General features: G+C 43.2%; 2 protein-coding genes across 8 annotated transcripts; both read right to left on the bottom strand.

Moving 5' to 3' along the window:
- Nucleotides 1–659: 659 nt before the first annotated feature.
- LOC119703504 (alpha-2-macroglobulin-like protein 1) lies at nucleotides 660–23,264 on the bottom strand. Its single transcript, XM_038143476.1, has 36 exons — nucleotides 23,206–23,264; nucleotides 22,458–22,641; nucleotides 21,257–21,419; nucleotides 20,847–20,899; nucleotides 19,965–19,982; nucleotides 19,282–19,441; nucleotides 18,596–18,680; nucleotides 17,652–17,766; nucleotides 17,204–17,318; nucleotides 16,698–16,807; nucleotides 15,955–16,122; nucleotides 15,407–15,637; nucleotides 14,949–15,012; nucleotides 14,122–14,267; nucleotides 13,003–13,152; nucleotides 12,523–12,639; nucleotides 11,835–11,982; nucleotides 11,284–11,395; nucleotides 9,816–10,041; nucleotides 9,188–9,314; nucleotides 8,780–8,901; nucleotides 8,238–8,292; nucleotides 7,461–7,544; nucleotides 6,893–7,069; nucleotides 6,650–6,731; nucleotides 6,143–6,299; nucleotides 5,876–5,950; nucleotides 4,556–4,718; nucleotides 3,692–3,909; nucleotides 3,294–3,509; nucleotides 2,713–2,837; nucleotides 2,272–2,362; nucleotides 1,753–1,821; nucleotides 1,430–1,532; nucleotides 1,305–1,346; nucleotides 660–938 (listed from the first exon to the last, which is right to left on the bottom strand). The coding sequence occupies exons 1-35, from the start codon at nucleotides 23,262–23,264 to the stop codon at nucleotides 1,306–1,308; spliced, it is 4,329 nt and encodes a 1,442-aa protein (XP_037999404.1). The 3' UTR covers nucleotides 660–938; nucleotide 1,305.
- Nucleotides 23,265–42,660: 19,396 nt separating this feature from the next.
- Nucleotides 42,661–93,975, bottom strand: RIMKLB (ribosomal modification protein rimK like family member B). 7 transcript variants are annotated; one of them, XM_038137731.1, is made up of 10 exons: nucleotides 93,785–93,975; nucleotides 92,066–92,563; nucleotides 91,138–91,216; nucleotides 85,764–85,984; nucleotides 60,901–61,131; nucleotides 58,876–58,962; nucleotides 55,745–55,948; nucleotides 47,327–54,298; nucleotides 43,112–43,177; nucleotides 42,661–42,861 (listed from the first exon to the last, which is right to left on the bottom strand). In XM_038137731.1, exons 4-8 carry the CDS (start codon nucleotides 85,936–85,938, stop codon nucleotides 53,835–53,837), a joined length of 1,161 nt encoding a protein of 386 aa, XP_037993659.1. In that variant the 5' UTR covers nucleotides 85,939–85,984; nucleotides 91,138–91,216; nucleotides 92,066–92,563; nucleotides 93,785–93,975; the 3' UTR covers nucleotides 42,661–42,861; nucleotides 43,112–43,177; nucleotides 47,327–53,834. The 7 variants fall into 7 exon arrangements, with proteins under 7 accessions (XP_037993659.1, XP_037993642.1, XP_037993669.1 ...); XM_038137714.1 differs by lacking the exon at nucleotides 91,138–91,216 and having other exon boundaries at nucleotides 47,327–49,364; nucleotides 49,756–54,298; nucleotides 93,785–93,974; XM_038137741.1 differs by lacking the exon at nucleotides 91,138–91,216 and having other exon boundaries at nucleotides 85,764–85,981.
- Between the last annotated feature and the right edge of the window lie 7,333 nt (nucleotides 93,976–101,308).

The following is a 101,308-nucleotide window of genomic DNA, read 5'->3' as shown; positions in this document are numbered from 1 at the left end:
CTAGAGAGGGTCTGTGGAGATCTACCTGTTTATACAGAGAATTGTCTCTGTCAACATAAAAGATCTGTGATCACCAGCACTTAAATTGTGAGGTTTGATTTTAAAAAGCTGTGATAGATGTTGAATTTTCATTTACTCTTTGCCTGTTGAATTGCCTGTCCAGCTCCTTGTAATGTGGCAAAGACCCTGCTCACATTCCTCGCTCAGTAGCAGGGGGCTCAGCCCCAGGGCACCACCCCTTCCTGACAACTCATGTTTGACTTGTCCTGCACAAGATCCAGCTCCATGGGAGGTGCAGAAACTAAAATCACTCCCTTTCTGCTTTCTATGCCATAAGGACAGAGTCAGTCTGTGAGATACACGGCAGGGTAGATTTGCATCCACATAAAGTGCACCAGCAGCCAAGACCTTATGGCTCAGCTACATCTGTGTGCAGGAGATGATGCCCAGTGGGATCAGCCTCCATGCAGGACTAGGAGTCCTCATCCCATACTGCTGGCTGCATAACACTGCTGGAGGAAATGAATGCCAATGACATGGCTGAGATAAAGAGTTTGCTTTTGCTCACTCTTCCCAGGTAAACGCTGTCACAGAGTCCAAACACACACTACAGAAGCCAGAATTGTGATTTGTATTTTATTTTCATTCTTTTTGCAAGCAAGAAAATCCCTGGATTAAAACAGAATTAATTAGACGCCCCAAAAAAATTCACCAGGTAATGGCTGTCAGGATGAGCAGCATAGCTTAGGCAGGAGTTAGTCCTGAAATCCAACACGAGATGTGTCCCAGCACCAAAATCCCAAGCATGAGATGTGACTTTCCAGGTGTCTCATTATACCAGGAGCAATAGTGCAGCAGCCCCACTGTCCTAAGGCATCTTGCACTAGTGGGATCTCTATGAATTGTAGCAGTGGACAGTAAGGAAGCAGTCCAAGTCCCTGGAGAAATGAGAGCAGAAGAGAGAGTAACCCAGAGAACAAATAGTATGACCCAAATTATTAATTTGGGATGCTAACAACTACAGAGCATGGGCTCTCACTAAGGACTCTAAAGGAAAGGGGCTTTTTGTTTGATCCACTATCTTTGTGTTACTTCAACCCCTCCCCAGAAAGAAAAACTCTCCATACCCAAATATGATAAGCTGAAACTAGTACCATGAATTCTGCTTAGGGAGTTTCAGGTACAATCCTAGATGAAGGGAACATGCTGAATCAGAGATACACAGTGCTCCAGTGGGACACAGAGAAGTGGATGGGTGCAGAGGAAGGTCTGTACAGGGGGCTGAGGAGGGGATTTGCACCTACCTCAGATGCAGAAGACATTATAGTCAGCCAGGGCCTGCTCCTCTACAACAGAGCAAGAGAGATCCAAGTTATCCTTGCACAGAGGCAAGTGCAGACACCCAGGCACCCCATGGTTCCACACTGACCTGGGCTGTAGTAGTCATAGACCCTGACATGGCCTGGCTTCAGGTTGGTCACCTCAATCTCCTGCTCCAGATGCAGGACATATGTGTCAGAGATATGGCTCAGCTGGGGAAGAAAATAAATGACAGTTCACTTACAAGCAGTTCTTTTTATTCCTCACCTGAATTTGATCCTACTAACTGACAATATAAATTCTGTAGACTCGAACACTGGACTTCAGGATGAAGCTTGAGTATCCTGATCTGCTAGCCCCAGCCCTAGATTCTCCCAAAAACTCTGGCAGAGCCCTCCACTCCTTCAGCTTCTCTAGCAGCACAGATATTACCTTGTCCAAGTAGATGGCAACACCTCCTTGTGTTTTCTCAGTTCTTCTCACAGAGTGTCCATGCTGCAGCTAGGGCAGGAGAGAGGAGAAAGCAATTTACTTTCATCTTTTGAAAGGAAAGTGTGAGACATCCCAACAGGGTTTATTTCAGTTTGAGTGGGCAGATTCTCATTCACTCACTTCCAAATGTATTTTGGACTCTTATCTCTTCAGGCTGATCTCCCTACAGGGCCACTCAGCTCCTGCAAGCCCCAAGGACAAGAGCCCAGGGTACTTAGCCGACAGGGGTATGCTAAGCTGATTGGGTCAGAAGTATCAACATCCTCAAGACTCAAAGAAACAGCCAACAGGATGTGTTCAAGTTTGTTGTGTGGCAGAGGAAAAGGGATGGTGAGATTGCTCAAGGAAGAGACAGGCAACACCTTCCTACACAACCTTCCCATACAGCCTTTCCCTCTCTTTGGGCACAGATGGGCTCCCACTGACACCACATCCCCACTCTGATTCCACACTTCTTACAGACATCCCGGATCCTGGAGCCAGGGCAAATCCAGTCAGTAAGGACACCTCCAGAATCACCATGTTGGAAGTAGATTTCTTCCCATTGTAGCTGGGGGAGAAGATGAAGAAGAGAGTCTCTGGGGGAGAACATTAAAAAGAGAATCTCTCCCAGCTTTCCCTTCCCTTTACCACCAGTCCTGTGCGCAGTACCCTGAGCCAGGCAGCCAAGCCAGGGCTGGGGCTGAGGCAGTCACTGCTCCCTCTCACAGGGTGCAGAGAATGGCTGCATCCCCAGGCTGAGCTGACTACTGCACACCTCTCTCCAGCAAGAGCCAAGGCTCCCCATCTGGCCCTCCTGCTGAAACTGCCTGGTGCCTCCACTGCAGCCAAGAAGCACCCCTCAGCTCTCCAGCCATGCCCTGCTTTCCTTCCGAAGTGAGATGAGATCTTTAGAGTCACCTGACATTGACATGGACAGTAACAGAGCGTGTGTTGTCCTTGGTGCAATTGACCGGCTCGGTTTTCACTTGCAAGGCAAAGGATGTTGAGTCTTGTGGTGAGGGCGTGTTGTACCTCAGCACCATCTGCAGAGAGAGGCAAAAAGATGGACTAAGACATTGATAATTAGGTTGATATCATCTATGACACTTTTTTTTCCCACTGGCTACTCAACTCCTTGAGACTGGACCCCAGACAGTGAATGGATTAATGATATGCAATAAGCACACTTGTCCCAGTACCCAAAATAAAGGTCACTCAGATTGGAAACCTTCCATGGGCTCCTTCTCAGACTTTCAGTTGAGACTGTGCAAGTCAGGCACACAGCAGTGGGATCACTATAAAGCATTTTCATCTTCCAGTACTCTTGAGAGCCATGGAAGCATCATGGTCCTCATATTTGGGCAGGTTCTGTTTCCTCCCACACACAGGTTTATTGCATTGGCACCAGGCTGGGATTAAAGCACAGTCAATGCACATTTCCTTCCACAGAGGTGCAGCAGAGTTTTGGTTTTGAAAAGATGAGGAGATGAGGGACCTACCCGAGTGAAGACACAACAGCTGCCATGGGCCTGCACCAAGAACTTGCCCGGGACCTCTGCCAGTGCCGCCTCCTGCACCAGCAGCCGGTTCTGGTAGGAGACTTGGAACTTCTTCCCAAAGCCTCCATGGGACCTCACCCTCACCTCTGCATCCCCCTGTGTGCTGTGTGTCAGTGCTGCATACTTAGCCAGTGCCTGCAAGGCCACCACTGTGTCCTGAAAAGGAAAACACAATTACATTTGCATCTCTGACATCCAGAGACACTTGAAACCAGCATCCTGAGGGCCTCCACATCCAAGGAATCCTTTACCCAAAGCATTTACTCTTGCATACAATGTGTGCATATCTTGCAGAGGTTCTTTCTCAAGAAACATCCCCTTCCCTGGCCATGAGTTACCTGTGTTGAGGCAAAGCCTCCATAGGCATTCTGCTGCCTGGTGAGCCAGGCCACAATGCCAGAGGCCGTGGTGAGGTCAGACTCTGTGACATTCGGCTTGGAGAGCAGGGCCAGGAGGACATAGGCTGTCAGCTCCACATCCACAGGCACTGGCTGTGACCAAGGGCTGGTACTGGTTCTGGGCTTGGATGACGTCTGACTCCAGTGGATCTGCCCATCTGGGAAAGGAAGGTAGTAGAAGGAATCTTGAGGGATATCAGGGAAGAACTCCTGTGGCCTAGCCTCCTAGACACAGTAGCTTGTATCTGCAGAGACCATTGGGTAAACACCTTTTGGTTGGCTCATCACATCACCAGGGCTGCTAAAAACCAATGTATTTTGCAATACCTACAACTCCATATTCCACACCAAGGTGACATGCAAAAACTAAGATGCCAATAATCTGCATATGCATTACCTCCCAGTTGTCCAAATTCTGTACTGCCTTGTTTTCCAGGTCCACTAACAACCTGATACTAGCCAGCTGTCCACTGGCCAGCCCTGACAATCAGGGACTAACAAGACATGGAACAGCTTGCTTTCCTCTCTGGCATTTTGCAGTCCTGCACAAGAATGCCCAAGTCTCCCAAATCCCAACCTCCACTTCATGTACCAGAACAGGACAACAGATCTGAAGGAAATCAGCACCCACACCACAGTGTCGGCAGCACACGCCATGAGCTCATTCAGTGGATGTCTAAAAGCTCTCCTTGATGAAGGGCCTCGAGGGTGAGGCTGTGCTCCTCCCAGGCTGCACCTTGCCAAGGGCTCAAAAAGGTCACCTGTCCCTTCTCTGGTGTTCCCCTGGCACCGAGGCCCCCGTACCTGCTCTGATTGCCTTTTGGTCAAGGACATCGAGGAGCTCTTGGGTGCGCTGGGAGTCCTTAGCCAGGGCGAAGGTGTAGGCCAGCAGGGCCTGGGTGTACGGGCTGGCAGCCTTGGGGAGGGCAGGAGCGATGCAGCCCAGAGCCCTGCGCACCACCGCGCTCTGCAGGAGAGAGGGACACGCTGCTGGTCACACACAAACCCCTGGGAGCCAGACAGACCCTGGGACACAAGCAGGAGCATGCACTGGCATGTGCCAGCACAGAAAGCACCCCGTTCATTCACTCAGGTGACTCTGTGCTCAGACCTGCACTCTCTGTATCAGTGCAGCACCAGTAGCAGTGTCTTCAGCCCTGGGTGGAAGGTGCTTGACAGACCTCCCCCCTGAGCTGGTTTTGGGCTTCAGCAGTGCTCTCTCAATGAAATGAGCACCTTTCCTGAGGGAATAATCCCACCATGTCTTACTTTTCCAGTCCAAACACAACATCAGCAAAACCACACAACTGCCAATGCGTACACACAGCCTGCTGAGCAGGGCGACTGTGTTTAATTCAACTTCACAGTGAATAACTGTACTTATGGTGAAAAAGGGGTGACCTGAAGGACATCTATTGCCAGAAAGAAGGTTAATTTCCATCTGTCTTCCTTTTTTTTTTTTTTTTTTGCCTAAGCCCATTGCTTTCCATTCCACTGAAAAGCACTGCTTTTTTACTTACTTTTCTGATTTCCAGAGAGCTTCACTTCACAATGTCTACAATTGTGCTTCTGCATCAAGTTAATTGGTTTTTTATTTGCCCGTACCACAGCCTAGTAACTAGCTACAATCCTTAGCACTTGTAAGAGCTCCCTGTTATTATCATTGCTTAAGCATGCGGCTCCAGCTGCCCTACAGCACTCCTTTCCCAGGATTCTGTTTTATTTGTGAAGCTAAACCCTAATAGGTATTACGTTTTGTCTATTTACTTGGCTGTGCGAGCAGCTCCACCCACCTCACAATCAGCCTTCAGCTGGGTAGGACCAGCCAGGGGATGGGAGGTGGGGGAGAGAGAATTAACAGCTCATTCCTGGGAAATGGCCAACACCTTATCTAATCACTAAGTCCAATGGCTCCCAGTAGTTTAACCTCACCATCTCCCAGCCAGGAATATCCTCCTCAAAGGGAGAGTTTTTCCTAAGAAGCTGTTAAATCTTCCTCACCCACTCAATTACTTTGCCCACAAGTCCCTCCAAGGTGCCCTGATACCCGTCCCAGTGTTACCACTAAGCTCGTTAAGATTCAGATTTTAAGGCAAGAGCATGGCAAAGAATCCCAGTATTTACCTCTGGTGTTGCTCCTGCCTCCAAATATGCAGCAGTGATGTAGGCAGCCAAGGGGACTTCCCCATCTACACCTCCCTAAAAAAAGCATAGACATCCAAAAAGCTGGGAAAATTAATAGGCAAATACTGAAGCTTTTCAGGAGAGGTCTCACCCTGGCTTGCTCCCTCTCAAGAAAGCACTACAACACAGGAAAGTGAATTTAAACAATTACCAGCAGACTCGGCAAGAACTGCTTGGTGCTGTCCTTCAAGGTGCACTGGCTCCTACCTTCATGAATGTGTGGAAAAGTTGTCCCACATTTTTGAAGCAACCACTGGGAAGCTGGTGGAATTCCAGCCAGGTGAGAGCAGCTTGGATAATCCGGTTGTCCAGGTAAATGTATGGTTTGGCTTGGACAAAGCATTTAACCACAAATGCAGTCAGCCTGATTAAAGAGAACAGGAAAAAAGGCATGAAAGAAGGAAGAGAGAATCAGAGAGAGGTGGAGTGCATGAAAGAGCAGGAAGAAAGAGAGGAAAGAAAGAATCTAAGGAAAAATTGAGGGGAAAAAAGTGGGAGCTTGAAACTGGTGATGTCTCTTTACCTATTTTGCTATTTCTAATGTGCTGGCCCAAGATCAGCTCATCCCCAGGACTGGGGAGCACTAGTCCACAAAGCTTCTAGAACACTTAGGATCAAATAGGACAGCAAGGGTTTCATGCTGGAAGCAGGAAGCTGCCCACCTCCTGGCTGTCAGAGAGCAGGTAGACAGCAGGGAGAGAGCCCAGGGCTTACCAAGTATTACCATACTCGTCCTTGGTACCAAATTCACTGTAGGAACCATCAGGGTGCTGATACTGCAGCTGTATCTGGTACCCTGGGAAGCAGGATAGGACATGAGTGCTCACAGTGGTAATTGCAATGAAGTCACTGTGGAGGAATGGGGTGGTTGAGTGCTCCAGGTGGGAGGGGAGTAGGAACCTGGGACTGTTGGACACAGGGGAAGGCAGAGGGGCCAGGTGGCTCTGTTGCACTCACCACTGCGCAGGAATCCTGTTGCCCTGTCCTTGATCTCAGGGCTCAGCTGCCTCGTCTTCTCCAGGTACTGCAGCACATAGACAACGGGGGCAAACAGCACCATGTTCTGCTCCCCACAGCCGTGGGGCAGCTGCACCAGGTGGTCCAAGTTCTGCAGTGCCATCCCCATGAGGTCCCCTGAGACAAAAAATAAACACCCTGACCTCCTAGGCAGTAAGATTCACCTCCTCCTGCCTGTGATCATTCCCAGCAGTGCACCAAGCAAGGTAGGCCCAGCACAGCAGTGTGAGGACACCTCTGTCCAGCCACCTTATCAGTTCCACTGTGCCCCTCATATAAGCTGTACACATTCCCACCCTGGCAGGGAAGCTCATTAACACAACATTCTCTCCCTTGCTGCATGTTTTAGGTTGTCAGTAATCAGGAAACACAGCCACACACATGAGAAAAACATGATAGTGGAGCCTTGGAAGTCTCAGAAGTGGTATGTGGGGGAATTTGGGCTTTCCTAGGGCTAAACTCAGACATATGGGATTTGCAAGGCTACTACCATAGCTTAACTGCTTACCAGTGACTGAGACGGTAGCTCTGACTGAACCTTCAACCACATTTAGAGGCAACACCAGGGACACAGACTCCTCTGCTGGATTCCCTGACACCAGTCAGGTAAGGTGTGGGGAGAAGAAAAATAAATAGATTTTGATGAAAAAAGCCTTCAAAACCCCAGAAACTGTTCAAGGCTGTTCTGTGATAACTTCCCATTTTCCTGTCACAGAGGCTGTAAATCACTTCCAAAATCCATGTCCCATTCCACCCTTAACTTCCTCCATCCACCCCATGGTAACTGTGCTGTCCTAACACACCTCTTTATAGAAAGGTTGAGAGGATTTTCTCCTGGAAACCCTCAGGGGTCAAAGTCACCTATTTTTCTCTACAGAAGTTACTCCATCTCATTTAAGATTTCAGTCACAGGCTTGTCTTCTCAATGCTCCTCATACTCTCAAAATCAGCTGATGGCCTCATCATAGGCCATAAAATTCAAGACAGGAACAGCAATCCCAAGCCATATCCTCCAGCCTCACCATGTTCAGTAGTGTGGTTTTATTTCCACAGGTGAAAAAGGCCTCAAGCTGTCACATTAGTGCCAGGGATGTTGATGGTAAAAGAGCAGACCTTCCCATGTCCCTGCCTAGGAGAAAGCCCTAGCTGGCACCACAATTAGAGTACACTTCTGTAGCTTCATCATGTAGACAGAGAAAATTGTTCAATAGGTGGAAATACCCAGAAGGTGGTTAGGCAGGAAGAGGGGGGTGAACAGGGTGAAAGAAGAAAACAATCCATCTACCTTTTTTGGGACACAGGATGGAGCTGTGAGCCTTTTCTACCAACACTCCCTCTGGCTGTTGGAGCACATAAAAGTAGCATTTTAATGAGCACCCAGGAGAGAAACGGGATTACAAATGGATTAGAAGAAGGTATGTTCAGAATCCTGGTTCAGGGTGGACAGTCAGCTGGAGTATCATCATTATCACACAAAAATACAAACTACTTTCAACCATTTTCACTCCAGATCAGAAACCAGCATGCATTTTCAGAATATCCTACATTCTGAATATCTGTGAAAATGGCACTGTAAGATTCAGCAGAGAACTCAGGAGACAAGGACATAAAAGAGTGTTTAAAGTTTCCCATGGTATGAAGTGGAGGACATCCCTTTACCTTCTACATCCATCAGCCCTCACGCCTGAGCCCAGCTTAGGCCCCAAGATGATAATTGCACATTCTGAATAGCGTTTTGAATAGTAACTCCCAAAATTAACACACAAAAAATCTGGGAATTGCACAAAGCCTACTCTGAGGCTTAGGTAAGAGAACAGCTTGACTGACCCGGACTTGAATGAGTTTGGTGATCGTATCTTTCTGTCCTTGTTTTGGGACAAATGGTATCTCCTCACCACAGAGCTCTTTGGAGGCCACAGCCTCTGTGCTGAGGGTGATGTTCATGAGCCCTGAAAATAACATACATTTATGTGCGTAAGACACCTTCTGAGGAAACACTTCCTGTTAATACAATAGATATCACCTGCTGACAACAAAAAATTTTATCAGAACCCTATATGTTTCTGTACCTCCTAGCACAGGCTTGTGAGTAACCATGACCATAGGATAAGTGCAAATAAGTACTCTGGGTAACAGAGCAAGCAGCTCCTCACTCTATGTCAGCTCTTACCAGACACCCCCACCTTGGTCCCATCCCTTCCCAATTCCACCACCCCACCTCCCTGTGCTTCTCACCCAGCTGCTCAGCTGTGACACTCCACTGAAAAGTCTTGGCTTCCCCGGCACACAAGCAGCTGCTGTAGACACAGCCTTTGCATGGCTTCAGCTGGAAGTGTGCAAGCTCCTCCAGGGTCACTTGGATCTGAAGGGCAGAAGGGATGGCAAGTGGCAATAAATAAACATCAACAACATAAGAAGGAAGCCTAGAGAGGGTGGAAGCAGGAGCACAGCCTGAGAGGAATACACACAGATTGTTTGATTAGCCAGGGATCAGGTTGGGAAAGCTATAGTCCTGGCCACCTGGCCAGGGTTATCAAGGGCAACAGGTGTGTCTGTGTTTGTGCTTGGGATTGCTCCAACTCACATGCAGGACCTTGCACTTGGCCTTGCTGGACTTCACGGGGTTTGCACAGGCCCAACTCTCAAGCATGTCAAGGGTGCTTCCTTATTTCTCTTTTTAAAAGTGGGGGTAATGTTTTGCCTTTTCCACTCAGAGTGAACGTCACTGAATTGCCATGACCTCTCAAAGGGGATTTGGAACGGCATGATCTTTAAGGTCCCTTCCCCTGTGATTCTATGATCACAGGCCACAGGTGTCAGCCATGTCCCACTTTCCTTGCAGAGGCTATCAAGGCTCACCTACCCTCATGCATTGCTGCAGGTTGTTGGAGACTGTGGCCTTCAAGTTGAAGGTCTCACCCTGGACCACAGAAGATGGCACTGGCAGCTCCACCAGAAAGGGCTTGGAAACAATCAGCCAGGAGGCTGGAGCAAACCCAAAGCCGTTCCGTCCTGTGCAGAACATTCCTGCTTTCCATCCTGTGATGGTGTCAGGCACAGTGACAGTGGTACTCTTGTTCCCACTAGGGCTGGGGAGAAGTGGACAGCAACAGAAGCATTTAATTGAATGATGCTGTACCAGGTGACCTGCTCTGTGTTCCTCTCTGCAGAGCACCCCAATCCCTCACCTCAGCCCAACCCCTACTGAGCTTGCAGCCCTTGCAGGGTTTCAAGTAAGTCCTTGTAGAAGTGGGGACCCCACCTCAGGGGCTTATACTGACAGAACACTTGGGTCAATAGGGTACATGGCTGCAAGATGCCATCATTCACAGGCAGCACTTGCCCCTTGCACATCTAAAAATGACTTACAGACGTCAGCAGTCTTATTTTCCTTGGCCTAGCAATGGAGAACCAGAAACCAACAGAGCAACAGGACTAGCAGAAGTAGGGCTTAGATGAGGTTGATCCAGCCATTCTCCGTCCTGTGAGACACTTACAGCTTAAAGCCCAGCATGAGGGCAGGGCAGAGGCTTGTCCTGTGCACACATCACAACTTTTGAAAGGAACAGACTGTTCTGCAGCTGCCACCACAGATGACACAAAAAGCAGGTATAGCCAAAGGTACTGGTATTATTCAGCTTATTTCACCGTGCATGTATAGGAAGGCAACACACACAAGACAGAAACTTTGGGTGGCTCAGATCAGGTTGGTGAACAAGTCACAGAGGAAATATCTGCTGCTAGGGGTGAAGAGGTAGATGTATCTGTAAGGACAGTGGAGGTGGGAGAGGGCAGATGTTGATGGGAAATATGCTCGGGATCTGGCCTGAGCATATTTCAGTCTTCAGAGAGCACACAAGAAAATCTTTAAGTCTCAGATGAAAAATCTCCTAAAGCTCTCTCAGCTGACCCTGTGTACACACTGAGGCTTTCTCACAGGACACAATGTTCAGTCCTGTGAAGGACTTCTGTAGACATCAGCTCCCCCTGGATACCAGGATACATCTGTGAGCACATTTTGGGAAATGCAAGCCCACAGGACTACCAAAAGCAGAGTATAGGCAGTAAACTAAGCTGGTTTGCTGCTCCTCATGCTTTTCTATCTTCCTATGCCAGTCACCTCTCATGGATGACCAGCACTCCTAGTAGGGGAAAATGCATTTCATGAATACACCAACTCCAGCAATGAACAGCCTACAGGTATGAGCCTCATGATGTATGTCCTCAAGTGTCTTGCACAGCTGCCTATGATCTAAACTCACCTGCATCTGCTGGCACTCCCAGCCACACAAAATGACCCAGACTAAACCCTCACTGCCCAGTTAACTCACCCCACGGAATACAAATCCCACAGCCAGGTTTGGTGAAAATGCTTGTGTGCTTTCTCTTCAGTTGCAGAAAAAGGTGGAAACATAGTGGGCTGATAGGTTGATGTCAGATGCTCTGTTGGAAACAACAAAGATCTATAGTCACCACAGGGTCCTCAGGTCCTGGTTAAGAGCAGAGTAGCTCCAGCACAGCTCAGGCTGCAGCAATTGCAGTCAGCTCTTGGGAAGCATGGCAACAGAAGAAAATGTGCTGTGCCAAATTTTAAAATCCCTTGCCTCATTTTAAATGAAAGAGATGCTTTGGGCTTTACTTGCATGTGGAGGCACCATGGGACAGGCAATATTTCCCTCACTCCAGAGATAAAACTTGGGATCCAGACATCCCCCTAACAGCCCTCACACTAGCACAACAACAACTAGGTTTAGGGACAGGAAACCTCTTTCTCCTCCATTTGCACTTACAGCAAGTGCTGCCTCTTGGCTCAAACCCAGAACTGCTTTCACATGAAAGACTGAGCCTCCCATGTAAGAAGAAACAGCTGGCAAATGCTTACTGTTATACACTTTATGGGGCTGGGCAAACGTCAACATGGGCCTGGAAATAGACATTCCTCTTTCCCGCAGCTTAGTTGTCAATGGAGTGGTTGGGCATACTCTGGGTTTCTTGATATTGGTGTTGGACATAATTTTCAACCCCATTTCCTGTAGGAAAAAATTAATCACCAGAAGATTGTCCTCTCTTCTCTGCCCTCTACCCTTGTGCCTTCCTGTCCCCTCATGCAGTAGGGCTTGGCTGTCCTCTGTATTCTCCTGCTTCATTTTAAGAAGGAATAATTCAGATTCCCAGCAATGGGCAAACAAGGTCTTCTAAGGTAATTCATCTGGCCTGAGTCAGTCAAATTTATTCCTTTTCAAACATATGGTCATTTGGGTACTATGCCTTCTTTGCCTGCAGGGTGCAATTGCTCATGCTATGAAGATTAAACAAATTGTGTGAAATCCAATTAAAGTAATGAATATTCCTTGGCATCTGAGTCACACAACCCAAGTGTGGCAACCACACAATGATTTTTCCTTGTACATTTCAGTCACCTATTCAAATAACAAGTGAGTTACAAGGGCTTAAACTGCACCTGTCCACTGTCCTGTCTGCAGCAGCATCCCTTGGATATTGGTAAAGTCAGGGGCCATATTTCCCTCAGTTCATGAATTATCTCAACCCACCAAATCAACCATTTTTACCCTGAATGCTGTAAACACATCAGGCTCATCAGAATTTGGGAAGCCACATGAACGATCATCTTCAGACACTTGGCGAGGATACCTGGCATTATAAACAGATGGGAACAGCCCATAGATCTGAGAAAGCAAGGGGAAAAAAATCAGTGCAAATTAAACCTGGCATTCCCTTCCTCTCCTGCATCCAAGGCCTGTTTGAGTTGCTTCTGGCTACTGTACATGAGTGTGTGCCAGAAAGCCCAGGATCGCTGTCACTCTTCCTGGGCTCTCCTCTGATAGTGCCAGCACAGATGCTGTGTTACCACCAAGTGATGCTCAACATCTTCCTTAATCCCTAATCCCTACCCATCCACACTGGGAGCACTGCTGATCCCTCCAGGCCGTGATTTCAGTTTCCTGGATTTAAGTTCTGCACAGGAGCAGTGGCCTCCCTCCCGCCTGGTGTCAAGAGGGAAGGGAAAAAGTCAGAGCAGGCTCGCTCACCGAGTGGCTGCTTAGTTCTTTTCCTGGCTTCATCCTAAAGGCCCTTGGATCCACAGCCCAGACAGCGCACGTGGAGCCAGGAGCTGCCTGCAGGCGGAGGCCAACCTGTGAGCCAGGAAGAGTCTCTGGCGTGGAGAAGCTCAGCTCCACCTGGAAGGGAAGAATGCAGGCAATGCCTGAGTGACATTTCTAAGGGTGGCCACCCTACCACTTCCCAAGCAGGGAAGGGACCTACATGAAGAGAGTTTCCAACGACTTGCCTTGGACAGACAGCCAAGGAACCTCCCAAGGACCCCCAGGAGGTATTTAAAAAAGACCACATTGAGGTTCTAACAGGAAAGATGCCAGAGGGGGAGCCATCAGTGTGCACATGGAGATATTTCCATGTCAGAGCATAGTTCTCTCTTCTTTACCAAGCAAACCAGCCAGCCCTGGTCACACACCTCACAGCTGTCTTAAGAAGCCCCTTCTTCTGGGGCCCCAGATCAAAAATAAGCCTAGTCCTTATCTCCAGGCTCTTTGCAGGATTGGCCTCAGTTTCCTGAAACTCTTCCTGGTTTTGCTTGAATCTTACTGTCTACGGCAGACAAACAGCTGTGGACCTGTGCAGCAGGGGTAATGCCCTCTCAGAAATTCACCTTTGGAGTGCAAGACACAGCCAAGAAAGCAGATTCCCAAAGATGTCACAATGACCAGATACCCTCAGCCCTTTCTGGATGGCCAGTAAAATCCACTTCTTTCATTATCCACTTTCAGATGCCATCCCAGTAGCACATACTAGCAATTCTAATTGCTGCAGCAGCAGAGCAGCCCTGAGCTCTCCTGAGAGCCACACAAATGATCTGTGCTGGGCTGGATTATCTATGATCCTACCAGGCTGCAGTTGCCCATGGAGACAGACAGCAGCTCTCTGCCTTTCCCAAACATTGCAGCAGCCCCCACAATGCTGAGCACACACTTTCTTCAAACATCACAGCACACCTCACCAATCACAAACTGCAGTTCCTGTGGCAGCATCACACACAGTGTCAGCCACACACAGCAACACAGCTCTCCTTTCATTGCAGCAGACACGTCCCTGCTCACACATTTAGTCATAGCCTCAGACACAAACCTTACCTTGTTTCTGAAACACGTGGAGACACTGAAGATAGCAGAATCAGCAATGATTTTTCCATTAGGGAAGATGACATAAACAACAAGTCTGGGAGCTGGGGCATAGGTCGAGCTGAACGTGAGAGGGATGGAGAAGGAGCTTTCCAGCACTAGATGGAGAAGAGAGGGAATAAGAGGAACTAGATTGGTAATGAAAATAGAGTCTGATCATCTTTGCCATTCTGCATGTGCCTGTTTAAATCCTTTCCTCCTTTACTGAAGTCTTTCAAGACCAAAGAGATTTCTGGACACTACTGAAACAATCAGCACATCTCTTGACCTGGTATTTAAGACCAGCAAAAGACTTTTCTGTTTATTGCCTTGGGGACATGAAACAGTACTTTGGAGTTCAAGCTTGGCTCCACAAAGAGTGAGAGTCTCAGATATCTTTCAAAGCCTCCTCTCACCCAACATCTCCCATCCCATCACCAACAAAGAGGTGACCTTACCCCACAGTACTAATAATTCAGGTTTTAAAACAAAGAGCTGGAGAAATAGTCAACAGTGGGTCAACAGACATCAAAATTATAAAATGTGGCATCCTAATGACCCAGATTATTTGGAGACACTGTTGGTATGGAGGGTAAGGCTACAGTTTCGTGCTGCTTACAGGAGCAGCAGCAAAAGTAGACTTGAAGACAATAGAGGATGAGCCTGTGGGCTGGGAAATGCTGAGTATTCTTCTCTTGGTACAATACAGGAGGGCAAAGGGAACATGAAATCTGGAAAGGCACAGTGCTCGGATGCAGCACACAAGTGATGCTAGATATGACACTGGGGAGCGCACTTACTTCTTGGCAGCCCAACCCAAACGGTCTGCTGACCTGCATGGACTATCCCTCTTTTCCCTGTGACCTAGAGAAGAACACAGAAAGGGATGGTCACATAATCACATAGCCTTTGAGATCACTAAGAAACCCTGAAATTAAATTGGGAGATTAAATGGAGGTTGGGGGAGGAATATTAGATTTATTTGCTCTCAGCTAGTAAGGAGAGCTCAGAGGTGAAGTGGGGGGAGGAAAGGTAAGCCCAATACCTGCCCTGCACCTCTGCAGAGCCTAAAAGAAAGGTTTTGTTGCTATTTGTTACTGCAGTACCAGAATCAAAAGCAGGATCCAGTTCCATGATGACTGGAGGAACTCCCTGTCCTGGTCTGAGCCAAGACTATCAAATATCAGGCTTGAACCTCTAAGAGATGCTGATCTCGGGCCTTCAGCTGTCACCCACTAGTGCTTTCCCAGAAACTCACAAAGTAGGAGAAAATGACACGCTTGGGCCCATGTTCCAGGTCTTCCTCATAAATTTTGAAGTCCACCTGGACAGACTGTGTTTTACCACAGGGCATTGTCTCTGGCACACGGATAATAGAGAGGAAGCTCCTGCTGGTGCTGTAGAATGGATGTATGAAATAAGAGGCTCGCTGGTAACTCAAGTCAACTGTCCCAGGCTCTCTGTCTGAATCTTGATGCAGGACACTTGCCTGGTGAGACAAAAAAAACAAACCAGTTAGTTTCTCTAGTTAAACAAGTCAGCTGCAAATCACCTTGGTAAGACAATCTGAGCAATGCCAATGACAGGTCTCTCTGTGGAGAGCTCATGAGGAAAGCAACAGGGCCTGGAGAATAAGCTCTCAGAGGGAGAGCCAAGATCTCAGCCAAGATCTAGAACATGCTGAGGTGTTTGAGATTTGAGTTACTCTCCCTTGGGAAGGAACAAGGAAGATGTTTGTGGGACAGTAAACAGCTTTGACATGCACACATACCACATGAGCCACAAGACACACCCTTTCTCACTTACCTCCAAGGAGGCCAAGGTGCTGTTCCAGGCAGAGGTGTCCAGGCTAAATGAAGCTGTTCCAGAGTCCCCAGTGATGTACTTCTGCCTGAATTGCTGCTCAGCACAGTTTACTACGAGGAGGACTTCTTTGTTCTTCAGTGCTTTGCCTTGGTAATCAATTACTTTAATCTGAGAATATAATGGGAGCAAGAGAAGTGCAAAAGAATCCAATTAGCGGATAGAATCTCTGGTTTCCTCAAGTCAGGAGCAGGTGTCTCCAAAGACAGCAAGATCACTCTTTCAGTCACTAATAACTTTATCAACACTGCCACTGCTCCTGTCATATACCACTTGCACTACCATGTTCATTCACAGAATCACAGAATCACAGAATCACAGAATCACAGAATCACAGAATCACAGAATGGGCAAGGTTGGAAGGGGTCACAGTGGGTCATCCGGTCCAAACTCCAATGCTCTCCAATCCTTCACAGCAGAAGACTTCCTGGCTGCTGAAATTCCAGATGTTTGGGTTTGCACCCCACATATTAAAGCCCATAGCTGCTCCCCCTCATGGGTTATTTGGTAAATTGCAATCTTGGGTGTTATTCTGACACTGAACAATTCCAGAGTTTTGGTTTTGGGAGTCATTTGTGCCCTCCCAAGCCCCTGGCTAGAGATAGGGTCAGAAAAGACAGTAAGTAAAGGTTACCGTGAAATAGTGCTCACGCTCTCCCCTTTAAAGAACTGAAACCTGGAATTACCTTTCCTCTGTACATCTGTCCAGGGTGGTAGTAAGAATTCACATCATCAAACAAGGCCATCCCGCCAATCCTGGAGATGAGTAATTTGTGGGAAGCATTGACCTGTATCTCTGAATGAAAGCAGCAAGACAGAAACATGAGAGAGGGAACAAGAAAGCCAAACACTCCTCAGCAATTTTCCTGCAGAGTGACCCACTGGTAATATGGATAGACATGTTCAGCTGCATACACATTTCACATCCCAATGGTGATCTGCCCAAGATTCTGGGGATCTGATCTTTCTCCCATTTAACTTCTAGCTTTTAGAGAGCCTCAGCACCTGACACCACACTCAGAGTGAGTGTGTCACACCATCAAGAGCAGCTGTCTCTGTCTCTATCTGTGAGGTTACATAGCAGCCCCCAATGGGCTCAAAAGGCTCAGATCCCTTGCTAGCCTGAAAGTCTCTGGTGCTTTTAGCACATCTTCACCTGCCTCCTCCCAGGCACCAGAAATTCCGGAGTTACCTGTGGCGTCCTCCACCAGTGAGGCCTCTGCAACCATGCTGTCCCGATAGTACCGAAAGTCTCGGCTGAAGGAGGACAGGCTCACGTTTGTGGAGAAGCAACCTGCCTCATCTGTCTGAAAGTACAGAGAGGAGAAACAAGCTCTGAGAGAGGCACTTGGATTAGAAGTTATGGAAGTGGCAGAGGAGCAGTGGCACGAAACCCCTGCTCTTGGGGTGCTTTTCCTTTTGGCATTGCAGCCCAGGATGCGGAGCAGGCAGATGATGAGGCCCAGTCAAAATCATCAGGCACAGCTGCTGAGAGGCAGCGCCTGTAGCAGTGGCCAAGTAGCCAAAACAATGGGTTAACACTGCTGTTACTTCAGCTAAAAGACACAGCAACCTTGTGTTGCCCTTAGGCTGCGCACAAATGCCTCTGAATATGGCTCAGCTCTTCCTAAGCATCTCACCTGGTTGCTGAATTTGTAACAGAGGTCGGGTTTGGAAGCACTGGGCAGGAACGGGGCTATCTTCTGACAAAGGCTCACATGAACCATCCCCTGGACACTTTTCCCACGAGTGTATCTGTTTGGGGGGAGCAGGGAGAGGAAGAGACAGTCACACACAGTGGCAGAGCACAGTTTGCTTTGCATAGCCCCAGGGACCACTCACTGCCAGATACTCACAATATAGCACAAGAGTGGCAGCCATGCAGCAGGCCCAGGAATCCTGACCCAGCCAGCAGGGTCAGGACAGGGCTGTGCAGTGATAGGAGATCAAGGGCTTTGTGATACAATTAGCAACAAACGAAATTATTTTGGGTAACTAGAGTGTTGTAGGCACTGACTGCAGCATATGTAGGCACTGACTGCAGCATCACCTGCAATAACCCCAGGATGTGCTGAAGGCATTCATCATCTTATGACCAGAAACATGGGTGATTAGGAAAGTGCCTTCTATTAAAAAAATCACCTTTACATGGGGCTAACTGTAGCATTGTCCTTGGATCATACTTCAGACAATTCATTTTTGCCTCCCTCTAGTTTCCACTTGAGCACAATCTGGAAAAGCTTCCCATCATTTCCCATGAGTTTATTCTTCAGGGAGATGAACACCACATATCTGCCATGTCCTCTCCCACAAACAGTTGCTTGTCAAAGGGCAGGCTCTTGCCCCAGGTTTTGTGTGTGGAGATCTGGGAAGTGTTTTTAGAAAAGGGGCATTAGAGTATCAGAATGATAGTTACAGGAATGTTTTGTGTTGCCTCAGGGTGCAAACAGCTGCATGGAAGATTGTGGCTTCCTGTGACTGAAGTGTAGTAAACTTGCCCTTTATCTCCTCATGGTTACCCATCCAGCTTGTGCACATCAGGCCAGAAATGAGCACAGGTCCATCCCTCCAGTCAGATCCTCACCTGCCACATACCCGGAGCGGGAAGGCTGTCTCTAGTGCATAAATCTGATTTGGAGCCTCAAAGATCACTTCAAATTTTGGCAGCACTGGAAGGGAGAAACAGAGAACTGTAGGAAACACAGGCCAGGGACAGCCTTCACAAATTAACATAAAGGCAGACTATGGTGGAATAAGGGACAGGAGAAGGAAGGTGGTGGCAAGGGGAAAGGAAAGATTTTCCGTGTATCTTTAACAGATTTGTGTGTAGGCCCTGGATGATTTGCTCCTTCGCAAACTAAAAACAAACATGCCCATGTCCCTGGTACTTTTGACAGCTGTTTTCACTGAGAGAAGTCTGGCCTCCCAATACAGTTGATTAGGGAATGAAAGTGAAGTGAGAGGCCACTGGACTTCATATTCTCTGGAAAAGCCCACCCTAAATTGCCTTGTTTTATCTGACTCTGAGATCCATAGGAATCAGCTGTGTGAAAGGTCTGGGGCCATGCACAACGCTCCTCCCACACACTAAGCCAAGGTCCCGAAGCCGTCTCCTCTCCTAAGCCTCAGCTCAGACACTTTTCTATGACAGATGCTACCACTTTTCCCATTTGCTCCTAGGATGGTTATCAAGGAATAAACACCCTGCATCCTGGACCAGGAGTGCAAGGTCCTGGTCAGCAGCTCAGACAAAGCCCCACGTGCTCATACCGCGCTCCTTAACAGAGAAGCTGCCGTAGGCTCTGGCGCTGGTGACATTGATGACGTACGTTCCCAGCAAGGGCTCATCACTCAGCTGGAAAGACAGGTCTGCAATGCCATCCTGAGGGACCACGTTCTGCCACTGCTCTATCTGGTTGTTCTTAGGGTCCTGCACCCACAAGAAAGAAGGAGTTGTTCCAGCATCTCATTGATCCACATCCCATAGAAACTGAGCTTCAGGATTTCAGTGTTGTAGACTATCAGGTTCTATAGCTAAGGAAATGAGGTTTGGTATAGAGTCATCAGGGAATTTTGAAGATATGATAATACTCAGATTCTGCTCCCAGCATCTGAGCCTCCTTCTACACTTACTTAAACTCTAATTTTAAGCAAAGATTCTTCATAGTTCTAACTTTCTTTCATAAGCATCTAAGTTTTCTATTTATTCTCTTGCAGGTCTAGAACAACAGATTTCTACTGAAGTGCCTGGGAGCTTAACCTCAAAGAAGTGAATAAAAAAGAAGCTGAAAGGAGTATGTTAGTTTAAAAATTCAACATACAACAACAACAAAAAAAGAAGCTTTACTACTCCACTCAGAGGTCTGTAAAATCTACCAGAAACTGAACATGTACAGCACAGTGAAACGACTGCCATCACCATTACTCTAACACGAGATTTCAGCATCACTCACCAGGAGAAACAGGGAAATCTGGGGAGGAAAAAATGCAAAAACATTAGAAGAGGGAAACACATGCCAGCACCACATACAAGGTTCTTCAGACACAGAGCCCTCTCTAAAGGATATGCAACTGGTGATTTGGAAACTTAAGAGCACTGACAACAATACAAAGTAAAACAAATGCCACCAGAAAGGAGAAATACCAGGTGGGTTCATTACAGTAAGGTGTGAAGAAAGGGAAAGGAAAAATAATCTGGAGGTCACACAGTACTTACTAATGACTTCCTGACAGAAAAACTCAAGTTACTACCCACACAAACCTAGTTCTGGTTCAGGTGTGGCCTTAAGAGGGTTACAGATGTATAGGATCACATAATTTGAAATGACCCTCTGGAGGCCACCTAATCCAACATCCTGCTGAAACATGTCTTCCTGAGCAGATTGCTCATAGCCTTCTCCAGCTGGGTTTTGAACATCTCCAATGATGAAAATGCCTTTTCTGGACACATTTCCACATTGCTGCAATCAAAAAGTTTGTCCTAAAAATGTCTAAGCAGCCCTTCCCACATTCCAGCTTGTAGGGCACAGATTAAAAGCACCCTTCCCCACAAGAAGGAAAACCTGATTTACAGTCTGTTCACTCGCCCTGTGACACCATCACATCAGGAATCACTATGTCCCATACTTGCAGTGACCATTCTACCAAGATGAGCAAGGGACATGCACACCTCTGCCATTGTCCTGGCAGTTACTATTGCCCTCTGCATACTCATAAAACCTGCCAGGGGTGAGTGTGGAAAAGCTGGAGTTTTGGCAGATGAGCAGGGTGGAAGGAAGGCAGGATCCATGCATGGTACAAGGCAGCCTTTTCCATAGCCCCCAGGACACGCTTACCGAATCATTGAGTGCAAGGAATTCCTCATCCAGAGTCACAATGCGAAATTTCACTGAAGACAAGGAAATCAGGGAATATATTATCAGATCTCAGTTTTTCCCTACAGACCCCTGTTCCGTGTGCTTCCCCAGTTCCTGTCTGCATTCTAGACACCCTTGTGGTAATGTCTGACACGAACATTCCCACATGTAAGGTACCATGGACATGGTTATCATCATCTACTGCCTCCTGCAACTCCACGGTCATCACAAGCCAGACATTACAAATACTGTTAACACCATTCAGCAAGACATGTGGTCACCAAGCCTTCTGCTAGAGCTGTTCATGTATTGCAGGGCATCACAGGCTTTCTACATGGTGCAACCAGCAAAAAGCCTGGGACCCTCGGCTGCTCCCATTTGCATCTCACCTGTCTGTCCTGGTTCATAGATGGGCTTGTCTGTTTGGATGATGGTGCCATTCCTGGACTTGCAGATCAGGACCTTTTTCTGCTCCTCAACATTGACCCCATCTCCTGTGATGGTCAGTTTTGCAGTGGCAACCTCCTCTGTGCCATCAGCTGGAGGGGCAACCTGCACAGACAAAGAGGAGAGCACACAGGCCCCAGGTAATCTTCTGACAGTAAAGGGGAACAACTAACTGGTTCCCTCCCATTGTGCCAGGAGGGAACAATCAGCAACAACCTCTGAAACTAGATCACATCCAGAACTCACACAGTCCTACATGAACAGCAGGAGGCCCTGCATGCCATGGAATCTGTCATTTTTCCCACTGGTGACAAGGAAGCACCTGACACTTTCAAGTCTTCAGACTTGTTCAGGAAGATAGGCAGATGACAGGAAGGTGAGAGATGGTAGCAGAGAATCAAAAGAGAGAGATTAAGCAGTTGTACAGCCTCAAATGCTAGGCTTTCAGAACTATCCAGCACTTATTAGCAAGAAATCCAAAGTAGAAAACACAACCAGAAAGACAAAGTAGAAATCCAAAAGTAGAAAACACAACCAGATGCTAAAGATCCCAGCAGCCTCATCACAGAATATACAGTATATCAGAAGGGATCAGTATGTCAGAAGGGATATTGCTTAAATGTGTCTGCCTTATCCCAGATCTTTGCTAAGTTCTCACCAACAATAAATAACCTCTAAGATACTGTTTAGAAAAACAAGCATATTCATTTCCATCCAACTAGTCTTCAGTAGCTCCCAAGAGCTGAATTGCTGCCTGACTTCAGGTACTACAGAAACTGCAGTAAGTCCTGCAAGACGCTATTTCCCCGAGCTTTAGCTGTGAACCTGCACAAGTCCTTCAGAAAGAGCTAAAGCTGCTTCATCTGGCCTGTAATGTAGGAGAAGGACACAGGTGGTATCCAGAAGCCTGGCAGATTTTAACGAATGTAAATTTAATTTCAAACTTTGATTCAGAAAGGAAATTCAGAAAGCTAACCAAAAGGCTGTGTTGGGCTGTGCATCCCTGGACACCACCCATTCCCCTTCCTGAAAGGCTCACACCAAGACAAAGTAGACCCCACCCATGTCACCCCTGGTTAGGGAGTAACACAAGCAATTTCCTGAAAGGAAAATCAGTGATGGCATTTGCCTAGGGTGGCTCACCCAGAACTTAGTGCAGAGGAAAGTCTTCTTCTTCTGGATGGTTTCTTGCATTAAGAGCTCCCGTCCTGCAGAGCGCTCCAAGGCCAGAGTCACTTGAATTTTTGCTTCATGGCAGGTGATGTGGAGGCAGGCAACCTGGGTGGATGGGTACCGCAGAGCTGCAGGGATCACCACCAGGTAATGTCTGTGGTGGGGGAAGACAGCAGAGGTGGTATCAGTTTGAGGTCTCAAAAGGCGTAAGAAAGCTGCCCTGCTGTGGCCCACTACTGCAGAATCCCTCAGCAATGTGCCATGGCTTCCATCAACATTCAAAAGCAACAGTGAGCCCAGCAAAACTGTTGCTTCACTGAAAGTTGAGAAATAGTTTCTGCTTGATTAGCTTAAGTATAGCCCTATAATCTTTTTTGAATTCCTTATTCCAGTAATCTCCTGAACTCTCCAAAAAACATCCCATGCAGTCTTCAGAAAGAGGTGGTTTCATAACCTTGCAGTCTAGACACCAATTATTTTATCTGCATTGCAACTGCAGAGCAAGCATCTCTGGGCCTAAAGACTGACCTAGAAGACCCCCAAAAATCTTGTATTGACCTGCAGGAGTCAAACTAAGGCATGGGAAGCAAGGTGTGTGACTCAGCTACTCCTTGCAGTGACCTGATAGAGCAGGAAGCATGAAAGCTGATGGCATGGGATATGGTCCATCTAGCTAGACTGATGAAAGAGACTGAAACAGGAGTTCAGCATCACTCACAGTTGGTGAGAAGCAGCTGCAGCATGGAACAGAAGGCTCAGGAGGATGGCTATCCTCATCCTGGGGGCTCTTGCTGCCCAGTCTCAAATGGCTCTCTTCCTCTGAAATCTCTAAGGCTGTTTATAGGGGGGATAATTTCTTTCTAGCACAGCCTAAATGAAGAAGTGGGATGTGGGGAGGAGCCAGCCTCTCCCCACGTCTCCCTCTCTCCTGAGATTCCACACGGCAGCCGTAAGGATAAATGTACTGTGCCAAGTGCCCCTTAGCCAATAGCAGCCACTTTGGCTGCCAGCCACCAGTTCAGAACATCCCCTCCTGCAAGGCTGCCATGGAGACACCTGACCAAATGGACTTCTCACGGCAAAAAAACAGTGAGAACTTTGCAGATCAGTGACCCAGGCCAGGTCCTGATCACTTGTCACTTGCATCCCTTTTGTTTCAGCTGGAGATGGATTGCTGCTGTGCAGCAGGCAGCAAGAGCTGTCCCCTGCACACAGCAGTGTCCTCACGGGGGACAGAGCTCAGGAGCTCTGGATCAGATTAGGGGGGTGTGGATCTCCTCAGGCTGTCTGGCTTGAGAATGGAGCGAATCCTTCCGTGTGCATAAGGAAGCAGCCCTGCCACCAGCCAGCAACTGCTAATGAGCTAATGACTTTGCCTTTTCCTTCCTTGCACACCACGAGGGAAATGGAAACAAATACTGGCCCACAGAGGTCTCCACCAGCGCCCTGCAACACCCATTAGTCATGGCATCATCTGCAAGGAGGGGACCTCCGGAACAACTTCCAGTTCTTCATTATTCTGGGTCTGAAAGGTCTGGCATCCAGGGATACAGCCTTTTGGTTCTGCTTTTGAACCTGAGGGTCAGGTTAAAACTCACAAATTAAATATGTGGGATGTTTTGTAAGCACTGATGGCAGCCTGTACGGTGGGTAGTCGATCACCCTGGTTAACCAGTTTGGCCTCCAGAAAAGCATAGTCACCACATAAAGTGCCTGCTGTGAGCAGTCCACAAACTACATCTGAGACTTATGTGAGACAGCATTAGTTAGCCTGAGCTGAGATGTACAAGGGACTGTCCTAACAGTACAGACAGCTACAGTTCTGTGCCTGGAAATATTTCCCAGTGCTGCTTAACAGTGCCAATGCAGCCTAAGCTTTCCATACCTGCATCCCAACGTGATGTTACACAAGCAATCAGTTGGGATCTCTTCACCGGGCAAAAACAGCAGGATGCACAGAAATGTTCAGCTAACTCGGGAGCCGGCTCCCAAGGTTCTCCATAGTCTGTTCCCAGATGGAGATGGGAAGGCTGACATGCATCATCAGGGCTGCACATTATGTACAGGATGTTAGTGCTAACCAGTATTGCCTTTGTCTCAAGTGAACATCTCACTGTTCAGTTGATTGAGATAACTGGCCAGAGGCTGACAGGAGTATACTCTGAGTTGGTCTAAATCACTGTTAGGCTCCTTGGCAAGGGAGACTAGACACTTTTTATTTTGATGAACACATTCTCCCCATTCTTGTCTCTTTGTGTCCTTCTCAAAGAAAGGGGTCACGTTACTGAGAGTGGCAGGCACAGAACGGGTCAGATTGGAAGGGACCACAGTGCGTCATCTGGTCCAACCTCCCTGCTGAAGCTGATTCCTCCCAGAGCACATTGCACAAGATGTCATCTAGTCAGTTTTCAAATATCTCCAGTGAGGGAGACTCCACAACTTCTCTGGGCAATCTGTTCCAGTGCTCAGTCATCTGCACAGTAAGAAGTTCTTCCTCATATTTGTGTGGAATTTCCTGTGCATCAGTTTCTGCCTGTTACCTCTTTTCCTATTGCTTAGCACTACTGAAAAGAGTCTGCCAGGGAAACTTACAAATTTTTTGTCTAAAACCAGATTTTCCTACAAAAAAACATGAGCCAGATCTATCACAAATCACAGCCAGAGAGGTCCAGATGCTGGCAGATTTCTGGCAGGAGCTGCACCCGCTGGGGCCAGCACTGGGGAGATCTCTCTGACCCTGTCCCACCATGCCCTCCTACTGTGTTTGCCCAGGTGTGCTCTCTATTCCTTGTTTAGCTTTGGCAAACCTGGCTTTTGGTCACATGAACATACATTTGAAGGATCTGCATCAAAGGCAGTGACTGACAGCTGCACAGGTGTCACAAACTCGAAGTCTCTGCAACAGAGAAAGCAAAGCAATGTTGTGCACCCTTTCTAGTTCTTCATTTTCTTTCTCTAAATGAGCTCCAAGAAGTCCTTTGTGATAGAAGTGTTGAGCCAAGATTCCCATGGGGACTAAGGGATCTATTCCTCCTGAAAACAGACTTCACCTGGAGCAAGGGACACAGTCCATACTGGCAATGCAAAACCATATAGAAACCTCTTCTCCACAGTTAAAACCTGAATCAAAAACTGAAAAGGAAGAAGAGAAGTCTCAGTAAAGGTCATACATATGATAAATTGATAACATTGTCCATGGTTCAGAATGAGGAAAAGGACCTCAGAAATCTCTCCTGTGTTCTAATATCTTTGAAGAAAATAAAAAGGCCATGGTCTCAATGAACTGCATGAGAAGAGTACCAGAGAAGTACTGATGTCTGCAGAGCACTTTGATAGGAGACCGTGCAGAGGGGAGGAAGTCCTCACTTTCTTTGAAGAAGCACATCTGTTGGAGAGGGTGTAGTGCAGAGTAATTCATCAAAGTAACTGAATCACTCTTCATCCTCCTCTAGACACTTATCACCAATATCATACAGGCCTTGGGCCTCCTCTGTTGTTGCCTTCTTTCCAATCACAAATTTCATGCTTCTCATCACTGACATTTCCGACTCGCCTCTTACACACACAGAAGCCCACTCCATAACTGCTGTGTAGCATTTTCAAAGACAATGAGATTTGTTATCCTTGTGTTCTGGTAGTGAAGAAAACTTTTGCATTTAGGATATTTCACAGTTCATATAAGGTTCATAAAAATCTGCCAGGCCTTAGTGCTTCTGCAAACTGACTAGCATCCATAACATAATGGAATCCCTTTAAAGAATCTCTCCACAATGGCAAAGTAGACTGCTGCACCCTCTTTCTTCTACCTTGACAGCAAATTTGTCCATTGCACCAAAACCAAGCAAGGAATTGAGAACACACCTGGACAAACACAGCAAAAGGAGCAGGAGCTGACTGGGTCAGAAAGCTTGAAGGCAACATAGTGTAAACTGTTCTATGCCTTTCTCAATGCTTGGCCCCTATACTAAGATCATTCAAAGAGCTGCAAATCTCTTTTCTTTTTTTTTTTTCTTTTTTTTTTTCCTGGCTTCAGACTGTAGGCTTTAATTTCTGTAGTTGGAATTCAGTTTGGGCAAATTTCAAAATGATGCATGAGGGATTTTGGAAACTGTCATAAGAAGGTGCTCAAACCCCAAGCAAGGCATGGATTTCTCTTAAAAGGACGTATGTGAACCCTGAGACCTGCAACTTTGCATACTTCTCACAAAGGGAGCAGTAACTAGAGCACCAGCTAACACCCAGAAAATCCACACATGCCATTGAAAGAGTCTATTCCCTTCTGAACTTTCTTGGCCCCACACCAAACCCCTGGCTCTTGCTTCACCTCTCTTACCCCACCAAAGGGAGGAAATCTCAGCAGAACTCCAGGCATGGTGACTCCTCCGAACCACAACATCCTGACTTGTTAATTCAAATCTGGTCATCAAATAAGATAAGCACTTACAGAAGTTGAAAACTGTTTACAAATTGATAAATTGGCTCAGCCAAGCCCACAACATTTCCAGTTCTTAACACAGTGGCTTAGAAATCATCTCTAGTCTTAACAAAGAATCAAAACCCAAACCAGACCCTAGTGGTAAAGTTTGGGGTCCTATGTAAAGCAAGTTCCACCTTGAAAAAGCATGGTGGAGATTTAACTACTTGTAATGTAGTTGTGGGAACATTTGTCAGGTCTTAGGGTAGATTCTTAATTTTTGACCAAGCCATTTATTTTCTCAGTTAACTGGCAACTTTGATTACATCCAATTAACTCCTCAGTGGAAAAACCTAACAAAACTCATCTACGGGAATACTTCTAGCAAACTGACCTGAGACATTGCAGAGAAGAAACCAGACCCTGGGATAAAGGATAAAGGCCTGCAGGACTAAAGAAAAGAAGAAGAAGAAAAAAAAAAAAGCATACCATTTTACAGGCTCAGTTTCAGACCTTAGAACCAGTTTTCCATGTTCACCTGCATTATTCACTGCCCTGTTCTAGTGACACCCCACCTGGAGTGCTCCATCCAGTTCTGGGGACACTGGTACAAGAATGACATTCACCTCCTGGTGCAAGTCCAGAGGAGGCCACCAAGTTGATCAGAGGGCTGGAGCCCCTCTCCTATGGAGACAGGCTGAGATAGTCAGGGTTATTCAGCCTGGAGAAGAGAAGGCTCCAGAGAGGCCTTAGAGCAGCCTCCCAGTACTAACTGGAGCTTATAAAAAAGGTGGAGGGAGAGTATTTAGCAAGGCCTGGAGTGACAGCACAAGGGGCAAAATTTTAAATTGAAAGAGGGTAGATTTAGTTTGGATATAAGGAATAAATTATTTACTATGAGGGGGGTGAGTTTTGTTTTAGAATACAGTCAAGTAATTACAGTTAAAAAGTTAATAAAGCCCTACAGGTTTACTACAATGTCTTAAAGGCAGACTATTGAGTAAGCAAAAGTCAGTGGTGAATGCCCAGAAAACACTTTACAAAAGTGTTCAGCCAGTTTTTAACAAGAGAGGTCTGTTCATTCCTCCACAGACTATTTCCTTTTTTTTTTTTTCCTGTTTATTCACCTGGTTCAAAGTACTGACTAGCTTATTCAAATTGAAAAAGCCTTTGGGGATTGCAAAAGCATGGAAATTTCTTTTGCCCTCTGTATCTGCAAATAGGAACTAGTTGTGAGGAGCTAAGCTCTATGATTTCTGAAACACTGAGGAACACATTGACCAGAAAAAGAGAGAGGAAAAAAAATCAATCAGTTAATTATTTTTGAGAGATAAATCTTGCCTTGTTTAAATTGAATCCATGTAAATGTCAAATATGTTTAGACAAGCTTACTTTCAATGAATCCAAAACATCTAAGGTAGCTTTATTTGATGATGATTTTTAGGTGCTATGGGATTTGTGCAGTAATTGAAGTCTAGATTCCATTAAGCTGTACAGGAATGAATTGTGGAATGAAAAAAAAAAATTATCTCATTATATTCTTGTCATGAAAAACTGTAAAAAGTGAATGCTCTAAAACATTAACCTAGCAGGGTTGATCAAACATGCACAGCCACAGCACACACTTTTGGATAGCAAAAATAGGTTTAAAAGGCAACGTTGACAATATTTGTTCAGTGTGTACTGGTTACCAGCTCAAAAGAAGATGAAATTGATTAAATAAAGGCTTCTTATTTGTTCATTGAAATCTATTTAATCAAATAATTTATAGCACTTCAATTGACCAGTTGACCTCAGAAACATTGCAGTTGTGACTCCAGCTCTTTTCCCAGTACTGTCTGTTGGTGAGGGGCTGGGAACAGAGCCACAGGAGAAAGGAGAGATGGAGAGAGGGAACTTCAGAACTAGGACAAAGAAGGAAGTCAGAGTCTAATCAGCCCGATCTAACACTGTTCCCCGCTCCTAGAGTCCTTCCCCAGCCCACCAAGACTTGCCTTCCTAGTTATGCCATTGAATTCAGAGGTGTTCCTGCATGCAAAAGGATGCAGTGCCCTTCACTTCAGAAGCAACTTTCCATACTTTCAACATCCTTCTCGAGGTCAAGGAATCTCTGAAGATCCACAACAAGCCAGTCATTCCCACAACCTCGAAAAGAAGTGCAGTGCATGTCCAGTTGAAAACTCCCCTCTCTGAAAATCTTTTCCATTCCTTCATCCTCTCTTAATGCCATGAAAAATACAACAAGATCAGACAGCAAAAAGTGCAGCAACAAAGAAATGCACCTGGGGATATCTAAGCAATGAGTGCAAAGGTCACAGATAGTTACTATGCCTGGAAGAAGAGAACCAACAGCACGAAGGGGTGGAGAGATGATGTGGGATAGGAGGACATCTGACTGTATCCAGCAACCACCTCCAGCGCTGTCTGAGCTAAGCATAGAGGACAAAAGCTGCAGTCAGGACCACTTTTGCCATTGCCCACAGCATCGTGGCTTTGGACACCACTGCCTCATGCATAAGTCCCCCTCCCACTTCTCCCAAAGAAGAAGTGATCCTCAGGGTCAGGATCACAATCCATGCAGAGCCCCTGCTCCAGCACAGGGCAGCACCCAAAGCACGCCCCTGGCTCTGAGGTGTCTCCTGGGGTGCTGCACTATGGCTGCAGGTGTAAATAGTCCCTCTGACAGTATGTCCCCAGCTCATACACATGATTCCTACGTGCAAACTCCTCTTGAAAAAAAATGGAGGAAAAGAAATAAAGACAAACACCCAGCTATGGTGAGAGAGCATGACTTACTGAGCATGAGATTCATCCTGGACATCTTTAGGCAGGTACATCTGAAGTAATTCTTTAGGCCTTCTGTGACTCTATGGCAGTGACTAGCTGTTCCTTGCAGGGAAAATCCCGTGGCAAGTGGAATGAGAGGAGGAGGTCTTCACTATCCCTATCCTCTGTTTCTACCTTACAAAGAACAGGAAAGAGAGGGTGAAACTGGAGAGGAAAATTGTATCTACTCAAGTAGTTCTATCAAAAATTTCTCAGCACAAGATTGCTAGTGGCTTTTCAAAACCCCTGCTACAGTCCGCCCAAAAAAGTAATACTAAATCACAAAAATGTCCAGCTTCTCCCTCCTTAAGGCCTTTTGGCTGCACTACTCATGGGGGAAAAAATCTCATAACTGCTCTTTGTGGTTCCCATATCACATTATATCCAACTACGTACACCTACTAGGCACCTACTATATCCTCAGCCCCCTACGTGAAGAATAATACATGAACACTCAAACCAAGCTAGCAGTCTCCTTCCCTTCCTCTTCCCATGGTATTCCCTGTGCCTTTGCTATGCTTTTCCATCAGACCTTTCATACAACATCTATCCAAAGATGTAAAGCACTTGAGGTGGGGAAAATTCCTGAATATTACCAGGTAGGTGCTCTCAGCAGACCAAGCTCTGTCTAAAACTCACCAGCACAGCAGAACGACTTCTGTGCCCTGGCTGCTATTCCTAGTGAGCCTGAAGTGGCAGAAAATCACAGGTATGGGGTTTGATGGCACATTTATGGGAGCTTTAGCAGACAGCTCAAAGGTACTGATTGCCTCACCTAGGAAACGTGGTTCCAAGACACACGGAGCACAATGTCCTGGGATCTCTCCCAGATACCTTGATTTGAGGGAAATCAGATTGTCACCAGGAATCAATTTGATCTGGTCTTACAGCCCTGATTTTCAAGCATGCCAGTTTGATGCTGGAGAAGCCAGGGCACAGTTTGAGTTGTTGTCACTGTTAGGCCCCACATGGGGTGGGTGGGACAGACTGAAACCTTTTCAGATGCTAAATCCTATAGAGACAACACGATAACAGGGAAAGAAAAGAGTAATCAGTTAGGCAGCTGGATGAACAGCTCGCTTAGCCAGAGGAAAGCAGTTGCTGGAATGAGGCTGTTCACAGGGGAGGCTGCAAAAAGTCGAGAGAGAACAATGGAAACAATTCTCCACTGCTCAGAATGAGCTTTTTCTGAAGATTTTCTACACATTTAAATTTTGGAGGGTCTACTGCTTGCTGAGATTCAGATCGTAAAAGTAAAATTATGTTTTATTGATGCATGCAGGTTATTTTCCATTCATCTGCCTTCTAGTAGGTATTACAGTAGCCTGGAAGCTCCAGGATTCCAACAAAAGTTGCTTATATCCCTCTTTTTGCATGCTGAATGTACACATATGCCTAGACCTATGATTTCCTTTGTGGCTTTTTTTAAGTCTTGCATATTTGCACAGCACTGTAACCTTGAATGACCACTACTGCAATTTTCCAGTCACATATATTTGGAAGTCAAGATGTTGTTGGAGTTAATAACAGGGAAGCTCCTCTTTCAACACACTTCAGTCACAGCTAATGAACCAAGGAACACAAGTTTCAGAAATAAGTTATAATTCTATGTATTGACAAGCCCATACCAACATACTCTGATTTTTCCTGTCCTTGCATATAGGTGGAGTGATTTCTGGGAAGTATCCCAAGAACCACGGGAGGACCTCAAGGAAGTTTTTAAGTTTTTAACCCCATTGCAAAGCTGACAGACACAGTCCCCACCAGCTGTTGGATGCTGGAATTTATTTAAAAAAAAAAAAAAACTTGCAAATAGATATATGAGACTTTCTCTTAACTTTTTAACTACTACTGCCTGATTGTCTCAGCTAAACAAAACTGGATGCTCTGAAAATGGTTCTACTCTTCTCACTGACACCCTGATTCCATACTGTGTTCCCAGCGTGTCTCCAGGCATCTTGTAAAATACCAAGAATGTCTGTCCAGCCGAAATTATCTCTTTTGTTTCAACTTGTGCACAGGGACTTGGCATTCAGGCCCTTAGGACATTAGAGTTTCCATGAAGCCACATTTCACTATTTATTTTAACAGGCAAGCAGCTCTGGAAGAACTGCCTGAGGATTTCCAGTTTAAAGTGAGGACAACAGTGAGAAACACAGATGAAAATCAGAAAGGCCAGAGAGGGGAAGATAAAGATTATATCTTTTTACAACACATTTTGTTTGCCTTGACATGATTTTAGCTTCATAAAAAGATCGTGAATTTCAAGACAGGGAAGCAGAATCACAACCTAGATGTGATTGAAAGTTGTTAAGATCATGGCAGCAGAAAAATGTTTAGAGTAAAGCTGAACAGGAGAGTAGGTAAAGCTGAAGGGTGATGGCAAGTTCAGGCTGAATGTCAATAAATCCTATTTAGCAATAGGACTTCTCAGCAATACTGGAAAGAGCAATAAAAGCCATTAAGAAAACTGCCCCTTCATTATTTGAGAAGGAGACCCTATCCTGAAGTTTTTTTAAAAACATTTGACTTGAAGTGTGGTCCACTCAAAGACCCTCGTGTGTTTTGTGACAGGTCCCCAAGACCACATGCCAGGAGCAATAGATGGATGTTTTGCTTGCAGTGTGTCTTTGCTCATCTTTTTCCCTGAGCTGCCTTTTCTCATTCTCTAATGTTTTGTCCTTTGCCTTCTCTGCCTCCACTTCAGATCTCCTTAGGAGACAAACTTAGCAGGCAATAGGTGGAATAAAGTTTCTGACAAACTGGGATTCCAAGAAACCTCCACTGAGCACTTAACCTCATATTTTAAGGCAAGAGTCCCACAATGACTGCAAATAAACTCTGGGAACTCTATATCAATTTCCAGGGCTTTTCCAGCATATGCAGGGAACTGTGGCCATCTTGTCTCACATGTTCTGTCCCCAGCATCTCCAGGTGCTCTTTGCTCTGAAACTGTTCACAGCCACCATAATGGCCATAGGAGAGAGTGGAAAGTGCCTGAACTTCTTTTTTTCTTTTTCTTTTTTTTTTTTTTTGGCTGCTTGCATTGAACACCCTGTCTCCACAAAGTAAGGCACCCAAAAAGGGGAGGAAAAAGGGACCCACAGACCCTTCTAAGACAGCATTCATATACACTTTGCTGCCATCAGTCATGGGTACAAGACATTGAGTTTCATTGCTGGCATCCCTGTCTTCCCTTGTGATGTCTAAAAGCTGCATGTTCCCATGGACAGTTAATTTCTTGAGTAGTTTTCCTTAATTCAGAGAACCCAAGTCCATTGCTTTTCATTCAGGACTTTGCCTGGAACTAACTATTGAAAATTTTACAGTTTAATTTCAGTTAGGACTTAGAAACTACAAAGGCATGCTCAGAAATTGCAGACAACAGACTTGGAAGACAGACAGCTCTGAAGGCAAAGCACTTCTCTGCCTCAAAGCAAAATGAGATCAGCTGCAGACAAATAATGAGATGTTGAATCAATTAACAAGAACAAAAGATGTTTTTGAAGTTGGACAACAACATCAGATAATAAAAATCAAGGGAGCATTTTACTATAGAAATCTTTACTGGGCTTTTAGAATCCTCTTTCTCCTCATCTATAGCCTAAGCAAAATACCTGGCACTTCGGATTTCTGCCCAGAGCTGGCTCCACTCGAATACTGAAATGTGGATAATCAGGAACTATTGGGCAGTTTGCTCCCTAGGAAACATCTGCTTTCCGGAGTAAAGGAATGTCACTAATATAGCTGTGCCTTGCAGGCAAACATGCCCTCTTTACACACAGGCTGAGCAGTTACTGTTTCAGAAGGGATTACCTAAGGAGATTCCATAATTGTGGCTGCAACTTTTATTTCTGAGCAAACTTGGGGTTCATTCCACGTGTGCAATAACCACAGGGTGTGTTTGCACACACATAGACCATGCAAAACCTGTTTCTTACACAGGCCAGAAATTACTTGAGAATCCAGGTTAACTCTAAGCAAAACTGTAGCACCTCATTAAGGTTCCTTCCCTTCACAGTGGCCAGCTGTTTCAGCTGCAGTTCCTGGTCCTGGGTCACATTCTCCAGGGCTGAATTTTCCTTGCACCAAACACTTTGAAAGCTTCTGCCACAAAGTGCAGGCTTTCCCAAGTATGAAGGTAGTGAACTGTAACATTGAATTTCAACATCAAAATTTCCCAGAGATCCTTCCTTATACCTGGCTCATGTTGGAACTGCAGCTTGGAAACAAGCACAGGCTCTCTCAGAACATGCTGGAGTTTAAGAGGTTGCTGAAGCCCCTCTGCAGTGCTGACTAACCCACCACATGTACCATCCCCACACAGCAACTTGGCAAATCCCTTTTTAGCACTCCAAAAGTGAGGACAGATGTAGCTCCAACAGCAAGAAGCAAATGCCTGTGTTGAGACAGGTATTGGCCTGGTCTGCTCAAAACCTTCACTTCTTTCTCTGCATTACCACTCAGTAAGTGAAAGGCAGATGATGCTCAGCTGCTGAAGTGTCAAAAGCAGCACCCAGAGGCACACAAAAGGGGTGGATGACTGCAGGACAGCCTGCAAACAGCGGCTGTGAATTGCCAGACTTGGCCACAGAACTCTCTAAGAACCAGAACCAGCAGGACTGAGACTACAGGAAAAGCAGGGAAATAAATTATTGGGAAGTTTATATATACAGCCAGAAGCCAAGAAAGAGAAAACCACTGAAAGGTGGGGGACAAGGAGCTCTCAGCCTAGAAACCAGTGGGAACAAGAAAACAATCGTGCTGAACCACCTCTATGCTGAGCTACAACTTCTCAAGCACCCACAGACACACAGGAGCTGCACACACAGCAGCTTAGAAATATTTCTGCATCAAGGATAATGTGTACCCAACATACTTTTGAGTCCCACTCCCAAGCAATAAGGAGTAGAATAACCCCTTCTGTCTTCACTGAATTTCTTATTTTTCTAGAATGTTAAAGTCACAGACAAAGTACAAGATGTGTCATGGGATTTTCACTTGCTGAAATCCAGTAATAGATCAGTAAGTCCTGAAATTCAAAAACAAACCTTTTTTTTTGTGGATCCCACTTATGGTAATGAGCTACAGCCTGGTCTTGGCTCAGTGTACTGAGCTGGGAGTTCATCTGAATACTACCCTCCCTACAACTGGCAGGTAATGCTTGCAGCAGCTCTGGAAAGTGCCTACAGGACCATGCAGTGGAAGATTCCGCTTGTTTATGGAATAAGCTATTCCAGCTGGATGTGTCTGCTGGCCTTTGATCCAAATGTTCTGTGCTGTCAAAAGAAGGTATAATCAAAGAACCTGCTAAGGGATCTCCTTTTGTTGGAGTCTTAGGGCTTAGAATGTCAATTCACAACTGTGTGAGAGTTTTGCTTAATTTCAGAATGATTAGGTTCATTGGGAAAAAACGCAACTACACAAAACAAACTTAAAAGCAAAGGCATTCCTAAGTCTTTATCATCATAAAAGTCTGGCACAATTTTTTTAGATAAATATGGGATTATGTTTCATGGTTCTGAATAGAATACTTTGGAAACTTTGATTTTGACATACAGTTTGTCTTTGCAAGCTGAAATAATAACCACTAAAAAGCCATCTTTGTTAATAAATAATAGACTGAAGAAGAAAATAGTGGTTCAAACAATGGTTTTGTGAAGGGTTGAAAGACCTGAAGTGCTACAGGGATTAAATCTTCCTGGCTTGGTCTGAGACACTGGATTTTTATTGCACTGGTAAGTAGCAGGCAGATATGGCTATTGAATGGAACTCTCTCCTACAGTAAAATAAGTTCTAACAATGACAAACACTCTGAAGAACTGAATGTGAAGATTGTCTAAAGCACTTTCTTTTCCAGCTTTGAAAAATATTTCCACTTAACAGTTCTGGCACAGAAGAGATTTGCTGTAGCATTGTCTAGGTATCTGTAAAACAATTTTGTTTTCATAGATGTCCCTCAGAAATACTACACAATATAAGCTGAGGAATACCAGTCTTGATGGAACAGTAATTCTAAATTCTGCAACACACAATCATTTTGAGTAGCAGTAATGACTTCTGGTGATTGTGTGGACAGAGAATATAAAGCCCAGAGCTCTCAGGCTTAAACTGAAATTGATACCACTGAGCAGTGTCTTCTCTACTCCTTCCCGAACCCCACTTACACTGAGAGGTGCTGTGTAACAGCTAAGGAAATCTCTGAATTACCTGCTATTGATATTGAGCCTTCTGTTAAGAAGAACAAAAGGAAAACAATCTGTGTTGTCTTTGGTCAGAAAGAGGCCCACCTTGGAGGAGATAAGTATCTACGGAATACCCAGAGTTCTCTAGGTGCTTTAGGATCAAAATACACCTGCAGAGATCATTCCTGTGTGGAATACAGAGGCTGTCTTGCTTAAATGGTCTGACAACAGCTTGCCTTCCCTGCAGATGCATAGCCAGCAAATTTACTGGATCTATGATATTCAGATCTCAAAACACATTAGCTCTCTAACTTAAATAGTTTCATTCCCTGTGCTTGCTTAATGCTGTCAGATAGTCCAGGCTCTTACACACAGTGGAGTTTTTTTTCAGAGAGCCAGCTGTATTCTGGGCTGCACCAAAAGCAGTGTGGGCAGCAGGTCGAGGGAGTAGATTCTCACCCTCTACTCCACTCCTATGAAACCCCACCTGGAGTGCTGCATCCATCTCTGGTACCCCCAGCATAAGATGGATGTGGACCTGTTGTTCAGAGTCCAGAAAACACCACAAAGCTGATCAGGGGGCTTGAGAGCCTCTGCTGTGAAGACAGGCCAAAAGAGTTTGGATTGTTCAGCCTGGAGAAGAGGAGGCTCCAGAGAGGCCTTAGAGCCCCTTCCAGTACCTAGTGGTGCTACAAGAGAGCTGGAGAGGAACATTTCACAAGTGAGAGCATGCAGTAATAGCACGAGGGGGAATGCCTTTAAACTGAAAGATATTTGCTTTAGATCAGACATTAGGAAAAAATTACTTATTGTGAGGGTGGTGACACACTGGAACAGGACAAGAGTCAAAGTTTTAAACTGAAAGAAGGTAGATTTAGATTGGATATAAGGAATCATCCTTATGATGAGGGACAAGTTTAAATATTTCATGGGAGTATGAGAAAATAGTAGCTTCAGAAGCTTGGTTTTGAGGAAAAAAAACCATCAGCAGTATTAACTCCACACCAGCAGAGGGAAACACAGCCTCAAGAAAATGAACTCACCCTCTTGGGAGATGTTTTTCACCCATCACATCCACTGAAATGTACTGATTTAGCCAGAGATAACTGAAACCCGTTGCAATGCAGTAGGATAAGCTGTCTTGTTTCCTGTATTTACTATGTACACCAGCAGAAATAAGTAAAAGAGATCTCTGCTTTAAGATGTATCTGTTAATATGTGATTCAGACATCTTGGGCTTGATTTTTTTCCCATGTTTGTGTTTCCTACTCTCCATTAAGTTAATGGGTCCAATGTGCACTTGGCAAAACAAGATCCAGGTCCAGCACAGTTAGAAGTGACTTACGGATGTTGGAATTCACCTCTTTCACCTCAGAAGATGCCATTCAAACACCAGTCCTTGGTAGGTGCCTGTGACAAAACCACGACTGGAATCAGACACGATTGGCAGCTCTACTGACACGCCAATGAGAAAAGCAAACTCTGCTGGCCCACACCCTCTCCATGCAAAAGACAAGTGCAGCGTTAGGATAGGATTTATCTGAAGTTCAGTGACAGGGGAGCATTGCTGCCCTGAGGGGAATGTATCCAAAACTCTGGGAGGGTTTCCAGAAGCAATGGGGAAGATCAGAATTGTAGAAAAAGCTTCCAAGGGTAGGATTGCATATGAGCATGAATTTTACCTCTCTGAAAGCACTTCACCATTCTGGGCTCACAACAGCTGCTTCCAAATCCCTCCAAACCAGCTTGCTTCTCATCCTCACTGTTCCAGCTCCTAAGGGTTACATCTGTTAAAGTACGCTTCCAAAAACATGTAATTAAAAGATGCTGAACTCCTCCAGGCAACCAAAGCAACACATTATGACCGGCTTGCCAACTCTACACAAAACAATGCACCACAGCATGTTCTGCTCCAAGGGACACTGAATGCAGTGACATTAAATACCAATCATGTGGGCTAAAGGAAAGAGATGGAAATTTAATCAAAAGTTGATGGCTATGACTAGTAATTTTGCAATACTTGGATGCCTTAAAAACATGTTCAAAAATGGATCTCCAGTGTCCTCAATGCTAAATTCCTGGGGCTGCATCCTTGCTTTTGTTCCTGGCATCTTCAGCTGCACGTAGCTCACTGGGGGCTCCCTTTGTGACAAAGAAAAGTGCACCTAAGCCTGGGCAGGTGGGTCCCTGCTGCCCTTCCTGTCACTGCACAGTTGCTCAAGAAAAAACATTTCCACCTGCAAATGTGGTGTGACTCTGGCAGTAATTCCCTATAAGAAGGTGAAAAACAGGATGCGTGCAAAGAATAGTGGCCAGCCAACAGATAAAATCTTGGTTGTTTTCATGTCTTTCCATCCAATGGACTCTACAGCCTGGATAGCTGTCACTGCACCACAGATGAGTTACAACTCATAGCTACTGACATGCTCTTTTCCTGTGTCCTGTCACATTTGTTATCTGCTTTGGCTATTTGCCTTCCAGAGTAGGCTCATCGCTGGTAATGTCTATAGTAACCCAGGCTGAATGCCAGCTTCATCTCAATGAGTGACTAAACCTCCAAGGAAACACAGCTAACTCAGATGGTGTAAAATCCAGCAGGGGCTCCACACCAGCGATGCAAGACTGCCTTTCACAATGGGACATTAACCATGGCCCACAAAACTGAGCAGAAAAATGTAATTCTGTGCCCCAACCTCATCCTTTCAGGTGAGGTAACAGATACACAGACATCTTTAAAACAATGGCCAGTCTTAAGACCTTAATTTGGTTGCAGGAGAGAAATCTGCAACAGTTTGAACTTGGAAATTAAAGCAAAAAAGCCTCTTACCAAATCACAACGCAAAAAGGTATCTTAGTAGAGCAATGGGAGGAACAGGAGTAGAGTTTCAACAGGAAAGCATCATTAGGAACCCATCTTATCCTTTTGCTTCTACATCAGTCACCTGCATCTAACCAAGGCCGGACTCCTTTAACATCTCCCACCTGAAGTGACTCCATGTGACAACTAATGGTATCAGAGCCAGCAGTGTTACAACAGAAAGTTGCACACATACCCCTAAGTAAATCTGGAAATTTAGATACTGAAAACACTTTCTTTCCTTCCCTCTACTGGGCCTCCTCTCCTATTTCAAGGGTTTCTTGTTCCAGAGTGAAGTCTCATAACTGGGCTGCAATTCTTCATTTCCATTCACTGCTCACAAATTCAGCTGTTTTCAAAATACATGAGCTGTTACTAAGACTGGGCTAAGACGAGAGATTCCCCAATCCAAGACACAAAACCATTCAGGCTGCAGAGAACATTTTAAATGATTCTGAGAGTTCTTCTTCCCTCAGAGTCTTACCTTGCATACAGGACCACAGAAAGCTGTGCAGAGGGATGTTATAGGGAAGATTAAGCAGATATTCTTCCCTGTAACACAGCACTATCCACAAGTCTGGAAAGAAGGCACTAGAAAACTGTGGAGATTGTTTTTCTTATTTTTCCAAAAGCCCAAGTTCTCCACCCTCCCTCATCCCCACAGAAATGTGACTTCTGGTCCATTAGTGACATCATAGCTGTAAGGGATACTATCCTTTCCTTCCCTGCTTCCTATATCATCCTGTTAGGGACAACTGTTGTTACTGCTAAGCTGCTGAACATGGATGGTTACCAGGAATGCTAGAGAGCAGCCTCCCAGTCTTTTCCCTTGGAAGAATATCACTGTATCCCTATCTTTTTCTCCTGAATCTTGGGGGCTGTAGGGAAGAAGCAGCAGGTTCTTCCCTAGAGACAGCTCCGGCAGCTGCTATATACGCCCTCCAGGAAGGAAAATATGAGCAGAACTAGAAGGAAGACTTTTGCCTTCATTAGAAATCTTCAGAAGTATTGTTATAAAATATAAAAATTATTTTTTTAAATTAAAATGCTGAGAAAAATATGGAGGTGTACTCCATCTCTGACAGAAACTCTTCCTAATGTGTTTAACATGATTTTGGAGCCCAGTACTACTTACTCAACTCCCTTCCACCAACCGGGATAACAGATCCAAAGCAGATGAGGGCAAACACTCAGGAGACCAAGGAGCTTGCCTGAATCTCAGCACCAGGCACGCGCAAAGCACAGAAGAGCACAGCAGCAGTGACCCGGTGATGGCCGATCTCCGCGACCAGCCCACATCTAGGCTGAAGTGCCCAAGCCAGGAAGCAGTGTAGGGGTGAGCTTATCAGCCTGTGCTTATCAGACTGGCCTGCGCACCACCAGCTAAACTAAGGGGGTCAGTGCAGGGGAAAGAAGCACACAGTGGCAGCCTCTCTCCCAAGCATTCCACACTTGAGGCTTTTGAGGTGACCTGGTCGTTGCACTGCAGGCTCTCCCTTCTCAACATTACCATCGCAGCAGGGCAGCCTCCAAAGCTGAGTCTGCAAAAATACTGAAGTGGTGACAGCATGGGATGAGAGGGTCAGAGACATGATGATGCGATGTCTGATTCCAAACCTAGATTGTGCAGACCACCTGGAGTTAAATGCACAGTGATAAACCAAGTTGTCTAGACAGGGAAAGAGTGGATTGGAGAAGCAGCCAAGGTGATAAGGCAAAATATAAGGAAAATGACCCAGAAAAATAAAAGAAGACAGTGGTCAAGACATAGCTGTCTGTTTACATCATGCACAACTGGGAATGCAGTCCAGACAAGTTACAGAGGTTTTCCAGATCTAATGCTAAACAAAATTACAACCTCTCTCCAAGTCTGGCCTCAATACAAATACACCCCACCCCAAGATCTCATCACACTAAGCAAAGCAGAGTTTTGCAAGTACTCCACTTCTGTAGCTGGCACAACAGCACAATTCCAATTAATAGGAAATGCAGACATGCAAAAGGAACTGTTTACACCCTGATCATCACAGCACAGGTCAGTACTATCCCTACTGAACTATTACTACTCTGTTTTCACTATACTCTACAAGTAATATCAAAATGTTGTGTCATGAATATCCAATTACTATTTAATTGTTGATACCCAGTACTTCAATTCAAAGGAAGATAAGAAAGACAAAGGAAAGCAAAAATTTACACGACACCAACAGATTCTTGACCACAGCTCTTGAATTTGAGCTTTTAAGTGAGGTACAGGAAGAGATGGATTGCAGGACCAATCCCTCTCAACAAAGACAGATAAATGAGTGCAAAAGGCAGGAACTTTCTCCTCAGTACTGCAGTTTGCTAACTTTCACTCACTACTAAGACATTACACAGTGATAAACTTCTTTTAATTTCTATTTTACTTCTAACACACTTAGGGCTGTGAAATACCAAAAGGAAATGTGTAGTAAGAGAGCATTTCTCACTCTGAAAAAAGGAAAATACACTCTTAGAGTAATACAAAGAATGGTTATTTGTGACAGACACTGAGTAAGAAATATTCTTTGGCTACCATATGTGCATGTGTGCTTGGGACAAGGATAAAAACATGTGGGGCCAGTTAAGAGCAGAAAAAAAGACCAGGGAGGAAACAAAAAAAAAATTTAAAAAAAGAAAAAAAAAGACTACGAAGGCAGGAGGAGCACACTTGAGGCAGCAGAACAGAGAACACTGCTGAACACCCACAAAAATATAAGAGAACTGAAATACATACAAGGCCTGGAAGCAGCTTAGCAAGATGGGATATATGAAACTAAGAAGGAATTTAGAAAGTTCACAGCTGTTCTACTTTTTAAGCATGAAATATTAAGGCAGAAAAGCACTTCATGAAGCATCAGCATATGCATCAGTACACAAACAGGCACTGAACCACAGGAGATGAAATGGCCATTACTATGTTGGGGCAGCCATTCCACCTGCTCACAGGAGTGCCAGAGGAACAGTGTGACACACAGATTTGCAAAAAATCCAACCATAAACTGCAGCTACTGCAGCAAAGGCATAGCTTCAGACAAGCTACCAGCCACACTCCTAGGTACATTCACATGTAAATTACTAGAACAAGCACACAGAAAACAGGAATTAAAATTTACATGAAATGAATATCCATGAAAGGAACAGGAACAATGTCAAGGATAAGAGGTGTTTACTGATAATGTACCAACTCAGCATCTTGCTTCCCTTTTTTGCTTCACTTTTGTAAATTTTGTACAAATTTCAAGTAGGCACATCATGAAAATGCCATCAGTATGTGTCTAATTCTTTACAGTGCTTCACTAACAAACCAAGAAAGCCATGTGCAGGATCTATAACCCATGGTAAGATTAGCTGTCTTCAGAAACAACAGACAGTAAGAATGTCCATGCCCATGTCTATAACAAGCCCTGCCACTGTGGCTTCAAAATCCAAAGGCACGTTATCTCTGGTAGGTTAACCAAGTTGCTTCTCTTTTTCTCTAGCAGTCACCAAGTGACCACGAAGTACAACATGATCAGTATGGTGACTTCACTTTTGAAACTCAGGAGACTTGTATCCTCAGTGACTTAGGTGAACTTGTAACATGACTGATAAAACCAAAGGCCTGATGCTAAAGTTTCTAAGGCATTTGGGAAGATTATTCATTCAATATAAAGCATTTCAAACTCTTAGGAATGACATTCCTGGAGGGGAAAAATGGTTAATAAAGTGATATTGGGTATTGAAGAATATTGGTTATTGAAGAATACCCAATAGGTTTTACTCTTCTGGCTTAGCTGCAGCTTTGATACAGTATCAACAGATTTCTCAAGTTAACCAGCCCTTCAAAAAAGGGGAGATGGTGCAAAAAGAATCTCACACTCTCATGAATTACAATTCAACTTTTTTATTCAATTCTCCAAGTTAGTGGGATAGGGATCATCATGACTGTTAACACCACATGTGGACATCACTCCATTGCACATCCCTGCTGATCCATCATTTCTTCCCTTCATTGTGAAGGAGGCATTATCAAAAGGCTAAGTGTTCCCAAGAGAGGCAAGAGAAGACCTGCTGCTGCTGTAGAAAAACCTAAAGAAATAAATCATTGAAGAAGTTAGTCTTTGCTCCAAAATATGAACATCAGAAATGCAAGCAGACATAATAAAAAAACTCTGTATCCAGCACCTATCTGGCTTCCCTGATAGCTGCAACACAGACATACCAAGGACTAAGCCATGGGTACCAAACTCCTCCTCTGACTTTGGAAAAGGTCTTTTCAGGTCAAGGAGTGAGATGCAGTGTGGGTTGTGTTCTGAAGATAAAATCTAGTTCCTGTTACCTTTCCAGTGGGTAGAGTTCAATCTCTGCACCTGGTGATCCAGAGTCTTCCACACGTCTTAGATTCCTGTGGAAATATTTCATGTGGAGGAAAAACTGTGTAAAAGTTTAGCAAAGTCAAACTGCAGACTTTTCCTGCCTAGTTCTTCCACTGATAAAACTTCAGTACTTGCCATTCAGTAAACAACCATTTCCATTTAGGCATGGACAAGCATCCCTACATAACACTGTAACTGCACTATACAATGTTGTAAAGGTCGGTGGGCAGGGTAACCATAACATTTGTGTTGTTTCTGTCACCTTGTGTTGGTTACATGCATAGGAAAATACATACACAGGCACACCGAGTTTCCTCCTAAAACTCACAAAATGCAATTTTCAGGCTTAATGCACAATACCACTGAACAGAAAGAATCCAGAGATTAAAGACCACCAAGCAGTGCTCTGCACAGTAGCAGTGAGGGGAAACTGCACACAACCTCTTGGACAAACCACACTTCTTGTAAATGAAATATTTACAGATGAAATATATACAGCTGCACAGTCAGTGTGACATTCCCATTCCTCATGAAGGTGTAACTGAAACATTCATCTGCACTCCTGGCCTCCCACTACATTGGTATGACAGAACCAAAAGGATAACAGTGCATTCAGCTACTGCTTAGGCTTCTTCCTCTGCTTCAGAGCACCTTCCTGTTCAGTACATGTAACACCATGGACAGTTTTCACCTCCTCAGTTTCTCTCCCCTCAAAATGTTATTGTTTTACAACACAGATAAACTAAGCACCAAGGAAGCTCAGCAGTGTCACTGTTTCCAGGAAATCTGCACAGAAGAGATGCATGACTGGCCGAAGAGGTAGAAACAACTGGGTTACTGGCTTATGTAACATGGATCTTCCCTCCCTCTCCAACAACAAATGATAAATTTGTACAAGAGGGATTGTCCTAATAAATTCTGGAAATTAGCACGTTTGCCTGGAAATTTACAAATGTGATTAATAAATTAATTTATTATTTAATTTTATACATTACAATAGTGAATGAGGTTCACATTGGGTATGAGGAGGAATGTGTTCACAGAAGGGTTGTCAAGCATTGGAATGGGCTGCCCAGGGAGGCGATGGAGTCACCATCCCTGGAGGTGTTTAAGAAAAGATTGGATGCGGCACTCAGTGCCATCTACCTGACAAGATGGTGTTCGTTCAAAGGCTGGGACTTGATGGTCTCAGAGGTCTGTTCCAACCTAACTGATACTGTGATTCTGTGAAATTAGTTTATTGCTATCAGAACACTTTATTGAAAAAAAATCCAATGACCTTTTACTAAAACATTTCTTTTTCATTCCTGTATTAAAAACCTCATTATATTGTAATTTGTCTAACACAAAAATGTTTTTTCTCAGCTGTTCTGCTTCCTACAGAAATGGATAACAGTATTATATATTTAACTGCCCAAACACAGTTCCCTCCTTCCAAATAAGCAAAAAATATCTATTACCCTAAGACAGAATATTGTACATAGCTGCATACAGCAACCTGCCTCCAAATAAAAAAGCAGACAGAGAAATTCACATAAATCTTTTATAAGCCCTTCATGCACAGACTTGGCAGAGCTTAATGCAGACATATTACTATGCAGACTGTATATTCTAGTAACACTTGTACTGTTTCTAAAGGGAACAAAGGAGGGATGCAGAAATACCTTGAAAATGACTTGCATGAGTGTAATGTGAATTTTAACTTTTTTACCAGCCTAATCCATCACCTACTATTCAGTCAGCATGAGGAACCGATCCATTTCCTCTTTTCACAAATATCACCCCTTGCCTGCCTGTGAAAGTCTATGAAGAATGGAAAATAATCTGTCTTCTTCAAATCTCTACCACATCAAAGCTGCAGAAAACAGGATGCTTTGGGGTATGTCACATCTAAAACAAAAAAAACCAAAACCAGAACTCTTTTGTACTGACAGACACATGGAGAACCGCGGAGGATCTGAAAGTGTTCTAAATGCCTTCCTGTTTATTAAAAAAAAATAAAATTCTTTCCTGACCAGTGACTAAGTCACCTTGGTCTCTGCTCATTAAAAAAAGCTCACATACATTTATGTGCCTCTCTCTCCTACTACACTGAGAAGTAGCAGCTACTGGCCTATTGGGGCCTAACAACTCCATGTCCAGGGCCAGAGGAACACCCTTCTTCCCAAATGTTACTGTCATGCAAACTCAGTGCAGTAACACCTTTCATCCACATGACCACCCATTCAAGCAGGCAGGTGCTACATTTAGTTTGTGCATCAATGGAACTTTCAGCTCTTCTCCACAAGATCCAGCTCCCAAGCGCCAGTATGCTTAGCATATATTACATATGGAAAGTCTGGTGGGATTCCTCCTTACAGCAACATCTGGGAATGCTCGAGATCAGCAAAAGCTGTTTTCCTGCCTCATTTCTATCTCTGATGACAGACTGACATAGGCTTCAGATTCCTTTGCCTCTACTATCAGAAATTATTTCTCTTCATCACATCTCCAGCCTGACTGGATTTAAAACTCTTTCTCTATGAGCTTCGTCTCACATACAGACTTTGCTCATTATTATATTTAACAAGATTCCAATAAATTCTCTATCAAAAATATTTTCGATTTTGCACATGCAATCTCATTTCACTTTGTAAAAATTCAGTTCTGGGATTTCCAGCCTGTGGTCCACAGAATACTTTGAAAGGCTGTATGATAACTAAGAAGCTAATGAGAAAAGCACATCAGTTGTCCACGGTCCTAAGTGGTACCTGATGTGCACTGGAGACTACTTAGCTGCCTGGATATCAAAATTCAGATCCAGATTAGCTCCTGTATATAAGTGTTTGTTTCTGATTTTAGAGTGACTACTCCAGGTAACAAGAGAAAACAGAATCTGGAATTTATCGACTAATGCTTAGCTGTAAATGAATTAGAAACATGTATGAAAATACAAAAGCTACTGCTGTATTCTGCATATTAGTATATATTCTGACACAATTCCTTTTTCCCAATGCACCTGGACATGCTTCTCCATAATATCAGCTGATGCAGATTCAAACTTCTCCTATGCCAGGCAGTTTGTCAGTGCTTCCAGTGCTGCTGCTCTCTCCTCTTATTTTCTTTTCAGAAGGAGCAGCCATCCTACTTGAGAGTCAGCATTTTAATCTCTAGTAGGAGAATTATGTAGCATGGAGGCTTTGTTACCGTGGAACATCCTGATGACATCTGCAACAGTAAGTATTTATGGTGTCTACCTCAGTGGTCTCCAAAGAGGAGCCCACACTTCCCAGGAAGCTTTGCAAGACAAACTGTAAGGCTGCAGGGTAAAAATGGTTTTTTCATCATTAATGAATACAGTTAAGTAAATGTTTAGAAAATAGTCTTCATTTAATCTTTACCTCATCATTTTTTAACTTCTTGGGTTTATGTAAGTTTTACAATGTATGCAGTAATACACATATGTAACTTGGGAAAACTATTGATTGGGGCGCATGCTCAAAATGTTTTTTCTGATAGGAATGTGCAATCAAAGTTTCAGAGCCATTTAGAACTGAAGAGGTGGTTGAAACTACCAACTCTTAACCACAAACTCCGAAACATTATATAATTTGCATTTCCCACTTCCAAAAATAATTTTAACTGTTGGTGATTCAAACCTTTTTTTGCTACATTGAGATTTAGGAAAACTCCAAAAATAACACTGTTATCATGGCATTTCTAAGGCATACATATATACACACACATGTTGCTCTTAAGTAGCAAAAAAAAGCATTTGGGCTCTCAGCCTGTGAGGCTGATCATTGGCTGATGGTAAGGATGTTTTTTACCTTCAGAAAATAAAATTCTGTATTTTGCAGAATCTTCCTCATTTATTCCTTGGTTTTTAAACTAGGTTACAATAAACAGTTCACCAATGGCACAAATATGAACAGTCTTCAGTGGATCAGAGAATGACTGGGCTAGATGCATTCCTTTCAGCCTTATTTTCCAGTACTTTAAATATGGTGGTGATTTTGGTGAAATTTAATTTTTTAAGAGAAGTACTGTGCCTTATAAAGTCAAGAGGGAAACTGGAATGTTCAATCAAAGATGAGAATTAGGGCATCAGGTAACCAAACACCAACTGAGACAGATCAATGTGCCTCTTGTATTACAAGCAGTCTTTTGATGGTCAGAATTCTGTAAATCAGACTCACCATTCAAAGGGACAGTTCAGGGACTCTGCCTCTCTTCTCCATTCCCCTTACTCCAGTTAGTACTTTGCAATCCATTTCTCCCAGTACTGGAGGTTTCTCAGGTCACAGTCATGAGTGTCTTCTGCTGCTGCTGCTGCCACCTACCAGTTTTATTATTCTGTTGCAGCAGAAGGGTATATAGAAGAAGTTCTGGTTCAGCATGCACATAATCATCATCCCTTGTCTAAGAAGTCATGGCCTATTCAAGTTCTACATTTCCCCATACACCAGGCAAAGCGCTGGGCACAACCAAGATAGACACAAGGCTTTGAAAGCCATTCCATAAAGAGGAAGGGGCATAATCTATAAAACCACCTTTCAAGCAACATTAAATATTACAGAATGCAGTAAATTTTGGTAAACTCTCCCCACCAAAGATGAATTGCAGACTCTGCAAAGAACTAGTACTGTATTTCTTTCAATAAAATCTTCACATAATATGTATCTAAAATCAGGTTAGAGATGCAAAACTGTGATCCAACATGAACTAATGAATAAATCTGAGGAAAAGAAATTTTTATTTTTAGACATTATTACAAACCCCAAAAAGACACCCAACCACATGCCTGAAAGTGTTACACCCGTGTCCTATAGCAGCTGATGCACAAAAATATACACAAATAAAGGAATAGGCCTGCCCAATGCTGAGACGCAAGAAGTGGGTGTGTCTGAAAGGAAAAAGCATTGGAAACATAAGTATAACAGGTTTGTAAAATTACCTTGCAAGTAAAATTAAAATACGCGAATTATACACTCAATTATACCAGTGAAATTGGATATCACTCCACTGACCTTCACAGAGTGATTCCAGGTTTATCTCAGTGTAATTGAGAGCAAAATTTGGCTCTAAAATTATTCCCTCCCACCTTAATTTGAAGCTACAATTTATTATATTGCTGGTAAATTTGCTTTCTTTCAGGAAAATACAAACTGAGACTATGAAAAATTAACTATTATATGATGGTATAGAGGAGTAATTAATGTACACAGAAAAATAATCTGAAACAAGTGCTAATTCTTTACAGATGTCATGGGAAATATAATACTGCATCAGGAAACTTGGAAGCCTGTTTGTAGGCTAATATTCATCAACTTGGAAGGGTATTCCAATTGTGTGATATTTTACCTCTGAGTAAAATACAACATTCTCCCCCTTAAATTAAGTAAAAAAATGTTAAGTACCCAGTACTTTTACATTGTTTGGGATTAAGGGAGAGAGTTACCAGAGAAGGATAAAATGTACAAGTGCTTTGATACAACAGTAGGGGAAGATAAAATGTGTCACCCCATCCTCCACAAACAGAAATCATCAGCTCAACAGTCTTTTTCTGCAGCACACATATTCATCCATCTGTCCTCTTTACAGGATCCTGCTCTATTGAATTTTAATAGAATTAACATTCTTAGTACTAGTTTTTCATTCCTATCAACTACTTACTTCTGCACTTATATTTAATATTCACTTAGAAATGGAAAGCAACATATCTTTCAAAAATCTAAGCTAAAACAGTACACTTGAAGATGATCTAAAACTGATAAAGAGGAAGTGGAATTAATGTATTACAAAACTATCCCTCATACAGTTGCATAGGGGACTCACTTTTGTCTCACCTCAGCAAAGTAAAGCACAATGACAGTTTTCTTAAAAGTCAACAAGTATAAGGAAGGGAAATAAGGAAGATGAAGCAGGGTTTTCTCTAAATCCGGTTAAAGAAATCATTCAACAAGTATCACCAAAATGAACTGATGGGAAGAAAGGAAGGCAGACAAGTTAGCAAACTTATGAAGGTTAACAGTAAGAGCAGAAAAGTGTCAATTTACCTGACAACAGGTCGGTTTTGGATGTCACCAAACTGCTGCATTTACCATTTTACCCGCTTGCATTACTGGGGGGAAAAGTTTAGGAAGGAACATTCGCAAGGATTTTTCATAAGTTCTCACTCTTGCCATCGGAAAGGGGAGAAGGGGTTTTCTCTGGATTGTTTGACTTTTTTGGCTCCTGAAAAGTTTTGCAAAGAACAGTAACAAAGTGTGAACTGTTAGAACACATTTCTGTAAAAAAAGGGAGAATAAGTCACCCAAAATAGCACAACAGCAAATCCCACCCGAAATCCGCACAGTTATTTTGTGTCATTGTTTTAAACAAATAAACAAAACAAAAGCTTTCCAACTCAAATTAGAAACATGGGAGGCTTGGAGACTTCCAACAGCAGATCCACCATCAGAATGCTCCAAAAGTCACCCTCAAAGGTTAAGAAAGATTTAAAGAAATAAAACAAAGGAAAAGGCAGCAAACACCTGGTTATATATACTGCAGTGTTCAGTTTAAAACAATTCCTAAAACAGTGAAAAAATTAAAAATTAAAAAAGACAGTAGCAACAGAAGTTACCTGTCCGAGCACCTACTATTCCATAGAGAGAACAGGAGTGGGTCGTGTGTCTCACACCAGCCATAAAGCCCATAAACCTTCTCAAAAAGAGTGAGCCATGAGAAAGATACTGTACAATTTGTTTTCAAAGTCTCTCTAAGCCCTTATGGTCCCTTAGGTATTTAACTGACAGATTTTTGCAATGAGGGAATTTAGCAAGCGTCACTGGTTTCATTTGCTGGATTTTGTAGTCCGGTATAACATCTGAAGAAGAATCTCCTTTGCGTCTGACATACCCAGATGTTCCAGAGGTTATTTCCCGAGTAAATATCACACAGCAAAGATAGGACACAAAGTGGGAGAAAAGGCTTCAAGACTGACCCTCAGCTCAGAACAAAAAATGTAACAGTCAATGTAAACATCAAGCATTGACACTGTTTTACAGATAAGGTGTTGTAACATTACAAGAAAAGATTATATAAAACACATTAAAGCATTAAATACAAGGATTAAGATACAATCCATACATTGACAGAAAGACATCAATTACAAACACAGCAAACTGAACAGAATAAAATCTCCAGTGTTACAGAGAACAAAATTTCATCAGATGTAGTTTAAGAAACTTATCCTTGCAAATGCGTTTCTAACTGGCTCTTTCAAATATTAAAATATACAAAAATAGTTGTATCACCATCAGCTGTACTGGCACCACTGTAATCCACCACTATGTTGACCGTTTTTTCAGCACATGCTTCCAAACCCATATATGGAGGTAGTGTTACTGCAACTGTATGGAAGTTTAGCATGTGATTTTCAGCACAGGGAACTGAAGAAAATAAAGCGTATAAAGCTGACATCTGTGGAGTTCATCTTCAATGGGAAACACTGTCTGGTTACCATGGACTAGCTTTGTTGGTGTTTTTCCTTTGAGTAAAAACAAGACACCTCCCCTTGCATCCCCAGGCCATTTTTTGCATTTCACTGTTTCAGGAGCAATGGGTTAAGTAGGGAGTAAACGCATGAGACAAGTGTGCCCATTTGTACAAATGAACCCTCAAGCAAGGTTTTCGAAGCATCAATACCCGATATCCAAACACATGCACATGATGTTTCAAATCCTGTCTCCCTCTGTGACCACTATGCATAGACTTATCTCCAAACTAGTAATGGAAGCACCAAGAGAGGGGTAACTTATCAGAAGGGAGTCAAACTGCAAATCTCTCAACCCACTCGGTCTTTCTTAAAAAAATCTTATGTTTAGTTCACGAGTTTTACAACTGTGAGGTGTAACCTTAACATTCTGAAAGGGTGCTAGAAATGTAAGGTTCCTGTGAGCTATGAGATACTATGGGGACTCAAAAAAACAATCCAGAATATTCAGTTAACTTTCATCTAAAAGATGTTTCCTCTGATAAAAACACGAAGGCCTTTGTATACCAACTAGCACCTGTTTACTCCCTGCTGTTATTCCACATGTGCTAAATGTATGTCACAGCTAGAAAGGGAAGGATTGATCCTATCAGCCTGTCAAGGAATGCAGGCACCTACCAGTAAAAAGGAAGAGACAAAAAAAAGAAAAAACAACAGCAACAAAAAAAGAGCCACCCTCCACCCCAAATTCCCCTTGGATAAACAAGCAAGGGAAGTAGAGCTCATGGAAGAGACAGTTACTGCCCAGTGACTAGAGAATTAGTTTACTTTCGTGTTCTGTCATTCTGTAATTCTTCACAGAAGTTGAAGACCTTTATATTCTTCAGGTATAACCTGTGCACTTGAAGGCTCAGTAAGAAGGATTTGAAAATACCTTTACTGCTGAAGATCTTTGTTTTGCAGGACCAGCTAGTCCACCCTCCTGCTTAACACCAACAGTCAACCTTTCACTTGATTTTAATAATAATATTTAATTCTACAAAAAAAAAAAGCCATTTTATTACATTCCTTTTAAAATAAAAAAACCAAACTGTACAAAGAAGCATGATCAAACCTCCATAAAGTAGGTTAATACTGTTCTGTTTATTGCCTCTTGAAGACTCTCTGCATAGTGTCCGTGAGTTGTGTTTAAGGTCCAAGTGAAGGTAAAACAGCAGAGCAGCAGAGAGGTGAGGAAGGGCCACAGAGGTGGGCAGTGCAGAACCTCAGAGGGTACATGGGACATGCTCCATTAAAGTATCCAGAAAACAGCAGCATTGCACACACACAACCCCCCTCCAAACAAACCTATTTTCACAAGATGATTTTTCAATTGTAAACGTTTTACTTTTTGTTTTTAAAAAAAGAGGCTTATCTTTATATATATATTTATATATATATATATATAGCTCCAGGGCTTTATGAACCCCAAGAATAAGAGGGGAATGAAAAGGGAGAAGGAGGAGGAAAAGGAGGAAGACAGGGACTGAAAAATGGACTCAGTATCTGTTTTGGTTATCTGTTTTCCAAACCAGCTCAAGGCTAATGACAAAATGCACAGCCAGAAGGATTAAGGAAAATCAGGAAGTCTGGAAAAAAATTAGGAGCTAAACAGCCAACACCCTCAAAATAATAAAGCAAAACAATTGTGCACACACAGACACACACAAGTGTGTGCACTCACACCACACACATGTAAGGGTCCAGGATCAATCCCTTAATTGTTTGTGGACCTAGGTTGTTTTTTTTTTTTCTTCTTTTTTGAAACTCTGGCTGAGCTCTCTTTTTTTTTTTATTTTTCCTTTTTTTTTTTTTTTGCCTTTTTCAAATGTGCCACGTTTTCCAAAGCTAAGAACTGAATATTTCTCCCCAGTTATACTCTTTGGATTTATGCCAACATCGGTTTTCTATGTTCAGTGGGGAAAAAGTAAGCCTGGTAAGTATTGTATGAACTGCAGCTTTATTCTAAAGTTCCTCTGGATGACTAATCACTTTTAACTGGCTCTTCCCTCCTCCACACCTTACCACATTCCTCCCTCCAAAAAAAAGCAAACAAAAACAAACAAACAACCCCCCACCAATGTACAGGCTATAACTCAGTGTTTTCTTAACAAACAGTCTGCGGTGTTTTCACTTTGGCCACTGTTAAAGATGCAGGCATAGAGAAGGGAGTGTTGGACTAGCATGTATTAAAGAAAAAGGAACATTAACATTGCAGATCTCTCTCAGAAAGACTAAAACACTAACAAATACAAGTCGATGCACGTTTGTTTTAAACTAGTGTAATTCTTTTTCACATTTTTAGATTAAACATCATTTTGTATACCAAACATTACAGTGCTGTTTATCTCCTCCAACCATGCAAAAAATAGTTTAAAATGTGCCACTTCTGCCCGTAAGTAGAATATGACCAATTCCCCTATATACCTTCCAAAATCAGGATTTGAAATGAGAAAAACAGAAGTATCCTCCTTTAAAAGCTTTATAAAGGAATTTAGACACAAAGCTGCCACTTAATACCACGATGGTACACTTTACAGATTTTTACAGAAAGTTCACATTAAGTCAACTGACACTCCTCTCAGCCTCATCATTTGAAAGGCCGTATCCTGCAAGGTCAGAAAGTGATGATTTTAAAAGGATCCTGACCTTACAGCTCCCATCTGCAGGAGTAGGAACAGTAGGTGTCCAGGAATTTTGAAATACTTGGTATTTAACACCTTCAACTCACAAAAAGAATTTGAGGCACTCAGCAATTTACAGGATCAAGCCTTACAGAGGTAGAAGAGATTTAACTGGTGCAGTAATTCACAGAAGTTTCTAGAGAGCTGCCAGACAACTTTCTGAAAATCTTCAAGTGTGAATCACGCTTCAATGCTTGCCTGTGAAGACACATGAACTGCAATGTATCTGGGGACCAAAGCAGCATCCAAATAAAATTGCTGCTTGGTTACGAGCTGAGCATCTCCACTGTAAAACTGATGAAGAATGAAGACAATTTGGTGTTCCGCAAATGAGTAGGGACAGCAATCACAGCACGCATGCCTTTTACTTTTGCTCTCTTGACTGACACACCCACCCCCCTTAGCTCATTCCTCTGAGCGTCTCTGATAAACAGCATTGCAAGTTGGTTTAAAAAAAAAAATTTACAAGAGAGAGTTCTGTTGGTCACCTATTTACACGTGGCATCACTCCACAAGGAGCTTGATCTCATTGGCTAGTAGCTGGTTCATGTTGAAGAGAGCCCCCGGGAGCTTGGTGAGCAACTCTCTCTCCGTGGTCTCAGGGTCGCTGTCGACAGAGCTGGAGCTAGCACTCATGTTGTCGACAGCGGCCCCAGCTGGAGGGCCCAGCTCTGGCTCGCTAGTCTCGCTGGCCGTGGACACCACGGAGAGCAAGGACATGCGCCGCGTCAAGCGGCCGGGGGCCAGCAGGGAAGCGGCATAGTCCGCTATGATACCAGCTACGTCTAAATTACAAGCCTTGTCAAAGGCAATGAAACCTACATTTGCATTGGCCTCGCAGACGTAGAATGAGCCGTCGTCCTTCATCAGCAGGTCAATGCCGCACACATCCATCCCCAGGATGTTTGACACTTGGACTGCCAACTGCTTGCCTTGTTCGCTCAGTGAGCACATCATTCCTACACCACCTGGAAAAAGTGAAAAGAACTTGCTGTCTGCACTCAGGTCACAAGGGACTGACATCCTTCTCAACCGGGCCGTGCTTTTCGATTGGGAAGCTTCAAAGTCAGCCTGCAAGCACACTGCTGATGACTTAGAAAGTGACCTCCTTTCCACAGTGACTACTAATGAACTTGATGCCACACCAGGATTTCAAAGGATTCTGACCTGCCTTTGGCAGGTCAAGATTATGACTTGTCTAAAAACAGTTAAGCAATGACTTTTTAGTCAAGAAAAAATACACATTTTTATGATCCCAGGATATTAAAAAAAATGAACTAACAACCACCCTTGTTCCTTCTAAAGTAGAGGCTTTCCTTACATGTTTGTACATGATCAGAAGAAATATTTCAGCAAAACTAAACCTAGAGCTCTTGGTAAGACTACAACTCTAACTGTAGCTATAATTGTTAATTGAGGGGAATGGGGATTAAGACATTATCATCTGCTCACATACCTCTCAACTTGCTATCACAGGTTACTGTCTCTAAAGCAAGAATTAGGGAACATTTGTGTCCGAACCTCAGCTTGTCAGGTTCACAGTCCATCACCTAAGTATTAACTGGCTCAAGCTTCATCTATCACAATGGTTAAATTGAAAAATAACCCAAACAATAAGAAAAAAGAGAAAAAAAAAGCAGAAAAATCTTTCAGGCTATATTTCCTCTGCATGAAGTAGTAACTAAAATCTCTTAGGCATTTTGACTAACCAAAACTGCACTACACATGAACATATTTTATCCATCCCTGCTCAGGTTCGGTACAGTTTCAGCCAGGCACCCTCAAGCGTCCTTCCTCCTTTTACCCTCAGAAACCCTCAAGTCCAACACCCAAACCTATGCAAAATCTCAGTTCTGAGCATGCTACAGTCAATGCAGTAACCTCCCCTTTCTCCCAGATATGGTCTTTGTGGGAAGAGGTAGCAGGGAGGAACCTGACAGACTTAAGGCAGCACAGAAAATGAACAGTGCAATCCAACTGTTTATTGCCTTCAACAGCTTCCTCACTTAACATTTTCCTCTACTCTCTTGCCAAATGACTGACTCCTCTACTTCCCTTAAGTGTTGCTTTTTGTCTTCCTTAATTTTCTGTTCCTCTCAACAGGATGAAACAAATGATAACATAGCATTAGCATCAAACTGCCATTACCACATCAGTTGCTCCATTTGTGTTCTAGATCTTTCCCTGCTTGTCATCATCCCATCTTTCAAACATTTTGAGCAAAGATCATCTCTCCTTCTGTGTTTGCTCAACATGCTTCTTACTTAATCCTTACTCTCATGTTTCCCCTTTAAACCCCCAGCAGTAAGCACAATTAACACAAAGTAACACCTGCGGCTTATTTCAGTCAGCTTTGTGATTTTTCAACTGGGTTGAAATATTCTGATCAAAACTATGAGCAATGCTTTTCCTACCAAGTGAGCAGTTACTCTGCATCCTCCCATCTGTCGAGCAGCGGAGCATGGTGCCCACCACACGGCCTCCCACCACGATGACGCGCACATCCTTGCCATGGGACTCCTTAACGTATTTTTGAAATAAGTACGGGGCATCGTGACGGATCAAATGGCTTAGGTCTGCCAAATGGTGCTTGTCTCGTGCCAGGAACACAGCTTTACCTGTATGGAGGAAAGAACATCGGGGTATTGAAAGCAGCTACCCATCTGAGCTGCATCAATGATTCAGCACGTGAAAGTAAAACCTCTGACCAGCACACTGCCCATTCTCAGAGGCCCCATCTGTAGCTTATATCCATTTACAAACTCTTCCATGGAAAACAGTGCTCCACTGATTCAGTGCTTTTAAGTGTTCAAGTACTGACAGAGCTGGAGACATGAGTTTAAAAAAAAAAAGGAAAAAGAAAGAAGCAAGGAAAAAGAAAAAAGCTTTAGATAAAGGAGATGGTCTTGCAGTTTCAACTTCTTTTGGTACAAGTCCTTAGTGAGAGGGAAAAAAAAGGAAGAAATACTTAAAGAGCAGCCAACATATAATTAACAATTTTGTTCATCCAAGAGGACAGGACCCACAGTCTACAGCTTTGACACACAGGAACCAACAACATGAAACTGTTGAACACTAGGCATCTAAGAACTCTGAAGTCTCTAGTGTGCCACTGCAGAACCACCCACTTCTCTGTTAGGAAATTCCTGAGAGCTGCTCTTCCCAGTACTTAAAAGGGCTCACAACTCCAGAATGAGGTCTGCAGTGGAATAACTACATTCAGAGAAAAATGTTCCACTCCACAGTATCCAAGATAATTTAGCAGAAGATTCCACCAGACATGAATGGATTATCCTACAACTGAAAAAAAACCCTCTTGACAAACCACTAGGTTTTCTGCAAGCAAACATCCCTAGGACTTGGATTTTTTAACCTAAAATAAGTAATTTCATTCCCTTTTCTTTTTAGAGCACACCAAAGACTTCTTTGTTCTTTTCCAGTTGTATTCATACTGGTTAAAATCACCCCTGAACTATTTTCTATCCGATTTCTAGTCTCACAAGACTGCATCCCTTTCCATCTTTACCTACATTTCCCAACTTCTTTTCTCTTTTCGTTAAGGGCTCTATGTCATATTAGATTTATGTTTTGCAATAAGACTTTACCTTGAAGTAAAGTCTTACCTAGAACACTTCACCTTGAAGCAGAACTGTCACTCAATTCTGTTATGGTGCTAACAGAGTACAAACATAAATTGATAAACTGCCGTCCTTAAGAGAAAAGAAATGCAGCAGTAGCAGAACTAGGATAAATAATGTGTAAAGAATCTCACCAAGTGTTCCTATGCCCTACTACAGCAGCCTGTTTAGATAGGGTTTAAGTTCTCCATAACACAGAACACTACTTGAGGAACATGGAATTTCTCATTACAGAGACGTGAGAATGTAAGCTTAAAATTCACAAAAAGAAAAAACCTCCATGTCCTTTCTCCCACTCCAAACTTTAACTCTTCTACAGGCAATTAATAATCCTACTGTACTCCTGAAATGGAAAAGGAAGAATGATGCCTTGGAGAGGAACCACTTAGTTCTTGCAAATTATCCAGCCTCATGACATCTTGGTAAAACCAGGATTGGCCCATTTGCTGCAGCAGCAAACTGCACAGAAAATTGGCCTAGAAGAGTGTGACTTTTATTCATCAACCAGTACCTATGATCACATCTGCCTATTTCTTTTACATGATATTTGCAAATAACTGCTCTTCAATTCATTTGAAAAAGTTTCCCCAACTCTCTTAATGTGAAAATATATGTACTATGCATAAATTTGCATTAAAATGCCTGGAATTTAATGTGGTCTAAAGCAAAACTTGTAAACAGATTTACAGGAATCCTGGCTAAAAAAGGGAGAAGAAATCAATAGCTGAAACTCTAAAATTATTTTGTAGATCTTCACTAGAGGTGTGTTAAATCAAATCCACTGTCTCAGATATTCAACAGCTGTCAAATTCACCTTGCTGCAACATCAAACTCCCCCTTGGCTTTAGAGCTGCACCCACACTTTAAACCCACACTAACAGGTATTGCTGCTATCAGCAGCAGGTCTGATCTTCCACAGCCCCAGCATTTTACTCTCTTCCATTACATCAACACGAGCATTTGTGCGAGTAAGTGCTGAGTCAGTCATGTAAGGAATTAATTTGAGCAAAAATAACCCATCTAGATCCATTTGACATCAGTTCCTAAATCCATTTACAACATGGCTACAGAACCACTCGTGCCAGCAGAAGAGAAGCATCAGAGCAGCAGAGAGTGAGAGCAAACTGACAAGACAGAAAGAAAGAAGTGATGTCCTCTAGTTATGATTTTGTTTGACGTAACTCCTGGTTTTGTGCCTTCACTTCAGTTTAGTCTCTTTATAGATCTAGTATTTATTAAATTTCTTTTAAAGTATATTAAAAGCAGAGCAACTTCCTGTGCAAATAACCTCTGAAATTGATTTAAACATGGTCTCCTTTAGTAACCACTATTTAACACTAAATTAAGTTGATGTTTGTTTTATATGCAACACTTAAAAGACTAAAACCAGAGCAATTTTATCCAAACCTGCAGTAATACCACCGATACTGTCAGAGGTATTTTTTCCAAAAACCAGAGATTCAGTTTTACAAACAATACATAAGATTTTCATTAAATCAGAATCCTAATTATAGACGAAGCCAAGGAGGAAATGAGTCACTGAATGAACTGAGGTTTCATTTTTTAGGCCTATTTAAAAACACCCCTAAAATCCATGTAGGCTTCTTTCAACTTCACAAGGTCCAGACCTCCCATTATTCCAGTTCAAAGCTTTCCTCATAGAAGTCACCAATACACCATAATTTTGAATGCTTTGCCCCCTGCCTTGGCAAGACTGGGTTCTGCTAAAACTGTTTCCCAGCGCTGAAGCCTATTCAACATTCAGCATTCAAGGGTGGTAGAATTTAGATGTATTGGAAAGAAGTCCAACACCTAACAGATATTCTTAACTGTCATTCCCTGATGAGACAAAATCTTGGAGTGCTGCTCAGAATACTCCTTGCCCTCACCCCTGAGCTCACACCCACCTCGATGACCCCGCGTGTTCTTCACCACCATAGGGAACTCCAGCACTTCCGCCTCATCAATCATTTTGGAAAAATTCTCATGACCACCTGGCAAAAAGAAAACCAACAACATTATGTGCCACCAGTCTGCTGTGGCCAAATTTGGGATGTAATTGCCATACATTCCTCCCACCTTCACAGCTTAGATAATGCAGAGAAATCATCAGTTAGGAGGACCCTGGTCATGGAGCATGATCAGACTTTGAAGGTGTTTGTGACGTGTGGGCTACTAAGACCTACTTCCTTCTGAACTGAAGACACAAATTGACAAAGGCCTCTTGATCACAAACCCAAAAGGCTCAATCTAATCTTCCAAATCCAAATGCTCCAATTCTACCATCTTGTTCTAGTTTATCCCTTTTACTTAGTCAAGTTTCATCTTTTCAAATGTCTAACAGGAAAACAGCAGACACATAGCACTAGTAACAGTTCCATCCAAACTACTAACCAGAAAAGCAACACGGAACACGATGACAAGGCATAATCCACAGAGCAGCAACAACCCAGACCTTGTCAGTCCACCTCCCCCTTCTGAAGGCTTAAGTCTCCTGTATCTCATTCTCTCTATATCCTGAAGTAGTACTTCAACCTTTTAATCTCATTGCATCTCTAAGGACCTTAGAGTGTAGCTTTTAATGGCCATTCACACAATTATGGTTGATACTTCAAGGTTACTTGAGTTCAATTCAAAGAAGGCTGACCAAGGCTGACCACAGCACAAGAAATACAGAAAAGTCAGCAGACAAAGGGACGAGCCCCCTTTAACACATCATGCAGTAAAGTGCAGAAGTAAAGTCAAAACACAAAGTCACAAAGCCAGCAGCAGCCATCACGACCCTGCTATGGAGTTTAATGCATGTCATGGAGTAACATGTCATCCAGCACAGCCTGCTTTACTTGGCCAAGTCAGCTCTCACTGATAACTTGATACTTGTGGTTTAAAAAAACAAAAACAAAAAGAAAAGAAAAGAAAGTCATGCTTCTGTCAAATTCCAGAGGCAGACACCAACAGAAGTGGGAGGGAATTATGATCAAACAGGTAGGTTCTGCCATTATTAAGTATCATTCATGGTCTCCCCTTCCTCCAAAAAATTAAAAACTCATTCCTTTCTTAACAAGTTAGAGCAACCACATGTACAAAAAAGGGTATCTTTCTTCTCAAATGTGTTTTCATGGTAGTTGATGGAAATAGTAATTCATAGTAATTGACAGAAAGCCATAGTTTTGTCAATTTTTTTTTCTGATTTTGTCACATTCCCATTATAAAAGCCTACGGATGCAATCACACAAAGGGGAGGAAAGCACTGGTATTCCCAGAAGGAGCAGAAGGTTGAGAGGTATCTACATTTCATTAACGGATTGTAATTAAAACCAGAAATAGCATCAGGGTAGCTCAGACAAATGGTTCCTCTAATCTAGCACTCTGTCAGGAACCAAAGACACCAGAGATTCCAGAGGCAGGCATAATAAACTATAATTAACTGTTTTGGTGGGAAACAAAGCCTAAACTATTGTTAAAAGGTGAACACAAGGGCTCGTATGCCTTGCAACTCTTGTCATTTCACAAAAACTAATGTATTTGCAGACACTTTCATTCATAAAGGAGTTTAATCTACTTTCAGGTTGTACCAAAGTCTAGTTTTCTGTAGTACTTATGACATTCAGTACCCCAAGCTCTTGTCTGCTGTTTTGGGCAATTGGAAAAGAACAGAAAGTATTATAGCGCTAACAGCCAAAGTCAGTTGCTTAGAAGGCTGAGGTACAGTTCAAGTACTCTTTTCAAAGCATCAAAAGCTAATCAACAAAGACAAAACCAGAATCTGGGTGTCATGACTTTAACTTCCTTTTTGGTTACTCAACACTCAGCTGTGGTACTGGCCACATGCTACTTAAATTTCTATGGATTTCAAAAACTTACACCTTTTGCACTGCAAAAGCACAAGTTGTCTAGGCCACTATGCTATCCTTTTGATCCAACAGCCTTACCATAAGAAAAAGTGTCTGGAAGAGGCACACCATGGCCAGCAAGTTCTTGAAATGTCCAGAACTTGTTGACACAGTTGAGGATGGCTTGAGGACGATTCATCAATCGACAGCCCATCTTCTCTAGGTGGCGAAGGACTGTGATGTCGCTGTCACTCTGGACCCAAGGTGTTGGCACACGCACAACCACCACTTGTGGGTAAGCAGTAATGAGCTCCCCTTTCACCCGGAGACCTAAAGAAGGAAGAGAGAAAACATCCCAGTCTTAAGTCATAAGATCTCCAGGAGAAGGTAAACAGGCAGAGAAATACTGCACTATCTGTGATCAGAGACATACCAGACTTCAACAGTGAGTGTTAAAACAGCACAACTCTCCCTAGCACGCATCTTGTCAGCTGTGCTGTTTCACTCATGTCACTCTTAACTCACCTAAAACTAGGACCAAGCAAAAACCAGACTTAATTAGGGCACACAGTCTTGGTTCCTTCCCAGGGTGACGGACATTTGTTTACAGGTTGATACTCCACCCTTTCTATGGGTAAGCTGCACACTACACTCACATCAGCTGTATCAACAGCTCAGGAGGTTCCTGCCTCCCACCGCTGGTTCTTGCCTACAGGATGCAGTCCATACCTTTCCCAGTCCCAGCTGTATTGATCCCTCTGTTTGTGGCACCACGTTACACAACATATTGCCAAAGTAACAGAGACTAGATACGATCCTTAAAAAAACACAAAAAACCAGCAGTATTTTTAACAGGTCATTTCAACAATCTGGTTTATATTAAATTAATTAGTCAGAAATAGTTTTATCAGCTAACAGGGAAGCACCCTGTGACAAAGGCAGGAACTAGAAGGAAAGCCAGCTTTGCCACCAAGATCAATATATTACTTAATCATGACCTATAGTTTTACAGGCTAATTTTCTGAAAAAGAAACACTGAAAGATGAGCTGCAGGAATACGCATATGACAGGATTGGACAGGAAGGCATCAAGCTCAATGGAGACAGTCTGGCATCTGAGGACAGGAAAAGACAAACAAGGTTTGATATTTACTTTATTTGCCTTATGTTCAAGGCAAAAATTTATGACTTCAGCAAAAAATACTCAGCTCACACTTCTGTCAGCACCTTAAGGGTTAAAAAAATTTAAAAAAAAAAAAAGTGAGCTGCGAAATCACAGTGCATCTGCATCTTGTGCCTACCAAAGGCCACCTGTAACCAAATTTTTATTACCTGATAACTGTATTCCAAAGATGCTACATTACAAATACAGACTTACACCTACTCTGCATGAAGGCACCGATTGCCAAGCTATATATTTAATTTCAAGGTGCATTAGAATTAATTGGGGGAGAACTGGGAGGGAGGCGGGAGAGAAGAAGGGGGGGTTCCCCCCCTCTGTACTTCCCTTTTTTATTTTCTTCTCCCAACCAGGATGTATTTTAGACCTTGCATTAAACATAATGAAGCAACCACCTAACTCCCAAAATGGAAGTTGAAATGTGCTGCCCAGTCCTCAGGAGAACACAGAACCACACTCTGGAAAGGCCAAAATAGAGCCACATCCAATACAAATCCCTTTTTCCAATCCCCACAGCCATAATTGCACAGAGATGAGCAAACATAAGCAGACGGGTGCTCTGGCTGCTCACCTCATTAGCACCAAGCACTGCCGCATTGCAGCTGACATGACTCGCGTGTTTAAGCAAGCAGGCTTCAGACACACACACACCCCATTTTAGAGAGGCATCTCAAGCAAGATTAAAAACAAAACACTGCTACAAACCTAAGCAGACTGTGAACAGCACAAAATGGACTACCATCTCCTTTAGCCAGAAAAGGAGCACAGATTCAGCAAGCAGAAGATTTTTTCACTTATTAGTCAGACTCCACCTTACACATGTATTTTTCCATTTAGGTGCATGCCCAATTACACCCACTTTTTGCCAATGTAATTGCATGCACATCCTGATCCACATGCAAGCTGTGCAACAATCATTCTAAAAAGGACTGCATTTTCTACACAGCCCCAAATTGCCACCGTTATCTGTGTTGTGAACCAAAACGACATAGTTTTCCAATTCATAATCTCTCAGTCTATTTTGTTGTTTTGCTTTAAAGTCACGCCACATGCTGAAGTTTTGCACCATGGATTCTGAAAAAGAAAAACAGCAGTTTGAGGAGATGCGTTTGTCTCACCCGGAATTCTTCTGAGTACCTGTGTTAGACTTGACTATGAGACTGGTGTAAATTTAGCCAGGTCACCATCCCCCCTAAACTGACTTTGGAAGTACAATGATATTATCAACAGAACAGTCTGAGCTTTTGTTTCAGATTCAGTCATATTCTCTGGTCTGGATACTGTTCTCCCCAGAACAAAATTTCTCTCGCCTTACAGAGGGCAGTTTACAAACAAGAAGAAGAGCTACTCAATGAAATGTATAATTTGAATCACTACTACTGATATACACCATAAAAATTAGCTGCAGTCTCCCAGCAACACAGTGCTGAAAACAGAAGCAGCTTTATTACAGCAAAAAGGAGAGGCAGATTCTGCCATTTTGGAACAAGTATGCGTTCAGCATTGCATCTGAGACCCATCAGTAAACAATCAGGTTAATGGTCATTATTGCCAAGTGGGCTGATAAAATAATATTTATTCATTATAATGTGCTGAAAGCAGTAACACAGAAGATACCAATGCATACAGGTATTTTTTTTCCAAAGAACTGATTCATGAATGTAAAGAAGAATAAGGGAAAAAAAGACTACAGAGATGTTACAGAGCAGTTAAGAGGTAATTTCTTTTTTTTCTTTTAAAATCATAGATTGTGCTAAGTTGAAAGGGACCCACAAAGATCATCATTCCAACCCCTAACGCTGCACAGAACAGCTCAAATAACCACACCAGGTACCCAGGACCACTGTCTAAACACTTCTTGAACTCTGGCAGGCTTGGTGCCATGACCACTTTCCTGGGGAGCCTGTTCCAGTGCTCAAACATCCTCTGTGTGAAAAACCTTCTTCTAATACCCAACCTAAACCTCCCCTGACTCAGCTTCAGGCCATTCCCTTGAGTCCTGTCACTGGTCAGCACAGAGAAGAGATCAGTGCCCGCCGCTCTGCTTCCCCTCATTGAGGAAGCTACAGACCATGCAAGGTCGTCCTTCAGCCTCCTCTTCTCCAGGCTGAACAAGCCAAGTGACCTTTTTCACAGTGTGGCACACAAAACTGCACACAGCTGAGATGAACCCTCTTTTCTTTGCAATTATAGGGTCATCCTGATCCCAAAACAGTAAAGCAGGTTACACTCACTGTTGCCTGTGGACAATGAACTGACCTCACAAACACACAGAAGGCAGACACTCAGATCATACAGAAATACTTTGCAAATAACAAGTTAATCCATTCGTTGACATTTTCAGTGGATGCCCATGACATTGCAGACACAGCAAAGAGACAGCTATACAGTCCTTTGAAGTACCAATAATATAAGCCAGGAAAGGAAAATTCAAGCTTATCCAATACTGTGAACTTTCTCATCTATAACAACCATTTTACCAGAGCCTGAGGAACAATTTTTTAGGTTATCATAAAATATTCAGGTATTCTTTGGTTCTATGACATAAAGACTCGTGAGTTGGAATATCACACAGTAAAAACAGATGTAAACCCTGCTCTTCAACAAGACCTATTCTTTCACTCAGTTCCAGCTGTCTTTGTTCTTCCTCTGCAAGACAAAATTCTCCAAAATGGAACATGGTACACCTATAACATTAGACACCAATCATCACAGAATTCAGACAAAGCACAAAAGGAATTTTTGCAATGTGAACTGTAACTACCAGGGAATAAACTTCACCAGTTACACCAAACCCTTTAAAGTCAGAGCCTCAAGTTTCTCTCAAAAACAGCACAAAGTAGCACATGATAGAACTGAGTGGGTAAATGCATGATTATTCATCAGTTGGCCCAGCCACTCCTCCTGCTTTTCACTCCCAAAGAACAGCAGGCAAGCTTAAAATGCAAAGCAGCTGGTCTCTGCTAAAAAGGATTATTTTGACCCAAAAGGTAGAAGCCATCACATGAACCTGCGAAAACCACAGAAAACAGAGCATTAAACTGTAGTAAAGACAGAAGAGGCAGAGATGACTACTGCTGTTACCTGTGAGATCAGAAGATGTGCATCTACACCTTTAGAAAGCTCCTGAGACACTAACCTCCAGCACTGAAGAGCCTGTTCACATAGTAAGATACCCAGGATGACAGATGTCTCTCAGAAACCTGATTTAGTACAACTTTAAGATGGACAGACATACTCTGGGAAAAAACCACAATGATGGCATTATGGATGGCTAAAAACGATCAAGATTTCAAGCAACTGTGTGTGGCTTCTGAACATTTTAATTCACATCTGAGCAGTATTTTAAATTGCTCACATTTTTGAAATTCATTATATTCCATTTGCAGCCTACACAAATCCCTTCCAATCTCTACAAGACTCATTCATCAGCAGATTAGTAACTACTGCAAAGCAATGGCTCATGTCCAGTTTGCATGTTACAAACAACTGGACTTTTAGTTGAAACAATGCAAACGCTTTCACAGACAGAATGTCGTTTCAGAAAGTCTAAAAACTCCAAGATTGCAAGGACATCAAAAATATTTTCAGATGCTTTATGTATCTTGATTTAGCAAACACCAGGCACTTTTAACAAAAGACTAAACCTTAGTAATATGAAATATATTTATAAAATACTAAGCTTTTCACTGTGCCTGGAGACAGCTGGTACACTGCCTTGCTACCCATGGAAGCACATGACCTATCAAATCTATTTCTGACCCAACAGATCAAAAGAGCAGGAATTATGCACAAAAGGTGGGTTTGCCAAAGCTCCTTATGCAGTGCTGCCATGAGTTCAGCATGATAAAACGTTCTAGTCATCACCTTCTTTCAAATTGACTTCCTGTATATATTTCACATAATTTGTCTGAGAATTGTGTGGCTATGAGAAGTTCCCAAACATGACAACACAGTTAATGTACATGCACATGTAATTCCATGTACAGCATGGGTAACTATGCAAAAAATCCTCCTCTGTGGCCTCAGCTGCCACAGGCTGCCATTGTAACTTCAGTGACTACCTCTGTCTTTAGCAAAACCCCCAATAAACACCAGCTCTCTGAAACACATAAGTAAAACAAAGCAGGAAAAAAGTGTTTCAGTATTCAGACAGATCCAGTATGTGGAATGCTTTTTCTAACAGGCATACCAGCATATAAGTGGAATAATGGTTGGTCATCGTGCACGCAACACTACAATAAAATCTGAATCAAATTTCACTAGCATAAAACATACACCAGCTCCCATCACATTTCCAACAGGAGCTAGCAGGGTCTGGGAACTTCCAGATATATTACCCAGATTTTTCCTCAGAGATCTGTAGGCTACCCTGAAAGTCTCCAGCTCTCAGAACTTTGTTATACAAATTTATTCATCCACCCATCCATGGAGCTGCTAACGTTTCCCAAATGAACAGTCACTCAGCAAGCAGGCTATAATGAATTCAACTCAGTCAGCTGGGAGAAACAGGCAAGCCTTCTACCACACAAACCTTTCCTCCTATCTTGATGATATTATATCCTGCTACTTGCTCTTCACAATTCATCATTTGTTCTCACAGACATCACTAAATTTTTCTACAAGCCTGGACTCACTCCTGCTCTCAAATTAGTGCATTCCTATTTCATTTGTCCTCCCAATATCTGTCACCCACAAGACACTGCATAATATTTGCATTAAATCATTATAAAGTGTTTAATAATTACTTACAGTTTACTTGCAGGGAATTAAATGTGTTTCACCCTAATTGCCATGTTAAAGCAAGCTTAAAGCTCAGAAGGGAGATATCCCAAACCTAAATAGCTGATTACTGCAATAACAAGTTATACATTCCCTCACTAAACTCCATCACAACTAGATCTCTAAAATTTTCAAAACTCAGCATACTTCAAACATGCATTCTGCCAAGACTGTGTTACAATTAAGGAATAATTAACAGAAGTAGAATTAATACTCATTACATACTAATCTGTATCTCCAAAGCTTGCTGCTGTACTAATTTATGTATCTATCTTATAACCCAACTATAAACAACACAAAATTTCCAGAAATTGGGTGATAAACATTCTTTTTTTCCAACTTATTTTTTCAAACCTTCTTTGAAAAACATAACTTCATTGAAATATATAAGTATTTTGGAGCAATTGGCAATTCCTGGGGGTTTTGCCAAAGACAGAGGCAGTCACTGAAGTTAAATTCCTCTTCTGAGAAGTGACTGCTTGTGGCAGCTATATGCTAGATAAAGTGTCACGCTTCAAATGCAATTTTATTTGAACCAGAACTTAACCTCTGAAAGGCAGCTAAGCACTGAAATTTTAGAGAACTACCAATTTATTAACACCAAACTGAACTTCCCCCTTTGAAGTTGCACAGGAATTTTTCCTATATCACTTAGCCACAGTTTATTAGTCTGAACATTAAGTTGTCACAATTCCTCCAAAATGTCACTGCCATGTAAAAGCCTCTTTGGTATCTACTATTACCAAGCTATTTTTTACTCTAGTGTCCACAGAAACAGATTTCTCCAACAGTTCTGCGCTGGGTGTTTTAAGTTCAAATTCTCTCCCTTCCTATCCTGCTCACGAGTTTTTTCAAACCAAATTAGGAAGTGCTAACATTCAACCCTATGTGTTTAATAGGGTTCTACTACCCAACTTCTCCACAAAAAACTTAGCCAGAAAGGCTTTCCCACCAAGATACACTTCCGTAACTCAGCAGTACCAAGGAAATCACACAGAGACAAAACTGACCTCTCTAGAACAGTACTGTGCCACTGTATTGTGAAAAAAAAAGTATTTTGGAAACCAGGAGCTGTAGATTTAGCAAGCCTTTGTGATGATACCTTTACTTAAACCCACTGCTCCGCACAGATCACACTTCAAAAGCAGACATCTGTTTATAATCCAGACATTATGTTTTAGTTTCTACATGGTTTAGGTGAGGTCTCTTGTATCTCATTAAGATTTTTGTATAATAGTTCCACAAGGTGATCTCAGAACTTTCCTGGATCAATTAAGCATGACTGACAAGAGTTTTAGAACTCCAAAGCATCCTCAACTGAGAGAACACCCACCTGTGGCAGGTATCTGTCCTGTATCATCTATCCAGAGCCTACCAACACTGAGAGCCTTAGAAATAACAAGTTCTGGAATGCCTGCCCCAACTCAAATGCAGAAAGTCATAAACACTAAACAATCCCATCCTAATTCAGTGTTACAGAACAAGAACAGAATCATAAAATCATTAGGGCTGTAAAAAAAACTCTAAAATCAAGTCCAACCTTTAACCTAAAATTGCTAAATATATGTAAACTAACCTTACTGTAAACTAACTCCACTCTTAACACTCAGTCAGTCTTTCCCATGTTTTACATGCGCTGTTTCTGTTCATTCTGAAAGAAGACAAGAAGTTAAGGATACACCTGAAAAAGAAGGGTGATTGGAAAGGTCTTTCCTAAAGCAGAAAGAAATCCCAAGGAAGATTTCAAGCAACCCATAACAAGTTCTCCTCCCATCCAAGATTAATCTATTTTTTTTCCTGTAATATCAAAAATACTAAATACCTTTAAAATGTTTAACATAATGTACCTCATCTCTCTCTGCTACCAAACAGTACCTTCTGACAGCAAGAAATGCCATTTATTTACTTAAGCAAAGTGCTGAAGCAAAGTGGAGAAGCACCTATTGCGAGTTTCAATTTGCAATGAAGACACAGATCCTTCATATCTGTCTCCCATAACAGAAAAGCTACCTAAAAGAATGTCTGTGCTGTCAGAAACTTTTAATAAATTCTGTCCAGCTCCCTCTCCTTTCCAATTTTTCCTAAATATACTTAGCTGAGCCTGAATTCTGGGGACTGGAAAGATCCCCTCAGTTTATTGGTTTGACCTGTCACTGCAGTCTAAGGCCTTCCTCGTCAAAACTACATCCAATTTATGAATTAGAAGCACTTATTTTGGAAACAAATGTATCCTTCTTAAAGGAAGGAATTTTGCTGTGGTATTTTGGGTAAAATTGCATTAAAACTGACTCCAAAGCTTGCAGAGATAATACCAATTCCTGTCAATTAGGAGAGGCTGTTGTTTTGTGGGGGTTTTGTAATGTGTCAGAGAAAAACTTGTACTTGGACATACAGTACAAAACAGTTCCAAGTGTCATCATGAGTACAGTATTTTCCTCCACGAACACCTTCAGTCCCCTAAAGAAGTTGTTCTAGACCAAAAGCTATAACCCAAAATTTCTTAGTTTTGACAGACATTAACATAGAACCACACACAAATCAAAGGTAGAGAATGAAGAAATCCATTTTTCCTACACCTCTGTAAGCAAACTCACTGAGCTTTTCTCCTCTTTCTGACTTTAGAGGGTTAAAACTGTACTGCAATATGCAGTACAATACTGTACAATACTGTACACATGCTCCATGCCCATACTGTAATGACAACACAGATAGAACACTGCAGTATTATTTTGCACCTGATTTGGAAGCAGAAGCTTCCACCTAGTCACAAAAACATGTTAACTAATTGAGATACTTACTTAGTATGCTCCCTAATTAATACACTCCATAAAATCTGTAACTTTCTTCTTGAAAGAAAGTGTTCCTCATTATTACACAGTCCTTCCAACCAGTCCAGTCAAATAAAAAAATCATGTAGTGGTAGTACTGTACTCACAGACACCAAGCTAAAGCAAGTAGAAGGGGCATCCCCTCCCACTGTCAGCTTGTTTTGACCTTTGAAGGCAACACATCTAAGAGATCAGCCAATTTACCACTAATCTCTAGACTGTAAGGGTAATTCTGTGCTCACCAATCCCTACAAGCTGGTAAGTATCTTTATAAACATTTTGTCTACACTACAAGTTCTGAAGCTTTCTTGTCTGAAATAATCAACGGCCCAATTTACAAAGAAATTAAAACCACTAAGGGTCTACAGCTCTCATCACAAACAAGTCAGCAGCAGAGAAGAGAAACAAAAGCTTTTTTACCACTTCAGATATGATAAGTCTCCTTAGTTCATTTAGCTCTTCCACAGATTACTCAAAGAATCGCCTTTAAATATCTGCAGATTACATTTTTCTTCAAGTTCTTCCATTTTACAGCAACACAATAATGGAATTTCATTACCAAATGCCACTCTTATCTGTTCTTAGTTACTGAATTGCAATTTACATTCATTCCTAGACTCTGCCTCTAACAACTTAAAAAGATTAAAAACTCTGAAAGGAAAAGGTCTGACAGCATGCTATGAACCTTGGAAGACCTAAGCAAGAAAGGGGAAGAAATGAGCATCTCTTTAGAAATTCCCATGCTGAAGAAAGCACTCACATAAGGTTGTGGTTCTAAGACAATTTTGACTTAAATCCTGTTGCTGCCAACAGTTTTACTCTCCAGCTCCATGCAATCCTACAGTGGCATGTAGTACCACCCACTCCCTATCACTCATACACAGACCCACTGGCGAGCTGGTAAGCTTCCCACACCAGCAGAAAACTCTACTGTTCTTCTGTGGAATTCAATTTCTTGCAGGTATTGCAAGCTGAACAAGCTCGCTGTAGAATCTGATGAATCCAGGTGTCAACTGCAACATAGAAACCTGGATCACAGCAAGGATCTCAACAGTTTAAGTTGTCAAGATGGTGCTGTTTTGAGACTAGAATTATCTATAGTGAGGTGGGTATTCTTTCTGCATTTACAACTTGATGGTCACTATACTAGCCAAGCCTCCAGCTTTGTAAAACCAAACCAATCAGACTGATTTCTGTTTCTCCAACTCCTGTCCTATGCAGGTAATACATTCTCCAGTGGCTTCCACTCTCTCAGGTTAAGAAAAATTTGCAGCAAAATGGCTACAAAGGCCCAGTTGCCAGAGCTGTTTGAGCAGGACTAACAATTACAAGCAATAAGACATGCAATTTACATGTACAGAATCCCTTCTGCCTGCAACCACTGAACTTTATTCAACTCAAAGCATCCACAAAGGGCATGCACTTTCAGAATCCTGCCTCACCTTTAGTCCCAAGCATGTAAGGAGGAGTGCACAGAGAACCATTTCAGTCTTAGGCCAGAATGATCCTGGGAAGATTGACAGAAAAACAAAAGGAAGCAGGATATGAACACGCACATTTCAAAATTTTCCAGTCAATACCAAGTTATTTCTACCTTTCTACCTGTACTTGCCATGACTTCAACTCATAATCTCTCCTCAATTGGCAGCTGGATAGTTTGCATGCCTGAGGTACTGTGGTGAATGGATAAAGGCTCCTTTAGAAGGACAGGCTGAGAATATGAGAAGGGTTTGTGCCACACACAAAGGAGCACATCACAGGCATGCAGCTCTGCTTTGGAGTGCACAGAGGCCAGCAACTGATACAGCATGCTAACACATTGTGACCATATATTTGGACCACGCACTCCATGAGGGTGGTCTAACTTTGTGACAGACTGAGAGGCTGTGGCAGCTTCATCCTTGGAGATATTCAAAACCTGACTTCATACACCCCAAGCAACCTGATCTAACTTCAGAGCTGGCTCCAGCTTTCATGTTGGCCGCTGTAACGAGAAGGTTGGTCTGGACGGCTTTTAAAGGTCCCTTTCAAACCCAGTTATCCCTGTGATTCTCTGAGGCCTTCTCCTGCAGTATGCCTGGGCTCTTAAGTTACTTATTGTTATGCCCAGCTGTAACACTAGGATGCTTGCTCCACAATGCCCTGTTTCATATCTCAAACTAGAGATGTGGGTTCACTGGGCAACATCCTGTCTTTCTTTTGCATTATCAAGATCATCTGACAAGTTCTTATAGTCATTAAAAAATTAAAGATCAAATTCTTAATGCTAGAAGTGGAAAGTGCTTTTATAGGTTTGACAGTTGTAGGGGAGACACAGGACCCAAGGCCTGATTCTCTGACCACAAGGAAACTTGGAAAGAGATCAAAGAAGAAATTTATTTTATGGTAAAGGTAAATCCTGTCTGGAAAGCAAAGTAACAAAGTGGGGACAGAAGTGATAAGCTTTTATTGTAAAGCTCTAAAGAAACAACTGAAAACGGGCCTCACACATCATCATTTCATTTTCCTGGTGGATGTCAGTCATCCAACAAGACAATCCTTCACAGAAAGATGCAGGTGCAGAAAGCTGTCCGAGACACAAAGGGTAGTCCCCTTTAGGTCCTGAGCTGAGTTTGAATCTAGTTTTGTGGAACAAAGGCTACTCCAAACCTTAAAAGGATTTTTAAGATACACTTACCAAAACTTTGTCTCACTGGGAATAAGAATTAATGGACTGCACACCAGACAAAGGGGAGTTAAACTTATTACTCTGAGTCTACAGGATATTCCTGAATGTTGTCTGAGTCAGGGGAACAAGTACACATAGTAACACTAGCAGGAGAACTTGGTATGGCCTCTTCTGTTACTAACAACAACCTCCACTGAAGAAAAAGGCATGACATAGGAAAGAAAGCTGCCCCACAACATGGAGCAGCAAGATTTGCATGGCTCTGCTTTGTAGAACAGTGTGGTTGGTGCAGGGAATCTGAAGCTCACAAAAAATAATTTAATGATCATAACAACAAGCTGCTCCAGTAGCCATTGCAGGCTCAGCCAGGCTCACTAGTGCTCCCCTCCTACTTCATATCAAGAAAAATCTAAACTCAAAGCAGGCCATCCTGCCTGACCACAGAACTAAGAATGTAGTTCACCCTGTGAGTTTATTCCTCATCCAGGAACAGAAGGCCCAATACTTCATGTTGATGTCCAAAAGTAATATATTACTTTTTTTATATATATGAAGAAATCCTTAACCATGAAAAACAGCCTGCAAGGCACCTCATAAAATATGAAATATAAACACTGAAAGCAGTACTGTCAAAAGAATGCAAACTGAATTCCAAGAATGGAATAAGCCAATTTCCAGAGTAGCTGAGTACAATAACAATGGGGACATGCCAATTTACATATTCATGAAACAAGTAAAAGGGAGAACAAGGTACAAGAGCAACTCCCCCAGGTATTTAGGTAAAATTCCTCAGTCTCACTGACAGAATACATATTATCTTCAAGGTAAATTTATCCATGGACTACTATTCAAAGACAAGAGTATTAGGTCACCCAAGTAATTAGTCATCATTCCAGCACTCCTGGTTTCCCCTCCATCTGCATTTTTCAAAACCTGGATAGTAAACAGTGTTGATGCATCCAGCAGTCTCTATGTGCACATACTTTATTTACAAAGATTGTAGGCATTCAGTATTACATTCAAAAGCTACATTAAGAGAAAACTATTTCAGCCACAAAGCCAAGCATACAAAGGTTAAAAAAAGCCACAACTAAGGATGTCTGTAGCACTGATCTACTACCCCACACACATACTGTCTTCAGTTACACAAACAAACATTATTTTTCCCATAGCAGATACCTCATGTGCACAGAAGGTACAGCACCCATTTAACAAGCAGTGACTGAGGACTGTATTTTCTTTTACATTGTTTAGTGTGTAATCCATGGATTGGTATACTGAAATCCTTGCTTAAAACACACCACTGTTAACTTCTTCTTGAGTTTTATGTATTGTGCTTATCACAGTAATATCTAAGTCCGTCACAATCATAATTTTGTTAACACCACAGGAAATCAGTGAATATTCTACTGATCTCCCATATGGGGGAGGGAAACCCAGAGATAAGTGTTAACAAAGGAATTCTAGATGCCATGTTTGAGACACCACGATTTCTCAGTTGCTCACGCTATTCTGATTGACTTCATTTGTGGATCTAAGTATTTAGCTCTTTCACAAAGCTGATCCTAGCATCCAAAGTCTGGGCACTCAGAAAATGCAAAAACATGCAATTAAAGGCAATTTCTGAGCAGTTCAATTTAAATCACCAGACTAACATTTCTTCTTCCAGCAATGTTCTGCTTCAATTGTCACAAATTTTTGTAATCACAAAAAAGGCATCCTACAAATTGTCCTCACCACCATACTGCAAGATACATTTCCAGAGCAGAATACCATGTACTTTAAGGAGGCTGACAAAAAAAAAAGTAGCAAGCAATTAAGTAATTGAAAATGTAGTAGCTGAAAACAAACACACAACAAAGAAGACAAAATTCCAAATATGATTTGTCAATTTCTAAGTTTAGGTCATTTGCTGTTGCTACTCATAATACAATTTTATCTTCATACTTGCAGATAACCAAAAGCAAACTTCATCCCTTGGCACCTAAGTAACACCTGACATGGTGGAATTGCATGTGAGGGTGAGACCAGCTTGCTTTGCCCCAAATTCTCACTCCCCATTCACACCCCCATAGCACTGATCCCCCTTGACATTCCAGTTAGTTTCCAAAACCATGGATTTCTCCTACTGTTGTGTAGTTTCTCTGCCTGCAATTTTGAATACTACTGTAACTACTCACCTGCCTGCTTTGCCTTCAAACTTTTCCCATTTGAGTCTCCTTGTTCAGTTTTCAAGTTTCAACACAAAACTCATGCTCTCACCAGTTTCAATCTCCAATTTCCTTCATGAGGGAAGCAACTCCTTATCCAGCAAGAGTTTCTCTGCAATCACTTCCTGTTACTGTTTCTTGTTCCAGCATGTTTGCCAAGTACACTGCCTTCACACCACATTTTTGTTCACTGGCACCTCAGTCCCCAGTCCCAAACCAATTTCAATCATCTTGTCTAGTCCCCATTATATTTGGATGGACCATTCAGGTCTTTGTGACAGAGAGAAGAGGTATAACCAATAGGAAAGAAGATCCCTACTTTAAATTGTGTGCTCAGACCAAACTCTATCTTCCATCCCATGGCAGACAGAAGGCCACAAGACCAGAGGTCCTTTCTGTTCCATAATAACACAGCTATGTTTCAAATGTTTTAGCTGTGAAGCTTAAACAAGTCTCTAAGATGCTTAACAGATTATTTTTTGAAATGGTAATAATTTGGGACAAATTTATGTCTACTTTCACTAGCAAAAGCCACTTCAGCCAAACTGAATTCCTGTTCCAAGCTTGTCCTTCCAAAAGGATCCTTACAGATTTGGGGTAAAACATTCGTTTTCCTTGAAAAGCCCTCCTTCCACTGCATGACTTGGCAAAAAATTCACAAGTCAGCCTCAAAGAGACATTTAAGACTTAAGAGTCAGATGTATTATTAATAAGGAAGGACAAATCCTAAGCAATAAAAATCTGATGCAAAGGTTTAGCCCACTGTTATGTTAAGATGGGTGACATGAGATCTATCTGCAATGTCAAAAAAATCCTCATTCAATGTTTTGTCAGACATAAATACATCACTTAAAACATAATCAGTACTAAAACTCAGAATTTCCTTGCCTGAACTAGGTGAAGTAGCAGTTTTGTACCAGTGTCACCTGTCTGGCCCACAGATGAAACCATGTTTTTATTTTGTTTCATATATAAGACAGAAAGCAAAACAATATGCTCTTCTTACTGGAAAGCAAAGAAGAAGGCATTATAAATTAGGACTTGTCATCCATTTACCATCTTGAGTGTCTCAAATTATACTTTTAAATAAATCCTGACTTTACCAAGAAGTAAGCATAATGTCAGGACATCAGCAATTTCAGCAGTTAGGTCAACCATTCAGATGTCAAAGCAAGTAACTTTTATTGGGGGTGGGGAAACCAAAATAATCTATTCATTAATTCAAGACCTTCACAGTACTATCTGGAGCATAACAAGAACCTTGGAAGAAGCAGCTTGACTTTTCACACTAGATTCACAAAGGGATTCTGGCACTTTTCACAGTAAGCCAAATTGGTGGCGAAGATACCCTTTTACCTCATCATTCAAGGACAGTTACTTGGATATGCAATCCAAATACTGACACAGTCATCAGACCACTGAGAGTTTTCCTAAGCTGATTTCTCTCTGTATCATATCACACTGTGTTACATAAAGCATACAGCTAGCACATCAAAGATTAATATATTCCATCTCTAAGGTCAGGGCATGAACCTGGGAAGAAAAATACTTGTACTTTCTAGTTCAACCAAAGAGAGATGCCAAACAAGTTTAACATTGATGCAAATGCCCCAAAGTCCAGATTCTTTGTACTCACAGCTCTTTTCTCCAAGTGATGGATCAATAAACTCCTGGGAAGGCTCAGCAGAGATGAGCAAACATGATGTGCCTGTGAAGCACTGTGAAAATATGGGAAGTGACTGACCACAACTGTGGATAAGCAAGTTGAACTTATCATGTGAGGACTAGAGGGGTGGAGCACACCTTCCATAAGGAAAGACTGAGAGAATTGGGAATGTTCAGCCCGGAGAAGACTTCCAGGTGACCTAATTGCAACCTTTTTGGTACCTGAAAGGAGACTACAAGAAAGATGGTGAGTATTTACAAGGGCACGTAGTGACGGGATAAGGGGGAATGGCTTTAAACTGAAAGAGAGTAAGTTTACTTCAGCTATTAGGAAGAAATTCTTTATTATGAGGTGCTGAAGCACTGGCACAGGTTGCTTAGCAAATTTGTGGCTGTCCCATCCCTGGAAGTCTTTAAGGGCAGGTCGGACAGGGCTTTGAGGAGCCTGGTCTAGCAGAAGGTGTCACTGTCCATAGCAGGGAGGGTGAAATGAGATGATCTTTATGGTCCCTTCCAACTCAAACCATTCTATGACAAAGGAGACCAAAGGGTGGCTTTTAAGATAAAGGTTTGTAACACTTAGGAGATTGTTTGACTCTCAGCTGAGTGAATCAATTGCATGTGTAAATGTTTGTACAGGAGAGCAGGAAGAGCCTGAATGTCTTCCCAGGAAAACTAAACTAGCATGGGGGAGTGTATCCAGGGCTCAGCCCAACCTAGAGGATAAAAACAGAATGATTAGCCAAAAGAGTTTTGAAGAGAGCAATGGGCTTGAGCTGACTTAAAGCCCTGTAAGCCTTCCCAGGGACTGGGAATGCCCAGTGTTGTGATCGTCAGCATATCAAAAATACCTGTAATGAGAATCACCTTTGCATTGTGCTCCAACAGCTCTGTCTATGCTCTATTTCTAAACTGCTTGTCAAACAATTCATAGCTGTATATTTTGAACAGCTAAAGAGAATACTTACACAGCTTTCTACAACAGACTTCTTCTTCTGTCCTTGAAAAAACTTAAATTAAAAGGAAATCATCCCCCTCAAAGTTCCCCAGCATTGTACCAACACAACAAGACAACTGACATGACACCTAGAGGATGCTTTCAAATCAAGTTCTTAGAACTCAAGGGAAATATTTATTGATCTTCTGACTGCTGTGTTTTGCTACCAGATCTAATTATTCTTTAGACAGAAACTGCCAAGAAACAGGATTTGATAGCATGGATTTTCAGCATATTATTTCACGGGTGTTACATTACAACTATTATGGTGAACAAAATCTTTGACCCTAATAACTGTGTCAGTGGAGTCCAACCTCCTTCTCACCTAAAAAATCAAGAGCACAGGTATACCTAGTCTTTTTACTTTACATCTTAACAAAATGGATCAAATCACTAGTGTATCTCTTCTGTTCTTCCATGCTTTAATCACAGATGCGTCAAGGTGGGTAACACAGTAAGAGCCCCCAGCTCAATACCTGCCCTATACTGAAGTACAGAGCAAGAAAACCTTTCTGTATAATAAGAACAGTTTCCTACAAGTTAACACAATTAATTAATGTAACTCAAGCAGGGTTCCTCTGACAACATAAGCAGAATAACTTTGCTGTCAGGTATTCTGCTCAAGTTGTCAGAGCACCTACAACACATTCTGCTTCAACTTGCTTAACTTTTGATGAATAAAAAGGCATTTTTTTCACAATTTTAATCCTAAAATGGACTAAATCTTTAGAGAAATGGAAATCATATAAGCTCTACCATTCAAAGAATAATCACTATAAGGATACCATTACAGATTTTTATGACATTGTAAATGTTAATTATTTACAATACAAGGAAATAAAAAATAATTGATCGTTTCAGTAGTGACATTTTTGTTGTTGTTCTGCTCTTCATTCCACTCTTTCCACGCAGTAAAGGGCAGATATAAAAGGAAACTGTAATTCTTAAAACTGGTATTTCACCAAAATTTACCTGGAAGAGTTTATAAAAATAAGAAAATAAAATGACTTGTCCATGGACACTGGTACTCTCAGAAGTCCCTTGTTGTGATGCACTAGATTGTTATTCGGTTCTGCACTGGGTGTTATGTTATACAAATGTTTCCCCCCCTTTTTCTCTAATGGTGTATCCCTCAGATACACCTTAGGTCTGTACCTGTGGTCTTGTCCCCTGAAGCCCCTCCCTTCGCCCCTCCCCACTGGTGTGGCCTTCCGTCCCCGCCTCCCATTCCGCGGGTATAAATGTCCCTTGAGTTGGGCGTTCTCTCTCTCCTTCACCTGGAAACCCTACGATGCAGATGTCCCTTTCCAGCTAATAAACAGGACATCAGAACCACGTGGAGAGAGAGCGCTTCTCGTCCTTTACTTCGTCTATGTAGGATCCGTGCGGGCATAAATCCCAAGCTAGCCGGGGGGATTTAACAGCCCGAAACTCACGGGTTCCTTCAGTCCCTATCAATCCAAACACAGGTCTGCACACTGGAAGACCATCTCAATACTGATCAAGGTTCAGCAGTACCCGTCTCTCTCACATTCACAGTCACTGAGAATCAACTGCCCATCATCCACAAATGGACAACCACCAGATTAGAGAAAAGGTGGACAAAGTCAATTGCTTAAAGAACAAGTGTTAAGAGTACTTCTCTGATCACAAACCCAGGAAAGCAAGCATAGCTGTCAGTTCCATAAAATTAAGTTTTTCACATCAATACTTATGCTATCTTCTAATCTCTCCCACTCCAACACACAGTTTGCCCTTCTGATTTAAGTGCTGAAGAACTGTTTGTGCAGCCACGCTGTTCCCTGACGCGGAGGGCTGATGAAGTATAAAAAAAAAACACCTGCCACCAAGAACACACTGGTTTAAAACTGCATCAGTATGCAGACCCAGTTCACAATACAACTGCTCAGACAAATGTGCCAGCAAAACTTGCTTAGGTGACACAGCACTGGAACAGGGATTGTTGGAAAAGTGACACAGAAAGCCCCAGCCAGTTAAAGACTGTCTTGTGAAATGTTAGGCTAATTTTCATCTCTCGACTAGGATGTATGGAAACACTTCTCTCATCTTGCTTTTGTCCCTTTTTACATTGTTTATCATCCAGATGGTCACTCCTGAGAATTCTGACAACAATTAAAAATCTGGCAATGTTTTCTGGCATTTTCAGATATGATGACATGTACGTATGTTCAAGATGATGTGCCCAACAAGTCTGATTTTCCTGGCTGGCTGTTCTAGAGCACATGCAAATGAAAAACTTCAGACCTTAACACAGCCCTCTGAAATTAACATAATAAAATATTTCCATGCAGAAACATTCCTACCCCTCCACCTTGCCAAGGTGGCTCCGGACTGAGCCCGTATCTACAACTGGTGACATACTGAAGAAACAGAACAATTTTGAGAAGATCAAATTCACTGTTAGCCTTTGTTATTTTAGCATCAGTTTAAGATGACAATCATTCACATAAGAATAGAAATCCCTGACAGGAAGGAAGAAAACTGCAAGAACACCCAGGATAGTTACAGAGTATAAATCCTTTCTTTCTATATGCATTGTAAGAAAGTTGTCTTTGGTGTAATAGTTCTGAAAAAAAAAAAAAATCAAACCAATTCTTCTTAACATACATGGCAGCTGTTGAAAGGCACTGTTATTAAAATATGATAATAAAGCAAATGTTACATTTTTTTCTAGTAGAGATGTGTTTGTCTTGGGTATCTAATACTGGGGTGTCACATACTAGATTACACCCACCTCTAAATACAGCTACCATTCCAAAATCTCCTCTACATAGTCCATAGCTGCCTAACAGTAATGCTTACAGTTTTAACATCAATCAGACTGGAAGTGATCAGCTTCCACAGTGAAAGAACATCAAAAATGAAGTTTCAAGTGATTCTTTCCACAGCACAAAATCCACTTCATGCCTAACCACCTTCCAGTCCCTTGCACACAATGCAGTTCCTTCTCCCACTCTCACTTGAGTCACAAACCAATTTCCCAACTCTGCAGAGGAAGTAATGGCTGCTCTGGCTGTAGTTAATAGCAGGAAACAGGCCAACTCTGCAGTGCTCAAAAAAGCACCTTGTCAAGGCTGCCTGCCCCTGTTCCATCACTCCCAAAGCCACTGCTGCATGACGCAGGAAAAGCTCTTACATTAAGGTGCACTGCTGGACTAACAAGTGCCAGGGGACTACTGAAACAGCCAGAAGGAAGAAGATGTTCCCTGTTGCATGATAGAAGACAGTCTTTAGGTGACTTACAAAAATATTAAGAGTTTTGATATTTTGATATGGAAACCATTTCATATATATATAAGCTCTCTCTTACCATGGATCTAGCTGATTCAAAGTGTTTTTCTTACAATTACATAAAAACACAAGAATTTTTTACCCACCCTTACCTTTTTTCCCCCAGCTTTCTATACTTTACAGAAATCTTTCAAATATGCCAATTTCAACATATTTATTTCAAATTATGTCTAATCCAGTGTGTGAAAAAAAATCAAAGATCACAACTACTCATTACTAGTTCAAACTAAATAAGAAATGAAGGACAGATCATACGAAACAAAAGCACATCTTGCAAGATGAAAGACTTAAACAAGACACTGCCTTCTATTGCAAAGTGTAGGCCCACCCTGGAAACCCTAAATCAGATGCCTAAATCAGCACACCAACCTTTACTAAATTAAAATAATCTATCTTCTAAGTACTTCCTCTGTAGAAAAAAAATAAGGTAAGAGATCTGTTTCCAGATGCCATCCATCTGATTTAAGAAAAGTCATCTAACTGCGCACAATGTATTACTGTTTTAGAATACATGACTATTATGCCCTTTTTATTCCTCACCTAATCTGACCATTTGGTTTCACATTCCCAAAGGAAAAGCCAAGAAAGTCTTAGACAAAGTTAACACTTTGTTTTATACTTTAGTCACTTCAGCATCTTTGACAGTTCAAAGTTCATGAAAGCTACTTTCCTTAAAACTATTTTCCTTCACAGGACAGTATAAGAAAATATGGAGATTCCAAAAATCTACAATAAAGGTATAGGTAAATTGCTGACTCAGTGAATTCTAATTTCTGCTGTTCTGGTAGCAAAAAATTTTAATAAAAATATTACTATATATCATTATAATGAGGGAAGGATCCAAATTTCCCTAACATTTTCTTCACAAAAGAACAGTTCTTGAACCATGCTGCCCTACAGGTAAGGTGTGGAGTCTGTGGGGAAAGGTACTACTCAATCCTAGACACAGGGAAGAAGAAAGAATATTCAGAATGAGGAGAAAACCCATGGATATGTTTTGTCTCTTGTCCACAAAGTCGCCCTATACGGTGGGATTTTCCTACCAGCTTCCTTCACCTCCACCTCATCCCAAAATACACATCCCTGCTCACAAGCTGTAATTTGTTTAGCTGCAAACTCCTCAAGTCTGTTACATCACTGCATTAGCAAGCTTAGACATACAGTTTAAAAGTACACATTTTGACAGGACTCACTGCTAAGATTTCAAATAAATGTCTAAAAAAAAAATGTCCTGCAGAGTTTCGTTGCATTACTTGCTATTTGTATTTGTATTTGTATCTCAAATAAATATAGGAATTGCCAAACTAGATTAGAAAACTAGACATTTCAGTTTGTAATCCTTACATCTGGTAAATACCAAATGCCATGCACAAACAAAATAATCCTAAAGCTGACACTATCAGACATCCCAACCACAAGAAAATTCCTGGTTTGAAGTATTTCTGGAGCTGTGACTAAATCAACATAAATACAAGCCACTCCCTGAAAGAACAACCCGATTCTTCCACACCTGTGCACCAGAGCTAGGAACTGTGTGACCACAAAAAGGGGTAGTGTAACAATCTATTCCAACAGAAAACTGTTAATCATTTGGTGGAGTTAATCTTCCATTGGGCTGGCCAACTCAACTCACACAAATGCAAGATGCTGCAAAAGAGCAGAAAATTTGGTAAATCTTTTGTTTTAATTAGCTGAGGTACAACATGAAAGCAAGCCAAGAGAGACATGAAGTCCTTTACAAGGCAAGCAGCAACAGCAACGCTGGAAAGGGACAAGAGGAACACAGCTGCTCCACTCGGCAATAGATTGTCCTAGACTGGTTTAGTCTCAAGAATTTAGCTCTTAAGAAACTTAGGCTACAGCTACACGGCACAAGTTTAGATCAATCCAGCCCAGTATCACCCTCCACTTTTTTCCACACATGCATTTTTGTCCATTCCTGTGCAACAATGTTGTGCATGTCTGATTCAGTAACCATCTCAGCACGCTCAACCCACCACAGAAGCAGAAAAAATTAATTCATGCAGGTCTACTCTTCCACTTATTTTTTCTCAGTTTTTGCCTTGGAAATCTACAGAGTACTACTGGCACTGCAGAAAAGATAAAGGAGTGCACAGCAAGCAGACACCTATTCAAGTCAGGCATAAACCACAGTTAATTTCAAAAAATACTTGTTGAACTTATTTCCAAAACCATTTAAGCATAAATCAGTTTAAGAATTTCCTTTAGACTAAAAAGGAAAAACTTAATTTCTACATCTTTTAACTTGCATTTACAATCACTTCTGGACTCATGCTGTGTTGAGTTATCTAAGGTGGATCTTGAGCTGCATAAAGGTTCATCATGTGGCTGGTGATATGGGGACTGTAGGGGGTGCCTGGGATTTTGGGTCATCTTGAGCTTCAGCAGTAAAAGAAAAGGAACTAGCAGGGATTGCTGGGCCTACACTGTTGGTTTGCTTTGGGAATCCAGACACACTTCCCATCCAGCCCTGCAGTACAGCAGAGACCCGCCCCAATGAGTGGCTGCTGCTGAATCCACTGAGTGAAACAATCCCCCCTCCTCCCTCTTTCTCTTTGGCCACGGCAAATCTTATCATTTCTAACAGACACAAATTTTGTAAATCTCAGCATCACAAAAGCTTCTGTCTCTGGCCTGGGCATCAGTGATAGCTGCATCAGTGTGCTCTACTGTTAAGGTATATATAAGCTGTGTGGTTTGTGGAAGGGACAATTTTCAAATGTATGTATCCCAAGGTTCTGCTCAATTTTCCTAAATGTAGAAGTGTCTTTTCCACTCTACCCCTGTGAAGTAAATAATTGAAGCTTTTTAATATCTTATGCTGAATTTTTGGTCTCTGAAGTCTCCAGCCATGTTCCTGACAGTCAGCAAGCCCACAGAAGGATTACTGACTCTATCATCCAAAGAAATACCAAATTTTTGAGGTTTTAAATAGCACCCTGTAGTATCCAACTTGACTGTGTAAATTTAACATTCTTCCAACAATTTACTTAAGAAATTGTCTTGGTTTTAAAGGACAAAAAAAGCTCCAAAGTGTGAATATGTGGGAAAAAACCCAACTATTACTTCCTCCAATATCATGTATTACCTTCAGAGTCTGAGCCTTGAATTGCCAAGCTTTCAAGACAAATAATAATAGAAAAGGAAGCAAAAGCACATGATTATCCACTGAAGATACATTCTCTTCATCAACTCCTCTATGTCATAGAAAATTTCATTCAACCTGAATCCCTCACACAACAGCAGATAACAAAAAGGGTACAGAATGCACTGCCTACTAGATTTTGTTACAGCACACCTTTTCCTAGGCCAACTGAGGTTTTTAAAAAGGAAAATGAAACACAAAGCTTTTGCTTGTGTCCTCTAGCAGAAATCTTTACCCAAGCATGTGCAAAAGCTCTAGAAAAAACACAACTCGAAAATTAAGAGGAAAGATTTTTCATTGCTTTCCAAGAGAAAGAATTATTTGATACAAGACAATTCCTACCCCTCAAAAAAAAAAAAAAAACCACCAAATACAAACCCACAATTAGACAGACCAGACTACTTATAAAAAACATTCTATCCACAATCTTTCAGCACTTATATGTCACTCCTTTTCAAATGGTCAGTTATTTACATCATATTGAATGAACACTTTGTATGAGAATAATTTCCCTTTTCTTGCATTTTGTTCTAGTAATGTTCTTAATTTTTCTTGTTCTTGTACTACACATTCTTCAATATTAGTTTTCCAGCTTGTATTACTTTTATCCTTCTCCTTGCAATGCACACAGTGCAAGGAGACATCACACAGAAAAGAGAAGAAAGGTCCACAATTTACACTTGCCCCATTTAATTCCCCAAAAATAGACAGAAGAAAGAAAAGAAGAAATCACCAAGAAATAAAAAACTGTACTGAAATGCTGAAGGACTAATTATGCATCTCAGAGACTGCAGCTACAGTCCAAGATGGCTGTGTTCCCATCACACACTGTCCAAAGGAAAGCACGCTCAGAGCTGAGACTTTCTGACAAGAAGTTACCTTGATTTGAAGACATCCTACAGAATTTCAATGTGTGATAAACAATCTTCAGATTAAAAGACAAAAAGGTCAAAATAGGTCAAGTGTAGAAATACCAGAATAAAAAATACTGGATTTACCATGCATGTGTCTTATACTTGATTAATTCATGCCAAAATAGGGTATAAATTCTGACCAAAGTTCTTCCCCAGAGTCAGTTTTATGATTCCCTTCCCACATATGATTTCCCAAAGAGGAACAAGGTATACATGGCAGCCTCTTCTTCACGGCCGAGGATACTTTCATATTTTATTCCCACACACAATTACTCTAATACAACTTTCAGAAATGTAATTCTTCCCTGGGTCTCCAGCAACACATTTTTTGACTGATAAATGGGGAAGAGGAATGAAAGAGTTAAAGGTAAAAAAACCCACTGCAATCTCCTTGCTTTAGGAAAACCAAATTTAAAAAATAAATTATAAGTGTTACACAGCTTGACATTGGTGGTATTAGTATCTTCCCACCACATAAGCTTACTATCTACAGTAATAGATAGTAAGTAATAAGATAGTAATAATCCTTTTACTTAACATTTCTAATGCAACTTAACATTTTACTTTTCCTTTTTAATCACCACAGGAAAAAAAAAGCTAGAAGGAAAATAGAACAGAAATCTTAACATTAAGTTTTAAACACTGTAAATTGTAGTAATAGCTCAAATTATTTGATGCACATACTTTATCAGCACTGTTCTTTTTTGGAATTCACATAACTCCACATCCATACAGCAGCATGCTTTAGTTATGTCACATTATAACCTCTATAACCTTCCATGACACTTTATACTGTTCATCGAAAATTCCTTTTAGATTATATCCAGTGTTTTCTATTTTGAAGCCACAACACGAACAGAAGAAAAAGTCCCTCTGAAACTCTCAAATGTGACTCACAAAGTTCAAGCACTGAGGCAAAAATTAAGCTCTATGATTCCTTATTAATTCAGGGATCCTGTAGTCCTTACCCTGGACTCACCAAAATGAAACAATCATCCTCTCTTTTCTGCAGAGGGACGACAAAGGTGGTTCTAATGCAAATCAGCAAACTGAACAATTATATTTGATTAACATAATACATTCTAAAAAAAACTGTGTGATGTACATCTACATGATTTAGATGATGAATGGCAAGTAGTCTGGCATACATGGAATTTGTTATTAAATAGTACCGATGCTTCATTTCACAATCTTTTTCCAAGTACCCCTTCAGCACACTCCCAGCCTTAGCTCATTCTCACCAAGATTTCCATCCTCAATGGTCAGCACCACTTCATCCATCACCAAGGCGCGGAAATCCAGCTCCTCTTCACAGCACTTGGCCTTCAGTGCTCTCAGGATCTCCTGCTGAGGGTAATCTTCTCTGATGCGGCGGTCTGTTAAGAACCACAGCCTGGGAGCAACTGAACTGCACATCTTGGACTCGTCTCGCAACCTTCAAGGTCTCCTTCCAATGGAACTGCTAGACAGCGGACAACATGAGACTCTGTTAGAGTACACAGGCTCTTATCTTCATGACCCCTGCTGCACTAAGTCCCACTTCCTCTGCATAAGTCAGTCTATTTCAACACACTGCAACTTCCAACCTCCAAGAAGCAAAACAATGTCTACACCTACTCTGCAACCAAATGTACCAACAGCAGAAACAAATCCATTTACATTCCATTAATGTTAAATGCTAGAAATTAGGTCTTGGTCCTCATCCCAGCTTTCTCCTCAAGAAGTACACAAAGATGTAACTGAAAACAATTTGAATGGCCACATCTAAAGGCCAGAATTTCAGCTAGGATGATTCCATCTACTGAAATAACTCTGCCCTTCTCCTAGACACTGCTAAAATACCCAGTGACAGACTTGATTCGTCTCCTTCCCCCACATATGAAAGAGTAGAGTGTGATAAACTCTTTATGTTAAAAAAGCAGACCAGAAGAACAGAAATTCATTCCCACAGAATGTTCCAGGTAACTATTTAGGACTGTTTTGCTCTCACAAATATTTCATATCTGCTGTGAGACATACCTAGAGATATATTAAGTAGTATCCAGAACACATAATAATGGAAAAACCAACGAAACAAGGAGCACCAACAAAATGTCAGGAATACAGAACATTAATACATGTAAAATAAAGCAAAATCAAGGCCAGAGTTTCAGTGGTAGCCCTTTCTTGGTTCAATCAATTTTTTTAAATCACCTTTATACATAAACAGCACTAATGAATTCAGGACCAAGAACTGAAAACACAGTTCAAATTGAAGAATTTCAGCAGGGTTAGAATGGATAATAGAAAGGTACTGCTCCTTTTGCTTTGAATACAGAGGACTTGGGCTATTTTTGGCTGAATATACTTTTACTGAAATATTTTTAAAGCTGTAAACCAATTACAGGTACATAAATGGACTACTCCTTAATGTTCAAGAAAGACAAGCATGGTGTAGGGAATAAGAATTCTGGAGAAAACCAGAACAGTTTTCTGTGCCACCTTTAAACTTTCCTATTAAAATCAAGATGCAAAAAATTCTAACTTTCACCAATATAACTGACATGAGTTCCTAGCAGAACTGAACTCTGAGACAGAAACAAGAGTTTTGCCTTGTAGTCATAATGACTACTGCCAGCAGACAACGTAGATACAAAAACACCTTTAGCATATAATCGCTATTACTTGATAGTACAAAGAATTTTAATTTCTGCAGCAGGTCTTGGGACAAAAGGATTGTTTAGTTACAACCATAAGAACCAGCTAGGTTTCTCTAGCATTAAAAAACTATATTTTTTTCCTAACAACTTTTTCCTAATAAGAAAATAAAATATTTTAAGTGGACATTTTTATTCCTGGTACTGAGAACCATAGTAACAACACACAAAGACTGTGAGGTTTTTTTCATTGACTTGGTAAATGAGGTGCAACAATAAAGCTAAGGACTACAGTTCTTCATACTAACAGACTGAAGAAAGGCAGAAGCTACGGAAACACGATCACAGATCCAGACCAGCCCTTCAACGCAATCAAGATGTTCAAGGTAAAGCAGGAAAAAGAGTGTTTGCTCCCTGCAGAAAAATGGGTGTGGGAGGTTATAAGGAGTATCTTTTGATCTCTTCAAGAACCTCTTTGTTCTTCAAAGCAGCTCGAAGTGGAATGGGTAAGATGAGGCTCGGGCTGGCAATGGCTGACATCTCTCAGACCCTGTCCCGCTTGCGTCTCCCTCAACAATGCATGTCTGGACGCGGTAGTTTACACGGAGCTTCCTGGAACAACATCCTGCGCTGGGCAGCGGGACAGGCTGTGTTTGGCAGGAATGCCCCCGCCGCAGGCGCAGCCCGGAGGCCGCGGGCACTGCCCCTCAGCGCTGCCATTTGCAGAGGGGCTGCCGAGGCCCAGCAGCGCCACCTGCCGCCCCTGCCGGGCAGCGCCGCTCTGCCCCCGGCCCGGACGGGCACATCCCCCAGAACAGCGGGAGAACGCCGAGGGCATGGAAAAGCACACCGCACACGCTTCCTCAGCGTTAAAAAACAAACAAACAAAAAGAAAAAAAAACCCACCATAAATCAGAAATCATCACGTATTTTCTGCCTGCTTAGGGTTTTAGTTTGGGTTTTTGTGGTTTGAGGCTTTTTCCCCCTCAGTACTGATTCTAATGCTAATACAAGAAACAAGTATTTTCTCCCCATTTTTGCTTTCTTTGACAATCTGCTTCAAATTTTCACAAATCTCTTCTCTATGCGGCCCCATCTCCACCCTCTTAAACACACCATCACCTCTCCCTGACAGTCATTTCAGCACTTAATTCCTTAAAAATCAGCAAATGGTTGAAAAAGAAAGAAAAAAAGGTATATCCTTCTCTTTCCTCCATCTTCTACTTTTGAAAGAAATTACAACATTGTCAAGAAGGGCTGTCCACATATCAATGAGGATATTAAACCAGCAGGTGTATAAAAATGCCTTGGGTATGGCTATTCATCTCTCTCCTAATACTACATCTCATTTAATGTTTTATAAATGTATACACAAAAGCTCCCATCTTATCATAAGAAAGGCGGGTAACAATCTCAAGTCTGCAAGTAATGACTGAGAAGCTCACTTTAGAACAAGCTCCAAGCCAGCAGCAGAGACAGAAACCAGCAGCCCTAAATCTTGGATCCTTCACCTCCAACCCAATACCATATTTTCTTTCTACCCAAAACAATTTCTAACATTCTGCTCCTAAAACCAGAATACATTCAGCCTCACATTAAAATCTATTTTGATTGCATAAGAAATCTCACATAACAAAACTCGCATTTACCCTATTAACCCAAAAATCTTAAAAATCCCTTCCACATTCTCAAGAAAATGGATTGTAGGAGGAAAGCCAGCCTTGCAGTCAAGATGCACAAAAGCATCATGCTCTGAATTTGGATATTACTGCCAGAATTCTTCCCTGAAAACCAGCTCCACCCATTTCAATCTAAAAGACACAGCCTCAGACAATGCTGGGTGTGCAGAGAACACTTCCTAATCCATGAGAGCATCTACTGCAAAGTAACTATGGTATATATAAGGGGAAGAACAGATGTTTAAATAACTTCAAGATGGCCACTTCAAGTGCACTTTTCACTCAAAGCTACTACAGTCAAAGTAAGCACAATCTTTCAATAACTACTTCACAGATTTATGAAATTAGAAGGCAAAAAATAATAATAAACTTAACTGCATGTAACAGACTGGGAGAGGCAAAAAGGGTGGTATCAAAGTAAAAGGTCTGTGATAAAAATCAAACTGTGCGTCACACCAGCCAAGCAGACACTGCCACAACTGCTTCAGGAATACACTGTGTGGAACAGATTCCTTGCAATTTTTAGAGGGAATGAAAGCTCACCTCAACTTCCAGCTGTGGCACCCTTATCCTGTTTAAGCCAGGCCTTACTCCAGCAATCACACAGCAGCTTCCTTCCCTCCCCAGCACATGCAAACCTATTTCCTCCCACATTCCTTCAATCTGCAGTACACCTCTAGCAGCTGCTCTAACAAAAGCCCTCACTGTGCTCCTTTTTGACTTTACATCATGTATGAATATGTTTTACTGAAATAACAGGGAATTCAGCCAATCAGATCAGCTGTCTAGAGAGATCTGGAAATCTTCTCTGAAGACCACTCTTTTTGCCTTGAAGGGGGTGTTCTCTTCACAGAGAAGATTAGAGACCTCCCTCTCCCTCCAGGAATGGGAGATTTGTCTCCATGGCTCATTTACTCGTTCTCCTGCCTTCAACACCCAAAAGTAGGAAAAAAATAGACTAGCTTCTTTTTCTTCTTCACCACAATGTATTTGGTGAATACATTGAAGCAAGAAACCCATTTTTAGGAGATACTGATTAATTTATATATTACTGATAAATGTGTAAGATAAAAGGTATCTAGTATGCAAAAAAAATACAATATTCTTTTTGTTCACAATGCAACTACTCAGTGCTTTTGTAAATTAAAAAGTCTAGGCTGTGTCTTCTCTATGGGAATAATGAATGGAATCTCAGATGTTTATAGCATCAAGGATCAATGCGATCTAGCAATTCCACCTGCTCGACTTGTGATCTGATGTTGCAGCACACTCCCACTACCTACAGTGGGATCTGGGAAACACCTTAGTGGAACAGTTATTACCAGGAGCCCCTCCCAGAATCGCCCCCTTTTGTAGAGCTTGGCTCAGACTCTCAGTTACAGCACTGTGCAGATAACACAAACTCCACAGATTTCAGTGTTTAGAAGAGAGGTAAAACCTAACCTTAGTTTTAGCATACCTCTAGGCATGTTTAATCCCTACAGCTGAGATACTGACAATAAAAATCTCAGGGAATTGAGAAGGAATGAGCAAAAGACTGACAGTCACAACCATCATGGGAAATGGAGAACTAGGAAAAACATTGCTCCAAGCACTCGCCTCACTATGAGTAACATTAACAACACCATTAATGTTTATCCCTTAATACTCACTTTCAGAACAGTGCTATTCAAGATGGAAAAGGTATTTTGACTTCCTTTTCATCATAAATTAGCTAAGTGAGTACACACTTCCAATAAACCAATCATCTCTACCATTACAGCAATTTCTAAAACGGCTGGAAGGATGCATTTTAAGGCAGTGAAGACCTAAGAATGGTTGGCAGATGCTTGCAAGTTATCTCCTTCAGGAGACACCTCAAGGCAGATCTGAATTACGAAGTCAATTTTAGATAGCAGGCCAGCTAAACAGCTAATGAACAGTTGTCCAGCACATGACCCAGCATGTAATCCATCATACACTGTCATGGAAATCTCTGTCTCTTCTTAATGAGAACAGTATTTGAAACACCTCAGCAATAGGACTTTCTATGTCATAGGGAGAGCAGGTCTGCAAACAGTTCACAGCTGTTTCGAGCATAAAGCACAAGTGATTTTTTTCCAGACAGAGATACCAGAATGATGATCATCTAAAGGAAATGTTACGAAATATGTATGGATGATGAATATATCACATGGTGATTGAGAAAAGAACTGACATCTTTAGAAAAATAAATCCAAGATAAGTCAACTCGTTCCTGACAATGCTGCTTCATGGTGATGCTTAAGGCCAACATCAAGAAAAATTCCTCTTTTACGTACCAGAAACTAGTTTTCCTAAGACTGTCACATAACTGTTTGAGAATCTTTGGAAAGAACACATTTTTAAAAGCTGAAGAATCTGAAAAATTAAAATATTTATTTAAATGCATTTTATATAATATATTATAAGCTGCAGCACAATCTGTCCACTGCTGCTGCATTATCATCCACCCTCTACACATGCATCGGAGAAAGTCTTTGCAGGCAGGTGAACCCCAAGCACACCTCTTTGAAAGCACATCACAGTATTCACCTCCTTTTCCCTCTGAGATTTGTAGACTGCAACAGCCAAAGGATATGGGAATATATTAATTGTTCCCATTCATTCCCACCCCTGCAGACGGGCAACTGCACTCCCCATGATGGCTTTCATCTCCCTGTCTCCACCTTTGCACTGAGTGATGTTCAAGATGCTAGCAGCAATCCTCCCAGGCACAGCTGCCTCTGAAAGGCGGACATCCACACCCCCCATCTTTCCTCCGCTGTGTTCACGCTTGCAAGTAGAAGGCAAGATTCCTCATTCACACACCCCACTTCCCGATCGCCACCGAATAATCCAGTCTCTTTCCTCCCCACAACATGAGCCCAGTACTGGTCAGCATCAGCCATCCTTCTACTTTGGTCTTGGTATTTTTTCCAACAACAGGCTCTCAGCTTTTTTACGCCCCTCCACTGTCCCTGTGTGCGCACGCACGCCCCTGTGCAAGTAAAACACACCATTTCCTCCCACATCAGCTGCTTTTACACCTGAGCCAGGTTCCCCCGCAGTGTGGTACAACACCCCCTCTCCTCCCCGATCCGTGTGTACACAGCCAGTTTTCCCTCCTCCCTTCCCCCACCCCATAGTCTCCGTGCATGCCTCTCCCAGCGCCTGGAGTGGGGGAAGGGAAACATGCACTGCGTGAATGAATGGGCTGAAGAGACTTACCAGAAATTTGGTAAGGAGTGGAAGACGAAAAAGACACTAAAGATGGGTGTTTCCTTCAGCGTGCCAAGTGCTGCTTCAGTTCTGGCTTCCTTAAGGAGGTCACGTGTCTTGCTAGGTACCCCTTTTCCTGGATCCTCTACTAAGCAAAAAGGGTGGCACGGAAGTCTTCTGGATGCCTCCCTGCACTACACCCCAAAGGAGGGAAGGGTACTACTGAAGCTCCCAAAGCAAGCAAGCAATGATAACGTTCTCCTGGTTCTCTCAGGCACTGTCTAGCGGATGCCTCTGGGACCAGGGCAGATTTCTGAGGGAGGGAAGGGGGAGTAAATGAATGTTTAAAATAATTCCCAAATTGTTCTCCCCTATGGAGAAGGGAAGGATGGGAAGGAGTAAAAAGAGTACTGGTGAAGAGCTGTAGCTTTCTATGTAAAACAAACTCAATCCTTGTGTCTCTGCTTCCTCAGAACCAAACCCCTAAATGACTGAAGTCACCAACACCTAGGGAGGAAAAAGAAAAAAGAAGAAACATTCCTATTAGACATAAACATACAAAGGCATGAAATAAACTATATCCCAAAGGAAGAAAAGGTGCTATTCAAAACAGTAAGGAAAGTCAAAAGAAAATTTTAACATGAACATAATTAGGGGAAATGTGCAACTTTAAGTATTTTACACAAATATACTATCACAGAAGCCAATTTTAAGGGGAAAAAAGCCCACAAAGCTAAGCAGTTTGTTCTTTTACTTAAGAATGTGTGTTCAATGGATAGATAAATCTGTACCTACAGGGGAATATATGAGGAAATTAAGTTTCTAAACCTACAAAAACTATTCTTATTTATTTGTGAGCCTTTAAACCTTTAAACCTCTCCTCCAGAATAACCCTTAGGATTCAGATGAGACTGGAGAAAAGTACGTTTCAGTTCAGAAGCGTGTATTCCTATGCATTAGGAGCATGCACTCCCATGCATTAAAACCCACGCTGCCACAGAAAATAAACAGCGGTTTATAAACGGTGACAAAAAAAAAAAAAAAAAAGAAAAAAAAAACCCAACAAACCAAAATAACATGTCTAGAGGATGCTTCCTTAAATGATGGAATCAATCCAAGATTAACAGAGTGGCACGCTTGAACACGGAGCCCCTAGTAAGATCTCAGGCAGTAAAGACACCGATGTGCCACCAGCTCTTTTTTAAACACCGGAAAACAAAAGGGGAGAGGAAACCTAGTTGGGAAGATCTTGCTGCCAGACCCAACGCCAGCCACACACCCCGCTGGCTCCATCACGTGAAGATCAGCCCCCACAGCCACCGCCGATCCCCACGGACCCGTGCGGGGACCCGGCCGCCGAGCGAGCCCGCGGGGCGGCGGCCCCCACCCCGCGCTCGCAGCGCGACCGACCCGCCCGCGGAACGCGGGTCCCGGGCCGGGGGCGCGGCCCCCCCGCCCCTCCCGCCCCTCTCCCCTCGCACAACGAGCGGCCGCCGCCGCCGCTCCCCCTCCGCCACCCACCTGGGCGCCCCGGCGGGCGCGGCGGGGAGGCGCGGGCAGCTCGCCCCGCTCCGCGCGCGGGGGATGCAGCACAATCACCATGGGCGCAGCGCGGCGGGGCGGGACGGCTGTGAGGGGACGGTCCCGACCACCCCCCCGCCCGCCCCCTCCCCGGGCACGGCGGACCCCACCCCCGCGGGCTCGCGCCCGCTCAGCCCGACATCTCACCCGCCCCGGGCACCGCCGAGCCTGAGGGGACCCGCGGGGCGCCCACCCCCACCCCCTCCGGCACCGGGCCTGGGAAGGAGGGCGCGGGGCGACGAAGGCTCCGGGGAGACGCGCCCCTTCCTCCCCGCCGGCGGCGCGGTCCTAGAGGGAAGCGAGCGACGCGACGCGACGCTCCGCTCGTCCCCCCCACCACCACCCCGCCTTCCCCCCTCCTCGGTGTCCCTCCTCCCCGCGGCTGAGGCGAGGAGGCCGCGGCTGTTCCCTGCACCGAGCCCCCCGCCCGCCGCCGCCTCCCGCGCTCGCTCCCGCCGCCTCACAGCGAAGCGGCGGCGGTGCCGTAACGGCCGGGCCGGGCTCGGCACGCGCGCGGGGGAGCGCGAGGGCGCCGGCGCCGCGATGCCTCGGACCGGACCGAGCCGAACCGGACCGGGCGGGCCCGAACCGGATCGGATCGGACCGAACCGAACTGAACTCGTGAGCGGCGGCACCACCGCTGAGGTGGCCTGAGGCCACTCCTGTCTAACGGCTGAGGCCTCCCACAGGATGGGTCAGGTTGGAAGGGACCGCAGTGATCATCTGCTCCAATCTGCCTGCTCCAGCCGGCCATCCCAGAGCACATGGCGCAGGATTGCGTCCGCACAGTTCTCACGTATCTCCAGTGAGGGAGACTCCCCAACCTTTCTGAGCAATCTGTTCCAGTGCTTGGTACCTGCACTGCAAATAAGTTCTTCCTCATATTCAGGTGGAACTTCCAGAGCATGAGTTTCTGCCCATTGCCTGTGACCTAGTGGTTGGCACTATCAAGCAGAGCCTTGCTCCATCTGCTTGGAATTCCCCATTTAATTGCTTATAGACATTGCTTAGGTCCCCCCCTCTTCTTGAGGCTAAACAGGCCCCACTCTCTCAGGCTTTCCTTGCAAGAGAGCTGCTCTAGTCCCACCATCATCCTCATTTACCCCCAGGACCTGCTCCAGGAGCTTCATGCCTCTCCTTACTGAGGAACCCAGACTGGACGCTGCAGTCCAGATGCAGCCTCACTAAGGCCAAGTAGAGAGGCAGGATCACATCCCACAGCCTGCTGACAAAGCTCTTCCTCATGCTCTTCCTCACACCCACTCCTGCCCTTCTCCCCCACCCCAGAACAGGCTTCGGTCCAGCTCCGACTGGCCCTGGCAGACCCCAGCCCAGGTCCTGCCACACCTACCCAGCTTCTCCTGCACCCCCACCTTCCCCCCCTGACTGCCCGCTCCAGGGTGCAGACACCATGCCACTGCCACAGCTGACCAGCCCCAGCACAGCCCAGGCAGCTGCGCCGTCTGGCAGTGCAGCAAAACATGCAACGCCTGTTGTGCTTGTCACTGCTGCTGGTGCTGTTGGCATGTGGTGTGCAAAGCCAGAACCCTTATACTTCGTGTGACAGGTAAAGGTGTGACAGAACCACAGAATCAATTTGGTCAGAAAAGACTTCTGAGGTCACCGAGTCCAACCTAGGACTAAACACCACCATGGCAGTAGATCATGGCACTGAGTGCCACATCCAGTCTTTCCTTAAAGACCTCCAGGAGCAATGACTCCACCACCTCCCTGGGCAGATCTTCCAATATCTAATCACACTTGCAGTGAAGAAATTCTTCCTAGTGTCCAGCATAAACCTCCCCTGACACAGCTTAAGCCTATGTCCTCTCACCCTATGTCCTGTGACATGTCCCCCATGCCACACATCATACAGCATCATGTACCTGACATACCCAGCGTGTAGCCAGGGCTGCACCATCCCTTGCTGCTGTCGCTTCTCTAAAATAACTGCTGTCAGCAAACAAATATGACACATCCCCTTTATCAACCGACACACCTTGTTGATCAGTTTCTGCGGCACACCTACTCAGTTTCCTCGGAACCACACCCTTTTCATTCACTATATTGTATCAGCTGTATATTTCACATTTTCCTCTGTGAACTTTTCCTTCACCCAACTTTCAGAACCTCTAGACACAACACCCATGCTGCGCACCATAGGAACAACATGTGCGATCCTCAATAACCTGTGTTGCACTCCCGCTTTGCAAGTACGGGATACAGCCACTGGTCATTCCCAAACACCCATCCTACCACGAATGTTCCCATTCAGCCTGCTTTCTTCTACCTCTTCAGCATGAGGCAGTGCTGTCCTACCCATCTTAATTCTCTCACCTGAATGACAGTTTGTTCATTTTGTTCTACAAACATCAGGGTCCTACTCCCCAACCTCACATGTGATTCAAGCAGCTCTTCTGAAAACTATTTGCTTAATGAGTATGAGGCAAGGCTACCTCACACATGATGTCAGAGGCCAAAATCCCTATTTTCCAGACATCATCCAATGCTCTCCTCTCTGCTTGTGTTGCTTACCAAGACTTCTGGCTTCCCATGGCTTCAAGCCAGAGACCACTTCCAAATTCAGGCTTCCCTCCTTCTGACTCTGTACAACAGTATAAGGAAAAAGATACTATCACCCACTTCAAAGCCAACTTGAAAGCACAACCTGAGAGCAGGAGGCAATCGTAGGCAAGTACCAGCAGGGTAAACTAGCAATAGATAATAGATATAGATAAAGAACACCAAAATGCTAGACAGCATTTTTGTTGTTTTGACAGTAGCAAAATACTACTTTCTTTGACAGAATTACTGCACTCTGAAGCCTTCTAGAACAGAGTTCCCATGTGCATGAAGTTCGCACTTTCAAAAGTTGTAATTTCAGGCTGTGAGGTGCGTGGTGTTTGTTTACACAGAGAATTTGCTAACAAAGAGCTACTGTAGTATCACTGCTCTGCTGAAGATTGTGCAACTGCACATTGCCAGCATGCACACGTATTTCAGAGTAAGAATTGCATGCTTGTTTTAATACAGCATAAAGCAAAGAGGAAAGAAAAATGTCTGCATTAGGATTTATATAACTACAGTGACACAGTAATAGCAGAATTTTTTATTCTTTTATATTTCAGTAAGCAGCCAAATGGTAAGGCAGGTGCCTCTGCTGCTCAAACACGGTTAGTATGTGGAAAGAGGAGAATTGCACAGCTGGGGAATTCAGGAATGTAGATTTTTGGCCATACAAATGCAGGTTTGGTTATAAGACATCTGAGAGGAAGTCATTCTACAAGTACAGGAAAAACACTTGTCATGGTAACAGTAAGATATTTGATCTCAAACCATTTGGGATACTTCAGCTGGGTCTTTCAATTATCAGTAACAATTTATTCTGCCAACTACCATTTACCTTCGTAGCGTTCTCTCATGCAAAAATGTAGCCCTGTATCCTTTTTTGTACTGTTTTATTAGGTTGAGCTGCTGGAATTGTAGTGTGTTGAGCTTTGTCACAGGTTGGATACCTTATATCTTTAGAACAATTTCCCATTATCTAGAAAATTAAGTGAGTTTGGAATGAATCATGAGAGTCTTTTTCCCTTTCTTGGAGAGGCAGAACAGAAGAAAGGGTCAATTCATTACTTAGGATGTGCCAACCTAGGATGTGCCTACTCCTGCAGAAGCTTTTGAGTTCTTTTTTTAATAGAGTTGTCACTGCAACTGAGTTGCATGTAGATGTTATAGTACCCATTAATTAGTCAAGACCTTTTTTTTTTTTCTTTTTTTTTTTTCTTTTTTTTTTTTTTTTTTTTTTTTTTTTTTTTTTGCCGTTGAAGGCAAGGTCTCTCGCAAGGTCTCTCCTGTTTTCCATAAACCCATTCTCAGGACAAAATTCTTACTATTTTATTGTGCAAGAATGATATTGGACAGTGCATCCAGTGTCAGTGGTCCAGAAAGAATACCAAGCTTCACCCTTTAGGGAAGAATTATAATTGTAGTATCAACAAGGAATGGATGCCTCTGAACACTAACAAATCCTGGCACCCTTCTTTTGAGATTTTTCCCATGCACTCTGTAATGCATAACGTAAGGACTGGTCCAAAGCCTTAATGTATGCAAAATCTGATTTCACGGTTGATTCCATGAAACATCTTTTGTCACTGAGTTCACTACAACTGCAAACCAGCTGTTTAGTCCTGAAGCCAAAGCCTGCAGGATATTAGACCATTATTCACATTGTAAAGTTTCATATATTGTCTCTGGTTGGGTATGTGACCTTGTGATGCAACAATGATGCAAAGTCCAGCCTGCAAATGTTGCTAAGCCTAATTATTTATACTCATTTTCCCATGTGCTGACTGTGTGCTCCCCTGTGTCTTTAGTAGCTGCTCATTTGGTCAGCTGAGTCTCATAGCGATGTTTCTGCTTCCCACTTGGATGACTGAATGGTGAAAAAAAATATTTATAAGGCAAGGTATAGGCCTGTGTCCACACATGAATGCTTGGGTTCACATATGAACACAGATGGTCCAATGAAGGGAAACAACTTCTGGCCTGCGTTTCACCAGGAAAATGGCTGTATCATTCTTTTTTCATACCATGTAAAATGAGGACTGTGCCAAATGGTGCAAAATCATCTTTAATTTCATACAACCCCAGCTTCTCATTGGTTCTGCTGCTACACTAATTCCTGTTCTGAATTAACTATTGCAAGATAGCAGAAAATGGAGAAACTACTGCTAACACAAAGGACTCCCAGCTAAGGGGGTCTGCAGAAAGTTCCAGGTTTCACTGACTCAGTCCCACACCATGCCCCGAGAATGTGACCCCCCAGCTTGCAGGTGGGTCTGTCTCCATGTGCCTGACTCCATGTGGTTCGTCAAACCGAACCCACCCATGTCTCTGCATAAACACAGTCCCTTGCCCTACGCACACGGGCTTCCCATGCCGGAGGCGGCCCTGCTCCCCACGTACGGCACCGAGTGCCGAGCTGCTCCTCTGCCCCCGCGTTCGGGTGGGGACTGCTGCCACTGCTGTCGGCACGGACACACCGAGCGGCCGCAGAGGGGTCGGGGTGGGGAGGCTGCGGCTCCAGCGCGGGAGGCTCCAGCCCCAGGCCGCCTCCGCTGCCCACCCGCACCCGAGCGCCCATCCGCATCCTCCTTGCCTGTGTGCGGGCGCGGGCGGGCGGGGCGCTGCGGGCAACGGCGGCGGCGCTGGTGGCGGCGGTGCCGAGGAGCTCAGCCCTGCCCGTGGCAGCCGGCTGCGGCCGGCGGCGACGGCGAGGTCTCTGCCGCCGGGCTGGCTGCCAGCGCCGCCGTCCCGCCAGCGGCAGCGTAGGCCGGGCTCGGGAGTGCCCCGGGTCGGGGGAGCGGCGTGGGGGCAGAGGGGCTGGGCAGCGCGGGTGATGCTGCCCGGGTAGCGCCGTTCGGGGACCTCTGAACCCCTGCTGGGATGGAGAGCGGTCGCGGGCTGGAGGGGCGGCGGCCGGTGCCGAACGCACTGGGCAAGGGGAGGGCGCGACTGCCCGTTTCCCATGCCAGGCGGTGGGAAGGGAGCCAGCAGGCTACTGCGGGGGGGAATAATTATTTTGCTGTAAATACTGGGACAAAATAACAGTGGCGTGTACATGTGGAGGAATAGAAGGAATGGGAACCCCCTTCTTCCCAGCATTTGAGACGAGTCTCAGGCTCAGGGTACAATCCTGACAGAAGAAAAGGGCTTGCAGGGGCATTGAAAGACCTTTCCTGACAGACAGCAACCGTTTGGGGACATAAGGGAGGAGTGCATGCATCTCATTGAATAGGTAACTTTGGAGAAGGTCAGAGGCTTCTGTTATCCTTATTCTGGGCACAGTTTGAGGACTGAGAGACACAAAGAAGCCCAGGCGGGCATAGTCGCACACAGAAACAAAGGGAAAGATGAATAGCAGCTGGTAAATTTCAAAGACTGGTATATAACCAGCAGCTCCCAGTTCCACAAGACAGGAGTGCATTTCTCCCAACCGATTTGCAGTTCTGCTGCAGGGAAACAGAGAACGGTACCGAGGAGCTGGACAGAAGGATGAATGTGCTTTGGATGGAAACACTCATTTGAAAGGAAAACATTTTGTCTGTATCTCTCTTCTCCCAGTCCCTGTTGTCTGCCTGGCCCCTTCTCCAGCTGTTTTACCCGGTCTGCATTTTTCCTTTACCATCTTGAGAAAGTTCCTGCCTGCCTGCCTTTGTTTCCTGCTTCTTTACCTCTTTTTGACTCCCGTTTTGCCCTTTTCTGTCTCCCTCTCCATTGTCTTTTGATGAATGCTGTTGCAGCGATGACTTTGGATTTCAGTGCCTGTTGGGAAGGATCTGATGCAACCAAAGGATGGCTGTGTCTCGCAGGCACTTTGCTGCATTAAGTCTGATAAACATCTGCCCTCCGAGCTAAAGAGCTTCAGGCAGCAGGTTAAATGTCCTCGAGTTTATCCCAGTCGTGTTAGTGTTTTCCTCTTTTGTCCGGCAGTTCTGTCACCGGAGCTGATGAGAGCTGGCAATCTGGGGGTGTTTTTTCTGTCATTCGTGGGGAGAAGTTTCTTCATTTTCCTTCACCTAACTGATGCCCCCTCTCGCCGCTAGCAAGGGTGCTTACACACCCCGCTCCGCTTGCCTGGCTTGAGCCGATGGAGCTGATTAGGGGGCGGGCGCCTGCATCTCCAGTTCTGGTCTCCCCTCGCGGGGTCCGGCGCCATGATGGGAGCAGTGCTCAGGAGGCTCCCTGCGGTGCCAGGGGACCCTTCCCCTTCCTTTCTCCTGCGCCAGGTGCTAAGGGAGGAGGGGCACAGAGGTGCCTCGCAGGGAGGCCAAAACTAGGTCAGTGTCGCTGGAAACCGCAGCTGGTGCACTGCGATGGGGGGCGGAGAGCCAGCTGTAGCCAGAGGGGGGTGAGTGGATGGCGAGAGGAGGATGAGTGGATGGCGGGAGGGGGAAGGGTCCCTCCGCGAAGTTGTAGGGCGGGACAGCGTTCTCCGGGCTGCTCGCATGGCTGCCAGCATCCCCGCCCCGCTCCCCATCCTCCCCACCCCCGCGCCCCCGGTTCCCGCCGCCGGGAGCCCGCCGAGCCTCTTCCCTTCCCAGCGCTGCGCCTGCGAGTGGGCAGGGGAGAGGGAGAGGAAGGGAGGGATGAAGGTAATGCTGGAAACGGAGAGATGGAGGAAAAATCTGGGCAATGAATGAGGAACAGATGGAGAAATGTATATAAAAAAAAAAAAAAAAAGAGAGAGAAGAGAAGCGTGAAAGGCAACAAACAATGACAACTCATGTTTCAGCAGCACTTGCAATTGGTTCAGTGGGGAGGAGGTCATCTGCATTCCTCACAGTGCCCAGGCAAAAGGACGAATGCCCCTTGCCAAAATCCACAGGGCAATGAAGCTGCTGCAGCCAGACGCTACGAGCTCCATCACCAGTAGCTTCGGCCGCACGGATGTACCTCGCTACTGCCCAGAGGTCATCCTGTTACCACGCTTCGGAGTGCAATGAAAGCCCATTTCAGTACAGTTTGCAGCACGCTTTGTTTGACCTTTTGAGTGTTTCTACATCAACACTGCCTCCTCTGTTACAGCTCCAAAGAAATCCATATTGCCGGAGTTGTGTCCTTTTGTCGTTGCTGTACAACCAAAGCCTTATTTTCTCTAGCTCCGACTTT

This window comes from Motacilla alba, chromosome 1, assembly GCF_015832195.1.
Source record: "Motacilla alba alba isolate MOTALB_02 chromosome 1, Motacilla_alba_V1.0_pri, whole genome shotgun sequence".
Lineage (NCBI taxonomy): Eukaryota > Metazoa > Chordata > Aves > Passeriformes > Motacillidae > Motacilla > Motacilla alba.
Note: the sequence above shows the minus strand (reverse complement) of the source record. Positions and strands in the feature narration are given on the sequence as shown.

Excerpts from the sequence above, each read along its gene's own strand:
- LOC119703504 (XM_038143476.1), bottom strand. The coding sequence starts at position 23,264 with ATGAGGATAGCCATCCTCCTGAGCCTTCTGTTCCATGCTGCAGCTGCT. Across the intron at positions 13,153-14,121 it reads CCACGTGTTTCAGAAACAAG|GTGGAGCTGAGCTTCTCCAC; the intron begins GTAAGGTTTGTG and ends CTTCCCTTCCAG. Across the intron at positions 1,822-2,271 it reads CTCCAGGATCCGGGATGTCT|CTGCAGCATGGACACTCTGT; the intron begins GTAAGAAGTGTG and ends CTCCTGCCCTAG.
- RIMKLB (XM_038137731.1), bottom strand. The coding sequence starts at position 85,938 with ATGTGCAGTTCAGTTGCTCCCAGGCTGTGGTTCTTAACAGACCGCCGC. Across the intron at positions 58,963-60,900 it reads TCCAGACACTTTTTCTTATG|GTGGTCATGAGAATTTTTCC; the intron begins GTAAGGCTGTTG and ends TCTTTTTGCCAG. Across the intron at positions 54,299-55,744 it reads GCAGAGTAACTGCTCACTTG|GTGGTGTAGGAATGATGTGC; the intron begins GTAGGAAAAGCA and ends CACTTTTTCCAG.